General features: G+C 37.3%; 19 protein-coding genes across 32 annotated transcripts in view; 9 read left to right on the top strand and 10 right to left on the bottom strand.

The window, feature by feature from the left end:
- LOC140759904 (pentatricopeptide repeat-containing protein At5g44230) overlaps positions 1-2,738 on the top strand; it is a 4,916-nt gene extending 2,178 nt beyond the window's left edge. Inside the window, exon 1 of the mRNA XM_073096596.1 lies at positions 1-2,738. This exon is cut by the window's left edge and continues 2,178 nt beyond it. Within this exon, the coding sequence (XP_072952697.1) occupies positions 1-1,806 (1,806 nt within the window). The 3' untranslated portion in view covers positions 1,807-2,738.
- A 1,030-nt stretch (positions 2,739-3,768) lies between these two features.
- LOC140760243 (pentatricopeptide repeat-containing protein At3g61360) lies at positions 3,769-8,105 on the top strand. Of its 6 annotated transcripts, none has more exons than XM_073097113.1 (3): positions 3,769-5,301; positions 6,955-7,201; positions 7,785-8,105. In XM_073097113.1, the coding sequence occupies exon 1, from the start codon at positions 3,771-3,773 to the stop codon at positions 5,226-5,228; it is 1,458 nt and encodes a 485-aa protein (XP_072953214.1). In that variant the 5' UTR covers positions 3,769-3,770; the 3' UTR covers positions 5,229-5,301; positions 6,955-7,201; positions 7,785-8,105. The 6 variants fall into 6 exon arrangements, with proteins under 6 accessions (XP_072953214.1, XP_072953213.1, XP_072953212.1 ...); XM_073097112.1 differs by having other exon boundaries at positions 7,778-8,105; XM_073097111.1 differs by having other exon boundaries at positions 7,752-8,105.
- A 152-nt stretch (positions 8,106-8,257) lies between these two features.
- Positions 8,258-10,415, bottom strand: LOC140760245 (peroxidase 45-like). Its single transcript, XM_073097117.1, has 4 exons — positions 10,197-10,415; positions 9,377-9,574; positions 9,115-9,280; positions 8,258-8,820 (listed from the first exon to the last, which is right to left on the bottom strand). Exons 1-4 carry the CDS (start codon positions 10,413-10,415, stop codon positions 8,408-8,410), a joined length of 996 nt encoding a protein of 331 aa, XP_072953218.1. The 3' UTR covers positions 8,258-8,407.
- A 4,742-nt stretch (positions 10,416-15,157) lies between these two features.
- Positions 15,158-17,192, bottom strand: LOC140760103 (peroxidase 16-like). The gene is made up of 4 exons (XM_073096916.1): positions 16,890-17,192; positions 16,594-16,791; positions 15,993-16,158; positions 15,158-15,747 (listed from the first exon to the last, which is right to left on the bottom strand). The coding sequence occupies exons 1-4, from the start codon at positions 17,106-17,108 to the stop codon at positions 15,341-15,343; spliced, it is 990 nt and encodes a 329-aa protein (XP_072953017.1). The 5' UTR covers positions 17,109-17,192; the 3' UTR covers positions 15,158-15,340.
- A 15,832-nt stretch (positions 17,193-33,024) lies between these two features.
- LOC140760546 (uncharacterized) lies at positions 33,025-47,108 on the top strand. Of its 2 annotated transcripts, XR_012104407.1 has the most exons (5): positions 33,025-33,181; positions 33,292-35,321; positions 43,508-43,600; positions 46,714-46,824; positions 46,890-47,108. XR_012104407.1 is itself a non-coding variant. In XM_073097547.1 (2 exons), the coding sequence occupies exon 2, from the start codon at positions 33,701-33,703 to the stop codon at positions 34,931-34,933; it is 1,233 nt and encodes a 410-aa protein (XP_072953648.1). In that variant the 5' UTR covers positions 33,025-33,181; positions 33,292-33,700; the 3' UTR covers positions 34,934-35,465. The 2 variants fall into 2 exon arrangements, 1 of the variants encoding a protein (XP_072953648.1); XM_073097547.1 differs by lacking the exons at positions 43,508-43,600; positions 46,714-46,824; positions 46,890-47,108 and having other exon boundaries at positions 33,292-35,465.
- Positions 47,109-48,142: 1,034 nt separating this feature from the next.
- LOC140760274 (uncharacterized) lies at positions 48,143-53,693 on the bottom strand. Of its 3 annotated transcripts, none has more exons than XM_073097171.1 (6): positions 53,593-53,693; positions 50,178-51,544; positions 49,926-49,976; positions 49,751-49,849; positions 49,339-49,497; positions 48,143-48,490 (listed from the first exon to the last, which is right to left on the bottom strand). In XM_073097171.1, the coding sequence occupies exons 2-6, from the start codon at positions 51,480-51,482 to the stop codon at positions 48,353-48,355; spliced, it is 1,752 nt and encodes a 583-aa protein (XP_072953272.1). In that variant the 5' UTR covers positions 51,483-51,544; positions 53,593-53,693; the 3' UTR covers positions 48,143-48,352. The 3 variants fall into 3 exon arrangements, with proteins under 3 accessions (XP_072953272.1, XP_072953273.1, XP_072953274.1); XM_073097172.1 differs by lacking the exon at positions 53,593-53,693 and adding an exon at positions 52,213-52,358; XM_073097173.1 differs by lacking the exon at positions 53,593-53,693 and adding an exon at positions 52,182-52,345.
- An 8,803-nt stretch (positions 53,694-62,496) lies between these two features.
- Positions 62,497-68,201, bottom strand: LOC140760577 (uncharacterized). Its single transcript, XM_073097590.1, has 3 exons — positions 68,143-68,201; positions 64,628-64,707; positions 62,497-64,248 (listed from the first exon to the last, which is right to left on the bottom strand). The coding sequence occupies exon 3, from the start codon at positions 64,207-64,209 to the stop codon at positions 62,779-62,781; it is 1,431 nt and encodes a 476-aa protein (XP_072953691.1). The 5' UTR covers positions 64,210-64,248; positions 64,628-64,707; positions 68,143-68,201; the 3' UTR covers positions 62,497-62,778.
- Positions 68,160-69,968, bottom strand: LOC140760578 (RING-H2 finger protein ATL43). The gene has a single exon (XM_073097591.1). The coding sequence runs from the start codon at positions 69,818-69,820 to the stop codon at positions 68,624-68,626; it is 1,197 nt and encodes a 398-aa protein (XP_072953692.1). The 5' UTR covers positions 69,821-69,968; the 3' UTR covers positions 68,160-68,623.
- A 2,093-nt stretch (positions 69,969-72,061) lies between these two features.
- On the top strand, positions 72,062-76,829 carry LOC140760019 (uncharacterized). Of its 4 annotated transcripts, XM_073096784.1 has the most exons (10): positions 72,062-72,373; positions 72,460-72,531; positions 72,625-72,696; positions 72,916-72,987; positions 73,065-73,129; positions 73,220-73,285; positions 73,393-73,418; positions 74,720-74,788; positions 75,043-75,364; positions 75,885-76,829. In XM_073096784.1, exons 9-10 carry the CDS (start codon positions 75,043-75,045, stop codon positions 76,604-76,606), a joined length of 1,044 nt encoding a protein of 347 aa, XP_072952885.1. In that variant the 5' UTR covers positions 72,062-72,373; positions 72,460-72,531; positions 72,625-72,696; positions 72,916-72,987; positions 73,065-73,129; positions 73,220-73,285; positions 73,393-73,418; positions 74,720-74,788; the 3' UTR covers positions 76,607-76,829. The 4 variants fall into 4 exon arrangements, with proteins under 4 accessions (XP_072952885.1, XP_072952887.1, XP_072952884.1 ...); XM_073096786.1 differs by lacking the exon at positions 72,916-72,987 and having other exon boundaries at positions 72,062-72,311; XM_073096783.1 differs by lacking the exon at positions 72,916-72,987.
- Positions 76,830-79,593: 2,764 nt separating this feature from the next.
- On the top strand, positions 79,594-80,977 carry LOC140760020 (xyloglucan endotransglucosylase/hydrolase protein 22-like). Its single transcript, XM_073096787.1, has 3 exons — positions 79,594-80,081; positions 80,181-80,374; positions 80,450-80,977. The coding sequence occupies exons 1-3, from the start codon at positions 79,794-79,796 to the stop codon at positions 80,865-80,867; spliced, it is 900 nt and encodes a 299-aa protein (XP_072952888.1). The 5' UTR covers positions 79,594-79,793; the 3' UTR covers positions 80,868-80,977.
- An 8,904-nt stretch (positions 80,978-89,881) lies between these two features.
- Positions 89,882-93,372, top strand: LOC140759896 (xyloglucan endotransglucosylase protein 1-like). Of its 3 annotated transcripts, none has more exons than XM_073096583.1 (4): positions 89,882-90,429; positions 90,531-90,724; positions 90,826-91,204; positions 93,281-93,372. In XM_073096583.1, the coding sequence occupies exons 1-3, from the start codon at positions 90,103-90,105 to the stop codon at positions 91,202-91,204; spliced, it is 900 nt and encodes a 299-aa protein (XP_072952684.1). In that variant the 5' UTR covers positions 89,882-90,102; the 3' UTR covers positions 93,281-93,372. The 3 variants fall into 3 exon arrangements, with proteins under 3 accessions (XP_072952684.1, XP_072952683.1, XP_072952686.1); XM_073096585.1 differs by lacking the exon at positions 93,281-93,372 and having other exon boundaries at positions 89,988-90,022; positions 90,183-90,429; positions 90,826-91,453; XM_073096582.1 differs by lacking the exon at positions 93,281-93,372 and having other exon boundaries at positions 90,826-91,453.
- On the top strand, positions 93,281-94,555 carry LOC140759897 (xyloglucan endotransglucosylase protein 7-like). Its single transcript, XM_073096586.1, has 3 exons — positions 93,281-93,606; positions 93,694-93,887; positions 93,985-94,555. Exons 1-3 carry the CDS (start codon positions 93,322-93,324, stop codon positions 94,355-94,357), a joined length of 852 nt encoding a protein of 283 aa, XP_072952687.1. The 5' UTR covers positions 93,281-93,321; the 3' UTR covers positions 94,358-94,555.
- Positions 94,556-98,220: 3,665 nt separating this feature from the next.
- LOC140760142 (xyloglucan endotransglucosylase protein 1-like) lies at positions 98,221-99,465 on the top strand. The gene is made up of 3 exons (XM_073096973.1): positions 98,221-98,563; positions 98,649-98,842; positions 98,935-99,465. Exons 1-3 carry the CDS (start codon positions 98,294-98,296, stop codon positions 99,308-99,310), a joined length of 840 nt encoding a protein of 279 aa, XP_072953074.1. The 5' UTR covers positions 98,221-98,293; the 3' UTR covers positions 99,311-99,465.
- A 1,282-nt stretch (positions 99,466-100,747) lies between these two features.
- On the bottom strand, positions 100,748-101,991 carry LOC140760143 (xyloglucan endotransglucosylase protein 1-like). The gene is made up of 3 exons (XM_073096974.1): positions 101,671-101,991; positions 101,381-101,574; positions 100,748-101,285 (listed from the first exon to the last, which is right to left on the bottom strand). Exons 1-3 carry the CDS (start codon positions 101,929-101,931, stop codon positions 100,928-100,930), a joined length of 813 nt encoding a protein of 270 aa, XP_072953075.1. The 5' UTR covers positions 101,932-101,991; the 3' UTR covers positions 100,748-100,927.
- An 11,720-nt stretch (positions 101,992-113,711) lies between these two features.
- LOC140760614 (xyloglucan endotransglucosylase protein 1-like) lies at positions 113,712-114,995 on the bottom strand. The gene is made up of 3 exons (XM_073097642.1): positions 114,656-114,995; positions 114,368-114,561; positions 113,712-114,270 (listed from the first exon to the last, which is right to left on the bottom strand). Exons 1-3 carry the CDS (start codon positions 114,914-114,916, stop codon positions 113,910-113,912), a joined length of 816 nt encoding a protein of 271 aa, XP_072953743.1. The 5' UTR covers positions 114,917-114,995; the 3' UTR covers positions 113,712-113,909.
- Positions 114,996-119,611: 4,616 nt separating this feature from the next.
- LOC140760096 (probable xyloglucan endotransglucosylase/hydrolase protein 23) lies at positions 119,612-120,896 on the bottom strand. Its single transcript, XM_073096904.1, has 3 exons — positions 120,515-120,896; positions 120,225-120,418; positions 119,612-120,140 (listed from the first exon to the last, which is right to left on the bottom strand). Exons 1-3 carry the CDS (start codon positions 120,794-120,796, stop codon positions 119,738-119,740), a joined length of 879 nt encoding a protein of 292 aa, XP_072953005.1. The 5' UTR covers positions 120,797-120,896; the 3' UTR covers positions 119,612-119,737.
- A 681-nt stretch (positions 120,897-121,577) lies between these two features.
- LOC140760097 (xyloglucan endotransglucosylase protein 1-like) lies at positions 121,578-122,827 on the bottom strand. The gene is made up of 3 exons (XM_073096905.1): positions 122,493-122,827; positions 122,214-122,407; positions 121,578-122,127 (listed from the first exon to the last, which is right to left on the bottom strand). The coding sequence occupies exons 1-3, from the start codon at positions 122,775-122,777 to the stop codon at positions 121,770-121,772; spliced, it is 837 nt and encodes a 278-aa protein (XP_072953006.1). The 5' UTR covers positions 122,778-122,827; the 3' UTR covers positions 121,578-121,769.
- A 1,595-nt stretch (positions 122,828-124,422) lies between these two features.
- LOC140760600 (xyloglucan endotransglucosylase protein 1-like) lies at positions 124,423-125,636 on the bottom strand. The gene is made up of 3 exons (XM_073097624.1): positions 125,297-125,636; positions 125,012-125,205; positions 124,423-124,916 (listed from the first exon to the last, which is right to left on the bottom strand). Exons 1-3 carry the CDS (start codon positions 125,561-125,563, stop codon positions 124,559-124,561), a joined length of 819 nt encoding a protein of 272 aa, XP_072953725.1. The 5' UTR covers positions 125,564-125,636; the 3' UTR covers positions 124,423-124,558.
- Positions 125,637-129,968: 4,332 nt separating this feature from the next.
- Positions 129,969-131,146, top strand: LOC140760120 (xyloglucan endotransglucosylase protein 1-like). Its single transcript, XM_073096946.1, has 3 exons — positions 129,969-130,308; positions 130,391-130,584; positions 130,671-131,146. Exons 1-3 carry the CDS (start codon positions 130,018-130,020, stop codon positions 131,026-131,028), a joined length of 843 nt encoding a protein of 280 aa, XP_072953047.1. The 5' UTR covers positions 129,969-130,017; the 3' UTR covers positions 131,029-131,146.
- The last annotated feature ends 6,710 nt before the right edge of the window (positions 131,147-137,856 follow it).

The raw sequence follows: 137,856 nt of genomic DNA, 5'->3' as shown, positions 1-137,856 counted from the left end.
TCCTCCCTCCCTCACCTCAAGCAAGCCCACGCCCTCCTCCTCCGCCTCGGCCTCCACGGCAGCTCCTTCCTTGTCTCCAAGCTCCTCCGCCGCCTCTCCTCTCTCCGCCACCCGTTCCTCCATCCTTACCCTTTCCTCCTCTTCTCCTCCGTCCCCGACCCCAACCCCTTCCTCTTCACTACCCTCATCCGCGCCTTCTCCCTCCTCGGCCCCCACCGCCACCTCGCCTTCCACTACTTCTCCCTCATGCGCCGCCGCGACCCGCCCCTCTCTCCCCTTCCCTTCACCTTTTCGGCCCTCCTTAAGTCCTCCGCCGCCTCCTGCGATCTTGGAACTGGCACCCAAGTCCACGCGCAGGCCATCGTACTTGGTGGCTTCGACGCCCATCTCTTCGTCCAGAACACTCTTATTTCCTTGTATGTTGAGTGCTCCGATCTGGATTCTGCCAGGAAGGTGTTTGACGGAATGCTCGTGAGGGACGTCGTGTCTTGGACTTCGTTGATTGTTGCTTATTCCAAAAATTCCGATATGGGTTCTGCCGAGGGGCTGTTTGTGAGGTCACCCATGAAGGATTTGGTGGCATGGACTGCAATGGTCAGTGGGTATGCGCAGAATGCGATGCCCAAGGAGGCATTGGAGAAGTTTGACCGGATGATGGAGGCAGGCGTTGGGATTGATGAGGTCGCATTGATTGGGGCTGTCTCAGCATGTGGGCAGCTGGGTGCTGTGAAACGCGCTGTGTGGATCCAGGGGATAGCAGATAGGCATGGGCTTGGAAAGAATGTGGTGGTGGGTTCAGCGATGGTGGATATGTACGCAAAATGTGGGCTCATCGATGAAGCCTGGAAGGTGTTTGATCAAATGGAGGAGAGAAATGTTTATACATATAGCTCAATGATCGTGGGACTTGCATCACACGGGAGAGCTCGTGAGGCAATTGCATTGTTTAGTGACATGGTTGAGCATACAGATGTGAAGCCAAACAGGGTGACGTTTATCGGAGTCCTAGCAGCTTGCAGCCATTCAGGGATGGTGGAGGAGGGACGGTTCTACTTTGCCCAAATGTGGGACAAGTATGGGATAGCCCAATCTGCAGATCATTATGCATGCATGGTGGATTTGCTTGGCCGGGCCGGACTGGTCGAAGAAGCTCTTGAACTTGTGAGGTCAATGACTGCAGAACCTCATGGTGGCGTGTGGGGGGCATTGCTTGGTTCCTGTCGGATCCATGGGAAGACTGAAATAGCTGAAATTGCCGCAGACCAGCTTTTTAAGCTGGAACCCCATGGCATTGGGAACTATGTGTTGCTCTCGAACATATATGCATCGGCAGGGATGTGGGATGAAGTGTCACATGTTAGGAAATTGATGAGGGGAAAGGGGTTGAGGAAGAATCCAGCTGCAAGCTGGGTAGAAAGTAAGGATGGGTTAGTCCATGAGTTCTTTGCAGGAGACAGCTCCCATCCGAGGTCGCAAGAGATAAAAGAAGCATTGGAGGAGTTAATTAGGAAGTTGAAGCTAGTGGGCTATGTGCCAGTCTTAAGTTCAGTCGTTTATGATGTTAGTGATGATGATAAGGAAAGGCTGCTGAAGGGTCATAGTGAGAAGCTGGCATTGGCATTTGGGTTACTGACGACTGGTGTTGGAATTACAATTAGGATTGTTAAGAACCTAAGGATTTGTGAGGACTGTCATCTGGTTATGTGCCTTGCATCAAAGGTCGAGAACATTGACATTGTTGTCAGGGACAATATGAGGTTCCACCATTTCAAAAATGGGGAATGCTCCTGTGGGGAGTTTTGGTGAACGAAGAAGGGGAACCGTGACGAGTTCAGCGTGACTATAACCATTTGAGCCGAAGCATAGGCGGCTGCACTTATGGTTGAAGTGGAATTAAAGAAAGAATAATGCTAACAGTGAAGTAAACTTCTTTCAGTATCGGGTTGTCATCACTCACTATCTGTGTGTGTGAAGAATTAATGAAATATCAACATGTGAAGGTTAGAGGATTAGGCTAGCAAGTTATTTTTCAGCTGGGATACAACCTAATTTTTGCCTTGTAGGTATTACCTCCATCTTTGTCCATGAGGAAAGTTCAGGGCGAAAGGGAATTAGCCACTGAAACATTATGCGACTCGGTAGGGGGGACTGTCTCAGTGGTCACATCTGTGAAGAGTATGGGATTGCTGAAAATTTTTGGTACAATAAGCTATCTCCATAGGAATGATAAGCGGGAGAGTAAATCGAAGATGGAGCTCCACCATAAGAACTGCCAGAGAGTTGTATTCTTCTTCATGTAGTCACTGATGAAGTAGTAGACATCAAGGTGAAGTTAAAATGGAGAGTTGAAGCTCAGAAGTCAGAAGGGGCGAACTATAGAGCACTGTAGCTAGTTACACATCAAAGAGCTTCTCTTGAAAGAATGAGCTGTTCATCTCGTTTGAGTTTATGCTAATACTGACAAAGTTGATAGTAAACTTATGTGGGTACTACTTCTGTAGACTTTCTTCAAGCAGAGGAGGGAGAGAGTCTAAAGTAAGGCAACTTGAGTTATAAAATTGGTCGTGTGGTTCAAGCTTTAGTGTTTACTGGAGAAAATATCTAAGTTTCAAAATCCTTTGTTTGATTTTGTTCATTCATTTTATACTGGGAGCTTAACAACCCTTGAACTAATGATTATGGTTCCATTTTCTTGATTGTAAGTTTTTGTTTTGCTTAATGAAATGCTTCTTGACCTATCTGGCTTTGTTGGGGATTGGCTAGTTGAGTTGTTAATATACTGAAGGATAATTAATTACATCTAAAACTTTTGAACTGTTGTTCATCTTCACATAGATTCTCCTCATTTATTAGTTTTTGTGATACATTGGCCCCCTTAATTATGAATTTTTTTTTCAAAATTTCTCTTTTGTTTGTTATTTAGTTAGATTTTTAGGCTCTTTAGGAATCATTTTACTCTTATTTCAGAGGAAAGAAAGAGAGATAAGTTGAAGGTAGAATAATTATTTGACATTTTCCATTAACACAATTAATGGGTGAGAGATTTTTCTTAGCTTAGAAAGTTAATATGTATCAAAAATTTAGAGGAAGGGCAATCATGCCTAATTATCCATGCAGGAGTGGCTCCATAGTTCAATTCTAAATATGAGATGTTCATATCGTTGTCCCTACGGATTTGCACCGTAGAGAAGGCAGCCTGGCTCTTTGTCACCAGCGTTATAAAGCTTCGAGGCATCCGCATAGCAGCGAGCAACATTATTATACTTAATGTGTTGTATAATATTATGCCACTTACACACTTGCACGACTATAAAGGAGAGTTACTGCTACATCTCGACAATACCCAACACCTTTCTAGGGGCGGGGAATATATATATAAAAGAAAAATTACACTTAGTATAATTCTTATATATATATACATGATTTTTTAATATCAAAATTAAGATAAGGAGGAGGATAAGGAGGGGGAAAAATGAGGACAGGCGGTGATGATAGTGGAGAAGATAGGTGGGAAAGATGGTGAAGAGATATATAAAATTAGATTGATGGTGAAAATATTTTAGTAATTTAATTGACGTTAGTTAGTTAAAATAACATTAGGTGTGTTAAATGAGAATATTATAAGAGAAAATAAGGGTAGGGTTAGGTGTGAATTATAAAATAGATAAAATATAAGGTTTGATTTTGTAAAAATTCAAATTTTAAAATTTAAGTTTTCTATAAAAGTGTTTATTTGAGCAAATGCATCTTATGACATGATAGGAGAGGAGATGAACTCAAAAACCCTCCCCAAACTCCTCCTCCTCCTCACCCCTCTTCCTCCTCCTCCCTCCGTCGACCACCTCGCCAATCTCATCATCACCCATCCTACCTCCCTCTCCCTCCTCCCCCTCCTCCATCGCATCCTCCCTCCTCCTCTCCTCTCCTCCTCCCCTTCCCTCCTCGATTCCCTCCTCTCCCGCCTCCACTCGGCCCATTCCCCCACCTCCCACGCTCTCTCCCTCTTTCGCTACGCCCTCTCCCTCCCTTCCTTCTCCCCTCCCCCTTCCTCCCTCTCCACCACCATCCTCATCCTCTCCCGCGCCCGCCTCTTCCCTCCCGCCTACCAACTGCTCGATGAAATCTCACAGACACGCCCTTCCCTCCTCTCCCACCGCGCCCTCTCGATCCTCCTCTCCTTCGTCGCCAAGTTCCGCTCCTTCGACGAGACCCTCGACGCCTTCGCCCGCGCCGAGCGCGCCTGGGCTCACGCCGGGCTCGCCTTTGGGGTCGACGAGTTCAACGCTTTGCTCCGCGCCTTCTGCGCCCGCGGCCGTGTCGGCCAGGCGCGCGCGGTCTTCCGCCGGTTCCACTCCCGGTTCCCGTCCAACACGCGCATCCTCAACACGCTCCTGTTGGGCTTCAAGGAATCCGGGAATCTCGACGCCTTTGATCTCTTCTACCATGAGATGGTGACCAGGGGATTCGAGCCGGATGCTGTCACCTACTGTATACGCATCGACGCGTACTGCAAGAAGGGGCGCTTCTCCGATGCGCTGGAGCTGTTTGAAGAGATGAGTCGGAGGAAGAATTGCTCGCCGACCGTGGAAACTATGACTACCTTGATCTTTGGGGCGGGGATCGTTAAGAACCCATCGCGTGCTCGCCGCTTGTTTGATGAAATACACGAGAGGGGGTTGAGTCCGGATAAGGGGGCTTATAATGCCTTGATGGGTGCTTATGTGAGAGCTAAGGATTTGGTATCTGGAATGGCACTTTTGGATGAGATGGAGGAGAAGGGGATTGGCGTCGATGATGTGAGCTACAATACCTTGTTTTGTGGGTTGAAGAGAATCGGTCATTTGGAAGAGTTTTGGAAGCTTTATCAGAGGATGATAGATCAGGGCTTCATGCCGAGGACAAGGACAGTAATGTTGCTAATGAAGACATTCTGTGAGAATAAAAGACCTGATCTAGGTTTGGAGCTATGGGACTATCTGATAGGGAAGGGATGCTGCCCTCACCGGCATGCGTTGGATCTGTTGGTTACCAGTTTATGCTGCAGAGGTGGGTTGGCGGAGGCCTACAGATGCTTCCAACAGATGATTGATAGGGGAAGGGTTCCCTCTGAGAGGGCATTTCGCATTCTGGAGGGGTTTCTAGAACAAATGCAAGAGATGGAGAAGGTAGAGGAACTCAGCCAGATGTGGAAGACATTGCAACGTCTTGAAGACCCATCACCATCTTAGGCTGTTGCATTCTGTTAAATTTTGCAATTACAAAATCATGGTGAAGGAACTGTAGTAAAAGAGTTAGCTCTCGGTGAGAATCCTAAACTATAATGCATGGCATCTCTTGATACTTAGAAGGACTTTATAAAATGGTTAGACATGCACAAGTGTGATACATACCTATAGCATTTGGTCCTTTACAAAAATTAAATATTGGATAATGGTAAGGACCTCTCCACCATAACTGCAGATAATTCGGTTTTCTCTTAACCTAATTTGCATGGTTCTTTTAAATAACGGAAGATTGACAGCCTAAAATCATGAACTAATGAAATTAAGTTCATATATCCTCACTGTATGTTCAATATATTAGAAACCTGTAATATAGTTTTAATAGTCTTTTTTTATATAAGTTGATTCATTAAGTCAGTGAGAAATTAATCTTGTACATAGATAAACGTCAAACTTACTAAAACATGTGTATCTCAATAAAGTCTTTATTTAATGTTCATGAGATCATTCTCTTCGCAGTCCTAACTTAATTTTATTGTTCGAATTGTTCTCGTTAGATGCATTTCCATATAAGTTTAGTGAAGGAACTGAAAGAACTTCCTTTTTCATAGTGGGCATGATATAAGGTGGCAAAACACTTGCATTTCAATCTGTGGCTAGTTGCTGCACATGAAGTCAGAGAAAGGGATGTTTCCGTGCTGGTTAATTCAAAACAGACTGAACTTTTGTCCAGTCAAAGCTGATTAGTTTTCTTTGTCTTTCAAGATGCTGCTTACTTTTCCTTAAAGCTGGTTTAGATACTGTCTAAATATGATTTGAGACATCAATAGAGATTAGATTTCAAACTCTGGTAATGTCATATTAGATATAAGAGCACCAGCTCTTTTAGACTTATTTTTTTCTCCTCTCGTAAATGGTTGATGAAATACTCTAAATTAGTATTTTTTTTTTCCAAATCAAGTTATTTTACTATTGCCAAGGGAGGAAGTAGATGTTTCTCTTATTGTTTTGCCAATTGTTGTGTTCTTGTTTAGTCTCCTTTTCTACATGTCTGAAGGATATCAGATATGAAGATAGTTCTCAATGTTCTTGCCATTTCACACCTGCATCCATACAAGGTAGTAATCTGAATGGCTACATATTAACTTGCCAATGAAGCTGCAATTTAAGAAGTTGAGGTTAATTTGTGTTCACTTTTAGTTTTAAATTAGGGGTTTGAGTATGCTAGAGCTATCACCTGATTGAAGTATGCACTATGAGACCATTATTTTACCAATAATCAATAACTGAACTGAATACTACTTTAGCGTCCTATAGAAGGCAATAATAGAGAGGCAAGTAGATGCTTCTTTTATAGTATCGAAGGCAATAATAAAGAGGCAAGTAGATGCTTCTTTTATAGTATCCTGGACTCTTAAAATTGGCAACTTACTCTTAGGTTTTATTTTTTTTTGGTTGAATAATCTTATAGATCACCTCACTGATCATTTCACAATTATTATGTTATAAGGTCCAACCATGACTTAGTCTCCAAACATGTGAGAAGGGGGAACAAATTTGAAGGGAAAACAATTGTATACCTCTTGTGCATTCTTATCATGATTAATCATACAAATCTGTCCGCATGCATATTTTGTATGATGCTTTTCAAACTCAAGTGAACTTTGATTGTTTATGATAGTCTAGAAGACACTAAAAGATCAAATAAATAATGCATAATTCATATTTTCAGGAATGGAGATGAAACTGCATGGCAATCACAACCTTTGCAGTTTGCACCTCCTTATTGAAGAATAAGAGTGTAATAGCAGTTGGAGTGGGCTTAGAGAATCCAGAATCTTGGGGCACATTCAACACTTTTGCCTCAAGCTGTTCACAGTTATTCCAACCAATTCTGGGAGTTGATGGACAAGTATCAATACAACAATGAATCTATTTGATCTGCTGTATTGAAGCGCAAAAAGATCTTTAGAGAGAAGGTAGTAACATTAAGTACACATTACTGATATTTACCCTATTGCACGCTTTCTTTCCAAAAATGGATAGTGGATAAATAAAAGAATACTGAAGTACTTACTATGCTGTATAATTTGAATCAGATCCAAGTACCTCCACCTTGAAGGTATTGTAAGATGAGATCAAAGAATATTTTTGTTTCATGGTGGTATATGGGTATACTGGACTGCTCTAGTTAATGGTTCACATATATCCTGATTTTGATTCAAAAGTAGGAGCCATGAAATGCATATCCCCTCTAATGTCTGTCTTTTGACTTATTGAAAATATGTCCTGTGACTGGGAGCAAACTTATTGAAGTCCTCCTCTTAGTGATTCTGGTTCATGCTAATTTTGGCCTTTTTCTTATTTGAATTTTCCTGATACGATTTGAGTGCCATTCTGAAAGCATTTAAATAAATTTCTTAATTGTCTTTTATCTAGATTTGTAGATGCCCATCTCAAATCTTTTCCATTCATTATTATTCTACATCAACAAACTCTGATTCTGTCATTTTCGGTTTGGATTATCAGGTGCATGACCTTCATTGGTTTTATAGTGTACAGAAATTGCTACTGGCTGGATCAAGTGATAAGGACCCAAATTGGAACAATTCCGAGGATGCAACTACTGAAGTCCTTGTAGATTCATCATTCATCTGCAAGATTACAAAGCAGCGTCTACTTCTGAGACCCATCATTCAGGCCTAATCTTGCAGGAGCTAAACATCAGATTCAGAGATACGAGAGTTCACAAGGGATTGAATCTGTGCAGTGATGGTGAGAGTGATGTTGAGGCGACGATGACCATCAGCAGACAACGGAACAAACATATTAACTAGTCCAATGGCTAGCTTATATTTCAACAGAATTTGATAAAAAAGGTTGATTTTAATTCACTTCTTTGTTGGTGGGTTGATATTTGTTTTGCCCGTGGATGTAGACAAATTGTCGAACTTCTCTCTCTATTTTCGTTTGAGATTTAGTTTTCTGTATTTCTCAAATCAATTTGGTGTTTTTGAGCACTTTTGCACAATAAATTGATGTCAAAGCCTAGGTTGCATTTGTATTTGCTTCATCCGGGTTTGATTGTTCAGTTTGTCTTTTTTATGAAATGGTATGGCCTGAATCTGTCTTTTAAATCTACACTACCAGTGAAGACTTTGTCTAGTCTCATTACACAACCAATTCTAATTCACCCTCCTGCAATCCCGGCGGATTTCTCCGTCTGCTCCGCCGGAGGTCTTCACTCCAACCCTCCCGAGCTTCGTGACGGCGGTCACAAACGCCTCGAAGAATGCGGTCTGGTTCCCGGCGAACAGGTCGACGGTGGCACGCGACCTCAGGTCAGTGTACAGCACCTGGTCCGAGCCCAACACGCCCATTCCTCTCTGTAGATTCTGGTAGTACAAGTTGTCAAACTTGAGTGGAGTTGCCGCGTCCAACATGACAAAACTTGCGGGTTGGAATTTTATCGAACAGGTTTTGCGCAGCTGAGTTACAAATTCTCGATCCATTGTTGGGTCTATTCCCGTTCTCCCCCCAAACTTGTACATCCTTCTCCATATCTTATCACAATGAGTGACTCCAATTGTATGCGCCCCTAAAATCATTATTAATATTCTCATAAATTATTAATTTCTCTTCCCTAATTGAATGATTAAAATTAAATAATATTAAATAAAATTAATCGGAAGGGTAAATTACTTCGTATTTTATTTCTCTCTTTTATCTATCTATTTTTTTATAAAACATAATAATAATAATAATAATAAATATATAAAAAAAGTATCAGTTAATCTAGTCACATATGTAAAATGTCTTATATACCCTTTAATTTATATTATTTTTATAAAATCGAGTAAAAAGACATATATACCCTTAAAAGGCACCCAACCTGAGAGTGCGATCATATCCGTCTGTGTGAGGCCATGAACAGCAAACATGGAATTGAGCTGATCCAAATTAAAATCAGGGTGAGGTAATCTATGCCTAACGCTAGCTTTCGTCGATATCTTCCCATCAATCCTCCCAAGCTCAACTTCATAGGATGGTCCTCCACTCTTCATGAAAAATGATTCAAGAATTATATTACACACCATCGATATAGAATGTTGGAGAAATGGAAAACAATCATCAAACTACTTCCTACTACTTACGAGGAAGAGGACATCTCTCGCGGCTATCGCCAAGATATCGGCGCAGGACACCGTGTTAGCACACTGCGTGTTATTCTCCAACGCCTCCTTGGCTTTGATCACCGTGTCGAACGCGTCGGCCGCTAGGGATGTGTCGTCCGGGTTGCGCCACTCGTCGTTGCCGTCTGAGGAGATGAGCATCACCGACGCATCGCAACCCTAATAATGCAAAAATCACACCTTATATTTTATGTGTACTGTGATGGATTTTGTAACCCTACCTATATTTTTTCTCTATAATTCTTATCTAACATCCTAAGTTAAGTTAGACACTACTAGAAAAGAAATATTTCGTTATAATATATAAAATAATTTATAAATATCTAAATTATTCCTATCTTCTTCATCCTATTTTTCTCTTCCCAAAATAGAAGAAGAAAAAGAGGAAGAAAAAAAAAGGGAGGGGAGAGGATGAGAAAAGTTGGTGGCGGCGGCGGCAGCGACGACGGTTGATTGCGACGGAATAATAAGAGTATTTTAGTAATTTGATCGATATTAGTTAGTTAAACGAGAATTATAGAGAAGAGAAAAGTCGGTTGCGACGGACGAAGAAGGTAGGCGAGAAAGATGGCGAAGAGATATAGAAAATAAAAGAAAATAGTAAAAGTATTTTAGTAATTTAGTAGATACTAGTTAGTCAAACAAGATTTATAGAAAAAAAAAATAAGAGCTTCGATATAAAATCACAAAATAAGTAAAATGGAGGGTAGATTTGTAAAAACTCCATAAAGAAAAATCTTAGGAAAAGTATATATATATATATATATATATATATATATACCCTAACAAAGCAGTCATGGAAGAAGAGTCTAAGAGTGCCGGGTCCGGCGACGACGCTCTGCTGCATCTTCCGGGCGACGACGGCGCGAACGACGGACTCGACGTCAGGGCAGCTGCCGGCGTAGTAGCTCTCCCTCAGTTGAGCAGTGGCTGTGGATGAGAGAGTGAGGAGAGGTAATATGAATGATGCGAACATGAGGAAATGGAGGAGCTTCTCCATAGCTATCCCTTACTTTATCTCACATCATATATATATATATAAACTATAAGACCTTTGTCTTTGTCTCAGGTTAATTTCCCAGGAAAGAGAGAGTGAGAGAGGTGGAAGGTGGTGGTGTTTAGAAGCAACAGCTCAGATCCTGGTTGTAAGCAACTAAAGGGGAGTCTGGGTGGGATTAATTAGGGTTTGTGGGTTTGCTGTAGCTGGTGGCCACTAGTGAGGACCTAACAAATACTTTTTTAGATACTAAAAATAAAAATGGTTTATTTCACTGTAGTTAATGTCGTCGGTAAAATACTGATAAGATTAGCGTTTTACTTCTCGGATAGAAATACCGATAAGTTTAGTGTTTATATCTGTGAGTTAGCGAAATAAAACCCTAATAATACCAAAATGCTAATAATAGATTTAACTATTTCTTATTCCAGAATATAAATACTGTTCATCAAAATTATAGTTTATATTACATCAAAGGTAATTGTTACATTCTTATTTCAAAATATAAGTAAATAAAAGAATAAATAAATAAATTACTAATAAAATGGTAGTTTTTATTAGTAATTTATTAGAAATTTTCATACGAAAATACTAATAAATTCAGCTAAGTCTACCTTAATATTTAATTTTAAGACCCCATTTAGTTTAGAAATTATTTATTATTCTTATTTCATAATACAAATATTATTCATCAAAATTATATTTTATATCACATCAAAATTTATCTCATCAATCTATTTTATATCACATCAAAGATAATTATTACATCGTTATTTTAAAATATGAGTGAACATAAGAATAAAATATTATTTTAAAAATAAATAAATTACTAATAAAATGCTAATTTTTATTAGTAATTTTTTTTTGAAAATTTCATACGAAAATACTAATAAATTCAGTTAATATTTTATTTTTAAGACCCCATTTATTTTAGAAATTATTTATCAAAATTACATTTTATATCACATCAAAATCTATCTCATCAATCTAAAAGATAATTATTACATCTAAAATAAGTAAACCTAAGAATAAATATATTATTTTAAGAATAATAAAAATAAATAAATTACTAATAAAATGCTAATTTTTATTAGTAATTTTTTTGAAAAATTTGATAAGAAAATACTAATAAATTCAGCTAAGTCTACCTTAATATTTTATTTTTAAGCTCCCGTTCATTTCAGAAATAACTATTTTTTCTCGTTCCAGAATATAAATACTATTTATCAAAATTATATTTTATGCCGCATCAAAATCTATCTAATCAATCTATTTTTTATATCAAATCAAAGTATATTTGTTATAATTTTATATAAAATAAAATACTTTTTTTTTCCATCTTTTTCTTCGCTCTATATCACATCTAAGTTAATTATTACATCCTTATTTCAGAATACAAGTGAACATAAGAATAACTATACCTAGAATAAAGACTTCATTTCGAGAATAATAAAGATGATACCGATAAGTTCTAACATTATAGTTAGAGTTATTTATTAAGAATTAGTTGCCATTTAAGGCATATGATTATGATGATGCAATGGTTGATATATACCATGCATGCATGTTTTTCTTTTTTCAGAAATTTTCTCTAGAAACTACTAGAAACTACTAGAAACTACTAGTATATGAAGACCGTGTGGTAGAAATGTTATAGTATTCTAATTTAAGTGAATAATACGCGTTTCTAGCCAAACGTTCAAACCGGTCGAGTGGATTTAACGCGGCAATAAAATAAAGGGAAAATTTTACGAAATAACACCCGTAAATTTGAATAATTTAAAAAGAAACACCTTATTTTGTTAATTTGAAAATTTCTTTACGATAAAATCACCAATAAAATAAAGCGAAAATTTTACAAAATAACACCACTAAAATTTAATAATTTAAAAAGAAACACTTTAATTTGGAGAGGTTTTTAATTTCTCTATTTTGCTTATAATTTGTATCTCTACTTCTCAATTTCCCTTATTTCCAGTCAAACTTCTTCCAGAATATTTTTCTCAACTATATTCTAATATATTTGATAAGTGTGTGTGTTGGAGGTTAAAAAAAAAACAAGAATTTTGTACTTTCTCTTTATATAGATAAATAGAGTAATAAACGGCTCTAGCTAGGAGTGCTCATTCGGTCCGAAGATCTGAACCCCAATCAAACTTGGCTTGAATTTTGCTGGCCAAAACCTAGCTCGAACTCTAACTAGGCTTGGGGCGGTCTTGACCCAAAGGTAATTCAATTGAGATCGAGTTTATCATTTTATGACCAACAACCGAAGCACACGGTTAGAAACCTAAACCGACCCAAAAGGTTTAGGTTCAACTTTGTTGATCTAGCATAACATGGAGTGTGAAATGATAAAATTATTAGTATATCTCAAGTCAGGAATGTAATCCCAGGAATATCAGGATATAAAATCACACAATCATTATTTAGTTAACGTAGAGAATTTTTATTTATTTAGAACAAATCAGCTTAATCCGAAGTCTTCTCTCTCGATGAGATGTAGTCAACAAAAATCATTCAATCCTTTTCAGTTTAGGTTTAATTATGTGAAGGATAGAGATACAGAATTGTCTTGAAAATTAGGGCCTAACTAATGTAATGAATGTTAAAAATATTAGCGTTAGATCTATTTATTATTTTAGCACGCTATTTCATCTAACTAATTGGTGTGTCACTACTGGTCCTCGTACTTATTGTGAGCATTTTAAAAATAACTCTTATTAGAGTTCTTATTTTATAGCCATATATGACTAAGCAAGTCATTGTTATTAAGATGTGTTTGATTATTTCAAATGTTGTTGACAAAGCAAAATGAGGCCTGATTGTAAATTTTAGAGAATGAGTTGTCAAATATAATTTAAGAGAAAATGAGCAATGGAGAGTACTTTTTGACGTAAAGAACTTTTGTGCGGAGATCTCTGGTTTTAATTCAGATGAGTCCGATTAGTGAAGCAAAGATGAAATGGTACCTTATTCAGGAGCTTTAAAAGGAGTATCACATTTTTGTCTCATCATTATAAGGGTGGGCTAGACAACCATGTATAGTGAAATTTGATAATTTGTTTAGCAACTAAGAAGAATTGGCAAAGAAAATGATGGAATGTTAGATCTTTGTTAGACGTGATAAAGAAAAGGTTTTGTTTATCAAAGACAAAACGAGTGATTAAAGTAGAGGCAAGAGAAATACACGAGGTCATCTTCCCTTTTCGTTGGCCCAAGAATTGTTAGGGTTCGATGCAGGACTCCCCATCCTTTTAAAAGGTTTTGCCTATCTCCAATGGCTAGGGGAGAGAAGAGGCTTCCTCTTCTCTTCCTCTCCTCAATTTTTCCCTTTCTTCTTTCTCTTCCCTTCTGATGCTTCTTCTCTTCTCTCAACCCCTATCGCCCTTCCTTTGTCAATCGTTGCCTCCCCCCCTGTAGTCCATCTTGACCTCCTCCTTCTCCATCTTTTCTTTGTACTCTCCCTCTCCCTCTCTCTCTCCAAGCTTTCTTCCTTCGTTGTCGCTTGTCGTAGTTCCCTTTTGAGCTCACCCTTCTTTCCATGCTAGATTTATGTTGCCACCCTACCGCCACCTTTTGTATTGGAGTTCACCCCTCACCTTTTCCTCCTTTTACCTACATCTATCTCTTCTCATCCTCTGCCCAATCCCTTTGTTGCTGCCATAGTTGCTCCGTCCGTCGCCGTTGACCCCCTTCTCACTTGTTCCCAACTACCGCTGGCTTTAATTTCCTTATCTAGTAGGTGAGAATCCACTAAGTGGGATGCGGGTTTGAGACCCATTCACAGTAGTAGCCTATGCTCTTCAATGATTTTTTTTTTCAATAATTCTTATTATTGATCGGATATAGCCACCGTCCTTTTTAGAGGGGGGAGGGGTTTCTAGCTATGTTCCTTTATTTTTGATATGCTACTATTTTAGGGTGTTGTAGGATTTTATTTTAAAATTTTATTGTTCTATGCGGGTGACATTCGATCTTCCTATCTTTGTGAATCTTTAAGGTCGTGTCAATAATTAATAGGGTTATTCTTAATTTCGATCGTTCCTTCAGGCTTGACGATCTGTTTTAATTGTAGCGTTGTGTTATTATAGGTCAAGTGTGGAGCCTTTCTTCTCTCTACGTTGATGAAACTTCTGGATGTTATAGAAATACAAAGTGCAAAGTACGTACGAAGCCGAAAGCTCAATGAAGCTCCAAGGAAAAAGAATATGAAATGCTACCGATACGGTCATAATCCCTGTATATAAGAAGGAAAATATGTTTGTCCTATTATGCAATTAGACAAAAAAGTGGGGGTCAGATCAGAAGAAAACTAAAAAACAAAACAGGGTGTTATTTGAAAATTTCCCTTAATTATGTTTGTCCTGATACGCAATTAGACAAGCTTCATGTGATCAAGCAGGACCATCCTTTGGCTCCTTATGACCATGCTTCGTTAAGTAAATCCGGGGGGTCCCACATTACGCGTGGTGGCATCTACTTCTCTAATCATATACTAATAAATATATACTTAAAGAGAAATTAAATAAACTTATAAAAATAAAAATTAAAAAAATTTACCCTACCTTCTTATTTTCTTTATTATATATAATTAAATAATTATATTATCGTGCCAGCCAGCCAAATTGTCTATTAGTACAGCTAGGGTTTTGCTAGATTGGACAACAACAACTCATGAATTTGTTCTAATAATTGGATTAAAAGAGAGAGTTTTAGATCATAAGTAGGCAAAATTGACACACTTTTATAGTAAAAAAAGTAATTTAAAGTATATATTATTATAACGGAGTACACACAAAATGAGCATTCATATGATATTGACACAATAAATAAAGAACGGGGAAGGGATTGAGTTTGATACACATAGGCGATAGCTTCAGTACCATCCGTATGTAATAGGAGATATAATTAGAATAATTAATTAATTAATTGACTGCTGTGCAGACTCGGCGGATCTCGCCGTCGCGGCCGGTCTTCACTCCGACCCGCCCGAGCTTGGTGATCGCGGTGACAAATGCCTCGAAAAATGCGGTCTGGTTCCTGGCGAACCAGTTGACGGTGCCCCGTGACCGCCGGTCGCTGAACAGGATCTGGTCGGAGGCCAAGACGCCCTTGATTTGCTGTAGATTCTGGTAGTACGCATTGTCGAACTTGGCCGGCGTTTGCAGGTCTAACGCCGCGAAGTTGGACGGCTTAGAGTTTACCGGGCAGGAGCGACGCAATTGGCGTAAGAAGAATACGTTCATCGGCGGGTTGAACGCCGGGGGTTGCCTGAATTGGTAAATCCGGCGGAGGAACTTGTCACAGTGTGACACACCAATTGTATGAGCACCTACACATAAATGTCCAAAGATATCGTTACATAAAAATCAATCTTGCTGCTGTACCTATCAAAGAGAGAGCTACGTACAATAGTTAATAAATGCGACAAGGTTCATGTACAGAGTTTCCTAAGTTTGCAATCAAATTATTTGCTTCTATGCAAATTGATTAAGACTTGCCATCTGAACTACAACTACTTAGCTCATGAGGTATATATAATCTTAATCTCTTGTTTTAATGAGAGAATTTTCCAACCTGATAGGGCAATCATATCGGTCTGCGAGAGCCCATTAGCGGTAAATAACGCGTTAAGCTGATCGAGATTAGATCCGGGACTCGGGAGGCTGTGTTTAACGATCGCCGTCGAGGTTAATTTGCCGTCGAGCCGCCCGAGCTCGACCGGATAAAATGGCCCTCCTGCCTGAAAGGCAAAAAAAAAAAAAAAAATTAAAAAAAATTCTTAGATGATAATTCTACATACAGATGAAGGATACTTTTTTAAAAAGCATAGAAGATATATTCCAGTCTCAATTCAATTCCAGAGGTCTCTTAGATGCTTTTATTTATTCTCCCTTTAGGAATAAAAGAAGTATCTAATTATATTCATCCATCCATCAAAGGTGCTCTCAATCATTATCGCACAATAAAAGGATTAGAAAAAAGAAAAGAAAAGAGAGTCAATATAAAAGCAGAGCACCAACCAGTAAAGCAGAGAGCACTACATTAATTAATTTCCATTCAAGTAAACAGTGAGAGAGATGTCATTATAATCAAAGAATGATAGAAGTAATCCTCTGTTCTAATCCGGGGAAATAAAGTTATAAGAAAATGAAAGGTAGAGAAAGAAATTGGATACCAAGGAGACCACATCTCTGGCAGCCATGGCTATTATATCTGCGCAAGAAACTCTGTTAGCGCACTGAGGATTACTATCCACGGCGGCCTTAGCTTTGTTGATCAAATCCAACGCATCCGACGACAGCGTCAAGTCCGCCCCGCTGTGAAGCTCGTCGTCGCCGTTCGCCGCCCGCAGCAGCACCGACGCGTCGCAGCCCTGACCAATGCACTCGGAATTCACATACCCTGTTACTACTTTACACAAGAAGAAGAAGAAGAAGAAGGAGGAGGAGAAGAAGAAGAGGAATTCTTTACCCTGACGAAGCAGTCGTGGAAGAAGACCCTGAGAGTGCCGGCGGCGGCGGCGAAGTTGGTCTGCAGCTTCTGCGAGACGGTGGCCCGGACGATCGACTCGACGTTGGGGCAGACGTTAGCGTAGTAGTTCTGCCTCAGTTGTGCAGTCGCCGGAGGTGTTAGAATTAGGAGAGATGATACCAGGAAAGAGAGCAAAAGGAAGTTATAAGAATTCTCCATAGCTTCTTCTCCTTCTTCTTCTTCTTCTTCTTCTGCTGCTGCTGGAATTATAAGATACCTATCTTTGTTTGTTGTTTGTAATGCTTATAAATGAATGCTGTGTGTATTTATAGAGAGGAGAGCAGAGAGAAGAGCAGAGAGAGAAGAGAATATAGTGGGGTAGAGTGGTCCTACAGAAACAACTGTGAATGAGGGAGTGAATGAATGAATGAATGAATGTGATGTTTGAGGAAATTAACAAGTGGGAATGAATGGGGAGAGATAAGATAACAACCTGGACAAGTAAAGCCATGTGGAGGAAATTGGAGGGTTTCTTCTTTGCACCAAAAAACAGAGCTTGTGACAAGCCCAAGAGTTTGTTTGACCAAACTACCCCTGTCTCAAACCTATTTTTCTTTCCTTTTTGTTTTTTTGATTTTAATCGAAATAGACCGTCTCCGGAAATTAATACCAAAATGGGTCTATTTATAACGGTCCATAACGATTTTTTTTGGAACTTTTTGTAAGAAAAAGACGCTAAACCTATTAGTGTTTCCTCTTATATCGATAGATTTGACGTATATGTATTATAAAACAAAATACTGATAGATTCGACTAAGTTTATTACTGCATATAAATGCTGATTAGTTTGATGTCTTATATGTAAGAAAAAGATGCTGTATATATTAGCATTGGATTTTTTTTTTCTTTTTGCTTTTGATTTTACTCGAAATGAACCATCTTCGAAAATTAATACCAAAATGGGTCTATTTATAACGGTCCATAATAATTTTTTTGGAATTTTCTGTAAGAAAAAGACAGCTAAATATATTAGTATTTTCTCTTATATCGATAGATTTGAAGTTTTATTGATATATATTATAAAACAAAATAAATTTTTTGTTTACCTAAATGGATAGGTAATATTAAAATGAATCCAGTAAAATATGTTAACAAGATAAAAAGTTAATCTTATCAGCTAGTAGAGTCGACTAAATTTATTACTGCACACAAATATTGATCAGTTTGACGTCTTATATGTGATAAAAAGATATTGTATATATATTAGCATTGGAAGTTTTCTTTTGGTTCTAATCGAAACGGACTATCTCCGGAAATTAATATCAAAAGGGGTCTATTTATGACGGTCAATAACAATATTTTTGGAACTTTTTGTAAGAAAAAGACGCTGAGCATATTAGTATTTCCTCTTATAACGATAGATTTGACACATATCGTAAAATAAATCCTTTTTTTTAACCTAACTTATCATCAACTATACGGAATATTAAAAGGAGTCTATTTACATGTTAACAAAATAAATCGCTAATCTTATTAATATTTATTTAGAAATTTTCAGACAAAACACTGATGGATAGATTCAACTAAGTTTATCGCCGCAGATAAAATGCTGATCAGCTCGGCGTCTTATATGTACGAAAAAAAATATTGTATATATTACCATTTGACTGTAGTTATAGTTAAAAAAAAAAGTTTGGAAGAGGGCTAGTTTGGTCATATTTATTTATGGTCCTGCTCTTGCTCACAAGAAGAGACAAATAGTTTTCTGGGATCCAATCAAGGTCTGTTCTTCATCTTTGGCAGTTTATGTATTCCCAATTGAAATGTTTCAAATTATAAGCATTTATTAGTATATTTATTTATTTTATTTTTTATTTTTTTGGTGTATATATATACTACTCAAAAGTTCATTATTTGCATATAAACCCTTCGATTATTTATTTATTTTTTTCTTCTAGTCTATGGTGACAGAGGTTTGTATGCTGGAGTTAGAAACATAGTAGAAGAAGAAAACACCTTATAGTTAGTTTAGATGGATATTAGATTTGATTTAAAGGGTATAATTGTAAATATAGATTTTAGATGGATATTTAAGTAAATATTTAGAAGATATATATATATATATTAAAAACACCTTATATTTTGCCTTTATTATTACTATTAGAAAAATAATTCAAAAATACTCTATCTCGTTGATATTTATCATTCAAATTCTACTTTAGCTATTGAAAACTTTTTATTAATGCTACCGGATTAATAAAAAATGAGAAGTAATTTAGGTATTTAAGTGTCAGATTAAGTTTAATTTAGGGTGTTTTTGATGATTAACCTATAATATAAACATTTGTCCTTAACATTAATATCTAGCTTCTTCCTTAATGACACCTTATCAAAGAGACAAAGATGACTCAAAGACATCTAGATGTACAATAGATTATCAAACTCTTGTGCTTAGTTGCTTTCAATGAGATGAGTTGTAAAAAAACCAAGACATTTGGTGATGATTTGATGAATACCATACATGGATGTGTGGATAAAATAAGCATTCTAATCCTATAATAATCCGCTAACGGCCGTTCAATGGGTAATCCATGCAATCCGACTGATTTTTATTTTTAATATTTTTTACCAAAAAATATTGGGTCTTATTTTTTGAAGAAGATAAATTAAGAAATCTGCATATAACACCGTGTCTTTTAATGAAATCAAGCTATATATGATTTAGTTTAAGTTAGATCTGTTAATTAAACTTAACCAAACATTTCAGCTAAGTTAACTTTATTAAAAAAAAAATAACAGAGTCATTCGAAGGGCATTTCAGTTATTTTAGATATTAAAATATCTCTATGTAACTCTAACTTATATGCTTTCTACACGTATTCATTAAATCATAGCACTCGACTTAAAAAAAAGTGAAAATATAGGGTGTAAACCGTAATTAATTAAAAAAATTAGGGTGTTATATGCAAATTTACCTAACAAAATTACTTTTTTGGTTTTCTTTTTAATAATGATGAATAATTATATATAGACAAGATCAATAATTTGTTTTGATTTATAATTAATCGATACTATTGAAAGTAACTAATTATCTTGGAGTTATATAAGGTGTTAGATTTGGGGTAATCATAATTGGTGTACAAAATTCTAATTGATGTATTTAGATTATTATAAAAAAAATTAAGAAATTTATAATTATCATAATTTATTTATAGCCGATATTCTATAAGACTTGGTTCACTCGTGGAATAATTATAACATTATTCTAATTTACTAAGATAAAAAAAGAGTATTTAATACCACTAACTAATATACACCAAATTACTAAAATACCTTTAATACTATTTTTCCTCGTCTTTACCCCCTCCTTCGAAGAAAATATAGGTAATTTAGGTATTTAAAAATTATTTTATATATTATAACAGAATATTTCTTTGCTGTTTAAACTAACGGAGGAGGGAGGTTAAATAAGAATTATAATAAAGAAAAATTAAAGACGGAGTGTGAATCATAAAATAAAATAGATAAAATATAGGATGTGATTTATAAAATCCCGTTAAAATAAAAACATAATTAAACTAGTGTTAGTGTGATGATAAGTATTTTTAGAACATTTTTTGCCAGTAAAATATTTGGTTATAAGGGTTTTCAATGGTTATAAATTTTCATAAGGGTAAAATAGTCTTTTCATTCTTTGTTTATTATGACTATCATAGCCTTAGATTAATCAAAGGTAAATAGTAGTTTCAACAAATTAATAATTGGTGACAAAACTATATAACCTTTTAATTATTAATCTTTGGAACTTTACTTGAAAAATAGAAAGGTAGGATTCCCTTTGTCCATGTCTTATTTATTAATCTGATAAGATTGATGCTTTTGTCTCAGAGGGATGGAGAGAACAATCTTTTCCATCGTTTCTTTTGTGAGAGATTACTTTTTCTATTATATTTATGTTATATAAAATTTAAGTCAGAAAATTTTATTAGATTATTTACAACTTTGTCTTAATATAATAAAAAAAACTAACCGTGACATAAATAAAACTATTCGGGGGGGTTAAAATGTAAAATGTAATTTCTCCTCTAAAACGGGGTGCAAAAGTAGTTAGTTGTTTGAATATAATGAAAAAACTAACTGTGGCATAAATAAAACTATTCGGGGGGTCAAAATGTAAAAAGAAAATAGGGGGTGCTCATAATGAAATCACTTAAAAGGTAGTTGGTTTGAAAATTTTCATACAGATTAATCAAATATAATGAAAAAACTAACCGTGACATAAATAAAACTATTCGGGGGGTTAAACCACGATTTTGAATCAGAAGAGAGATTTCAAGTAAAATGTAAGGAGTTTAGATTAAATAAAAGAAAAAAGGGGTGCTAATAATGAAATCACTTAAAAAGTAGTTGGTTTGAAAATTTTCATACAGATTAATCAAATAAAATGAAAAAACTAACTGTGGCATAAATAAAACTATTCGGGGGGTTAAAATGTAAAACGTAATTCTCCTCTAATGGAGTTTAGATTAAAAAAAAAGAAGAAAAACGGGGTGCTAATAATGAAATCACTTAAAAAGCAGGTGGTTTTTTGAAAAACTTCCTGAAAAATTTAATGGCCACCCTGGCATACAATGTAGATGATATAGGCAAGAGTTTTGTCTTAAAGCTTTCCTTTGACAAGGATTGAACAATGTTGACATACTAACTACTCTCTCTTTGGCAGATAGCACCACCACCGCATGCACCGCAATCCATGCATGCTCACTCCCGAAGCCCGCAAGGTGTTCGATAAAAGTCCACAGCCAGCTGCAAGTCGCTTCCAAGCAACACCCCCAGAATGCCAAGCCAAGCCAAACCAAGCCAAGCCAGGCCAACCCATGCCATGCTATGCTTGCGTGGGGGCAAAGACAATACTAATATTAATATTTCCAAGCATGATCTCCTCGTTTGGTCTCTTCTGTTTGGTATATATGTTCATGGGCTGTCTTCTCTCTGGACGCCGACTTTATTTCTTTCTCCTTCTCGGCCGTTCCATGGGAGAAGATGACGGAGGGAAGAAGTGGACCAACGTTAGGTATAATCATAATGAGATAATGATATCATTTTTTTAGATAGAAAAAAGAAAGTGGTGGTTTTAGTTAAAGGATATATCCATCCCTATCCACGCATAGGATCTTATTCGTGAATAATGATCCAGAGGGCACAAAAAATTAACTGCATGCATGCTTACATGCTTGTAAAGTTATCCATACTATCCGTAGAGTAGATAGCATGCATGTGATAAATTTAGCCCATAGACTTCTTTAATGATGGAGACAAACGAGATTGCTCACTTCATTCCAAGGTCAACCTCTTAGATAACGTAAGGGGGGCATAGAGCAACATGTGAGCCATGATCATATATCTCTCAAACATGGTTTGAGAGATATACAAGCAAAGTATATATATATATATATATATATATATGTATGTATGTATGTATACTTTTGTTGGCCTTTTATATTTGGCATGTATACCATTCTAATATCCCTGGTTTATGTGTACAAAACCTCTAAAATTGATATTCTAAAATCTCTTATTTTGCTGGTATATCTCTCAAACCAACTGACCATTAAATTTGCATTATGAGTTCAAGGTTATATTCTTTAGATTTACTAATGCCCCCTCCATTTTCCAAGGGTTGATGAACATTATTGAGGCGGTATGTACTTGTCTTCTTCGACGACATCCTTATGTACTTCTTTGTCAATAGCCTCTAACGGCAATAACTTGATGAGAACATTTACTGATCTTCTTAAGAACAACTCCATGTAAGAAGTTATACCTCTAAAGAAAGATCTCACCATTCCGAATAGTAATAACCATTGCTTAGTAGGCAAACTTATTTACAACCCCATGGGACTTAGGGATGCAATATCAAGAGTTTGGAACTCCATTGAAGCTTACTAAAGGGATGGCTTGGAGCTCCTTGGACATTTTTAGTAGGGACATGTTTGTTCTAGGAGAGTTCAAGTAAAATGTGCCAGTGGAGAGTTGGACTTTTTCTATGAGTTCGAGATACAGTTTCATAGACTGCCTCTATAATATCTCTCTCTGAGGTCAGAGTCCCTGTCTTTATTGAATCATTGGATCCTGCTAGGTGGACAAGATTCATACAAGAATGACTCAAAGTGGATGTCACAAAGCCCTTTACAAACTTGCTATTGGTGTCTCTCCTCAATAGGGGCAAATACTGAAGTTCAAGTCAGTCATGTGAGAATGCCAAGCATTGCTCTCTTTGTGGAAGAATATGGCCTCATAGATAGCAGACTCAAATGATAAATGCTTGTTCTTATCTCGTCACCCCTTGCTCAAAGTTAACTATTACAAGTTTATTTCAGAGAAGATATGGAACAAACTTATAGTTTGAAAGGCCTTGTGCCCTTGCACCCCTCTCACATAGGCAGGTTGGTTATAATCAAGTTAGTATTAAGCTCTGTGGTGATATGTTGTTACATGGCACCAACCATTCTCTCAAAACCTATAATTAATGAGATCAATAGTTATGTAGGGGGATTTTTGGGATTCGATCTAGCAAGAAGAGATTTTCTCTACACTCAACTCAGACAAGTGAGCTAGGTATCAGATCTCCTATAGTGATTAATGTTACCTAAGTCACAAATTAGTTTAAAAAATGATAATTAATAAAATAAAATAAAAGTTCTCATAAATTGATTGAATGAGAACTTGGACAAATTGTGATCAGTAATTCCTTAATGTGTAGCTACACATTTAAATCGAGTATTTTGCATGCTAATTATTTTTAGCATTGTGGGAGTAAATGTCTAACCGGGCTAGAAAGTAAGAGGTTATTTATTTACCTTTCTTCGTTCATGTGTGCTGACTCATGTAGAAAATGACGTAAAAATTTCATGCTGAGATCTAATCATTGTTAAAAGGAATTAACAACGTTGAATTTACTAAACTTCATTTGTGTAGTTATTAGAGGTTCCTCTTTAGTGTGTAGACCCTATTTCGTTTTTAGTCTATTCTACTAGTTAAGCTGACCTAAATTACCTCGCGTTAGTAGCTTAGCGCTCAGATTTTTGAGTTTTGATGTTATAAATGTTAATTGTTATCGTCAGTATTGGTAGTTAAGCCTTATTATACCTTAAGGTGTTTAGTTCTTTAATTTGGAGGTTTATGTGCATATTTGATAGTATTTGCTCGTCGTTATTAGTAGTCGGCGATATTGCCTTTTATTTTGCATTGACTTCTATTATAAATAAGCAGGCCATGCATGGCTAATGGCAAGCAACTTAGTTGAATAGTGTAAAGGTGATAACCCAGACCTCAAGTTGAAGTTGTTGGGGTTTTCTTTCTATCAAAGTTAAATTCCTCTCTAGTTCTTCTTTTCCTTCTTGATTAGAACCTATTATTGGTATCAGAGCAATGAGGTCAAATAAAGAACTTATCAAGCAACTAGAAGCCTAACATGAGAGCAGTCCAAGAAGACCTAAGTAATAATATGAACGCTAGACAAGAACTAAGCTGGCAGGTAGATAATTGACACTCTTTTTACCACTATCGGTGAGAAAAGCTAACGGTGGCGGATTATATAAACTACCACGGTATTCTTCCTTCGACTATCAGTGCCACAATAATTTATATCGATAGAGAATTTAAGCGGTGAGCGGTTATAACTTGTGCCGCTATAGTTTTGTTGTAGTATTTTAGTACTCTATATTGAAGGCATGGTTATAAAAATACTAAACCAGTCAATAATGTAACATAGTTGCGGAAAATACTAAACTAGCATGCATTAAATACAAACAAACTCATAGGAACGAGGCTAAACATTGTTCCTTATAATATCAGAAATACATCATCGAAATAGTAGAGTGAGGAACATTACCCTTAGTATGACCAGACCGTGAGGATATTTCGTTAAGTAGAGAGATTTTATTTTTAAAATGACTAAAATGCCCTTAGTATGACTTGACCGAGGGTATTTTCATAATTTTTTTTAATATAGTTAACTTAACTTAAAATTTTGGTTAAGTTTAACTAGCTAATCTAATGGTAAGATGTTTTCTACACATATTCGCTAAATCATAGGGCTCGATTTATAAATAGTCAAAATATAGGGTGTAAATTATCATTTCATTAAAAGACACGTTGATAACTAATACTAAAATCATATCATCCATCCAATATAAACAAATCATAGCACCAAAAGTTTATTAAAATCTATTGAAGAATGACCAATTTGTGACAAGGACAAATAAAAACTGAGAATCTGAAAGAAAATAAAAACAAAAAAATAATAATATATTAAGAGGGAAGTTGACTGCTAGATTAGAAAGATAGATAGGAAGGGAGATGAAATAAAAAATTATATGATCAATGGGAGATAATTGAAGTGGTACTTCAATCAAATACCCCATGATTCACAAAGGGTTTTACTCAATTGCAAGAGCATTGACAATAATGATGCTTGAAGAACCCAAAATTGATATTTTAAACATAACATAGTACATTTTAAATGTGGTCCTCCATCTTGATATTAAAAGGCTAAATATATACTATAAATAAGAGTTTTGTCGCTTTAATTGACGGGCTATTATGTATTGGCCCTAATGGAGGACAAGGTTTGACTCGAACTAGTCCAATAGACTTTCGGGTCGGATTAGGTCAGGTCCAAAGCGAGTCTGGGTCTGACTTTGACTCGGTTTTATTGGGTCGGACATGGATGGGCTTCGAGCCCATACCTTAGGCAGCCCAACACAAACACACACACACAAATCTAAGTTTTGAAGTGAAGGGAGTTTTTAAAGCTCAAAAGATTTTTAAGATTGGGCTTTCCCAAATTTGATGGTAAGATCCAACTGGTTGATTTGTAAAGCATAATAGTTCTTCATGTATTATCAAACTCTTCCTCATCAACGGGTCGATTATATTTCATTTCAGAGAGAACGAAAATGTTAATCTTTGTTTAATTAGATGAGAGATACCGGCTCTCTTATCTGATTAAAATTTATTTTACTAGAGATTTGGAGTTTAGATTTAATTCTTCCATTTATCAAGATCTCTTGTAGCTATTACCAAATTAAAACAAACCGGCTCTGTTAAGAAATATCAATGTTAGCTCGACTAACCAACTTAAGAGAGAGAGGGTAAAATGAGTATCCAAACTAAATAAAATGATAAAAAATTAAGTAGGCAAGTATATCCACAAATTATAAATGATAATGAGAAATTCAAAACTTCGTGCAAAATTAAGAGAATATAAATAAATTATTTTAAGCTTATATGTATGAATATGCTATGAAAACTTAAATGAGATAAGTAAATTAAAAGAAAAACGAAATAGGACACCAAGATTTATAGTGGTTCAGCCAAGGCCTACGTTCACTCCTCAAGGTTATTTTCTTGAGAATTCATTATGTAATAAAAGACATACACCACTAGCTTACCAATATATTGGCAACCTTTATACAAGAGATTTATCCCTTAAAATCTCTTTTTTATTTTTAAATAACTTTTATTTTAAGTAAAGAAGTCCACCTATTTTTTCAAAGAGATCGAATAGATCCCTTGCCCACAAACTTTAGAGGCTTTCCCACATTTACAAAGAAAAATTAAAATCGCAATACACTTAAGGTGTGCAATAACTCCTAGAGAATTTGATTTATAAATAAATCTCACTAATAAAAATAAAAAAGAGAGAAAATTTATCGAGTGAGAACTTCTCTTCTTCTCTAATATGAGCTAAACTTGATTGCTATCTTTTATATCATTTAATTTGCCTTTGAATTCTTGTTTTAACATGAGGTATTAAACCCATTTTATAGGTTTGAGAAGGCTCTTTTCCATCTAGAATAATTTAAAACAATCAAGATAATTTTGTAAAACATTTAGTGAAATGTGAAATAGACTTTGTGGCTAGAAGATAAATTAAAAATATTTAAGTTGTCCATCTATCTAACCGATAGGAATTATAGCAAAATAATATTGGCTGAAAAGTTACGGCTAAAAGAGTAAATTGGAAAACGATAATAACTAGTTAATTTGTAGGCCCTATAGCAATGTTCAAATTTCAAATGCATTTATATTTGAAAATTATAGAATATCAAAACTACTTGTTACATATAAAGTATCATAATTATCATATCACTATAAATAAAATTATAAATAAAAAAACTCGACATAAGAATCTATTTGTCAGAAATACAATTTTATAATCTCTAAAATGTGACATAAGTTTGAAATATAAAATTTGAGAATTAAGAATTATATATTATAACAAAGATTTAAATAATAAATGAATTACTATTTAAACTTGTTTGGTATAATTAAAATAATATAGCTAACTTATTTGCTTTGTTTTCATCAAAATTGTATAATAAACAATTGAAACCATAGAGCTAACAATCAAACTCAATTTTGAGACAGTATCTCTAACCATGTAAGAGATCTTTCAAAAGAATTTCTAATCAATTGATTTATTAGTAGGTTAAAAGAGAAAATTAGAGTTACTTTACTGTTAGCATATTTAAGCCATTAGTACTTTGCTTTAGATTGCTTATAGATTGGAGAAGATACTAAACAGCAACAATAGCAACAAAGCTTCTAAACTAGTGGTGAATATGACAAGCAATTCCAACAGAAACCCAACAATTCAAGTTTCCTAATTTCTACAAAAACAAATGAAAGAAAAGAAGAGATAACAGCTAATGTTATCAAAGCATCTCTAAGCGAGCCCGGTGGAGCTCCAATCGGGCTATAAATGGGACTCCAAATTTGAAGCCAACTATAGTAGAGCTGCCTCATCTAAAAATTTGGAGCCCAGCTCCAATACTATTTAACTTTTAGAAATACCAATTTTACCCTACAAAAGTTTAATCCGAAAGTTTAAATTCCATCTGTATCCTTTATTAAATAATCTAATTAATTAAACGGAATATATAATTAGTTTTACTAATCAATTTTTAATAAAACTAATACCATTAGAATCATCTCATCAAGATCTTTAAAATGAGTCTAATATTAAATAATTGAAATTATTTTAAATATTTTATTTTTATTTCGTGTAATATAATTTCAATATTTTAATTAAAAAATATTAATTTAAAATTATTTATGAAACTATTGAATATTAGTATTATTATAAAGATATCAATGAGAGTTTTCTAACTATCTATTTTTTATTAAAAAAATAATAATATTAAGAGGACTTATAAAATAATTTAAAATATAATATATAAATATATATATTATATTAATTAAATAATAATTATAGAGTCCGATGCATTAGAGTGCACCGGGCTTTTGGCTTTATATTTGAACTCTAATTATAGAGCCTTCCCTTGGAGATGCTCTCATTGCGAAGAAAAAAATGACTCTTTAGAGAAAAGTTGGCAAACAATTTGAATAACAAATGGAGATTTCTCTCTATGCAATCACCGGTAGAACTATGCCAAAATTACTGAGGTTGGTTGATAAGGTTGTTTTTCCAACAGTTCTTTAATTGCTCCACTTTTCAACCCTCATTCTATTTGCTTATCTCTAGAGGATGTGACATTGTGTTGGGTTTTAATTGATTGAGAACTTTATGACACTAGAGTTATTGTTAGGAGAAGAAAAGTTGGTAGAATCTATCAAGCTGCATAAGGGAAGACATGCATCATCAACATGACCTAACATTCAAAGTTTACTTATTGATTTCCAAGATGTGTTTGCTAAGCTACAAGGCTTGCCTCCTCTAGGTTGCACGATCATAAAAGGCTCAAAGCCATTGCGTATTAGATCTTACAGATATTTATATTATCAAAAGACAGAGATTGAGAATTGCTGCAAAGTATGTATATCGAGTGCTAGATTATAAGACCGAGTTAAAGTTCTTATTCTTTTCTAGTTATAATGGTAAATAAATTTTCCCCTACAATTATCATATAAGAGCAATATTTTTGTAATGGCAAATTCATGGATATAATTATTTTAATTTGAGTTGTACAAATTTGAGTCAACTTACATGACTTATGGAAGATCAGATCGAGCAAAGAAATCAAGCAAAAAGTAGAAGAAAAGAAGATCAAAACTTCATTTTCAAGATCTCGCCCAAAAAGGGTTAAGGACATTTGACGGTAAAAACTATTCACAAAGAAAACTTAAGTGGTATCTAGATGACATGCATAGGACATCAATGAAAAATTATGAATCAGAAGTAGATTTGAGGATTCCGTTACTAGCTTATTTTATTATAAATCAAAAATATTCCTAACCTCTACTAAAGAAGGTGAAAGCCAAAGATTTTACTCTCTTAAAGGAGTATGCCAGTTATTCCTAAAATCAAAGTGTTTCTTTGGAAGGTTGTGTGGGGAAGGCTCCCTTCTAATGCTTATCTTCTCAATATCTTATTAGCCTCGAATAATGAATGCCCCTTCTGTCCTGGCACTGAAGAGACCGATAATTATATTTTATTTATAGTGCTTATGGGCCAAAGGCCTATGGCAGGCCATAGAACTACACTTAATTTTTCTTTCCTTTAGATTCAAAGACTTTTGGGACCTACGAGAATGGATTAGTAAAGGTGAACATATGATGGCAAGACGGCTATCAATTTGCGATGTACCTTTGCTCACAGAATGTGGCAACTTTGGAAGGTTCAAATTTAGTTGTTGTTTTCTAATAAACACCCCACTATTAAGCAAATGTTGTATCGCTCACTTGCCCTTACACATGAGGCTCAAGTAGTGGCAACTTGGGTCAAACCGCGTGAAGGCATTATCAAGATCAATTGTGATACTACCTTTTCGTTTGTGTCCTCTAAGATAGGCTTGGGCTTCATTGCGCATAATACTTTCGACTAACCTATCCCGGCCGATGCCTTCTCTGCCATGTGTAATATCTTTTGCAAGTTGAAGCCAAGGCTCTAAAGGCATCTCTCATGCATGCTAGGGACCACAAACTCCAAAGCATCGCTATGGAGTCATACTTGGAGGTTTTCATAACATTCTCAACCACAAACAGCTATTTTGTGAAAATACAAGCATATTTTCTTAAATCTTTTTCAGCTCTTCTTCTATATTCATATTTTGTACGCTTCCCATTGTTATAAGGTGGCAAACTAGGCTATTGACTGGTTAGCAAACTCGAGAAGTCCAAGGTTTATCTTCTATCTAGAGTGATATGAACCATAATTAGATCGATCTATTCATAAGAAAATTATGATATTTTAGTGGGAGGTAGTCACGTGAGTTAAAGATCTAATGGCTTTAGTTTGATATGATTCCAAGGTTTGAGTGAAAAGATAAAATTAAAATAGTGAAGAAAGATCAAAATTGGACAGATTGCTAATTATTTGATATTGCAATAGTCGTCGATGGGTAGTGGATGGCCAATGGTGGTGGTGGACGGGTGTAAGGTAGGGTTGGCTTGTGAACTAAGATGGTGGGTAGAGTTTGAAAGCTTGATAGGATTCTATGGTTAAGATCTGCTCCTATGAAGATAAAAACGATCTAATAGTTACGATAAAAAATAAAGATAATAAGAATAAATTGGCTAAATTCAATATTCATTCCACACCCCCTAATCAACCATGACCTCTTCTATTTACAGGAGTAGAGCCATAGCAGGTCGGATTCAATTTACTTTATTGGGCTTACATCCACTTATTTAAAATTGAAAGCAATAAGCAAATTTGACCAACAATCCACCCACATGGTCAGATCGTATCAATCAATTATGCTTCCCACACCTTGTTCTTAAGGTGACTAGTAAAACTTACCCACCGACCTAGCTCATATTGTGCTCAAGTTGTATACATGTCCAACTCAGCTAGTTAACGTGGGCACTGGGTTGTTCGACTAGTCATCCTCCAACTCATACTTGAGCCCCAAGTTGCACTCATAGGTTTCCAACTGGTCCATTATGAGGTACTTCAGCATGCCTCGAGATACTTGGACTTTATCTCTCTCACTCAATGACCCAATCCTAACCTTTAGGCTGATAATATTTTTTGACCTAAGGGCATCACCATAGTCTGCATTGTCACCGGTGACGGCTGCAAGGTTATTAGCCAATGGCAATTGGCGTTTGGCAAGTCCTCAAGGCAATGGAAGCCAAAAATTAAGCTCGAGCTCGGTTTGCTATAGCGACGGTCATAGTCCATCGCCGATGGGTCCAACGGGCCTCGGATGGCTATGTTGGTAGCCATGGCTCCACCGTAGTGGTGCTGCGACAATGAAAGCCACCTCGATGTAGCTTGGCTCAGACGATATCACCGCAAGCACGGTTGTCAAGTTCGGCCATGTGATAGTCTTTGGCAATTGCGGTGGCCACCATTAGATGGCAGTCATGTTAGGGAGGCCAGCTATGGCTACCGATGGCCGCGGAAGGGCCAGACCATGACCACGAACCGCGAGTTCACTACAATATGGAGAGCCTCTGAAGGTGGCCTCTCGATCAATGTTGGTTTGAATGGTAGCCATGGATAGGGTGCGGAAGATCCAAAGAAAGTTCTAGTGGTGGTGGCATGAGCCAAAGCTACTTTCAACAATAGGTTCCTTGATTGAATGAATCAGGTTGATTTGACTAGGGCTAACATTTCATAGTTAGTTGTCCCATTGGCAAAGAGATCGATCCCTTCATAGGATTCACTCCATACCCCCTAATCGACCTATTGCTTCTCCTACTTATAGGAGTAGAGTCATAGTGGGTCAGATCCAATTCTTTATATTGGGTTTACATTTGCTTATTTGAAATTGAAAGCAATAAACAAATTCAACTAACTAAAATCTACTCGACTAACTTGACCCACGTGGTCATATCATATCATAGACTGTTTGCCCCTCCTGATCTTCTAGTTATGCTGTATAGGGATTCCTTGCTTGATGTGAGGCTAAGCCTCGAACTCAATCAGTTAGTCTTATTTCTTAGCCTTAATTTTTTGAAGAGTAAACTTGATTAGATATGAAAAAGATAAAAAGATGTTTAATTACTGAACCAGTTTAAGGGTCCCTGATCCAGTTCAGGGGGTTTCCTGAACTCAAAACAAACAAGGCTCTAAGTATCAAATCCGATACTTGAGATACTTTTGAAAAAATAGTTTCTTTATAAAAAAAAAAAGAAGGTACTTCATATCTATGATTTAGAATGGCAAAATGATTAACTACAATGATAATATTAATCTATGCCTGTTGTCAATCAATCAGGATTATTATGATATCTAAAGTGTAATCCGATAGAACTAATCTAGATTATTCTAATAGTTTTGTTAACAAGAAATGATAATGGATACTAAGTTTAAAATTTTGGGATCATAGATACCATCTCATATATTTTTCATCACACATCAAATCCTTAACTATGGAAAAGAATTTGTAATCAACTATAGACTCTTTAGAGATAATTTTACTTTTAATTTTAGATATTTCCTCTTTTCTTCTCATCATTTTTCTTTTACCTCCTCCTCTTTTTCCCTTTGTATGCCAACTATGCATTAAAAAAAAGAAGTGACATTGACTCCATGTCACTCATGACCATAAAAAGTTGGAAAAAAAAAGAGAGAAAAAAGAAAAAGAAAAAAAGCATGCTTGGGCTCCCATGAATCCCAAATCCACCAAGGTTTGACATTTGATTCCAAAGTCAAACCCTAACAAGAAATAATTACTGTGGGCTCCAAATCCTAATCACCCCTCTTGAAATCCCTAATTTTGTAGCAATAGAGCACTGTTGGGATTTGGAAATTAGAGGGGTTGGTGGTGATCAAGAAGGTCAAAATAGACTTTCTCATCCCTAATTATTTCAACAGGGAGGGGAAATTTGGGTACAATTGGTGGAGAACTCAGCTTGTCCAAAAGAGCTCATTCCCTTCCCTTATTGGGCATTAAATAGCCAGCCCCCAAAAACAAACATGGCAAAATCTAAATCTCCGAAAGATATATTTCAAAGGTCAACGATAACACCCCAATAACTACCCCGGCGTGTGAGGTAGTTGAATTTGAAATTGGATTTGAAATTGAATTTGAAAGGATTGCTTTTTAGGGTAATTTTGGGTAGCTAAAACAAAATCGGTTCGAAGGTTTAATAATAATTATAAAAAATAAAAAATAAACAAAAAAGAGTCCGAGTCGGGGAGAGAGAGAGAGAGAGAGAGAGAGAGAGAGAGAGAGAGAGAGAGAGAGAGAGACCAAAGCGAAGCACAGCGAAGAGAGCAGCAAGCGTGAGCGATAGCCGTTGGAAGCGCGAATTGGAGCTCAGCGTTCCTCCTTCGATTCGCTTCCATCACTCCTCCGAGTTTGGGGGACGAGGTCAGCTTCGTCTTCTCTTCTCTGTCTTTTACCCTCTCTGTCTCTGTCTCTCTCTCTCCTCTTCTCGTTCCTCTTTTTGATCCGTCCGACCCAACTCCGATTTCGCTCAGATCCGCCTCCTGCGATTCGGAAATACCCTCAATCTCTTAGTGCGAACCAGATCCTGCCGTCAGAATTTGAGCTTTCGCGACCTCGGCGCCGCCCAATGCTGCTTCATCTTAGATTGTTCTAGGGTTTTTGATCCGACCGCGTGGGTGTTGCAGCCTCAAGCTCCCGCCTCTGTATTGATTTCAGCTCGAAATCCCTGTTTCAGGAGTGGGTTTTGAATCTCTCTTCCGGAGGATGAGATTCCCGCCTTGGCGGATTAGTTGGGAATTGGGTATCGAGCTTGGCCTCTGTAGGAAGCGGTACAAATCCTAATTTACTGGAAAATCCAGAAAGGGAAACTGAGAATTCGTAGTCTCATATCTTCTTGTATTGATTTGGTGGTTAATTTAGATGGGTACTGTTCACTGAGACATGCCTCCACCACCACTACAGCCCCCGCTGCTGCCGCCACCGGCGCAGCATGGACGGGCAAATCTTGTCGAGCTTAAGTCCCAGATAGCAAAGAGGCTCGGGCCGGAGCGAGCCAGGAGATACTTCAGCTATCTAAATGGGTTGTTGTCCCAGAAGCTGAGCAAGCCTGAATTCAACAAGCTCTGTCTCTTGACCCTAGGCCATGAGAATTTGCCGTTGCACAACCAGCTTATCCGTTCGATCCTCCGGAATGCTTGTCAGGGTAGAGGTCAGCAGCCTGCAATCCATGATAGTGATGAGTCGAAGACTGTTGGAGCTGCAGGAAAGAAAGGTTCTCAGAAAGTTGGAGGGTCTGATTGGTCTCCGCTGCCAGTCCCACCAGTGCCAGTTTGGTCCAATGGAGATGTCAAGCCACCGTCAGTTAGGGAAAGGAGGATCAAGGACCGGCCGAGTCCCCTTGGACTTAATGGGAGACCAGAGGCTACGGCTACCAGGGAGAACGGTAATCTTGGTTTGTGTGATATGAAGAGACCATTCCAGCTTCAACAATGTGAGCCTGCAGAGCAGCCAGCAAAGAGGGCACTGGTTGAGAAGTTTGTGCCGCATGACCGAGGTTCAGTACATAGCAATGGTCTGGTAGGATCATTTTCTGTTCATGACAGGGAAAGCTTGGGACAGTGCGACTTACAGTCCTCTAGCGGTCCTTTACGGGCCCCACTTGGAATTCCCTTCTGTCGAGCAAGTGTGGGGGCGCCTAAGTCCTTACCAATCACCACTAATGTGGGAAGCGGTGGCTTTAGTAGCAGCTATGATTGTGGCGAGCTGTGCCATACGGAGATGTTGAAGAAACGGATGGAGCGAATAGCAGAAGCTCACGGCTTGGGAGGGGTGACGATGGACTGTGCCAATCTGCTGAATAATGCTTTGGATGTTCACTTGAAGATGCTGATTAGGTCAAGTGTCGAGCTTGTAAGAGTGAGGACAGGATATGATACACTAAAGCAGGCTGGTTACAAGCAATTCCATAGAAAGCCAATCAATGGTGATTGGTTGCCAAATCATGTGCACATTCAAAGTGGCGGTGGGCTGCCAGAGGCCACAAATGAGCTGAAACATCACAGTTTGATTTCTATGCAAGACTTTAAGGTAGCAATGGAGCTGAATCCTCAACAGCTTGGAGAGGACTGGCCATCGCTTCTTGAGAAAATATGTATCAGTTCATTTGAACAATAAGGTTGGTCCGTGTAAAGTTTTCTGATGTAAAGGAAGTTGCATCTGGATATGCTTTTCTGGCGCCCAATGGGTGGTCTTTTTAGGCCATTATGGATGGAAACTCACTTGGCAGCTTTCGGAAGATGCACGGAGAGACATCTACGGAGGATTGGAGAAGAAAAATTCTATAAGATCCTGCTGTGAAGCAAGAACTTATTTTTTGTGGCCGCCCTATAAAAGTGAAAAAGAAAAGTCATTCCCTATATGCTCCATATGTTGTATGATAGCATTCTTGAGGTTCATATATGCCACTTCCAAAAGTCTCAAGCTTTATGTGACCCACGGCAAGGAGGGACGTTGAAGACAGTTTTGCAGGGATATTGTTGCGTTACTTATAAAAGAATGTTCTGTAAGTTTCTTGGTTTACGGTGTATGTATTATCAGTAGAAAGATTGATAGGTGGTGCTTCCATACCAATTCATGTATCATTTCTAATTAATTTACTCTGTATCTCCTAATCATTTCGTTGTTAACATACTTGCAAGTTTTTTTACATGTCTGTTACTCCATTTTTCTTTTTTCTTTTGTTGTCCTAGTTGCAGATAGAGACATAATCCCGAATGCAAGAAAATGAGTAATGCTGCTGACACCATTATTTTGGAACACAAGGGTTAAAATACTGCTCTCTTTTGCAGTACTTTGCACTAGTTAATAAACCTACAACATATTTTTCTCTTGTTTATGAGCATCCCCTTTGATCGTAAGTCCAATAAGTATTGCACATTTCACTGTTCTAAGAAGTTATTACAGGTTAAATATGCATTCTCCTAGCTATCCACCAACTATAAATAGGTAAAAAGAAATAATTTAATAGGCAAGGTGTGCAATAATACTGTCAATGTCTTCTAAAGCATTTTTGACCAATAGATATTTCCACAGAAAAAGGACAAGAATCTTCTTTTTCTTTTGTTTTTTTATTTCTTTTGTCATTATTCATGGATTAAGTGCATTAACATGTTGAGATTTTTGACTTTCTGTTGTTCAAAACTAAGACAATTTTAGAACTAAATCTTTCATATCAATTGGTTTAACATCAGTTATCTTGTTTCCTTATTTTTCCTATATTTGTTGTCTACTGCATGAAATTTTTTTGGCATTTTCCATTTATAGGTCCTACTACTAAAACTTTCCAATTATTGACTCCTTTCCCTATTTTTTTCTGTATCTTTAACCTGATATAAGCAGCACACAAGAACACCCAAGGAAGAACACTTCAGAGGAGAAAAATAAAAGCTAGGGCTATGTCCATATGCATAAAAAGAGGCAACTTTTGGATCAATTCTCAAGTTTAAAAACTTAAAATCATATATAAATATTAGTTGAATCTAATTAGGAAAATAGGATTTATTTCCAAGAACAAGCTTTATATTGCCCATCGGTTTGTGAGCTTATAAGGTCTGCCTTGCCATGATGATGATTGTACTTTGTTTTTTCTATCTATTTAAAGCATACAAGTTTGTAGAAAGTGTAGTATCACTTGTTCTGTTTACATTGAAGATGCCTGAAAACCTGGTAATATCTTTAAATCTCGTTTTCATAGATATAAAATAGCAGATAAGAAGAGGCAATGCTCTAAATTTTATATCTAACACTAGCATATGATGTACTTTCAAAAAGTGCTTGCATATATTTGAGAAACTTAGGTTTTTGTCCTGTAGTGACACATGTTACATTACAATTAACAAAATGGTTGAACCACATCTTCAGAACTATAGTGACATGTTTAAAAGTGCATATAGGAATAAATCTATTTATGTTTGCATACTCAGTACTGAAGATCACTTTGATATTTTGATTGTGTGTGGCTTTCTACTTTGGAAGATATCTATGCAATTACATCCTTTATGTTCCTGCAGATAATTCGTTCTGAGTGTTTTAGAATGTGATTAGATACATAAAAGGTACTTGTAAGTTATTGGCCTTCGACAATTAAGTTGTATTTATCATCTGAACTACATTGAAGATACTGCACCGTTCTTTGTATATACATATTCTAATAGTAACTCGATGAAATGAGATTGCTAATTCAAACTTTTGTAAGTCTATTTATGTATGTTTCTGAAAATATATGTCCAGATAAATGCACACAATTTACTTCAGTATGTTAATAAAACATAAACAGCCTAGCTTGGATTTATGCATAGCATGCATATCAGGACAATCTGAAACGAACTTCTTCTTGGATGTGTCTTTTCTCCTCCTTTTTTTTTTCTTTTTTGTTCATTCCTTTTGTTGCATGGGATGCTCTATCCTAGAAGAGCAAGACAACCTGGTCTTGAAGCAACTGTAAGAATGAAACATCTATGACTAAGCACCTTGTTAGTTTCTTCTTTCTCCAAAATCCAAATATCCTTTATACAAATTAGCAGAACAATCATGAAACACATGAAAAGTTCTTAAAGAAAGTTTAGCCATAGGATAACATAGTAAACAAGTTTTTTTCAGATTACTATTAAATGATGCCCTGGATATTTCCTAGGAAAAAAGTCACTGGAAACAGAAAGCTCAAAAGTTAGCAACTGTCATATATGTACCTGTTTACAGCTTCCATTAATTGATTTTGTTCTTTTCCATCTACTTAGAGGAGTTGATGTTACAAACTCATACATCTCTAACATAACCACCAACCTTTAGTAGGATGGACAGCTCTGCTGAAAGAGATGACAAACAATGACTGCATGTATTTAAGTCTGAAATAGGTCTTTGATAAGGCTTACCATATTTAACAGGCTTAAAGCATAAGTAAAGTTGGCAATGTGAACTCACTTGGAGAATCTTTCTTTTGGCTTTATAGCGGGCTTCCATTTTTATCTTTATGCTTTTGGGGATGTTTTTTCTCACTCAATTTATTTCCATGTAGATATTGTCAATTTCCTTTCTTTTGTTCTTTCCCTTTAAAATAATTTATTACTGTAATGTTACTATTTATAATGGTGTTGAATAGATCTAACTACACCTCTGCACACTTACTGTGATATCTTCCAATAACAGGTCATGAACCTGGAGAAAGTAGGAGGGTTGTTTCAGGTTTAACTTGACAAACAGCATAAAAGCTTTGTCAAGATAAACTATGAAAATGCACTATAACTATGAAACAATGTTAAATTGTCTGTTTTCAAATATTATCATATTATTCTATAGCAGTCAACATAATTTACAGCTGTATTGAGCAGTTCACATTATCATATTATAATATCTTTTTATATACCAATTTTTCTATCTTGTATCTTTACCTACTGAGGCATGGAAAGGACTTAGAAGACACTTTTGTAGGAATATGCTTTCATAACTTATAAAAGATTGTTCCGTGAGTATACCAATTTTTCTATCTTGTATCTTTACCTACTGAGGCATGGAAAGGACTTAGAAGACACTTTTGTAGGAATATGCTTTCATAACTTATAAAAGATTGTTCCGTGAGTTTCTCAGTTTATTAGTAGCAAGATTGATAGGATGATTCTTCCATACAAATTCATGCATCCATTCAAAGTAATTTATTCTGAATCTTTTGTTTGTTGCAATACTAGCTGACAGAGGAAATTATGGAAGATAGATTTTACTACAGGAAAAAAAACATGCAGCCACACGAACACTTTGGAACATGTGTAAGGGCAAGCTTTACCCTCATTTCTCAAGAGGTTGTCTTTAAGGCTTGAACCCATAAGCAAAGGCAAGCTTTACCATCTGATAAGTAATCCTTGAAGTTAATGACCAAAAAGAGAAGTAATACTGTTAGTATGTCAACAAAATTTTGAGTAAAGGGATACCGGAATAGGTATTGGCTCTTGAAGCTAATGAAAGAGAAGTATACTTCCAATTCACAATGTTATCGGATATTCTGACTAACAGAAGTTTATGTATTTGTAACTAACCAAAAAGCTTTTGTACATTAGCTTTTAATCAAAAGGAAAAGAGATGAAGTTTGAGATGTATATGAAGTCTACAGAGTACATAGACAGACCTATATTTCATAGGAAAGATTTGCTGGTCTAAATTAGAAGCAAATCAATAGAAACATCAAATTCTTGGATATTTGTTTCCCATACATGTGCTGTAGGTTTCTTGTACTTAGTTTTGAGAAATGGAAGTACTTGATGAGTAAGTTGGAACTAGAACCTTGAGTGAATAATATTTTTTGATAGCTATTTGTTACGGGCTTAATCTTTTTGATCGATTTGCTAGTCCACACAAGACTCCACATTTTCCATAAAATGAAGTATGCCTCAAAGTAAAGATAGTGTAGAAGTAAAAAAAGAAAGATATTTTAATAACACTTAGAGAAGACAAGTTTTCTTGGTGAAGTTCTCACTTTTATTTTATCCACTAAAATTTTAAATAGATTACAAGTAAAAAGTTCATGCCTTTATATAGGCAAAAAAAAAAACTTAGCTATTAAATTTTCTAAATATCTTTTCTAGATATTTAGGAGACTAAGGATAAGATCAAGAGATGCTACCGCTTATCCTTATCTATCCACCTAATGGATAAACTTAAAACTTGTCCAACAGCGGATAAGCTCAAGTTTTGCATGATTATGGTAGTATCCCTCAAGTCAGGCTTTTCTATTGCATCGCTTAAGCCCTTGGATTGCCATGACACTTCGGTTCGAACAAAATTTTGATGGAGCGTCATATTCTCCTCTACCTAATGTACGACCGCCTCGGTTATGCACTCATAGTTTTTCAGCTGCACCCTCGTTGCTTCTTGCCATTAATGTCTTGTGCATCTTGGCATTGGTATCACTTTAGCAATAATAAGGAGTTCCAAACCGACGATATGTTGGAAGTCATCAAGATTTGTCACTGTTATGTCAGTCTACCCTCTTATGTGCCAAGTCTGATTTCAATGTCTTTGGCCACACTTAAGACTGAGCAAGACCAAGTTTACAACCTTCATGCGGTTGTCCTCGTTTTTTAGCTTGAAGCCAAGTCGTTTGGCCTCAAAAAGTGGCATGAAGTTGTGGGGTGCACTGGTGTTCATCATCTCTCGAGTTGCTTCACTGTTTACCTTCATGTCGATATACATAAGTCCTTTCTGCTCAAGGGGCTTGCCATTCCAAGTCTGTCCTTAGATGGCATTGATGAGTCAGATGACTCTAATCATCTTGTCCTCTTCGCTATTCTCTTCCTCCACGAGTTGGATAGCATGCAGTTTTTTTCAATTTGGGAAATTGCGTGCCCAATGAATGTCTCCACAAACATAGCACAAAATATCTGCATTTTGAGGCTGATACGTCAACCCTCAGTCGTGTCCTTTGAAAGTCTCTTTAGCACCTTCTTTGTAGACTTCTTGGCTGCTATTTCCATTGTCATTGCCATTGCCATCACCAAATGTCAAAGATTTTAGCTTGGCAACGTGATCGCTTCTCCACTCATATTCGAGGAGTTTTTTTGCAATAGAGATGGTGGCGTTGAGGTATTAACACCTCTGTTCATCAACTCCTTAAATGCTCATGGCTGCAACTCATTAAGGAAGAAGAACGCATGATCGTCTTCCAACATGTTAAAGATGGACAACATTAAATGGGTGAACTCCTTAACGTAGTCAGCAAGAGTTTCACTATGCTTCAGCCTCCATAAGTTCTTTCGGGCCAAGAACTCAATATTTTCGATGTAGAATTGCGTCTTTAGCTCGCACTTCAAGTCTACCCGAGAGTCGATATGGCAAAAACCCTTCTCAATCTCTGTCGATCGTCAACGCCACCACAGCATGGCATCGTTTATAAAGTACATGGATACGGTTTGGACCTCCTTGCCCTTGTCCTTAAGTCGCAGTGCCTTAAGGTACCATTCCAGCCCCAATGGAAGTTCTCAACCTCCTTCGCGTCGTGCATGCTATTGAACCCTCATGGCTCTAAGATGTGCGACCTAGGTACACTATTCGCAACATCACCTCTATGTGTGACAGCCCTCTCAAGAAGACTTACTCTCAACTTGAGGCCGTCGACCTCATTGACTTTGGACTGAGAAGCTCTTGATAGGTAGTTGCCTCAGCAACTTTCACATTATTTCGTCAATTAAGCTCCGCCTTAAACTCGTGAGATTGAGACTTGAAAGCATCCATCGCAGTTTGAACGCTTTCTTCCCACCACTCACATGTTGTCTTTGAAGCCAACGTTGAGATTCTCGAACATCTCTAATCAATAGTCGAGGCACCCAAAGGAGCCCACAAGTGCGAAAATGCTATTATCTACAGACATACTCCCTTAGAAGCTCCTTGCTTTTGTCACGCTTAGAGTGCTTTTTCTTCTCAGGCATGACGTCGATGATGGCGACTTCGAAAGAAGACATCGCAGCAATACTTCGTTGATCCGCTCTGATACCACTTATCACGAACTTAACATTTTTGATCAATTTGCTAATCCACGGGACACTAGAACTTCTTCATAAAATAAAGTAAGCCTTAAAATAAATATAATGTAGAAGTAAGAAAAGAAAAAAAAATGCTTCAATAATACTTAGAGAAGACAAGCTTTCTTGGTGAATTATTACTTCTATTTTATTCACTAAATCTTTAAATAGATTACAAGTAATGAGTTTATGCCCTTGTATGGGCAAAAGAAAACTTAGTTATGAAATTTTCTAAATATTTTCCTAGATATTTAGGAAGTTAAGAATAAGGTCAAAAGAGGCTATCCCTTATCATTATCTATCCACCTAATAAATAAGCTCAAGATTTATCTAGCAGAGGATAAGTTTAATTCTTGCCTAATTACTGTGGTGTCACTCAAGTCAGATTTTGTTATTGCAGTGCTTTGGCCCTTGGACTATCATGACATTTAGGTTCCGATCAAAATTTTGATGGGGCATCACATGTTACTGGCTTGCTTCTTAAAGCATCTATGTTCTTTTCTACCTGATGCTATCATATTCTCTCTTTTTTTTATTTGCTTTTCTTTAGATTTTTTTAATCATTATTATTAAAGCCTAATCTTCTGATCCTTGGGAGTGCTAGCAGGCTCATGCATCTCCTGATCCCAAAGGACCAGATGTACTGTTTGCTTCTATAATGTCATTTGCAATTAAGATGGTCCTTCTGGCTGGAAGACCAATTTTTTGACTTCCTTGAGAGAACATCTTCATGCTACTTCAGTTTGTTTGCAGTTGACCATAACCTAATTTCAAATTTAAAATACTGTTGGCTACATCTATGTTATACTAATGGAAATTGTTTAGCTTCTGTGAACCTCCCCTCTTTTTCTTCAACTTTTGGGATGAACTGAGAATGAAAACTGATCCTCTGCAGTGCTGTTTCCCCTTTTCCCTCCCTAAAGTGTGAATATTTTTAAACTTACTATTCTGCCAGTGCTTTGACATTTTTGCATCAGACCAAAACTGTCATCTCCTTGCTTCTCAGTTGTAATATATTGCTCTGTTTATTATGGTTTTGTTTTAATAGATTAAAATTTCTCACACATCAAATGGAAAATTTCTGGAGTTGCTTACATGCATGATAAACAAGTTTCTTTAGGCTGAATTCCTAATTATTAATTACTTGTTCTTTTTTCCAGAAGGTAGTCACTTACAAGATGTTGTTATTCCTACTTTCTATTTTAATGATATTAGTGTAGTGGCTAGTTTGTTTAAAATTCTCATATGTTTTATAATGGTAAATGTTTTGAGTTACCTACCTTATTTTATTTCTGCTAAATATATGCTACAGCATCATTTTAATTTTTGAAACTTATGATGGTTTACTGGTTTGGTCTTAACCAATGGCTCCTATCTTATGCTCTTATATTTATATTGTTGATAAAGTTAGCATAAAGCATGAACATGATGATTCATAAATCCTCTTTGTTTCATAATATTTCTTTATATTTCAGAACTTCTGCAACAGTTTTATCCATATATGCCTTGATTTTTCATCTCAATATAAGCTTAAAATTTTGGGATGCTTGATATATATGAGTATGCGGAACTATGTTTTCTACTGTGTATGCTATTTAATCTTTTCTACTCCTACACATACGGCTTTCTTGATGCCTATGATCAGACCATATTTCTGCTCTTTATGCTTCTCTAGTTATCTTGCATTATAGGAATAAAATAATAAATGAGCTTTTCATGCTTGGTAATTTGGATTGTCTTTTCAAGTTCCTCTTTTGCAGTACTTGGTTTTTAATATGCAGCTATTACTTGGACCATGGCATTTTTATAATTTGGACAGGATAATATTCACGTAAAATACTAGGCAGGTTGATGAAAAATCTTGTATACAATGCATTTGAACTCTATCGTGTTTGTTCCTCATGCCTGAATATATTTTCCCTTATGATTGTTGTTACTTTATTCTCATCTCATTTAGCTTTCTTACATCAAATGCTTCTTACTAGTGCACTAAAAGGAATCACAGTAAGTTATTAGCTACTTGTGGATTGATGTTGTAGATCCCAACTTCCTTTAGTAAAGGTGTATGTTGATTTGTTTAGGGAGGTTTTCATGCTCTTAGTGACTCTAAAATTAATAATGGTTAAGTTATTCTTGTAGAATTGCCTAAATCATATTTTGATTAACAATTTTTATCTTCATCCAGGAGACTCACGATATAAACCGAACTTTTGAGCTCTTAGGTGAAAGTTTGCCAAGAAATTCGTTTGTGAAGGATGAAGTGTGGATAATACAAGAGGTAAAGTTCTACTCTTTTAAGCAAAGTGCTTAATTTATCTTTCTATAATTTTAGCAGCTATACTAAGTTTATCTTGCTCAGAATCTTTACAAAGTACAGAAGAAATGATATTATATTTCCTTCTAATTGTGGGAATAAGTTATTGAATCACTTCTTTTTTTTCTAATTTTCTATTTACATTTTCTTCCAATGCTGTGTATCTTGATTAATTCACTCTTTCAAAATATAGTATAGGCTGTCATATTTTTATCTGGATATTCTTTTCTTCCTTGTGGTAGAATTGATAAATATCTTCCTGAATTAATTCATCAACTAACATTTAATGGTCTTCAGCAAAATTGAGATATACCTTTGGTTGAAAATCTCTGATATTTTAGGTTTGTTAATACACAGGATATAAAGACGATATATAGATGCCTGCTAATATAACACTATTCATTATATGATATGCTTAATTACAATATTCAAATCCTACATCTGACAATAGAGTGCATATTTGAGAAGTGCTAGATTGAGTATGTTCAGTTAAGCTTGGATTTAAATCATTTGACAGTAGACTTTGTGCAAACATCGTGTCGGTCCGGGGTCTGGCCATCCTAACTTCAAGCCTGCTTTTGTTTTTCTATATGCCTCAGGCCTGATACTACCCAAAATGCTTTTACCGGTTAAATGTATTTTACCTCCCTTTACTTTGGCATAAAATCTTTTCGTCCCTCTGTATTACTTATGACTAATATAAAACTGCTAGGTTTTTCACCGAATTAATGGTGCTAACTTCTTAGACTTCTAAAAATGGTTGGCCAGTCTTGTAAAGCTCTAAGTTGGAACCAAAAACTGAGGATTAAGCTTGACTTCTTGGAATCAAATAAAATTTGAAAGTCAAGCTGAGAACAAGCCTTTTTGAGCGTCTTATATCAATAACTTTCATATCTACCATGTTCCTAAAACCACATCAGCTAGATACCACTATTGTGGCATGCAGTTAACATCAATATGACTTGATTACATGTTAAACAATAGAATACATAAAGATCAACCAATCCCAAATAGTTGGAACTAAAGGTTTGGTTGTTGTTGCTGAAGTGATTCGTAAGGATCTTCTGCTAAAGCATATGAAAATTTGTATGTTGTACAGGAAATATTTGATTTGGTAAATATTATAAGTGCAATATTTTGTAATGGCAAATTTGTGGATTCGGAGCTTGAGTAATTATGATGTATAATCTGGATTTTATATATGATCAACATATTATTTATGGAAGATTTGTATGTTCAAAAAAATCAAAGATCGGAATCAAAACAAGTAAAATTCAGCAATACTGCAAAAACAGTTTGAACAAATTCCTAATCGGGTCAACCGCAACGCAAGACATAAAGAATATAAGTTCGATTAGACTTCGTGTTTCCTTTTAGGATTCTTCTAGTATGAACTAGAGATGTTCTTTTATACTTATAAAAGGATACTAGAGGTTAGAGAATGATCATCCAACTCGAGAACTTCAACTAAATAATCTAGGAGCTCTAGGATCTCTCACAGAACATATTTCCTATCAATTGTGAGAGACATCTATATATGTCCAAGTGCTAGGCTACATAAGAAATTGATCATCGAGCACCTGAGAAGCTGAACTGAGTTGCCTGTCGTCGATACCTACACCAACACGAGGAGTTTGAGGTGTGATCCGTAGCTTAGAATGCAAACCAGATGCAGAGGCAATCTTGTTTTAAGGAGCAGTTTATCAAAAAAGAGTTCGAGCGATTGGGAGGAACTTCAATTAATAGTTGCTAGGCGATAGGAATGATAGTAAGTGAAATTTGATTTTAAATCTAAGTGAAATAGGTTGATCTGGTTTGGACGAGTCTATAGCTTTTTCCTCTCTAGGTGAGAGAATGTTTTCCATGTTAAAAAAATTGTGTTATCGTGTTTGTGGTGCTTCACTTTTTCTAGTCGTATTTAGTTCTCTTTCCTACTTGGTTTTGGTTTTCAATATACAATTCTCGATCGGTTTTTCTAGACCTAGTAAGATTTGTTTCTCATAGTCCAAGTAGGTTTTTAATTTTGACTTTCAATTTCTGACTCGGTCTTGACTTTGACTTTGACTGTCGAATTTCTGTATCTATCTTAATCTAGTCTGTCTTAAATTCTAATCTCCCCTGAAAATTTTCAACTCTCATTCTTGGTCTCTCTGACTTGCATTCCAGACGGTTACTTCAAGCTATTAAAATTGGTGTAAATCCTACATCATATTACGATATCATCACGATCTTTTTGGAATACTTTGCTAGTCTATTTTGAAACATCCATATTCAACATGTTTATGCACATTGCTAGGTAGTCTCAGGGACATTAAGGATCTGGTAATCATAAAATAGGCATAAGTTCATTGATATCTACCACACTTCTAAGATATATTGAACTTAATTTTATATCAATATAGAGGGCTGTAGCATTTGAACATCTGATGCTTTCCCCTTCTTTAGGGACTTCTATGTTGCCTTTTTTCAGTATCATTCAGCGTGCCGGCTCGTTATTCCCTGGGGGTCTACTTAAACACTTTTTTAAACTGATCTTCCAGTTGTAGTGAATTCTGCTAACCCTTCTTCTCTTTTGATCTAAGAGGAGTCTGAGCTACATGTTTCATAACAGAGTTAATAGATATGGATATATTTCTTAAACTAATTAATTATTACTGAATACCTAAGAAATCACTATGTTCTGCAGAATTCTCAGTACACAAGTTTCTTAATAATTTAGTGTGAGATAGGGCATCATCGGTCGAATGTTGATCAAAAGATATGTCATTCTTTTGCACTTGATGGGGACAAATCATCTTTCTAAAGCTTTTAATTGGGTAGTATAAAGTCATATCCATGTCTTAACTTCCATATTATTTAACTTCACTTTGCTTGAGATCCGACACTTAACTTTACTAGATTCATGAATCGATATATATTACGACATCAAGGACTTTGTTCCTGAGAAAATACAAGAGAGACTCATCAATACTTTCTTGTTTGCCACCTCAAGTAACTATGTATCACTTATAGTAGTTCAGTTTGAACACACCCTCTTTGTAGGCATGTTATAGTAGTTCAGTTTTGCTGTGATGCAGCTGCCATCAAGCAACAATGTATCACTTAAAGCAAGGTGGCAATTCTTGAAGAGCACCTGAAGATTATCCTTCAGGTGGTCAGCTCAACCTGGACAGTAAAGCTACAGAATTGTAAGTTTGCTAACATCTGGTTGATTTTTTATCAGCAGTAGTTCAATCTGACCTTGTTCTTGTAGAAGTTGGGAGGTATAAAAGGCGAGTAGCCGAAGAATCTTCACCAGATGATATGTCCTTGTTGCCATTGGATTTGTTTCTGATCTCTCCTCCCCTCAAGGAGCTGACATCCTTACTAGAAGAAGCTCAAGTTTTTAGTAAATTTACTTTCTTTCTTTTTTTTCTTTTTGAGAAAAATGGGAGCTGACATCCTTACTAGTAGAAGCTCAAGTTTTTAGTAAATTTACCTTCTTCTTTTTTTTTCTTTTGAGAAAAATGGTAGATGTAACCTTTTTTTCTGATTAAGAAATTGTATCAGAAGTTTTGGGTTTTTTGGCCTTAGAATTAGCAGATGTAACCTAGGGCTGTCAAAATAATTGAGCTTGCTCGAGCTTAATCTTGAAGCTAGACTTAAAATTAAATTCGTATCAAACTTGATCCCGAGCCGACTCGACAGGACTCGAAAATACATATATGTTTGGTTGATTGTAGTTTTCTGACACAAATATATTTGTTGCTTGTAATTTATATTTTAGTTGCTTGAAGTTTTCTAACTAATTTATATTTTGATAATATTTTTATCTTTATAGTTGAATTATATTTTATTTTAAGCTTGATTTAAGCCTAAATCAATTCAAACTTGCTGAGGCTCGAAAATAGTTTAAATTGATAAAGCTTGAAATAGCTTGAATTGATAAGATTTGAAATTGCTAATTGAGTAGATCGTTTTAAGCTTAAGCTCAGCATGAGTTTAAAATAAGCTCAAAATTTGTTCAAATTAAAATTATTTCAATTCAAGCTTGATCACATTAATTTCAATCCAAGCTTAGATCAGAGCCCCGGTCAATCAAGCTTGGCTCATTTACACCCCCTAATGTAACCTTATTTGTAATCCAGAAATTGTATCAAAATGTGACTTTTTTAAGAAACAAGTATAAATTATATATACAGTTTCTTTTCGACAAAGGTGCATTCTATGTCAAAAATCTCTTTATGCAAACATAGGAGGAAGAGAATTAAATAAAGAAAAGGAAGAGATCGGTCTCCTTTATGAGCTCGGTTTTCAGACCGACCTTGTGAATATGGATGGCTTCCTTCCGGGTATGCCATTAAATAAATTCACTTAATGTGGGTTTGATTTCAAATTTCAAAATCTGAATTATAAACCATCAAATTCAAATTTGAGGCTGCACTAATTGCCAATCAAAAGCGATCAAATATAACCCTAAAGATATTAGATAAAATAAATAAGTAAAAGTGGAGACATAGAGCTGCATTTCTAATAAAAAAGCAAATTGGCATAAAGTTTTTCAAAACATTGGAGTTATACACATTTTGGACTGAATCAATAGAATTTTCTACGATCCCTCACTTTTATTCCATGAGGTAAAAGATGCAGTGTTGCTTCATGCTATTTACAATGTGGACTGAGAAGTGTGCATACTGACGAAAAAACATTCAGATGGGTCCATTTATACCAAGATATCTACTTCGACGATGATGCCACCGAAGCTTTGCAGATTGGGCACCAGTTCTTTTGCTTAAGCCACTGATAGATGCAGCTCAGATGGTATTGATGCTCACAACCCAATTTCCCCACTTCATCTCCTTCATCATACTCTTCCTGGAAGGAGAACAGATGAACTTCAGTAAAGGAACAAGAACTAATCATGTAAATCCGTGGTGTTAGTTGGCGTTAATGTTTGATGAGGAAAACTAATTCGGCTGCACCATTTTGGTTCTTAATTCAACCCGTCAATAAATTTCCCGACCGCTGTTCTATGCAAGTTTAGGATGATCTAGAGTCCAAAAAGACTTCAATTCATGGTTCTCAACAAAATTGAGCCAGCTGCAGCTCTATGTGCAGACTAAATTGGTAGATGCTTTCATGCCTCAAGGGGAAATATGCAGGTATAATATTGTTCGTGGAAAGAAATAAAAAGCTAGGAGGTATACAGAGTCTATTTATTGTACGGTAAGAGCAACAAAATGGCACTACTTCACAAATGTGAGCTTCCCGCAATTAGATGAAGAATCATATTTGGCAAGAAAATAGTACTGGCTCAATCAAAATGATGTCTTCAAAATTGAGGAAATAACATTAAAAAATGATCTAGTGAAATCTAATATTATAAACATCAGAGAATCATCTTAATGTTCTTGGAAGCAATGATCATACTGATACATTTAAGCAAGAAGCATCACGAACATGTATGATGCAACAGTAAATGAATACGCTCCATGCCTGGCTCCTAGTTGTATTTCTTTTCCCTTTCCTAATCAAATTCCAGCCTTAGGTGGGCACTGGATTAGTACAAAAATAGTGAAGAAAGGAAGCACAGATAAATCCTACAGATGTGGCCTGGAAAAATGATCTACAGGAGCAAAAGTAAAATCCAGAATAAACTGCATGGATTTCTAGCAAGGTTCAGACAAAAAACAAAATTCTGTTCTCAGGAACAGCAAAAGTACCTGGCATATGCTGCATTTGGTATCATCAAGAATATAACTAGTGATTTCTGGGGAAAAGGAGGCAGACATATGTATGCTTCTTGTGATACATTTGGCCAACTCCTCATCTGACAAGGCTGTACTGACAGTGCCCATTTTCTCCTCCAAGGCTAGTAGCTCCTGCACAAACCAACATTCCCCAAAAGAGAAAATCATAAACATCTCCTTCAGATCAAGACACTGACAAACAGAAATTATAAGGTAAATCAAAGGTGTAACAATTTCCTACATATGACACTTTTAACTACTATATAAAGGCTCTAGGAACAGGAACACTCAGTAATATTATAATTGAAGTTGGCTCTCCTCAATAGAAAGCCAAGAAAAAGTTCGAAAGGATACAACTGTATTTATCTAACCGATAAAGATCTACCTCATAGGACATGTTATCAATGTCCATTCTCATGTCTCTGTGCTGATCATGGAAAGTGAGGCCTCCTAGGAGCAAGTTTGTCTCCAGTACCAATAATTGCTGCGAAAATTAAGAAACTTCATTTAATCAACAAATATGAGAAAGGAAGTGCAGGACATCAAAGCACATCAACAACCTCATATGTCAATTCTTCATCTTGTTCAATCCTATCTAGTGCCAATAACACCTGCATAAGTAAAAGGGATTTCAGCTTAAAATGCCATCACTGTATGCTTACCCGAAAGTCACTTCTATATATAGCTCATAAATTAAGAAACAGCAACCAAATTGCGCATCCAAATAGATCAAGTGATATTTTGTATATAGTTACTACTAGTGGTAAGATATTCATGTTTCAAACAAGTGTTCAAAAGTTTATCAAAAAAACCTCTGCAATATCTTCCATGTTTAGACGTCTATAACCATCTCGGTCTCCCAAGGTGCCATGGAACATTTGAGTGCTGCTTTCATCTAGACGAGATATAGCTCTACTTCGGGCAGTACTACTAGAACCTGCACGTCTAGAAGAGCGGAAGGCTTGAGGTAGTTCGATGGAATATGATCTTGATATGCTTTCTGGAAGAGCTTCCTGTAGGGAAAATTGAGTCTGCTGCAGTTCGGGGCCAGTAGTAACAGTCTCATGTATCTCATGTAAGGGAAATGAGCTGTCATCTCTTTGATCAGACACCCTGACAGAAGAACCCCTATTAGAGGGTCGTCTGGCTCTAACTGAAATTGCACCATCTCTATTGTTAGTCAGATTTCTGGACCTTCTTCCGGCTTGTTGCACAATTGACTTTTCTGCTACAGGTAGGCCAGAATCAAGATTGGTATGCGAGGAACCTGAATATCCTCCACTTGAGGACCCAATGATGCCCTTACCTCTGGCAGGAAAAATCTCTCCATCAGTTCTTCTTCTTACAGTGTTAAACCTCCCACTTCGGCTGAAATCAGCAGAAGAACAGCCAGTTGGTAGGACATCAGATATTGATGTGCAACTAAGATTCTTAAGACTGCATCTCGGTGCTCCCAGACCTTGGGAAGGTTTTGCAGCAAGGCTGGTATTTCTGGATGCACTTGATCGGCGCACAAAGGAGGTTGAACAAGTATCTGGATCACCTATGCTTAACTGTTTGTTTCTTTGCTTATGCGGCTTTGAACTTGATGCAGTGGACTTAGCCAATGACTCAATTCTCTGATGAGTGGAACTCCCCTCAAAACTTACAGAGTCAAAATCATCAGAATCAGGCATCACCGTCTGAGTTACCTCCCTTGTGGAAATGGAAAGTGAATCTTCTGTCTCACCTTGTCGAACATCAGAATTTAACTCCCCTGACAGTATCACCCCATTGCTGCTTTCCGAATATTCGAGCTCAGCCTGCCTACCACTACTTTCTGTGATATCTGTCTCTCCTAGAAATGTTTGCTTCTGTTTCTCCTTTAGAGACTTTCTGAATATTGTTCTAGAAGAGCTTACAGTAGTGCTTCCACGCAAAGAAGGTCTAGCATATCTTGGTTTTTCTTGATTGTCAATTTGGCTGCCTTTCATGGAATTAAGCCTGCTGCTGCATCCTAACCTGCTGCAATACTGATTACTCCCATCTTCATGGTTTTGATTTCGAAAAGAAATGCCAGAGCCTCTTCTGGAAAAGCCAAGTCCTCCAGCAGCTCTTCTACTAGAATAATCATCCATGAGAGATCAAAATGTCCAGATCAGGAGCAAATATTTCTCAAATGAAGAATAGCACCTCAGTTCTGCGATCACATTTTAAGACAGCAAAACCAGGAACAATTAGTTTGGAAATGAATAGAAGCCATATGAAACGAGCAAGAAATAAGCACTGAATAAGCTACTGTCTCATAAGAATCAGGCAACAAGTTCTTTATAATGATATCTAGGTGCTATGAAACTGCTGGTGAATAAAGAGTAAGTTAAAGATAGAGCACAAAAGATTTCGATTATATAAAACTAAACATCTCATTAGCACCGGATATAATCAAGAAACTAATGTCTACTGCAAATATATATATCCCCAATAACTCTCGCAAGATCTGAATTGCCTCTATTAATTCAGTTAATAGCAACATTCTCCTTAAAAAGTGTTACAATTATAATCATCTAAAACTCCTAAATGACTGACCACACTTCTCAACTTCACCTACTTTTCAGATGCTACCTACACAAGCGCTGGTCAGAAATGCTTCCAACATCTTAGAGTCCATATATATTCAAGTCAATATATTATAAACACCTACTTTAAGATAAGAAGATTTGAGCTTCTTTATACTTGATGAACAATAAATTATGCAGAAGGAAACCAAATATTGAAGCTTCAGATGAACAACATCTTATTCCAGAGGAAAGACCATGTTGGAGAGTCATAATTTGCACCTAAAAACTAGGAATTTGGGCGGTCGCACACCTTATCCTTTCCCTAACATATATTTGAGATCAAGGTGCAGCAAAATAGTTCCATCCAACACTCCGTGCTCCTTATCAACCAGTACTGGTACTCACTTCAGCACATTGTGACCACTCTCCGCAGTTGTTATTCATCTCCAGCATAGTCTGTTTTAAGCAAAACAGCTACTAAAGATATATTGCCTCACAACGCACACAAAAAGATCTTAATTAGATTTCCATCACAGTGAGTTACACACCCTCCCCAATACAAGTCTATCTGTTTAATTAGATGGGATAGGGCGCTTAAAATTTAATGTTACTGAGATTAAAAAAAAAAAGGCAATTGTAGATCATACAACTTGAACAAGCTCATCTTAGAAGTTGAAAGGTATCTAGATTCACATGTGTACCAACATAAGGAACTGTCTGATTCCTAATTACCCTTGATGCAAAATTGCATTCTGGCCATTCATACTGTTAGAATTGTAGTCATTCTTTTGGTTGATAATCCAAATGAAATCCATAGGTTAAGATATCATGCCAACATTGATAAAGATATAAAAGTTGAACCCTCACACACTTAAGACCAACTTTGAGTTAAGTGCACAAACCAAATAATGGCAAATGAAAAGAGAAAACGCTCCCTATCCCTATCAAAAAGCAAAACATAAGTAAATGGAAAACTTCGAAGTTCCATCATAATCTCACACCTCCTGAAACAAAAAATTTCCAATAATCCAATCCAAAATCTTCTTAAAAACGAGCTCATAATCGAAATCTTTTTAGTTCCATCATATTCTCGCACGCCCGTCTTGTATCAAAAAAAAAAATTCATATTATCCGATCTTAAATCTTCTTATAAACAAGCTCAGATGATCAAACATCACAATCATATAAACTCTCCTTGATATGGTATGAAGGCGGTCACTCAACGATCATCTGCGCGGGTTCTATTGATTGCCTAAACATATGATCAAAATTAACAAGACCACTTTGGCATCCAAAACTCCAAGAATCCAAAGTAAACTTTTTTTGTAATCTAGCAAGCAGAGAATCCAGGTATGCCACCGGAGCCATTCGTATGACTTATTATCCAACTCAAAGGAAGGCATCTCAAAACTTTGATCCCATCAAGGAGGCTAGAAATCTAAATTAGCCCGAGCTTTGAGCTCTTCCAAGCACAAAGTCAATTAACCACATAATAACGTCATGAAATCCAGCGTTTGAAGCGCTCAAACTCACAAAATCCCACATACCAAGTCCAATAAATAGACCCAAAATTATCAAAATTGACATACGAGACCTTACAAGTCGATCGCTCGACCATACGGCGATCGGAACCGATCAAAAGGAACATATAAACGATCAAAAAATTCCCCCATTTTTCCCGTTAACATACCTCCAAATGGCGGCGTATACGATACGCAAGTGAGATGAGAGAAAGAGGAAGAGCGGAAAGAGAGAGAGAGAGAGAAGAGAGAGAAGAGAGAGAGATGACATGAAACGTGCGTGACGAGATCCGAAGCTTTAATGATAACCAGATCAAATATCGGGTCGGGTAATAACCTTTTTACCTCCGGATCCGGATCCGGATCAGGCTCCGGATTGCCAACGCTAAGATTATAGACTCCAAAGAGGATCTCGACCGTCCGATCCGCCTCAAGATCCGGGAATCTGCGGTTGTTAGGCACGACATCCACAGGAATTAATTAGGAATTTTAGAATTCCCACCCTATATTTTGAGTATATTATAAATAAATCCTTCTCTCTGGTTCTATTTGTAATTTCCCTTCTTTAATTCCTTTTAGCACAAAAGTAGGCGACGTTTGTATTCCCAAAGTTTGGAATTTGATGCTCTTTTTGGGGTGGTGAATTGTATAATTCCCAATCTCTTTTGGCTCTCTCTTTCCTAGTAGGTAGAGCCAAAATTATCTTCTCTCCTCTCTTTATTAATTAATCCTTTGGGAACTTGGGAGGAGATTGGAGGATTGGAATTACTTCAATTGCCCAATTGAAGGCATTTGAGAGAGAATCTATTACAAAAATTTTCTAGCAAGATAAGAGGGTAGAAGGTTGGAATCATTCAGATGGCCCAAAAGGGATTAATATCCAATTAGGGAAAGAAATTTAGGTGTAACTTTATTTTCTCGCTAAATCTTCTATCTATGATTTCATCTACCTAATTGGTACTATTCAGTTCTCCTTTTCCTTTCTTCTAAAGATTAGATGTTCTCTGTCGGAAAGCGAAATATATATCGACGTAGTAGTTGACCACCACCACCACCTCCCCCGCCCCCTGTATCCTTCCTTTTATTCGGGTGTCTCTGTTTCATAAATTTACGCGTAGGTCTGATAACATAAAAGGAAGATTAAAATGAACATTAAAGATCGAGATAAGACAAGAATAGATCCAAGCTATGAGAATAATTACTAGCTAGGGTGACCTAATTTAGTTAATGACAAACTTAGGGCTAGCTTTTAATATACACAAAATGGAAGGGTGTGATCTTAAAAACTTTCCTCGAAAGAAATGAAATATTACACAATCCTGAGTTCAATCAAACCCACTAATCATGAGCTTTTCCTTAAACTACTCTAATTAACAACTCACAAGAGATCATTAAGGAAACCACTAGCCAACTCTAATCCACCTAAAAAGTAAAGTATCTTTAATACCACAAGCCTCTTCTCATGTCTTCTTCTCTTTGATGACCTTGTGCTTGTATTCTATTCCCTTTAGTGGCTTCTATGAAAGAGAGCATCTCCATTTGGTGGGGGCAACCCTCTCTTTTTCATGATTGATTCAAAGAATAGAACCCACAACTTTAGGGCTCTCACTCTTATTTGAATACTCCTGTGGAATTGTAGGTGATAAATGTGAAAGTCTTTGTTATTTAAATATTAAAATTGTCTTATGAATTATTATACTTAGACCTTCTAAACCGTCACTATTTTTTATATGTCTCTGCTAAACTCTTTTTGTGACACATAGACCCCATGAATTATTAAAAGTATTTTAAGCACAACTTCCGTTATGTTTTCGTTGCATTTTCTTTACGTAAATTATCACCTAAAAGTCGCGTGAGTAGCTAGCTATATGACATATTTACCCTTATATTTTAGAGAAAAAAAAAAGAGAAAACTTTTAGTTATATTAAAATATATTTTTACCTTCTTATCGGGGTATCTTGGTCCTTTTAGTATAGAAAGAGAATTCCAACGTCAAAGTCAAATTAACAAATAACCCAAAACCTAAAAAAACCCGCTTATATAAAATTGTACTGTTTTTGATTTTTTTTTTTTTGTTCACTTTACCGTCGAGAAATAAAGAAAAAGACTTCCATATTCAGGCTGCATCGGGAATGAGACATTTTCGATAATTTAGGGGATCTATGTGTCACAAAAAATAGTTCAAAAAAAGTATATAAAAAATAATGATAATAGTTCAGCAGGATCTATGTATAATTATCTCAATTATTAATACTCAAATATGCAATAATTTTGTCGAATATTTTTTATTATAATTAAAAAAGTTAGCAAAAAAGGACTAATATTTACACTCTACCTAGTTATGTATTGACCTAAGTAATGAAAAGTATTTATATCACCACAAAAAGTATATTGGCAAAAGTCTCTTGCATTAGAAATTACTCTAACCTATTTTATCTAATTGGGCATGGGAGAGATAGAAGCATTCATTGGAGTAACAAATGGGGAATTATATTTCACACACTATAATTTTCCATGAATTTAAATTTAATTAATTACATCTTCATGCAGGTGTTTTAGACTTTATTCTCAAGATATTTGATTAGAATCAAACTTGATTTTATGAAAAATAGTATTTTTTTTTTTAAATTAGGAAAATTCTACTCATTTTTTTTACCATATATACTTTCGTAACTATTTTTATTTTTTTATTTAGAGCATTAGAGATTCGTATAGTTACATTTTTTACCACAAATTTTTAATTTGTTATAGATATGAAAAATAGTATTTTTAAAAAGAAAATACTGAAAAAAAAATTTTATCACATATATCTCCATAAACCAAAAAAAAAATTAGTTTAGAGAAATAGAGGTTCATGTAATTATTTTTTTCTTAGTTTAATAGGGTATATATGAATAATTTTTTAGTTCAAGAGATTTATGATGGTAATAAAAAAGTTTAAGAGTGTATGTGAAAAAAAATAGTAGTTTAGAGGGTTTAAGTGAAATTATCCTAAAATATAATAAAAATAACTTTGTCAATACCTTTGTATTATGATAATTAATGAAAAATAAAAATAATGCCCTAACCCCAATTCAAGTAAAAAAATGTGAATCCAACCTTGAATCAAAATCAATCATGAAAACTGTAGTATGTATAAGAAGCTTATAGACTTATCGGCGATCTTTATAACTCAATCTCTACTGTGATCAATTCCTAACCTCAATGATCATTGAGATTAGTCATTTCATCTCGGTGACCTTTGAAACGTAGTTCTTTTCTATCCCACGTAGATAATTACGTCATATACCACACACTACTCTAATTACTAATTTATCCTTGATATCTATCTGATCAACCTACTTTATATCAAATCAAAATGTATTCATAGTAATTTTTTAATAAAAAAAACAAAGCACATTTTTCCTAATCTTTTTATTTTTTTACTTTATATCATATTAAAGAAAATTATTATACTCTTATTTCAGAATACAAGTGAATATAAAAATAATTATTCTTAAAATAAATATCTTATTTTGGGAGTAAATATTTTAAAATTAATCTTATTCCTAAAGTAAATGAGTAATTAAAATTGAAGCCAAGACCCAAAATGGACATTGTCTTATTAAGCCTATTCAATGCACCAAGACTTTCTTTGACCATTAAAAGCCAAGAGACATTCTTGGTTGGCATTGGCCACCCCTGATCATGTCTAAAGACTGGAACCCATCTCCTTAGTCATTAACCCTCTGTTTATTTTATACACATAAACACCCCCAAAGATAGCTGTTAGTCATATTTGGGCAACCATAATTTTATAATCTAGTGGTTGTATCCATTAGCACTTGTCATGCCAATCAATTGTTGCCTCAAAATAAGGAATGGGCTTGACCCTTTCAATATTAAAAAGTGTTAATAATTCCTTAGTATGTTACCTAAGGCCAATTTGCTTTGAGTTGGGAGACTTCCTTTAAATTAGTTAAGGAATCTCTAATCTAGTTCGGTAACTAAATATTATTTTATTTTTTTATATCTAATTAAGTTTACTTAGTCTCAAATCAAATAAGACCTAAAAAATTATTAATAACGAGGAGTTTATATATATATATATATATATATATATATATATATATAACGACATAATGTTTTAGGGTAATAAAAACATAACAATGATACTTGGATCGGATAGGATATTAATAATAATAAAAGCAAAATATAGAGATTTTTTATTATAAATTTAAAGGTTTTTTAGCACAATAATGTTGGCTAGCCTGGCCAGTCAATTTGCTTTCTTAGTCTTCAACTCCACCTTTACATATTCTTTTTTTTTTCTATTAATCTTTTATACAAGTGTTGAAGAAATTCTTTTTTTTTCATTTGTTATATTTTCTTATATCATTTAGTGATCTATACTATAGATTATATTATTGAAAAATTTATGTCGTGCGAGTCACTCCAATAATATATTATTAAGTTAGTTTAATCATTATAATATGCACTAATAAAGGTAGATTCATCTACCTGTCATCACTTTTATTATATTAGTTTTGTATGTCTTGGACTGTTGGACTAATGCCAAACTTGAGGCTCTTTGCTCCTGGGAATTTTTTGGGTTGTTCTTCATCTTATCATTGTAGTGCGCCCTCGAGCTTAATCCTCTGGATTAATTTATTATGATGTCTATTATAGACCAAGTGTGGGACTTGTGTTAAAGAACCGTCACTCTATCTCTCCTACTCTTTGTGTATTAGGTTTTTTTGTTGTAACCCCTAAATATTAATGAACTACCTGTCTACGAATTTTCTTTAAAAAATTAGTATTAATTTAGTTTTGTTAGTATAATACGATGATATTGATACAATCCATGCAATCTAAATGGATTGATAATATTAATATAGTTTGAAAATTACTATTATTCATATATAACAACTTGAGATGATAAAATCAAATTGTATGATTAAGTAGCTTTTGAATTTGCACCTTGAAATGGTTATATTAGATCGAGAATGTGTGATGGACTATGTCATATACCGAGTTCTATGGTATTTTATAATCACACATATAGTATGAGTGTATTATTCTTGTGCATGGTACTGTTTTTTAATATGCATACACTTGTTTCAAATATCATGAGAGTAACTATAAATTTGATCTAATAGTATGAACTTTTACTCCAATGGTATGAGTGTTTGAGATTTTTTAATAGTTTAAGAGGTCTATGTGTTACACAAAAACATTATGAGGGAAGAGAGGTGTTATGTAGAAAAGGATGATTATTCTGACAATCTAAGTATAATTACATAACAATTTTTAAGGAAATTATTGTTTGGAGATAACAGAGTCCTAGTCCAAGTGAAAGGGTTTATATAAATTGTTATGCCTTTACCTAATGGATTAATCTTTTGAGTTGAGTTGGGTTCTAAAGTTTGTGTTAAATTCTGTTTCACTCAGACTAGGACTTTACTACCCCCAACAAATAATATCAGAGTCTAGCTTGTAGTTTAAGCAGGAGCGATGACAGAAAAAAGAAAGTCTTAAATTGATAAGTCCAATGGAAGTAACTTCACTCTATCAAATAGTTAGCACAACCTAGTTATGATGGTGAGTAAGTCATTGAGATCAAACATCTCGAAGTTTGATGATATAATGGAAGTTCTTTTCAACGAAAAATTTAGAAAGAGAAACATCTCATCAGTGGGAATAGTATAAAACACTTTGAGCATTGAATGCAGAAGTAGATTCTTGAGAATCACATATAAGAGTTTAATCCTACGTTAAGAAGAGAGGAAAAAGTTTATATGGATTCTTGGGTCTTCACCTACTTAATATTTTGAGTTGAGTTGGATTCTAAAATTTATATCAAATTTTGTTTCACTTGAACTAAGACTCTCATATCTCCCAACAGAAATCTATTCAAGAAAAACGATAACAGAATAAGATAGTTAAAATCAAGGAGAAGCAATTCAAAACATCTGCAAAGGCACTAAAACTGTGATAATAAATGACACACCAAGCGTGACGGTAAGTCACGAAAAAAACACGTAAAGAACAACAAATTAAACAAGAGTCGATAAATCTCTCTAATGAATATATTTACGTAATACATAAAATTATCGCAAAAAATATTCTATGGATTAATCCAACTTTATTTTTTTAAATATACTATTATGTCATATTTTGTCTTGAAAAGACCCTTGACAATAATAAATATTTACTAACTAATACTAATAAAATTTTGAATTGCCTAAATTAACTATGACCTACCCTAATATAAACTAGGAACTAAGTAAACTAAATATAAAATTTGTAAAAGTATAAGTATTCTAACTGTAAATTACATAACAAAATTGTGAAAGTAAAAAAATATAGATGTTTAATAATATAAATTACATAATAAAACTACAAAATTCAATATATATATATATTCAATAATTAGAAATTATGAAATAAAATTGAGAAATAGGAAATAGAAGTGGTTAAGAACTATAAATTATGTACTAAACTATGAAATTTGTAAAAGAAATAAGGATGTAAGTAACATGCATTAAGTTAATCAACCATAGATTATTTAAATAACAACCACAAACATCTTCAAAATAAAACCCATCTTGTCCTGTACATTTATAGATAGTCACTATATAAATAGATCAAAACTAAGAAAACAAATTATAATTTCTTAATAAAAATAAAAATAAATATTTCAACACCGGGGCTCTGAGCCGCCACCGTAGCCGCCGGAATCCACCCTAACGTCGGCATATGCTTTAAAATATGTGCAAACTCAAACTAATTTTTTTTTTAGCATCTCCCACATCACTTTCACATCTTGATACCCACAAGTTTGGATATCGTCATGGAGCTTAAGAATTCCACCAACTTTCAAAAAAAAAATTTAAAATAAAATTTAATAGTCAAGAATATCCAACAAACTTCCTTATAATTTGCAATCTAGTAAGTAAAAAAAGAAGTCTTAGAGCATTTGACAAAATTACTTATCCTGCTATGGATGTTAATATTTTAATTCAAGTAGTGACAAACTATGTCAAAAATTAATAAGCAAGAGATGTCACAAGCTTTGACATTTTTAGGATAAGGCTCACCACATAGCTTAAAATTGGCAATTTGAAAAAAAATAATAATTTTGATTTTATTATAGTTTTTTTAATTAATTTTAATGACTTACAAATATGCTGAGTTAACTTTAATAGTCTATTAATTGTATTAAGATATGAAAGCAAAAAATAATAATAATAATAATTAACAAAGCTTGTTCCTTTATTAATGGTGCTCATGAAGAAGGGCGGAGCTAACGTGCGCAGAGGGAGTATGGAGGTGAACTTACCGTCCTTTCGAGTCCTTAATCGGGCTTGGGTCCCTCTTCACCGGAACCACCACCTTCTGCCACCACTCCATCCGAAGCCTCACCGCGAAGCACCGGACTCCTCCGACGACTCCTTTGTGTACGTTTTAAAAGGTTTTTTGAGTTTAAAGTTTAAACTCCATCTTTTGAAGTTTAAAAGTATTTTTAAATCCCTCCGAAGCCACCCACCTGAGTCTCTTTTAAATCTCTCCACGTTGCCTCGTCTGGCGTGCCAGGCGACTCCACCTCCTTGCTTCTCACCTCGCCATGTATATATATTTTTTTTAGAGAAAATTTACATTTAAGACCCTAAGTTTGTTTGTGTATTTGTAGTTTGCACCTTATATTTTCTTAATTTACACTTTGTATTTTGTCAAAGAAGTATTCTTAAAAAGTAAAATTATTATTGCTTACAAGCAAGAACTTGTCGGCTTGATTTGAATTTCGAGTCGAACCTTAGTCTAAGTTGGCTCAGACTCGACTTAATAGTTTTGGCTCATGAATAGTACTTGGCTCATTTTAAGGCTTGTGCACGGATTGGCTCGGCTTGAATAATACGCTTAATTTAGCATGACTTGCTTAGCTCAGGCTTGGTTAGGCTCAATCCAACTGGAATTGAGTTCCGCTCGAAAATATGCTCGACTTAAGCTTGCTCGAGCACGATCAGGCTTGGGTTCAGCTCATTTACATCCCTAAAACTAATTATTAAAATTTCATCTATTTAACTAAAAAGATAAAAATACCCTTATTTTTTTTTTGTTTTTACACACCCTTTTAGTTACTAGTATTTATATTTTTATTTTGGCTCAATTTGAATTTCAAGTCCAACCTTAGTCTTAGCCGACGTAGACTCTACTCATATAGTTCTTACCTTATGAATAGTTCTTGGCTCACTTTAAGGCTTGTGCTCGGATTGACTCGGCTTGAATAATAGGCTTAGTTTAGCATGACTTGGTCAGGCTCTGTTCGATTGGAATTGAGTTCCGCTCGAAAATAGGCTCGACTTAAGCTTGCTCGAGCATGATCAAGCTTTGGTTCAGTTTGTTTACACCCCTAAAACTAATTATTAAAATTTCATCTATCTAACCAGAAAGACAATAACATTCTATTTAGTTACTGGTATTTATGTTATTCATAATATAATTAAGATTTTAACTTTATATAATAGGAATGGTATATATGCAAAAAGTATGGTGCAAATCTGTCTCTCCATTTGATGAACATCTCTCTCCTATATGCATGGTAGTAGAAACTTCATCAACCTTACTATCTTGTTCCCCAGAAGAATCTTATTATTTCCTACTAATACTGCAGACCGGTAACTCTGGGCATCTATCATTTGCTGGACCCATTCCTCTAGCTTTTACTCTTTGTATTCCATTTTAATCAATCAAGGGAAGAGATTCTTTTAGTCATTTGGGTTTGAACACTTCAAACAATGTACAAAGTCGTGAGGATCGACGGTTTGTAACTGTTACTATTCTAGTGATTGGTTTTGATCCGAGTTTGGATCCATGGTTTTTTTTCGTTCGAGTTTTTTCACGTTAAAATCTTGGCGTTCATATCTGCTTTCGTTTTTAATATTTTTTTCGACTTTTGCTTAAACGAACGAGTGATATTATTGCCTAGGGTTTAGATACATACGTATGTCTAAGTGTTTTTTCAATTTCCTACTAATACTGCAGACCGATAACTATGGAGTCTACCATTTTCTGGACCCATTCCTCTAGCTTTCACTCTTTGTATTCCATTTTAATCAATCAAGAGTAGAGATACAATGTACAAATGTAAGAGAAAATCTCAGTAGAGCATATGAGTTCACTTACATTTCAAAGCCACATAATCCATATGTTTTACAAACAGACCAAAAAAAAAAGTATATCAAATATTTCTCAATCAAAAACACCAACAAATAATCAATTTAAAGAACACAAAGAAATGGATCAAATAGTGGTCAAGCACGTACTCCAAATGTCAACAGCACAAATTCCCTCCACCAAAGGAAATTGAAGCAGTTCAAGCATCAGGCTCATGCAGATGCATAACAGTCTCAAAGGCTCCCACCAAAGCCAACACCTTGCTCTTCCTCTTCTCCATTAGCTTGGTCTTGGTTTCCTCTATGACATCGTTGCTCTTTGCGGCATCCTTTTTCTTCCTCCCTTGCACACCACTCTCTGGCTTCTTGGCCGCCGCCGCCGCTGTTGCCGCCTCTTCCTCGGCCTTTGCCTTGTCTGGCAACTCCTCTTCTTTCTGGAGTACTGTCTCCTCCTTCTCTGACTTCTTGGCCGCCGCCGCCACTGTCGCCGCCTCCTTCTCGGCCTTTGCCTTGTCTGGCAACTCCTCTTCTTTCTGGAGTACTGTCTCCTCCTTCTCTGGCTCAGCAGCATGAGAAGTACTTGCTTCCATCATTACACTCATCTCCTTGGCTTCTTCCTCTTCTTGTTTCTGGATTGCCTCCTCAGCGGATAAAATGCTTGATTCCTCCAATACTTCTTTGGGCTTGTCTTCGGTTTCTTCTTCCTCTTCTTCGAAGAAGACGCTCTTTTTTTGCAGCTCGGCGGAAAGAGTGCTTGATTCTACTACTATAGTCTTCTCTATTTCATCTTCCAGTTTCTCACCATCATCGCCTGCTTCTTCTGGCTCTTCAACTCCTTGGAAATCTTCATGAATAATCTCTGCAACTTCTTCTGAAGAACTCGGTTCACATTGCTCAATTATAGGAGCAAGATGGCCGTCTGTTTGAGGAGGAGGAGGAGGAGGAGAAGAGTCTACGATGACATCTAAATCTTTCGGCTCAATTGGGTCTGGGTCAGGATCTGGGAGCTCCTCAGGCAGCAAATGCTCTTCTATGGATGCAATGCTTACTGTCTCAGACTCCTCCATCTCAATCTCTCTCGGTGGCTCCTCCTCTTCCTGCACTACCATCTCAGGAACGCTACTAATCCGAGGAAGAGATCCATTGCCATCCTTTCTCTTTCTTTTCAATCCACCGCTCCACTCGCTTGACAAAGTTTGCGTCCTTCCACTCCTGACACTGCTCGAGGCTTTGCCTGAGCAAAACTTTGCAAAGGAAGATGGAGTCCTCGGAGGCCTTTCGTCGAATATGCCGACTGGAGTGGAGTATGTATTTCTTGGGTGTGGGTGTGTCAAAGAGGAGAACTTCTCCGGCGGCTTTCTCGGCGGTGGATGCTTTGCGAGCCCCGTGATGAAGGGGGGATAGTGGGGCTTATCCGGCGGGGAATTGGTGTGCAAGCTTGAGCTGACGGTCGGTCTACGGAACGAAGCCACCGGTTTCTCGGAGAACTTGCGGCCCGGGGAGCCCGGAATCGACATCCTCGGCGACGGCGGCCGACCGCGGTGGTGGTGGTGGTGGCTGCGAGGGGTGGAAGGGGCTGTGATGCACTTCTCTTTCAGGCGGGCGCATTCCTTTGTTCTTGGTGCAGCCATGAACTACTAGTGTTCACTCTTTTCATCAGCGAGATCGATCTTAGAAACATAGTAAAGGAAGAAGATGATCAAATTGCTAACATAAAATAACATCAGTTTATGATTCCAAATCTTTCTTCGACCAAATTCTGCGTTCATCCCAAGTTGGTTGTAAGAAATTTGAGTTGCCTCTAAACTCTTTTCGATTACCAAAAACTACAACTTACGTTAACGATTGTATATATAGTTTTCATGAGAGATACGTATATAATCTGAACTTTATTATGTACCAAAAAAATATATTAAAAACTTTGATTTCTAACATAAGATCTAACTACCAACGAATAGCTTCATACAAAGAAACAATTTTATGTGCATAATTGAAGTAGAAGAGAGGTAAACAGATTCAAAAAGAGAAGTATTTGCTCTTCTAAAGTACCTTGTTATAACTAATTAATTTCTCTAGTCCTTCCTTGCCTTGCCTCTGAAATGAAGAGAAGATGGTGGATTTCTTGGATTCTGAGAGAGAGAAAGAGAGATGAAAACTGGTGAGAAAAAGTGGGGTAATAGATCAGCCCCATGTTTTATATTGGTTAGGAAGAAAATTAAACAAAATAATAATAATAATAATAATAATAATAATAATAATAATAATAATTTGATCAAAGAGAGACCAAGTATAAAGTCAAATATAAGGCAGTCGTGGGGAATTGTATCATAATTTGTGCTTTTAATTTAGACATCAAACTTCAAATTAAGAATGCAACAAATAGTAGACTGAAATTTTAATTCATTACATTAATAAATAGATAGAAGTTACCATAATTCCTCAAAAAAAAAAAAAGAAATTAAATTCAAATAGAATATTCTTATGAAAAATATTTTTGAAATTGAAAATTTTAAAATCAATATTATATCCACTAAAACAGCAGGCTGCGTACAAAACAAGGAATTGAAATTATATTCAAACAGGATTTAAAAAATAACATAATCTTGTCTTGGATATTAAATATATATGCATTTGATTTAGTATTCGAATTTATTAATATATGCTCGTGTGCACCTCAACTATAATTGTCCTTTGAATAGAGTTAAATATTTCTTAATTTCTACTAATTTTCTAGTGAAAAAAAATAGCTATATATTTCACAAGGGATTCATCTGAAAGCTTGTTTAATTTGGGTTTTTGGAGAACAAATCCAATCATCAAGAAACTCTTGATACCTCCTCTCAAACCTAACTGTCTTCACTAATTTTACTATTAAAAAAAATTATTTGTATATTTATCTATCTATTTAGTTAAAGGTGTTTAGATTCATTCAAATATTAAATTACTATGATTTTAACTTATAGTATGAATACCCTTCAAATATCTCATTAAAACTCACAAACTATTCTAGTATTAATAAATTTATCTTACATAAGAATAATTTTGTTTTTTTCTATTAAATTATTGAGATTTAATATGAAAAATAACCGAGTGGGTATCTATACAAATAACATATGTTTCGAGGGATAAGGGATTTTCGAAAGATAGATTTATATACATAAATTAGAAACTTTGGAGGATTATTAAACAAACTAATTTCTCCTCTGGCTATTTTACATGGAAAACTTTCTAAATTCTCCTTGTACAAAAATATTATTATAAATTCCTACTCCCAGAGTATTTGGCAAGCCATGATTGGCTGTGATGAAAATAAAAAATGGAATTTTGGGAGAATGTTGGTAGCACAACTTCTAATAAAAAATACTTATAGTTCTATTATTTTATATCATAAGATTGATCAACACTTGTAGCACTTAGCCACATCAATATAATTAAATAAATGGGGATTTAATGGTATTCAATGGATGGCAAACTAAATTAAGAGAGTTGTTTCTTGAGATGGTTGGTTTAGACTAACATTCTAAAGGCAAGTGGGAATATATTATTTGGTCAAAAAAGCCTTAGACCATGTCACAAAGTTTTAAGCTCATATACAATTTTCTAATCTTCAACTTAATATTGAAATGATTTACTAAGTAAAGTTGGAAATTCTAACCATAGTTGGTTAGATAGATCCTATAAATTTATAATTTTTTTTAAAAAAATTGATCTATCTGACCAAATTGAGGGATTAAATATTGTGATTTTTTTTATAGCCACATAAGGTAGCAAATAATTTGCACTAAAATTCACGTAGTTTTCTATTTTAGGGTTTAGGGTTACCTGATCATAGGAGAATCTGTCGATCAATCCCAAGATATTATAACCCTCTCTTATAAACTATATTTTCATTAGAATATAAAATATAAAAATTACCGTTCTTTAACAAATCAAGTTTGTGAGTCAACATAGTATCAAAGCTAAAGTTCATCGGTTCAAATCCTATTATGCCCATTTTTACTTGAAAATTTAAAAATCCACCCATTTAAATTAAATTCACTTTCTGAGCTTGTTAAAATATTTTGGCCCAAAAGTGAGGGAAAGTGTTAGAATATAAAATATAAAACTCACTGTTTTCTAACGGCTTAAGTTTTTAGAGTAGTTGTAAGTGAACACTTTCATCATCCATTCTTCAAAACCAATTGCCTTTTTTAGATCTTTTTCAAATTGATTGCATTAGATGCGAACTCGGATTCAAAATCAAAATTTTCGTCCTAAACATTCATAGATGGTACCACGTGCTATCCTATTCGACGTGCAATTAATCGTCTAAATTCTCTTATTTTCAAATATTCTAAAAATTCAAAGCATCCATAGGCCTAGAAACACTATTCACTTATGGAATAAGACTAATTTTAGAGTAAGTATTCTAATTTTTAATACCAGAAGAAGAGAGCTAATACCGGTATAAATTATTCTATTAAATATTAATATAAAAAGTAACAATTATATTTAAAATGACATAAAATTGATATTAAAGTAATGAAGAATTAATTGGATGTAAAATAGTAGTTATAATTAGATGTTGTCTAATCTAAGAGTAAAATAGTAATTTTATGTTATTATTAAATTAAATTTTTTTTTAAAAAAATTGTATGAAATAAAAAGAGAAAATTATACTATTAATTACATTTATGAAAGGTAGCGTTTACAGCCTTGTAAGCCCACAAACCCTCAATTAAAAGTTTTTTACTGATAAAAAAATAATATTTTTAAACTTCAACATCGAAATGAAAGGCATTTTAGTTAAACTATCTCTCAAACTTATTATCAGATGAAATCTAGATGTCTAATTCACCGTAGCTCTAACAAAAACACTAAACTAATCAACATATTTATCGCTATATAAATTTTTTTCTTAAAATACTGAACTGATTAACATTTTTTTCATATCTCATCAAAGATAATAATTATATCCGCCAGCGACGTTCATATTTGTAAACAGTTCGTAGAAAGGTTTGTAACATGCGATGCTCATTGCTTGCAAGTTATTCTTAGCTATACTCAAAATTTGAATAGTGGTGATAATTAGACGTCCGAGATTGAGCTGCACAAGTTCCAAGACCACTACACAATCAATCTACAGCACAGCAGAGAGAAGAGAAACGAGAACGACTTTTAAGAAGTCCATCATAGCGTCTCTTAAAAGTGTTAACTATCTTTTTATAATTCTCGCTTTAATTTTGATAATTTTATAATTTAATTCTTATCTTTTTTTCATTCTATAATTTTTAGTTAATATCCTAATTTTATAATTAATATTAATAAATTATTAAAATATTCTTATAATTAATTTTTGTTGATACTATTTAAATTAGCGGAATATATTAAATAAAAATTATAAAGAAAAAGTAAGAGTCCATGCATGTAAGGTGTGATTTATAAAAATTTATAAAAAAAATTAAAAAAATAAATGCTTAAAACTGTCGAGCTAAGTACCGGATTCACGGGAGAGATAACTAAGTTTCCTAAACCATTTAATTAACAATAAAAGTGACTAATTTGTAACATCGAAGCAAGCTTACTCTGTGAGCAGTTTGTGCTTCCATCCTTCCTTCCACCCGTATGCTTGCTTGGAACGGGACAGAGGATGAAAAGTACTCCCAGGTCCCCGAGGAAAGATATCTGGCGCTTGCACGAATCTCAACGGTGACGGTGACGGTGACGGTGACGGTGGGGTGACGGTGGGGAGGCAGCAGCAGGGGCAAAGATTCATTACTTTCTACTGCGTTCCTGTGCGACCGGAACTCGGCTTTTTCCACCGCAGGAAAAGTGGTGTAGTAGTCACTGCTCAAAGAGATCTCGGCCGTCCAGAGTCCTGATCGATGCGGATTCGGAGAACGCCTCGGAACTCACAAACCCGAACATCCCTTCCTGTCCAAACGGCGCGTGCTCCGAGATGGGTGGGGACGGTGACGGGATGTAGCCGTAAATAGAAGCAAGGAATCGGGGCATTCTTGTCCGAGAAAACTCGGGGGAGTTGGGGGGGGGGGGGGGGGTATCTGTTTAGGTGGTAGGGCCGTTACCGTCGGGTAGACGGGATGGGCCCCGCAGCCACCGAGCGGTCCGGCGCGCAGCGAATCCGAGCCACTTGCTCATGGTGCGGTGTTCCTCCTCGAACCGGCTCGGCGCGAGACGGCGTCCCACCCCGGCGATCTCGGACAGGGATCTCCCTGTAATTACGCCCCTGCCACCGCCCCCCACGTGCGGGGCGGAGAACCGCCCGCTCTCCGTGATGATCATCTCCGATCGGAGGAACAGCAAATCCGACGGCCCCAGCTCGCTCCACCTCTCGGCGGTCATCCCGTCACCGTCCAACACGATCCGGTGACCGTACCGCCGCTCGAACCCCTCCCTCTCCTCCTCCGCTGCCAGGAGAAGCCGGTCCTTCCGCACCCTCCCCGTCTCGAAGCAGCCGATCCCGCCGCCGCCGCCGCCGCCTCCGCCGGAGAGATCCGTCGACCGTCGAATGACGGGATCAGCCCTGTGGACGACGATCTGGAGGGATCCGGTGGAGTGCCGCCCGGAGATCCTCCTTCCGGGAGGGATCGAGACGGCGGTAGCGTTACCGCCGCCTTCGCCTCCGCTGGGATCGTGCTTGCTCTCGCGCGGCGAGGGTTTGGTCGGGTCGGGGAGGAAGAGGAGGACGTCCTCCGGATCGACTCGGAGGCGGCAAAGGGGGCAGGTGGAGTGGGCGTCGAGCCAGATGTCGACGCACTCGACGTGGAATCCATGGCGGCATTTGGGGAGGAGGCGGAGCGACTCCGCCGCCTCGAACCGGCTCAAGCACACCGCGCACTCCAACCCCTCCTTCTCCCCCCTCAACGATCCGAACCGGAACACCGGCAGCGACTCGACCACCGCCCGATCCACCCCGGAGTGACGCCGCTCTCCGCCACCCGACGCCAACCCGATCCCTCCTCCTCCCCCGCCGCCGTAGGCCGTGCCGGTGGCGCCCCTCTTGCAGTGCCGCACGTAGAGGAGCAGGAGAAAGGTGAGCGAGAACATCGTCGTCAGGACCCCGACGATGACGGCGACGCTCGGCCGGAACGGTACCGGAGTCGGCGACCTCTCCGGTGCCTGGAACGGCGACGCGGATCCGGAGTGGAACACCGCGATGTGCTCCATCGTCGCCTCTCCTCCGACGACCTCGATCGGCTTCTCTATCTCTAGAGACGAAGAAGCGAGATTATATATATACATATATATATAGGCGGTGACGGGACCACTTTGGAGAGAAGAGGACAAAAGAAAGAAGAAGAAGCGGGTACTGTCTCCGTTCTCACATGAATGGGCCCCATCTCTCTAATTAATACTTCGCGGTGCGGATAACAAAAGGTCACCGCCACCGATGAAGGGGAGAGAAACATGGGTTGGACGGACCTTAGAGAGAGCGAGAGAGAGACAAAGGTCCCTGTTTCGAGCGTTAATGCCATTAAAGAATGCAGAGGTTAGTAATTGACAACTTTAGCCCTCAAAATTTACGCAATTTACGGACGAGGACGTAACGCAGGAGGTGGATGGGGAAGGGTAGAACCGTCAATAGGAGCGAAGCGCCCGCTCAGCTTTCAAACGCTCGTCTTAAAAAAAGCGTAGGTTTTAAATTTGAACCACGTGAACCATCGCTATTTTAAATTCAAAATTAGGATTTCGGATTTCTTCTTCTTCTTCTTTTATCATTTTACTCCCTACTTTATGCGTTTATTATCTATCATATGTGCGACGATTTTGTCAGAGAACACTTAGAAGTTCGATCCATCTTATCACCTGACCTGCGAAAGCTTCTTCCTTTTTTCCTTTTGATGAAATAAAAAATAAAAAAAAGGTCTCAACTGCAAAAGGTAGCAATGAATGGTATGTTTGTTTAGAACGGCGAAGGGGTGACGATGGAACAGTCAAACCGTTTGTCGTTGGATTGCAAGAAGCCAATCCGACAAACTCCCGTACGCTCCGTTATACTTTTACATTAAAATGTAATCGTGCTATTCCCCTCTTTTCATGCACCAAAAAGGATTAAAAAGGTAGGGAAATTTTGCCTATCGCACCTTGTCTTTTACTAAAATTATATAATTTACACCCCCATATTTTTACTATTTATAATTAAGTGCTTCAATTTAATGAATATGTGTATAGTATTTCTAAGGACATTTTAGTTATTTTATAAATAAGGATATTTTAGTTATTTTAGGAAGAAATATTTTCACAATGTTAGTTTAAAATCTAACTCACGGTATTTTCTACACATATTCACTAAAATTATAGGGCTCGATTTACAAATACAACAATTATAATATTTTAAGGAACCTATATATGTATCATAGGACCTAACCCTAAGATGTAAAGATCAACGGTTGGAAACGTATGCTGACGGTTTAAATACAACCAATTTAGTAGTAGTGTCGTCCAGTTTGACGGAACGAAGCTAACCCTGAGATTAAACTTAGACACTGAGAAAATTAGTGTGCAAACTCAAGTATACTCGGACGGAGCAAGAGCGAGCGAGCTGATGTTGTTTCTACATAACGTTGAGCCGAATATTAACTGAGATCAAGACATTATTTATGATGAGATAATGATAGAATATAAAGAGCTTAATCTTAGGCTTTCCTTTCTTTGGCTATTTTAGAGCAACTGGTTGGCTGTTTTCCATTCGGTCTCCATTGGATGAAAGCAAATCAGAAGAGAAGGGGAGAAATTCCCATCACCCAATAATAGGGTTGGGTGGGGACCACCCAAGTGTGGTGCAGCACATGTGACATGAGTGCGTGCAGCAGGCTACCATGGATCATGGATGTGCTTCCAAATATATATATTCGTGTGCTTTGAGATGTGTGCACTCTTCTCGGACACCTGCACAAAATGGGTGGGCCCACGTCCGCACGAGGCTACTCCCTCGTGGCCCCTGGCCCCCTCTGTTCACGTTCTGGCCAATAGGAAGCTCCGAAGACAATGTTAATATTTTTTAAAAACAAGTTTACAAATAACACCCTATATTTTATTTATTTTATATATCCTTTTATATTTTATATTTGTGTGTACATCCTTCAAAAGCCATATTTTTTTTTACGTTTAAAATCTTTAATACTTAAAATAAGAAATGACATAAATACCATTAGTTGAATATATTGTGTAAAAATAAGAATAACAATCTCTCTCGGGTAGGGGTGAAAACGGATCTGATTAAATCCGATCCGATTTGCTATCGGACCAATATCAGATCGGATACGAGTCAAAATAACTTATTTGATCCGGATATAGGTACGGATATGGATTGCAATTTATAAAATATCCGGGATGAGGATGATGATATGGGTATAATCTATCAGTTTGAATATGGATACAGATATCGGATATCCGTTTACCTATATACTATATAATATTAACAAATATCCTACCCTTAAAAACCAACCCGACCCGTTAAAAGATAAAACCCTCACCCTAACTTCTCAAACCGTCGTCCCCTTCATCCTCTTCACCATCACCAGCCGCCACTTCTCAAACCCATCCCCGTTTCTCTCTCTCGCTCTCTTCCGACGATCCGTCGGCTCCGGCTGTCCGACGATTCCGACGACTCCGACGCCATCCCCATTTCTCTCCCTCACTCTCTCCGACGATCCATACACTCCGGCTACGCGACGACTTCGCCAGTTAGTCCTTCGACGACTCCGACGCTCACTTCTAAGATCTCGAATATGTGAGTTGCAATAATATTGGTGGTGAGATTCCTTCCGCATTGCCCCCGAATGCAACTCGCATGTATGGTTCTTCTACATCTTTTTCGTTGTCATTTAATTTGAGTATTGTTGTTGGCTTTTAATGGTGTTTGTGGTGTTCGAATGTAGAAAATTTGCTACGAATAAGTTCATGAGTAACATTCCACCGTCGTCGGCTTCGTTAAAGTTTCTCAAGAATTTGTGAGTTTATTAGCTGCAATTATCTGTTTGGGTTTGGGTAGGAAGTTAATCTTGGAGCTGATCTAGTTTTTTTTTTTTTTCCTTATGGTGCAGGAATGTCAGCAGCAACACTTTCTCAGGACCAATTGACAATGTTTTCATGGACACGCGAAGTTTAGAAACATTGTAAGATACCATGCTATTATTTCATTGTATGTGATGTGCAACTCTAAGGACAAGTTCTCACATACCTAAATAGATATTCATGTTTTGTTAAATCTGTTTGAAAAGAACCTTTGAATTTGAAGGTTTTTTAATTCCTTAGTAATTTTAAGTTGTCCTAAGTTTGCTCTTGGATCTTTTAGTTTCTTCTAATTCTTCAGTTGCTTCATGATAATATTTCAGGGACTTGTCATTCAATTACTTTACTGGTGATCTTTCAAGTTCATTTGATTCCTTGCCAAACCTTCATTCCGTGTAATCATAATCTGCAGAATTATTTCACAGTGCATGTCTTTGAATTTTTTTAATCTTGTATCAATACTTTTTTGTAGTTACTTACGAAACAATGACTTCACATGATCTGCGACTTTATTAGCAAATCTCTCACTATTATACTGTAAGCCACATATACTCAAAGTTCAATGTAATTGGATATTTTCCATCCCTCTCTTGCACTTTGTGATGCTAATTGATTTCATCTTTGCAGAAACATTGAAAATAATCATTTCAGTGGTTATGTACCAAAACAGTTCAAGTCTATCCCTCAACTAAGGTAACATTATGTAGTTTCTTAATTGCACCTTCCCGTTCTACTTTATTTTTTTTCATTCTATATGTCTATATCTTAAACTTTATTTGATATCCTTGTTAACTATGCAGGATCAAAGGAAACTTGTTCCAAACAGGTTTTGTATATGCTCCAACTCTTTGAGGGCCTTTCTTATTTCCATTGTAGTACAAGTCTATAATTCTTATTGATTATTTAATATTACCCTATTATGATAGGGTTTATTGAAAGGTCTAAGCATGCATGTCATGAAATGTTTTAGTTTAATTCTAAGACTGCAGATCTGCAATAGATGTGTAGAAGTTGCATCTTACCAAATGAGCATTCATTATTTGATATATCATATTCTTCATAATGTTACATATGTTGTACAATTGATGTGTAAAATACATAACCAACCATGAATCTTATGTATAGATGCTAGTATGCATCTTGTGTTTCTATGGTGAATTTATTAATAGATTTTGTGAGTTTTCCTCTTTATGTATGTAATAGATTCATTTTGTATTTGTATCCGATTAAGATTTGATTCTTATCCGATTAAGATTCGATTCATATCCGGTTTGTATTCGTATCCGTTTAATATCCGATTCGTATCCGGTTCGTATTTGTATCCGTATCCATTTAGTTAGGATATAGTTTTAAATTTTGCTACTCGTTCAATATGAATCTGTATCCAGAGCAAAAATATGGATCCATATGTGGGTTGAACACTATTCTATCCATATCTGAACCGTTTTCATCCTAACCCCAAGCCATTGTTGTCGTCCCCCACTGCTCCAGCCTCTAAGCCATCACCGTTGCCGTCGGCCACCGCTTCATAATCTTCTCCGTTCCCTCTTCTAATTTGGTCTCTCCTCCCTTCATCTCAGTGGTCACATTTTTGTGTCCTAATTCATACCTGCAGCAAAAACATGGATTTGGATGTGGGTTGACCACTATTCGAACCGTTTTCACCTCTACTCCAGTCTTGTCTGGGTCTGAGGTCTTGTCACCATCGATGGAGTACTTCTTACCCATCCGTGCTGTCAAGATTGCGGAGGTAATCCACAAACCACATTTTTGATCAAAATAAGTTTGATCGTTTTTTCCTTTTCCTATCACGCTGTCTTTCCAAAGTTTGGGTGCTCTTGTTCTTCCAAATTAGAGCTTTTATGGATGATTGTCTAGATGGGTTTCAATTTCAACTTCCCTTCTACAAGACGTACTCATCTTTGATGCATGCTATTGGAGATTCCATACAAATTTATAGTTTGGATGCAGTTCTGGGGTTCTTCGCTTTGGTTTGGCAGCCCATCCAAATGAGACCCTCAGAAATAATTTATTGAGCAAAATGCATTTTATACCCATCTGTTAAGCCTTATACAATCATCTTGTTGAAGTCTACAGTCTCAGACATCTGCTACTTTGTTTTCCCAGATAATTGCCGCTGATTTGGGGACAGAACACTAAAGAACTCGAGCAAGTTGAGCCCCAGATTGAAGACAGGTTGTGATTATCTTTTCCAAACACTATGACTACAAATAAGTTACTCCTAATCTGAAAAAGAATATCACTACAAATAAGTTTTAGAATCAGATTTGAGATTGAATTGAAGTTCAATCTTGTAGTTATGAGGAAAGTCACTTGGTTTATTGATCTAGTGACTACAATTTACCCCAACAATTTTTTATGGTGTTAGTTGCTGTATTGAATACTTTCTGTTAACTTTGCTTAATTTTTTCACTTTTATGCTATCATAGATGGATGTTGCAAGTTTCCATTTAGATGGAAATGCGGATGCTGTTGAATTTTGCCCGCATAATTCATTTCACCACATTTTGGCTGTTGCAACGTATACGCTTCAAGAGGGCGTACTACCACATCGAGCAGGAAGCATTTCACTTTTCTCTATAGATCCTGACAAGGGACTTGAATTAGTTTATCAGGGACAAACAATTGGTATATTTGATATAAAGTGGAACCCAAGTGGAACAAACATGCATCCGCTTCTTGCTCAAGCTGATGCTAGTGGCTGCTTAACTCTTCACACTTTACAATTAGATCAAGGGGCAGAAGAGCAAGGTGCACTTTCATACTCCCTCTTAATTTTATAATTTTTGTTTTTGACAATACTAAGCCAAAATAAATTAAGCTATGCGCTAATGTACGTATGAATAATTTCTTCGGCAAAGCCTTTTTAGTGGCATACCACATTCTGTTAATTTATCCCTTGTTCAAATTCCTCGTTGCACATGCTATAGTTTTAGGTCATGTTACATTCATTTGGATTTGCTTTTATTATTAAGAAACTGAAATTGTGAGTTGATGTTGTTAGTGAATTAGCATTCTTGCTTCATCAATTGAAGAATTGCTATAGCTGCACTTAATTTTGCTGAGACCCATTTTAGTTGGTATCACTTTATCTGACAGTTTAGACTGGTAGCAAACTGTCCAGTCATAGGAACAGCTTATCTACTAATTTGGGAATGTCTGCATACATCTTCCATTCACGAAACCCCACTTTGTTTAAGTCTCATGTACTAGAATGCCTTCTTTGATGAAATCTCTTAATAGTTATCTGATTTTACCAAAATAAATGCAGGTATTATTTTGAGGGATGCCTGCACAGAAAAAGTCAGTTCATCCATGTGTTTGTGTGTGGATTGGGACGAATCTGGTGGATCTATTTCAGTTGGTCTTTCAGATGGTTCAATCTCTGTTCTCTCTCTCAGGGAGAGCCAACTGCAGGTCTTACAATCATGGGCAGCCCATGAATATGAAATTTGGACCACATCTTTTGATACTCATCGACCACACTTATTATACAGCGGTTCAGATGATTGCCATTTCAGCTGTTGGGATATCCGTCAGAATCCATCTGAATTAGTTTTTCAGAATACAAAGTCTCATAAGATGGGTGTGTGTTGTATTTCTCAGGATCCTTTCAATCATAATACTTTACTCACAGGAAGTTATGATGAGTTCCTTAGAGTCTGGGATATAAGATCAACATCAAAACCTGTGAATGAAAAATCTCTTTGTCTGGGAGGAGGGGTTTGGAGAATCAAACAACATCCATATCTATCAGGGGTGGCATTGGCAGCATGCATGCACAATGGTTTTGCTATCCTCAGGCTAGGAGAAGAAGATATTACTGTAGTAGAAACATATCACAACCATGAATCATTAGCCTATGGTGCAGACTGGCAGAGAGGAATATATCCAACAGAAGAGAGATCCAGCAGAATGTCTCTGGTTGCTACTTGTTCATTTTACGACCGCCTTCTCCGAGTATGGAAACCAAGTAGTCTAATGGTAAGATAATTCAGTGATCCGAAACATTGACAACGCCTTAATTGGTCTTTTTCTTTGCTTCTTAAACATAATGGTAATGTTTAGTTTAGGTAAGTTAATTTACGAAAATTTCAGATAACGATAAACTTAAAACCTAGGATATGAATATGGCAATAAAAAATTAATTAAAATGTTTTTTTTAATATATTGGAACTTAATGTAACATATGGTTTAATGCATATCATTTTTAACTTATCTTGTGGCATGAGTATAAGTGGAAAAAGTGGCGAACTTATGAAGTTGTGAGCAAAAGAAGAGTCAAATAGTGTTTGTCCCTCATTCAACTAGCACAAGAGATATTTGTAATTTGTGCAATGTGACAACAGATTGAGTTGAAGGAGAGTCACCTTATAAGTTTCAAGGTTTCTAAAACTAATTGTTCTACCTTGAGAGAGTCAATGTTATTGCTCTTTTCAAGGATAGTCAAATCTTGCTTGAAATTATCAAGCAAAGATCATAAAACTTTTCTATCAATTTTACTTTTATGAACCTTTTTCCCATAATAAAAAAAGGAATTAACAATATCACACAGTTTAGTGTATAAGATTTGAACTTTTCATAGTAAGAGCTCAATAATATCCTAAGAATTTTAAAAAAAAAATCAGTTTTATTCCATGATCATTTTCTTTTTCTCTTGTTTGATTATCAGTTTTATGAACTGTAGAAGGTCATGCACTATTGATAGCCCTAAGCATTCATTTAGGGGTGCTAATCGTCCAGGGGCTTATTCTATTCTATTTTGGGACTGATTTTAGGCTAGGTTTAGGCTTGGCTCAGTTCAAGTTTTCTGACCCGGTCTAGCTCATACTATGTTGTCGAGTCGGGTTGAGCCACCCGCTAAGAGACCTATTAGGGTTCCATTCTAAAAAAGAAGTTAAAAAAAGAAAGTAAAAGAGTAATCGACCCTTTATATAACTATTTCTTTTTAAACAAAAATGAATTAGCTACTTTATAATCTCAATAAGTCAAACCTCTAAACTTTTTGATGGTTGCTTTCTTTCTTATTGACCACCTCTAATATGGATTTAAGGAAATCAAGACAGTTAAAAGTCTAAAAACTAAAAATAAATTACTATTTTCTCAATCTTTCTCTACCTTTTATCCAGCCAACTCTCTCTTTGCCATCTCTGACTCCCTCTCTCTCACATTCGCATTCTCCTACTCTTTCTCTCTTTCTTTCTTTACACAATTCCATTCAGTTGAGGTATCTTGTGAGTGAAGAATTCATATTTGATTCCTAAGGGGCAGTAGAAATTTGCATAATTAGCATTCTCAAACTCTCGTCCATGATTCGATCGAATTCAAACTTTTTTGATGCCCTACTCATTTTGTATCTTCAAACACAAATCGAGAAAATATACTGTTTGCCTCCGAGACTTTCAACCGAATAATACTTATAAAGTCCATAGTCCGCATTTAGTTTTCTTAACAAATTTTTTACTTTGGAATGTCACATAAATTTCTCAAAGTTACATGTCCAAACCATTGATGCCATAATTCAGTTATTCGCCGCTATAGAGAATATAGCGGTTGTGATTGTTTATTCATATCCTATAAAGATTTAAGAGCAACAATTTGATCCTTTTGCATTACAATTAACAAAGGAAATGCTTGCAAGCTAAAACCCTGCAAACCATGGCTGCTGGCTGTGGAGTAACTCATTCCCTTTCTTATTCACTTCCTCACATTACTACTATTTTCCTCAGAGTATCCAATGCTCTTTTAACTGTACACCATACATACAATCCCAATCATTTTGACCAATTTAATACTCTTGTCCAACAACTTCCCCCCCCTTTCCTTCATGAGCTCATGGTATTCATTTTTGAAATCAAATTCCAAGGGGAGCATCAAATCCAGCAGGACCCATGCATGACCCATCCCCCATGCATGGCATCCCCTATTCAATTATTGTGTGCTTTTATTATATATATATATTAATAATAATAATAATGTTCTTTGGGATTGTGATGCTGGCCAAGACGCTCCTTTGCCCTAAAGTTTGGACAACCAGAACAGCTGTCTCTTATGAGGCAAAATTCATGACCCATCCAGCCACCTCCAGTGGTATGCTTACCTCTATATCTAGATAATAGTTGTTTCTATTCTACTAACGTCCTATTTTTAGAGAGGTTAATCTTCTTGCCGATTGGCTCGCTAATTATGGTAGAATTATTGGCTATGGTTGTAACCTGGGATGGAAGTTTTCCGTTTAATTTTTTATAGTTATTGTTGGCCTTCGATTCTAACAAAGCTTTTTGTAACCGTGAAAGCTAGTTTTTTTTTTTTAATTTTTTTTAGAGAAAAGAGAAATTTAGGTTTGGATGCTGTGAGAGTAACTAACCCTTGTAATCATCATAATTATAAAATTAACTATATTTTTAGAGATGCTAATCGTCGTGCCGATTAGTTGGCTAATTATGGTAGAATTATTGGCTATGATTCTAACCTGGGATGGGAGTTTTCCGTTTAATCTTTTATAGTTGTTGTTGGCCTCCGATTCTAACGGAGCTTTTTGTAACCGTGGAAGCTACTTTATAAGGGGAGAAAAAAAATTAGGTATTCTAAATTTTTTTTAATTTTTTTCAGAGAAAAGAAAAATTTAGGTTTGGATGCAGTGAGAGTAACTAACTTACCTTGCTCGGTATTATTTATAATTATCATAACATTAACTATATTTTTTAGAGATGCTAATCGTCGTGCTGATTGGCTGGCTAATTATGGTAGAATCATTGCCTACGGTTGTACTTAGGATGGGAGTTTTCCGTTTAAATTTTTTTATAGTTGTTGTTGGCCTCCGATTCTAACGAAGCTTTTTATAACCGTGAAAACTAGATTAAAAAGAAATTAGGTAGAATAGGAAAATTTAGGTTTGGATGCGGTGAGAGTAAGCTTATATGGGGGGGGGAGAAGTGAAGGGTGGGTAGAATGGGAGACCGGACAAAACTCACAGCAGTAGTAGACGCGGATAACAGGTTGCATCCAGCTTGCTCTCTTTATTCCCCCCCCAGCAAGAGTCATTCAAAAAGCATGCATCCTTCAGGAGAGCGTCCCATGCATCCATCCTTCCACCCACATATAAATACCCACCCAATCCACCCAATCTTTCAAACATTAATACTCTCTTTTAATCAACCATTTCCTTTACCCCTCTACCATGCCGTTCCCAATGCTACTCGCCTGCGTGGCCTCAATCCTTTCCTTAGTAGCCACCGCGCAAGGCGGCGGTCGCGGCGGCGGCGGTGGCAACTTGTACCGAGATTTGGACATCACCTGGGGCGACGGCCGAGGTAAGATCGTCGACGGGGGGCGAGCGCTGACCCTTACTCTCGACAAGTACTCCGGCTCGGGCTTCCAGTCGAAGAAGGAGTACCTCTTCGGCAAGATCGACATGCAGATCAAACTCGTCGCCGGTAACTCCGCCGGCACGGTCACAACCTTCTACGTACGTGACATGTAACCCTTCTTCTCTCGTAACTCCCCACGGATAAATTTAAGTTTTGGGTGGAATTGTTAACCCATTGCGGCGTCGATTTGCGTGCAGTTATCGGCGCAGGGGCCGGCACACGACGAGATCGATTTTGAGTTCCTGGGCAATCTAAGTGGCAACCCTTATACTCTCCACACCAACGTCTTCACCCAAGGGAAGGGCAACAGGGAGCAGCAGTTCAAGCTATGGTTCGATCCCACCAGTGACTTCCACACCTACTCCATCGTTTGGAATCCACACCATGTCATGTGAGTGTGATCCAAGGACCCAATTGCTAACTATCTTGATCTTAACCCGTGATCTAATTTGTTTGAATTCATCAGCTTTGCGGTGGATGGAATCCCGATAAGAGATTTCAAGAATTACGAGTCTAGAGGGGTGGCGTTCCCGAAGAACCAACCTATGAGGCTCTACTCCAGTCTGTGGAACGCCGATGACTGGGCGACGATGGGCGGCGCAGTCAAGGCCGACTGGAGTCGGGCGCCGTTCACGGCGTCGTTCAGGAATTTCAACGCCGACGCGTGTGTTTGGTCGTCGGGGACCTTGAAGTGCCCGGCAGAGAAGAGGGTTGGGACGACGACGGCGGCGGCGGCCGGCAAGCAAGGGTGGTGGAGTCAGCAGCTGGACTCGATGAGCTACAGAAGGATGAGATGGGTGCAGAGGAAGTTTATGATCTACAACTACTGCTCCGATAGGAAGCGTTTCCCCCAGGGACTGCCTCCAGAATGCAAGCTCCATTAGATTAGATTGGTTATTTTATTTTCATATATATAGCATGCAACATTATTATATATTCCATCTCATTTCATATATATACTATGATGCATAAACATCTATAGTTGTACGTGTAACTTATGGGTGCAAATTAATCAATCAACTTCTTTCATTTCTTTAAGTAAAAAAAAGAAAGCAACATCCCTTTCTGTTGATATAATAGCTAATCTCAAGTTTACTCAAACACCTCCTGACTTTGGGGTCATCAGTAGGTCAACTTTAGGTAGCCGTCCAAGATATTAATCTAATGGGCTCCATCATCCATCTACGACACGTCTGAGTTCCTTTTTAGAAATTAATACAAAATAATAATCGAGTCGAATTGAGCTAGACCCAACTCACTCGAGCTCTCTAATTAGCTTGACATATACTTTTTACTATAAAATTATATATATATATATATATATTGTTACGGATTGGAGTATATTTTTCACATATCCAAATAATATCAAATTAGTTGGATAAGGTTGCCAACCTCGAGATCTACAACTTTGATATTTATGACTTCTTAAAATTCAAAATCTATCTATAACGAAAAATGGTTAATCGAAGAAGATAAGGAAGTCTTTAGTTAATCTGTTAGGGTTTTAACTTAATTATTGGTTTGTTAGGATTTATTTGGAGTTGTTTAACTTAATTGATGAGTCTCTAGGGTGAGTCTCTATATATACGTGGAGAAAACCCTAATTAGAGTTGTATGAGGATGATGATAATTGGAATTGGCTTTAGCCTTATCTCCTTCTCTATTTGACTTTAGCTATTGGCGTCCTCTTCGACCTTCCTTCTTTCACCGCCCAAGTCTTTGGTCGGTCTCTTCCAGCCTCTATCCTTCCTCTTCCACAACAACTTCTCCCCTTTCACACCAAGAACTAACCCTAGCATCCATCTAGTCATAGGAGGGTGATCAAGCTAGGATCTAAGTTTCAGAATCGTTGCGGATCAGATTAGACCGATTCGTAACATATATATATATATATATATATATATATTCGCTACTTGAGCGAGCCGAGGTCGAGCCCTATTACAATTTCTAAGTTTTGAGCTAGGCTAGTTTACACTCCTACTTATGAGTACTTTGATTGTGTGTTGTTTGGAAAGATATAAGCTTGCATGTAGATCACGCCTAAGGTTTTTATTTATTCTTTATCTAATACTTTAATTTAAATCCCTTAATTGCTGCTAACCTTCCTTAGATCTCCTCCCAGGTCTTTCTCTTTTTAATTTCTAATTTCTTTTAATGTCAGTAATCATTCCCCTAGGTGTGATCTCTCATACAATTGATCATTATGGTCAGAAATAATATTTACAGAGCAACTATTAGCAATCACAAGTGAAAGTAATTAATTAATTCTGTAAAGAGATTAATTAGGAAAGAAAGATCATATTAGTCGATTTCCAAATCTCATTACACCTTGTTTTAATTTGGACTATTAAGTTTTTGATCGACAGTTCGGATCCTAATTGCAGGGATCTACAGTAAATTACAAAGTATATGCCTCCTGAATCCCTATTTAGGCTCATCCAAATGCCAACAAAACCATGTAAGGATGATATTCTCATTGTTATAAAAGAGTTGCTTTGCAAGTAGTAATTAATCTTGCCATTAGTAAAACCCAAGAACTACCAAACATTTCACTACTTACATTCATTTGTCTCTCTTAGAGCATCTCCAACCGCCGAAGCTCCAAATATGGAGCCAATATAAAGTCAAGAGACCGGTGCACTCCAACGCATCGGGCTCCATATTTATTAAAATAATAATATAATATATATATATTTATGTTATCTATTTTAACTTACTTAATAGGTCATCTTAATGTTATTATTTTTTGTTTCCTATTCACATGGGCCCATATCCTTGCTTTTCTATCAATTTCTAATTCCGATCTTCCTCCCCAATCTGATATTATAGTGCTCGTATAAACAGAAATTCCGTTATGGTCGATCCTAAGGTAGCGAAATTCCTTGTCGGGTAAGTTTCGACCCGCACGAAAGCTGAACTTAGGCATACACTATATGGACTGAAGCCCGCGAATTGGTCTACTACGGAAACGAGACTTTCTAAGTTATATAACGCGAAATAAACATTACATGTCATTAACTAATTACATTACTTAAAATAAGTAGAAATTAACATTTAATAATAAAAACAATACATATTTAATGTAATTTTTATTTGATATATTTCATATTTGTTGTATTTAACATCTGATGTATTTTAATATTTAATATTTATATTGGGAAATAATTTTGGGTAATTATATTTTAGGACACATTAATTATAAAATAATAATAAAATATTTATTTTATAAGTAATAAAATATTAGACTCATTTTAATAAATAATAAAAAATTGAAAATTTAAATTAACTCAAAAATAATTTCATATTAGACTTATTTTAAAGATCTTAATGAGATATTTTCAACGATACTATTTCTGTTAAAAACTGATTAGTAAAACTAATTATATACTCAGTTTAACTAACTAGATTATTTAATAAATAATACAAATGAAATTAAAATTATTGAATACAGTACTTATTGGGCAAATTTGGAATTTTTTTAAACTTTAGAAAAATAGAGCCGGGCTCCATTTTTTTGGTGGGGCTCCAACACTATTGCTAGCTTCAAATTTGGAGCTAGCAATGGAACCCAGTTTGAGGGAGCACCATGCTCCAAATTTGGAATTTAAAGCCCGATTGAAGTTGCTATTGCCCCTTCTATGATCAAAATTGATCAGGCTCTGAAAATTTTGGGGTCATTTGAATTGATGTCTTTCAAGATGCTGTATTTATAGGAATAACCTAAAAATATGAAATCAACAACAATAGGAAATATTTCTGAATTTTCACTCCATACTATAGTAACAAGAACATATGTAACACCTTCCCTTATTATAAAAGGTTGAAAAACTATATTTTGACATCTACTTAATTAAAGTGGATGTCAAAATCCAGCATATAGACATTTATTGACACTCTAAGGTGTAATTTTATAGAACTTATAATCCAAATAGTTATTCTAAAATGCATGTCAATGCAGTATTTCCAAACACATCCCACCAAACGGCCTTTTTGATGGAAACTCTTATGTAACCACCTTCCCACAAAGGCATTCACTTGTTAGGGTTGAATCACATATCTAGTATAGACAATTTCTATTTTAGATTAGCCATTTCAAATTCAGCTTTGCTAATTAGTTGAGTCGTTTATTAGTGAGTCAGGTTAATATGATCAGGGTTAGGTTGAATTATGTCATGGGACATTGGACTCACTAGGTTTAGTCGGTTATCCTAGCTTAGTTGATTTCTATTTAAATTTATTATAATTTAAGTTGTTTAATTAGTTGGTTGGGTCTAGTTAGGTTAGTCTCCTTTGAATATTGTGGAGTGCAACTATATAGGACATGAACGGAATTGAATTGAGTCTACCTTCTCTCTCTACCTCTCTTTCCTCTCTCTTGCATACCTCAAACCCTAGCCACCACCCTAGCAAAGGCCGCCGGCCCTCCTCCCTTATCGTCCGATGATCTCCTTAATCCCTTAGGGTCGTCCACACTCTTCCCCTCTTCTCTCTCTGTTTCGACTAGCCACCTCCACCACCATGCCCCACTAGCACCCCACACCACAAATATCTCACCGTCGGGCACCACTAACACCTCCCACCATCACCACCATGGTCTCTAGCTTATACTCCTATAGCATTCTCAAATTAAATCCCTATTTGACAACAAATAGAGTTAGAATAAGAAAAGGGGCCAAATACTAAAAATGTAGATCAGGAACATACGAAGCAAATCCATCCTAACCACTTTCCCTTGTTGCCTCCCCCCTACCCAACCACTTGCCATGTCTTCTCTCCCTTTTTCAATGCCAAATATATCTCGATGTCCACCCCTCCTCTTCCTCACTTTGCTGGCAACCACTAGTTATTGTCGAGCTCTTTCAAGTTAGCATCCCTTCCTTCCCTAGAGACCCTCACTCCTACCTTGGCTTCATGGTCAACCGACAATAAGTGGTCGGGGCCGTATTTCTAGTGTCAGAAGAATATTTCATGTCTTTAAATTCTGCTTGGACTAGTAATTCTACAACTTTTCTAGATCTACACTTTGTTGATCTTGCTGACAAGATTAGGCCAGATTAGATTGTGGAGGTATGGGGCCTTAATTGTGGCCGGAATCTTCAAGCTAAGGTGCTTATTAGATTATATGGTTGTTAAGCAACACAACAGGGTGGCCTTTGGCGGTGATATCAAGCAATCCAGGGTGATTGCTCGAAGGGTTGTGCACCTGCGGACTCCTATAGGCTCACGACCAGCAAGCGATCAAGTGCCAAGTCGACCTTGCGGTCCAATCGAGCTACACCCAACACATGGCTAGCTTAAATTTAATTGTGACGAGGCACATTTAGTTGATGCTAACCAAGATAGGATTGTGTACTCAGTTTTATTTGTGGGAGCTTGCGCTGTCCGAATGGTTTTGAGGCTAATTCCACCAAACAGCAAGCTAACGGTGGAATTGCAATTGAATTGGTCAAAAATATTGGAGGAGTCAACTAGTCATTGTAGAAATAAGAATGTGATGTTTGATTGCTTTTTCCATTTTGAGTTCTTTTGACAATATAAAGATCTCCCATGTGTTTAGGGAGGGTAATTATGTGGCCAACTGAGCGCCACACAAGGGTAAAGGATGCCTCTCTATGTTTTATTTTGATGGAAGGATACCTGATGACTGCTGACTTGTTAAACCTCATATTTTAGACACTTCAATAGCCACAATTGGCCAAGGTGATCCTAGCTAATCCTAGCTCCTCTTCTTCTTTTTCTTCTTCAAAAAATAAAAAAGTTAGCATGGCTGATAGGCATGGCAATTTTTAACTCGACCCGATAATCCAACACAAATTTGAATGTTTTAAATGTGCAACACCAAGAACAAAAAGCCTGAGCGAGCATGTGTTGTGCATGTTCCTACCCCCTCATTTTCCTCCTTCATGTGCATGCTTGACATTGTGTAGACCTAACATCCATCTCCTCCCCTAGCACGCAACTAGCACAATGTTGGTGTAGCATGCGGAAGGGTAGTCGGCCTCAAGCTACGCCTCTACCCACTTGCCTCTCCTTTATCTCTCTTCGATTCATGACGCTGTCACCGGTGAGACCTTGAAGCCACCTCCATTGTTGACATCCCTGATGAGGTCTCTTCTCCTCGTCCCATTAACTTGAGTTTTATTAGAGACGGTGAGTGCTTCAGCCATTCACCGCTGACGGGATTGGAAGTGACTTGGTTGGCTGCGGTAACTGAACTAATGACTTTCATGGTTGATGAGTTTGCCGAAGCAAAGGGGCTTCGGCTTAACCCCTCACCTCCGATGAGGATTAGATAGCCCAGCCATGGGTGCTCTATTTGATGTCAGTTAGCTTACCATATTTTTCATATTGTCCTCTATGAGCCACAACGATACCCTAATCACTTTCTCTTGTCGACTCTGTCCTTACCTAGCCACTCGCCATGTCTTCTCTCCCCTTTTTAGTGCCAAATCCATCTCGGCCTCCACCCTTTCTCTTCCTCACTCTACTGATAGCCATTTAGTAGCTCGGACTAGGTCTTAGCCTAAGCCCATCTTGGATAATTTTTTTATTGATTATTTATATATTGTGAATTTGGTAGTAACTTAGCATTTTGTGGCCAACCTCATTGTGACTACCACAAATCCCAGAGCAATCAAGTTTAGATTAAGATCATTTTTTAACTAGGGAAATTAGCGTTTTCACGCAAGTGGACTATCTTCTCTTGTTGTTATTAATTTGCATGATGTGTTAGATTATATGTTAGAATACTTCACATATGACATGGTAGTTTTAACCTATGTAGCTGCACATATCGATTCAGCATGATGATTGACATGACTGTCTTTACTGGGATTTTTGTGTATCTCTATTAGCATGCTCATGTACGATGATATATCTCACTATAATATGATGTTTTCCATATACTTGTTAATTGATATATTAATATTGTGCTTGCATAATGACATGTTACTGACGTATGTGCACTACCGTGAGGGGTGTGATAGCTACATCTTAATAATACCTAACATCTCCTTAGTCGGAATAAGGAGTAGGAAAATTATATTATAGTGTTATATAGTAGGATTTACAATTGAGGTCCCAGTCAATAGGCCTCTTTTAATTCTTATGGTGCAATAGTGTGGTAAGTAGCATGCTCTTTGTATCTTATTTTTTCAATGTGTACTCTTGAATTTGGGAGAGTTCTACCTGCTTTTGTATTGTTTATAGACTTATTATGGTCTATCCGGTGATGATGGTATGTTGCTAATCCTGCTTCCACGTAAGGGCTCACGTGAAAGGTACGTGTTGGATTTTGGATGTTTCAAAGTGGGTTTGTGTTAATGACCCCCCCCCCCCCCCCCCCTAACTTGATTATTTAATCAATTCATGTTTATTATTTTAACCGGTTTAACTCATTTATGACCCAACCTATCAATTCGTTTATGACATAATAACTATGTTATAACCCGAAATCATATATAACATGAATAACTTGTTTATAATATGAATGACCAGATTATATCATAAAAAATATGTTTATAACATGAATAAATTCATTATAATATGAATAACTTATATAAATCTAAATAATTGTGTCACTCGTTTATGGACCAATGTAATTTGTTTAATAAATGACCGTGTTCGTCTTTTGCATTACACTAGCACCACTAGAACCCAACCCGACTGAACCCGTAGGTGCTAATACACCAATATTCTCTCAAGCTCTCCACCTTCTCAATTTACTAAAATTTCAAGGTGTGGGAGATACTATGCTATTTAGATCCTCTAGATTTAAAAAGCAATCAAAAATTAAAACCGACAATTTTAACATGGAAAAATCTCCCTCAACGTATAGAAGAAATAAACTTAGTTACAAGAAAACTTACAATCTCTATGGCTAGACAGCCACAATTAATTGATTAAAGAACTTCTTGTTCAATAGATTTCATGATGCACTGCTTCCATGCAAATAGATCGACTCTGATTTATGTCGTCTGACCTAGATCACCCATGTCTCATTACGTCGAGATGTTGAAAGCTAAGTACCAACGGTAGATCTGTAGCTCCCCCAAGATGTTTGGACATTGTATGTCATCATACATTCGCACTCGATCAATTTTAAATCTCCTCACACTTCATATATTCCCACTTTAGAGTTGAGGGACCCTAGATCTCAAGGATGGATTACATGACTTGAGAATACTATTGGGATCCTTATATAGGTGAGTTATTTCTCCAATTCGAACACAAGTGATCACTAAAGGGAAATTTGTCTGAATATGAAACAACAGCTTTCTTCCCTAATTTTGCACACGTTGCTTGAAGACCACTAATAGCCATTCGAATGCGACTTACATTTCTTTACTAATCCTTACATTTTCCTGCCAGCGTTCGGAAAGCACCGGGGGTCGTTTGAACACCATTTGATACACCATATGATACAATTGTTGTACACCATATGATGCAATTGTTGAATATGCTTCTTTTCCAATTCAAACTCTACATTCTTTGCTTGATTTGATCTTCTATTAGTGATGCAAGTGTATTTGTCCTCAAATTTATCATTTGGATAAAATTGCACTAACAAAGCCAAACTCTGATCTAGCTGGCTTGGTTTGTTTTATTTCAATTACAACTACTACTTTCTAGCCTATTTCGAATTGAGTGAGCCTTAACGAGTTGCTTGACAAACAAAAGTATGCATATGAATTACACACCAAAAGTGAGGACAATGATGTTCAAAGACTCTACATATGTTTGCAGTGAAAGAACAGTTTTATTTTGTTACTGCAACCTCTCTCTAGAAAGTGAAAAGGCACAAACAATTGACCTTTGTTGCTCTAGTTTATTGTAAGAAGGCAGAATCAATTTGTAATGACAACCGCATGGAATCATTCCTTCTGTTGCATATTGCCTCCCTATCTATACCACTTGATAACACTATGAAAGCAAAGCTTCTCTATCTTTGCCTCCTCCTTTAAGCTACTCATCTCACACACAAGAGAAAATCGCTCCTTCCATAAGCCACCAAATTATATATGCCGTCTTAACTTTCCATTTCAAAATCTTCTCTTTTGAGGAGGATTGCGACAATAATTTACAAAAGCTAATAATTCTTGAGATAATTCTATTTGGACAACTATCCAACCCAATGAGTTGCCACACTTCCGAAACCAATCTACACGTTGGACCCAGAGGGTTTTAGTTCAAAAGGACACCCCAAATCTACAAGCTGACCTTGATCGCGGCTTAGTTTAAGCTCGAACATTTTGTTACTATGTGCTCTTTGATTAGGAGCGGTGCATTTGCTCATCATTTTAATTCAAATCTAAGAGAAATATGGACTAGGCCACCATTGTAGTCCCGTGGTTAGATCCTACAAGTCCTTGATGGAGGACATGGTTTAGTTCTCTTGTGCATGTTGGTATTGATATTTGATGGATTCTTTGTTAAAACAATATAGCCTCTTTGTCTAGTCTTCCAGAAATGGATCTTCTTCTTTGACGAATAGCTGTTAAGCAATAATTGAGACAATATAACATATTCTGTCAAACTGACACCAATATACATATATATATATATATATATTCAGATGCTGATCGATATAAATATATCAATACAAAATTAATTTCAAAGCCTTCTGTCTATAAAAATTCTTATGTTCTAATTATAGCTCTATCTACAAAAGAAATTATTCTACTATATCCCAATACATTGGACTCTTCCGAATAAAACCTTACCTAGTTTTGACTGAGAAATACAATGGAATTTTGTCATTCTAGCTCCATCCTGGTATTGTACTCCAATATCCAGTAGAATATTAGACTTTCTAGTAGTAGTTGCTCACCACTACCATAACAGGAAGCAGATCCTCTGCAGCCAATTTCTGGAGGTTGAATACTTGGCAGCCTTTTGATTGGTTCGACAAGCAGATTGTCTGCATATATAGGCTGCAGACAATCTGCTTCCATTCCCAACATCCCAGCAAGCCCAGCTATCATGCCAAGCACTTGGATCTCCTCTCTTTGAAATGTCAAGAGTCAAATCCTCCATCTATGTTAGCCTTTCTGTCATTAGCTTTCCCTTTCTGACCTCTTTATAGTCACCATTATCTATTCAGTCACTTGTACATCCTTCATGCTCATTACATCAACAAACATGTCTTCTTCTTCTTCTTCTTCTTCTTCTTCTTGTCCTCCTCTATGGTTTCGTTGCAGATTGCTACTATTATCTTCCATCTTCATGGCTTCTACCGTCCATGGCAATAACTTCGACCAAGATTTCGACGTAGTTTGGGGCAATAGCAATGCTAAGATGCTCAACAAAGGTCACGTCGTCGAGCTATCGCTTAACAGGGAGTTGGGTTCGCGCATCCAGTCGAAGAACCGATACCTATTTGGGAGGATCGATCTACAGATCAAGCTCGTCCGGGGGGAGTCCGCAGGGACCATCACCTCATTCTATGTGAGTATGCATCATAATCTTTTCGACGCTAATTCTCTGTATACCTCTAGAACTATTTAACGGACTAATTAACTATATATATCTTGGAAATAATATTGTAGATGTGTTCAGGGGGTGCAATGCACGACGAAGTCGATTTCGAGTTCCTCGGAAATGTCAGTGGAGAGCCTTACATCCTCCACACTAACATCTTCAGCCATGGCAAGGGAGACAGGGAGCAGCAGTTCTCCCTCTGGTTTGATCCCACTGAAGACTTCCACACCTACTCAATGCTATGGAATCCTAGAAACATAATGTAAGTCTTCTGCTACCTCTTTTGGATATCTCACCTCACCCGTTACTCTAAAAAAATCTCTTAAATGTGTTTCTCTGGTGGTTTTGATCATCTTTGTATAGCCTCTTTATCGACGAGACTCCGATCCGAGTGTTCAAGAACAATGAGGCGTTCGGCGTCCCCTTTCCGGCGAAGCAGCCGATGAGGGTATTCGCGAGCATTTGGGACGCCGACGACTGGGCTACGCAGGGCGGCCGCATCAAGACCGACTGGTCGAAGGCGCCGTTCACGGCGTCGTACAGGAACTTCAAGGCGGAAGCGTGCGTGTGGAAGGGCAAGAGCCATGACTGTGGGAATCCGGCATGGCTAAGCCAGCAGCTGGACTGGTTGAGTTGGATGACGATGAACTGGGTGCAGATGAACTACATGATCTATGACTATTGCACTGACGACAAGCGCTTCCCTCGTGGCTTCCCTCTGGAATGCAGGCTCCCCAATTAGGTCCCATTTTAGGACAACTTCGCCAAATTATTCTTTTGACGTTAATCAAATCATTCTTACGTAGAATAATGAACGAACGAAATTGTATATCGTCACTTACCTAAATTAATGGTTTCCCATCTAGTAGGTACAAGAGAGAAAGGGTTATCTTGTTTCATGAATATTACTATTGCCTGTGGTGAAATTACTCCTTTAAAATTTTGATACTAGTGTTTGAATCTCCCAGTTGATGTAATTCTCTGATGGATATCTTTGATAAATAATAATGCCTCACTAATTTAAAGATATATTTTCCTGATAAGTTTTCTAGAATTTCGTGTGCTAATGTCACCTAGGCTCTTAGATCAAAGAGGGGAGAGGAGTCTTTGGATTTTCCCTAGTTGGTTGCTTATTAGGGACCAGGGTGGACTTTCTAGCTAAACTGAATAGTAAATTATTGGGTTGGAAATTCATTAAACTTACTCAGGTTGGGAGAATTACCTTAATTAATTTGTCCTTAATTCTATGCTCATATATCTTATGTCTACCTGGACACTCCTGCTGTGGCTAATTGTCCTTAATCTTCCTTTCCTCCTTTTTTTGTCTATCGAGGTGAAGGGAGCAGGGTTAGCCTGTGTGGGCTTGCACCGTTGGGCTTGGGCTACGGCCCAACCTAGGTGGGTTCAGGGTGGGTGTTGCTTAACCCAAGTTGGGTGTTGGATTGGGCTAGATAAATATGAATATGCACATCATTATCAAAATTAATGCATTAGTATCACATATTCATTATGTTCATTTAATATGCACATGCATTAGCAATTTATAATATGGCATACATCAATCCGAACTATCATATCTTCAAAGTGAATGAGCTCCATTAATAGACCATGTCAACATTATACAATAGGATATACATTGTTTTAGACTATCAAGTCTTCAACTTAGGTTCATTTAAAGCTATGCCCGTAGGCTACATCAATACTCACACTCGATCACACATACACCCCCAAGAGAAGGTAGACCCTAGTAGTAGAACTGTCTACCCATCACCCGGCAAATATCATAACCGAATGTTCACCACCACAGATTAAGGACCTCAATAATCAGCCCATCACATGAGTCAGTATCATACTCGATACTACCTTTCGAGCTCTTAGCTTCACATCATCACACTACTAAACGAAAAATCATAAGCCATCACTCATAGACGCCCTCACCCTATAGTCATTGGGTATAACTAGGTCTATATCATTCTACCACTCTCTCTCTAACTTAAATTTCCATCTCTAACTTAAATTTTCATTGTCTGACGAAACCGTTACTTGATTGTTTGAGATTAATAGACTAAAAATCTCAAACGTGAGCTTTAATATATAAATATAATAAAATTCCTCTCTCTATCTTTGAGGATCTAAAATTTCTATATTTATAGGAGAGTGAGGTGAATTTGAGCCTAACCACTGGGGAGTGTTAAATATAGTTTCTCGGGCTCTTTATTATATATCTTCCACTTATATATATATATATATATATATACATACGTCATGCAATAGGATTATCTTCGCTCTATCACATATTCCTGTGGGCAGGCAACTTCTGACCAATTCCAAGTAGATTTTCCTGTCACCTACTCAGACTCATGCCTGCTTAATTAGAATAATTCAGCAAATACTGCATCACAAGTATTACATTCAAAGGGTGGGGTGCTAGTTCTCTAACAAGGCAAAGCCCCATGTATGCATGTATCTCCATCTCAGACCCCACATCCACCCCCAAAACAAACACCTCCATGGTTCCACGGGCATGCAACTCTTCTCTTCTATACGCTTCTAGATATTGACTATTATAAATGTTCTGATGTGAAAGAATTAATATATAATATTTGCTATAACTTAAGTTCTACAGTATTACATCCTGAATGACGTATAAGGGGTAGATAACCTAGTTCTAGCTAGAATGGTTCAAGTCAAATACTTGTCCTTTTAAACTTCAACTTCTAATATACGATCCAGCTGTTTCCTCTCGTGTTACTTCATTCGATTGTCTTCTCTATAACGGCTATTTAGACACTAAAGGAAACATCGTCTCTTCTCATAGGCCACATCTGTAGCACAGTATCCAAAGCTAGCTAGAGGAAAATGTCGTCTTCTCCACTAGTTTTTCTTCACACACTGGCATTAGCTTCCATCTTGGCAATCTCTTTGCCTGTTGTTGCTCACGGTAACAACTTATACCAAGAGTTTGACGTAGCTTGGGGTGAAGACCATGCCAAGTTCTTCAACAATGGCGAGCTCCTAACCATAACTCTCGATCAGACCTCCGGCGCTCGCATCCAGTCCAAGAATCAATACCTTTATGGGAGGTTCGACATGCATATGAAGTTGGTCCCTAACAACTCCGCAGGCACCGTTACTACCTTCTACGTGAGTATCCATACATGCAAGTAATTCAATCTTCTCTCTCTCTCTCTCTCTCTCTATAGTCTAAATTTTTTGAATTAATTTCCCTAGATGTCGTCGGACACATCGAATCATGATGAGATCGACTTGGAGTTCCTGGGTAACCTTAGCGGGCAGCCATACATCCTCCACACCAATCTTTTCGCCCAAGGGATGGGCAACAGGGAGCAGCAGTTCTACCTCTGGTTTGATCCAACTGCAGATTTCCACACTTACACTGCCTTATGGAATCCAATAAACATCATGTGAGTTCTACTATTTTATCACTTTCTACGTAGCTTTTAATTAACTCATGCAATGTGAACTTTTAATCATCCTGGATCTTTATTGCATGCGAGCCAGCTTCTTCGTCGACGGAATTCCGATTAGGGTTTTCAAGAACAACAGTGCGTCAGGGATCCCCTATCCGAGCAGCCAAGCCATGAGAGTGTACGCGAGCTTATGGAACGGCGACGAGTGGGCGACGAGAGGTGGTTTAGATAAGATCGATTGGTCTAAAGCTCCATTTGTAGCATCTTATGAGAATTATACTGCTGATGCATGTCTTTGGGGAGACTCAAACTGTGGGAATCCAGCTTGGTTATACCAGCAGTTAGATGCTGCAGGACTCAACAACTTGAGTTGGGTGAAGAGCAACTACTTGGTCAAGGACTACTGCACTGATACAAATCGCTTCCCTCAAGGCTTCCCTCCGGAGTGCTCTCTTAATCCTTAGATTCTCTCCTTGTGATCAAAGATATTACATTTGGAATACCTGATACATTTGTTCTCTAATGATGTTTGTTCTTGCAAATATGTTATTCTTGCAATTGTCTGTCATGCATTTTTTATTCGTTTTGTACAATAAATCAATTGATTTTGGATATGTAATGGCTGAGAATATTATCAATACCATGTGTGATTATAATTCCTATTTAAATTGGCAAATTTTCATGGATATTAGTAAAATTTATAATCTAGGATTTATATATATGATAAAGTCACACTACTTTCAAAAGAACGTTACGTGCGAAGAAATCGAATATTCAAATGAAAAAAAATTAGAAATTCAATATTGGTTGTATTACTCTGTTTGAATTGAGCTTTGTATACAAGTTCGAACCATGCGGAACATTGATTTCAGAATCATTTATGAAATATAAGTTTGATGTGAATCGATTTAAGCCGAGTCGAACCGATCACACAGCACATCAAAGAAATGTTTAGAAATATGTTCAAAGTTGGAGTTTTATTTTGAGTCTCCTTAAACAAATTATAGAGGTTTCTCCACACTTATTTAAGGGATCTAAAAGGCAAAACAAAGTCATCCATCCTTTGAAAGGTCCCTCGCCTAAAGGAGCTTTAATTTTAGGTCATTGTGATGAGTTATTTATCCAAGTGCTTGTATTCTTCGGGCATATGTCTTGAAGCAATTGAATCACTGAGCTAAATTGAACCCCAAGAAAACCAAACTTCGTATCTTGAAGAGTTCTCGATTTTCCTCACAGAATTTATTTCACATCTAAAGTGAAGAGAATCCTTACACATATTCGAATACTCGAGCTATAATAGAAGATGATCCAAAAACATTAGAGGATCTGAGAGGGTTTGTTATTGCTGTTCCTCTATTAAGAGGGTTTTCCACCTATATTTTTAAACCTCAATTTACTGAGCTTAATTTAGTTTTTAATAGTATTTGGCGAGATTTTTCACATACACATCAAATGTCGGAACGCTTCTGACGATTATTATTAGGTTGTAGACAGTAAGTGTCATCAAAACTAGAGCTACCATGAATCCCAATAGATTGTAACTTAATATCGACTACAAGGGGGTTGAGTGATTAAACTTGATGTACATAGAGATAAGTTGAAGTCAAATGAAAGGCAAATAGAGGAAGTAAAATAGAATCATTTTGGCACTGTAGATAACTTATTTTAACCATTAAGGCTCCATTTTGTTTGACTTCAAGCCTTAAACGCGTCTAGCCAGACTTTTTTTACATATCTAAGTTTTTTTTTAATCTGAATTAAAAAATTTTAATCTAGAATTAAATTTTTTTAATCTATTCTGAATTAAAAATTTTTAATCTAGAATGCCAAGGAAACATAGATTAGCCCTGTTTGAGATTACAAATACTATTGATCGAGATTAAATTCTATACCATAATAACTTATTATGTACCCTTAATTTGATTTGACTAAAATTATTTTAAAATTTTTCTCTCCTTCCTCAAACCTCTCATCTGTCTAATTCCGTAAACTAAAGATTTTTACTTTCAATTTTCTTTTTCTTTTCTTTTCTTCTACCACGCCCTCTTATTCTCATGTTTCAGGAAAACCACAGTGTTAATATTTGATAATCATGTTTAAATAAATATTAGTATAATATGTGCAAATCAGGTTTAAAAGGTAAAATAGTAAATTTAGCTAACGAAACATGTAATAATATTCTTTAACCATGTTTAAGAAAAAAAGGGTATACATGCGAAACCAAGTTTAAAGGGAAAAATAGTAATTTTAAAGGTTAAAATGGGCGTTAGTATTTCATAACCATGTTTTAGAAAAAGCAAATATAACATGTGAAAAAAAATTAGGTTGAAATGGGAGAATAGTGATTTAGGTTAATAATGGACATTAATATTTTTAACCATATTTTAGAAATTAAAATTGTATAACAATGAGAAAATCAGGTTTAAAGAGTAAAATAGTAATTTTACAGATTAAAATAAGCGCTAATATTTCTTAACTATATCTTAGGAAATACGGATATAATATGTAAATCATATTTTTAAGGGTAAAATAGTAACTTTAATGGTCAAAATAAGCCTATATATCTATTAATCATGTTTCAGAAAATATTAGGAAAAATTGAGGATATACAAAAGAAGATTTAAAATAGGGGTGTTACTATTATCTTTTTTTTTTTTTAAATTGTGGATATGTCAGGTAAATAATACAACAATATTATTATTATATTTATAAAATATAAATGTAAGTCATTTTAGGGCAAACCTATAATCTAATTTGAATACAAATTTATAATTTTTTTTTTGTGAATTTTTTAGTTACAAATAAAATGATATTTAGCTTTTTATTGACCATTCATGAGCCTGAGGCTGGATATAGGCACTGAGCAATTACTAAACGGCACTGAGATCTGGTTTAAGCTGTCAAGTTACTTCTCCAAGCCAACCGCACTGCCCAGTCTATTAATCAAATAATTTTTTTTTATAATAATTATTTAGAGTTGGAGTCGAATCCAGAACCATTTTGGTCGTTGGAAAGAATACCTAACAAACTATACCATTGAACATGGTTAGGAGTCGTAGTCAAATTCGGGGACTAGCGGTCAGCTACAAATCAATATGGGCAAATTAAAGTTAGTTGTCGGTCTTTATTGACAAACACTTAGAAGATTTTGGGTAAGTTGAGACATCTTCTCAACCTATGTAGATGTGCTCGATTTAGTGTAGTAAATTAAAAGGATGTTGGAACTTGGAAGCCAGCTATATCTCCTTCCTAGTAGTTAGCTTTTACGTTATCTCTCTTGACTCCAATAATTGACAGCCCATGGATGAAAGAGAGATTTTTAATTTGATTTTTATTTAATTTATTGTGTAAAATATCATAGTTATTTTCATCTTTTCGAAATCTTTTAACCATAGAATATAAAATATTTATCACTATTTTTTATTTGAGAAGAAGAAAACCTCAATAATTTAAGTGACATAGCTAATTAAATATGGTTTTATTAGGTCTTATGATAGTAAATTCGAGTCAGAAATTGTATCTCGGACAGGAAGGACATAGTTTGAGACATCGAGTTTTGTTAGATACGCCAATCTAAGACAATAGGATTTGGTCGCCCATCCATCCATGAAGAAGAAAGGGGGGCGGGGAAAAAATAATTAGGAATAGGATTAGGTGATGTTTAAGAAATAACCCTTCAATTATATCTTGTCACAATTATTCTGTTGCTCACCTAATCCACCCAAATCTTCTTTGATTAATAACTTAATCATCACCCCACCACTTAAAACAAGCACTTAATATTTGGTTCTCAGCACTTAGCAACCACAGGTGTCACGGGGAGGAGATTCCCCATATCACTAATCGTATCCACATAGAATAACGTTCATTTTATACCATACATTATATATCTATTTCGGTTTTAGCTACTCCTTGTTTTTAATTAAATACAAGGAACTAAAATTAAAAATAAAAATCTCCAAGAAGGACAATAGATTAAACAACTAATTCTTCTATGCCGGTTACTTCTTTTCTTTTGGTATTATTCTAATACTATTCTAATACTTATCCAAGATAAGCTTCGGCTGCTCAAACCTCTTTATCAAGGCCAGCTTTCTCCTATCTCTTCTCATTATTATCCAACCCAATAATAAATGATAATGATAATAATAATACTAATAATAACATTATATTTTGGAAACTAAAATCCAGAAGCCCGTGTCACATTAGATGACTGCTGACTTCTAGCTTTCTGGAGCCAGCTAATATAGTCTACATGAATAAGCCAATCCCCATAAGGAACCTCCCCTTAGCCTCAAATCTTGTGTATATAAATACTACTCATATCAACTTAGTCCTCCTATGACCCAACAAAGGACTTGTGTTGTAGTGTAGTGTACTCTTCTTGCTCTTCTCAAACAATGGCTTCTTATATTGCAATCTTCTTAGTAGTGCTGTTTAGCTATATCTCTGGTGATGCCTCGGCGGCCGGAAATTTCTACCAAGATGTTGACATTACTTGGGGCGACGGCCGGGGCAAAATCCTCGACAACGGCCAGCTTCTGACGCTCTCCCTCGACAAGTCGTCGGGGTCGGGATTCCAATCCAAGAAGCAGTACCTATTCGGGAGGTTCGACATGCAGATGAAGCTCGTCGCCGGGAACTCTGCCGGCACCGTCACGACGTTCTACGTATGTCCTGTTATATATGCATGATACCGTACCGTGTTAACTCACAAACTACTCTAACCTCATAGTCGATTATATATATATGCAGCTATCTTCGCAAGGCGCGATGCACGATGAGATCGATTTCGAGTTCCTTGGGAACCTCAGTGGAGATCCTTATATCCTCCACACCAATGTGTTTGCCGAGGGGAAGGGGAATAGAGAGCAGCAGTTCTACTTGTGGTTTGATCCTACTAAGGACTTCCACACTTACTCTGTGCTGTGGAATCCTAGACATATTGTGTAAGTCTTAAATTTGTACGTAAAAACTACTATAAAATTACCGCTATAATACATGATACTAAAACTGGCCGGCTTATAATAATATTTGTCAGATTCTATGTGGATGGAACACCAATAAGGGAGTTCAGGAACAAGGAATCCATCGGAGTGTCATTTCCAAAGAGCCAGATGATGAGAATCTACTCGAGTCTTTGGGACGCCGAGGACTGGGCGACGCGAGGCGGCCTCGTGAAGACGGACTGGTCGCAGGCGCCGTTCACGGCCGCCTTCAAGAACATCAACCCTGATGGCTGCTCCTCGGACGTCTCCTCTTGCTCGAAGGCTAACAGTCCATGGATGTCGCAGGAGCTCGACTCCATTAACCAGGAGAGGATGAGGTGGGTGCAGAAGAACTACATGATCTATAACTACTGCACCGATGTGAAGAGATTCCCGCAGGGCCTCCCCCGTGAATGCACTGCAAGTTAGTTCGGCTTAGAATATTGGTTCTTGGGAATAATATATTAATGTGTCTGTATATATATATATATATGTATATGTTTATGGAATAAAAAAGCACTTTGTTGTATACGTGCTGATGTATTATATATTCTGAAAAGCTTGAAGTCATTTGAGTTGCATCATCCCATTGTGCTCAATTTTGATGAGTGGATCTTTTTTAGTGGGTTTTTATTCTATTTCAATCTAAAGATGGCTGTGGAGTGTGGACCCTGACATGCACTTGTGGCGTAAGAGTTTGGGACTCCTGTTTCTCATGGATAATGATGTACTTTTTCTTCTTAAAAATATTATATATTTGTCTCTGTCTTGTAATTCTAGTGATAGAAACGTAAAATTTACGTCAACTGCAGGTCAAAATCATCTATAGGGTTAATCCCAACTTCATTTAAAAAGAGAACAACAGGTCAAAATAACATAATACCTCCCAAGAATGTTTGGTTACAAATTAGCCCACTAATTCTTTGGATTTCTAAGCTTTCTTTCAGGAAATTGACATACATCTTCTTCCTATCCATCACAACCTTATCTCTTTCTAACTTGTCTGTCCTTCCATCTATCTTCTTCTCCTCCTCCTACTTCGCATTCACCATCCTTTTCCTCCAAATCAAACTAAAGTCATCCTCTTTTCAGGCAGGGTCATCGATTGGGTCAAGCTTACCTTGGCCAACAAAAAAAGAATTCAAACTTGGACAGTGTCAATCTAGATGTGTTTCAAACTAGGTATGAACTCAGAGTTGAGTTCCTTGGCTCGGTCCAATCTTGTTATCCAATCTTGTTAATCAGTTTACAGTGCATTAATAGAGAAGTTTTTTAAGTAAAAATAATAATATGTGTGTGCATGATTATTTGATATTTTTTTTTTCCTTCTTCTTTTCCTCTAAACTTTGCTAAATCGACTCTAGAAAACCTCAAAAAAACATTCTATAATATATATATATATATTGTAAACTAAACAATTTTTCTTATAAAAATAGAACTGGATAGGATGTTGACCTAGTTAGAGATCACAATTGGCCACTAGGAAGAAATATATATAGTTTGTAAACTAGTTTAATTCATGGGTGGAAACAAAGTACAGCCCCACTCAAGGGGGCCCTTCAGTCTATAAGGTTTACACAATTGGTGTTTGGAAGGCCAGGCCAACTTGGTATGGTTCAGGATGGAGGAGAGCATCCATTTACTCTTAGAATAAAGAATAGAATAAACTATACGATAAGGACAACATGGAAATTTTAGAAAATTGAGTGGAAATCCATCCTGAGGTATATGGTTCACCAATTCGACTGATTTTTAGCAGTTCAATTGTTTTCTGATAGTTATGATTAAAATTGTTTTCTGATAGCAGACTGTTCAATTCATGGTAGACTTTACAAAGAGAAGTTAAGTCAACTGTGGTCATGAGAGAGCACAGAAACCATACTATGTGCTATTTATTCTCTTATATAATCATGTGCAAGTATATAACATAGGTACAGAAGAACTAAAGAAATACATGACTACTAATTTCTTTATATCTCACAAAAGAGCTTAAAAAAAAAGAAGAAAAATACATGACTATGATTTCTGGCTATCTCATTCTCCTCATCATGCGATGGAGCACTCGGGAGGTAATCCCTGAGGGAAGCGTTTCACATCCGCGCAGTAGTTGTAGATCATGTAGTTCTTCTGCACCCACCTCATCCTCGCCTGCCTTGTGGAATCCAACTCCTGGTAGAACCAATCGCCACCTGGTAAAGTGGTGCTCGTTTTAGCGTTGAAGTTTCTATAGGATGCCGTGAATGGGGCTTTGCTCCAGTCCGTCTTGATCAGCCCACCCCTCGTAGCCCAGTCATCGGCGTTCCATAGGCTGGAGTAGATCCTCATCGCTTGCTTCTTTGGGAATGCGATGCCTCTGGATTCCAGATTCTTGAAATCTCTGATGGGTATGTTGTCCACCATGAATCTGAAAACATTAAAGTACGATCGATGATGAGCATAGCATTCAATATGAGATAAGATAAGATTTTAATGTAGTAAGTTGGATAGTTTCGTGCTCACATGACATGTCTTGGATTCCAGAGAATGGAGTAGGTGTGGAAGTCCTTGGTGGGATCGAACCAGAGGTGGAACTGCATCTCCCTGTTCCCCTTCCCCTGGGTGAACACATTGGTGTGGAGAGTGTACGGATCGCCACTAAGGTTCCCAAGGAACTCGAAGTCGATCTCATCATGTGTCGGTCCTTGAGACGATAACTGCAACGAATCATACGATTTCAGAACTATGTATCTATATAGCTCAACGTAACACAAAGTTGTAGGTAGATAGAGGTGGTGATCAGGATTACTCACATAGTACGCAGTAACAGTGCCAGCGGAGTTTCCAGGGACGAGCTTGAGCTGCATGTCGATCTTGCCAAAGAGGTACTCCTTCTTGGACTGGAAGCCAGAGCCAGAGGTATGGTCAAGGGTGAGAGTAAGGAGTTCGCCATTGTTGAGGATCTTGCCACGGCCGTCACCCCAAGTGATGTCAAAGTCTTGGTAGAAGTTGCCAGCGTGTGCCATCGCGATCAAAGAGATGATGAGCACCAAGAGAGAGACTAGTGGAGCCATTGTCAGGAACTAGTGGTAGAATTGAGTGAGAAAGAGGAGGAGAGATGTGGATGGGAATGATGAAGGGTAGAGCAATAGATGGTGGGAATTTATAGGTGACAATGAGATGGTGGATATGATTGAGAAGAGCTGGCAACAGAGAGGGGGAGAAAAGAGGCGCGTTGAATGCAGCAAGCAGGCAGCAGCGCGGGCAAAGAGAGATGGATGGAAGATCAGGACGAAGGAAGTGACATCAAACTGTGTGTTAGCATTCTACGTACTGTTTTGTCCGTGCTTTTGTTTTGGACTAATGAAGCACTTCACGGCACATTTTCCTTGTAACTTTAGATATAACACTACGTATTTTTTACTGAGCCTACTAATTTAATAAATATACTTAGAAAATATCCTACCAATTCATCGGTTAAACTTAACTAAATATCCGAGCTAAGTAAATTATATTAAAAGAATCATAAAAATACTTTCAACCAAGTTATACTAAAAATATTTTTACCGCGTCGGTTCAAGATGTAAAGTATAATTTTATTAAAATATAGGGTGGTATATGCAAAATTTTCCTTTATTTAATTCTATTGATTGTGGGATTCTGCTGGCCGACTACCATTATTAAAATTAAATTGATTAGGTATGATTAATAATAGAGATGCCCTTAATCTAGTCAACCACGGGGTGCTTCGTTAGTCCAAAACTAAACCACGGACAAACAGTAGGTAGAATGCTAATACTATTCTGGATTACCAAGTAAATATCAAATCATGCCTATTCTAGATTATAAATACTAATTATTCAGATTAGATCTTATAATGGTTTGATTAAAGTTATTTCTCTCTCTCCTCTCAGCCCATTAAGGAGTGTAATCGGGTCGAATTTAATCCTGCCAAGCTTGATCAAGTTTGAATTAAAACTAATATCAAGCCAATTTTGAGGTCGAGCTTGAGTCGATCACAAAAAAAAAAAAAATTCAAGCATGAGGTTTTTTTCATGTATTAAAAAATATCTTCTAATCATTGGAAGGGTGTTCGAATAGTTTCATAATATTTCGAGCAATATAAAGATGTCTTTAAAGTATTTTTAAATGATTTCATGATATTTTGAATAGTAAAAGAAACTACCGATGAATGGGCGGTTAGATGGACACCTTATCTTTAGGCAACCGCTAGGGCGTTAGAACGAAGACAGAGTCATTTAAAACGCTTGAGATGAAAATTAAATAATTTCGGGCCGACTAAATTGATTTTCAGTCTCATACATAATTTATTTAAAAAATATGCAAAAAAAATATTTTTTAATGCAAATACCACTTAGTTGGGACTCAGGGAAGAAGCTGCTTCCTCCTTTGGGCCACTTCATTAACAGTATGGCCTTCTGTCTATTATTTTATCAATCTTTTTGATATTGAATGGTAGCACTCCTTGATGGAGTAGATCCAAGGCACCCTTATTATTCCTTATCCATCATTTTAACTTTAGTGATGATTGGTGGTCTCCTACCATGGAAGAAGCATGCCTTGGCAGTCTTCTAGAACTTTCTGGATGACATGATATTGCTTTTATTTTAGGTCAATACAGGAAATCATATAATTGTTGGCACTTTGGTAATTTAATTATATGTAATATTTACCTAAGGTTTTACCTTAGTAAGCAAGCCAATCCGCTGCTTGGTTTGCCTCTCTATATACATATTTAACTTTACTATTTTTAAAATTGATAGTTAAGAAATTGCTGTTGTCGATTAAGCCGCCAATCGACCCGGCAAGTTTACAGATACCCTTCAAGCAGTTAACAAGGATAAGGGAATCACACTCTATGAGAATGTTTTGAACATTTTTGTCTTTCAAGAAAATGAGCTTTTCTTAGATCGCATTAGCTTTGATGATTAGGATCGAGTTGTACTAGTCACATCGGGCACCTGCATAGAGAGGAGCACAATTAGATTGCGAACCATGAAGCTCGTGATTTTCTCTCGGCTTAAGAAAGAACTATCAATGTTGACCTTACGTGCACGCACACGCGCCCACACGGCACGGCGCACGCGACAGGTCGGGCGGGGCCCGTCACTGAATGAGATACATTACAAGCACATTGGCAATCATGACATCATCAAATAACACCTGCTAACATATCCATGATTACATAATCCATCACCAAATAAAGGTCATACTCTTAACCAAATAAACCTGTTAACATATGAATATCAAAGTCCACAATAATATACACTAGACCGCCACATAATCTGGCAGGACCCACACAGGCCACAACAAACCATCAAGATACAACTAAAATAACTAATACAAGGGTACACTATGATTCGACCTGTACTATACAAATCATCGTCTAATACAAAAGAGTACAAATATCAAATACTAGTACAACTCAATTTCTAGATAAACTATCATCTATACTATCTCGCATCTATAGCTCACCTCATCATCACTCTAAAATATCTTCTCAAGTCGCTATCACGTACCACATATCTGAGGGGGTTAGAAAAGAAATAAAGAGAGTCATGAGCAAAAGGCTCAGTGAATAGACCTTACCCCGAATCAGTGATGCCAAACAGAGAGTTAATCATGTACTGGATAGTATGAATCAGAAAGAGTATCATGTCATGAATGAGTAACTCAATCGTGTCATCAAGGATACAGATCTGAAATATGGATAACATGTCATAGACTGAGTAAGAATACATAATCTTCGCCAGATGAATAAATAGGTCACCATTTCATATGATCCTAGCATAAGCTTTCACTCAAATATGATATATTTTCGATCATGACAATGCTATGATATTAAATACAATCATATGTGATGTATATTGACCAAAGATTTTTGAAATCTAGCCTTTCTAGGAAGGGATCTAACATGAGAGGGTTGTGGACCACTGTGGCAGTAAATAGTTTTTGTGGAAGCATGACTAGCGGGTGGCGGGAGTATCCTAAGAGCAATACCCCGCCACCCGCTAGGGTATCAACATCCATCCAGACCGGGCACCCACATAGTTGATAGAAACCTCGTGAGGATAACTCGCCACATATGCCCTAGAGAACGGCATGTGTCCGAATGTCTGCTGCGCACACAGACTAACGACTTCAGACGTAAGACCAACAGGATCGCGACTATGTCGAGCGATCAATCATCTCCAGGCACGCCCTAACCCTCGCGCCCACTCGGGTATTCTCACGCTTTCTATCAACTATCCTATCAATCATATTTTATGCTTTCCTTCTAAATGACAGATCATATGCATACATCCAGTACGATAACAAGTCAATGCATCACAGGAATTTAGGTGGAATAGAAATCAAGAGAAAAATGATGCAATGTAGTCTCCAACTATATAGTCAACACATGCATACTCATGCTCATCTATTATATGCATACCCATGCTACAAATCAATTAGACATAACTTCACCACAGTATAATCATATCTCATCATCTCTATTTATCATCATCATACTCATATCCAAGATCAACCTAATTATATGTATGATAAAATATGCTCGACTGTAATCATCTCTAGATAAAGTCATATAATCATGCTGGAGGCCAAAACATGCATGTACATAATATATCATATAACCTAATTTGAGAAAGGGATCTAGGGGATAAGACTACTCACACTGATCAGAAGATACAAACCACGTATCCCAGGGGTCTCAAATAAGGGGTTCGGGATCTGAAAATGTTTAAGTAACATAAAGTTAGTTGTTTATCCCATTATAATCCGTTCGAATAAAATATGATGATTTATTAGATTTTAGAATTTCTACTTAATTTTATAATTGGCTAGATTTTTATTATAAATAAAATATAAATATAGATAAAAACCTAATTATAATTAAATTATAACTTGATTAATTAGGGACTATGTAGTCATTAACTTATTTGTTACAAAATAATAATGTATAATAAATTATTAGAATTATTTAAAATGTATCTCATAAAAATATTGGTATATATAAATTTGATAATTATAATTTACAGATCTATATATTAATCTAATAGAGATATAAATAAATAAAAATGAGTATTACTTATATTTATACCTAATTAATCATTGATTATACAAATTACAATTAATACTAATCATATTGAAGAATATATTATTATTAAAATATTTAATGTCTAAATAATCTATTTGCATTAATTAAGAAGGAAAAACATAAATAAATAACATCAATTAAATAAATAAATAATTAATTAAAACATAGCTATAGTGCTGGGCTCGGCCCAGCACTGCCTGCTACAGTGGTGGGCCGAGCCCAGCACTGTGTAGAAAAGAAGAAGTGGAAGCTGAGGAGGGAAGAGAAAAAGAGAGAAAGAAAGAAAGAAAGAAGAAGAAGAAGAAGAAGGGAGGAGGGGAGGGAACTGCGGAACCGGGTCGACGGGGAGGGCACCGGCCGCTGCTGGCCAGCCAGCGGCCGACCTCTCGCCGGCGGCTCGGTTCCGACGTGCCCGAGCTCAGGTGTGAGCGAGAGAGAGAGAGAGAGGAAGAGAGAGAGAGAGATGGAGAGAAAGGAGCTCACCGAAGCTCGCGGAGGTGGTGGCGGCGACGGCGGCGATAGGCCGGCCTCGATGAGAGAGAGAGAGAGGTTTAAAGAGAGAGAGACCAAACGAGAGAGAGAGAGAGAAATTTAAAGAGAGAAAGGGAAGGCGGTGGGAGGTTGGCGGTGGCTGCGGCGGCGCTGGGGCCCGCCGCTGCCAGATGGCCGCAGCCGGTTGGCTGCGGCGACGTGAGGGGGGGTTGCGTGGCACCTCCCCCACGCAGCCCTACTGCATGGGCACGAGGCCGATCACACTGTGGCCGGCCACATCGTGCCCATGCAAAGATATTTTTTATTTATTTTTTATTTTTTTTATTTTTTATTTTGGATTGGGTTGTTACACCTACCATTACGAATGCATCTAAGTAGGCCTCCTATGAGCTCTTTTAAAGCCAATATCACAAGTTTCTATCCTAAGAGCAATACCCTACCACCCGCTAGGGTATCAACATCCATCCAGACCGGGCACCCACATAGTTGATAGAAACCTCGTGAGGATAACTCGCCACATATGCCCTAGAGAACGGCATGTGTCCGAATGTCTGCTGCGCACACAGACTAACGACCTCAGACGTAAGACCAACAGGATCGCGACTATGTCGAGCGATCAATCATCTCTAGGCACGCCCTAACCCTCGCGCCCACTCGGGTATCCTCACGCTTTCTATCAACTATCCTATAAATCACATTTCATGCTTTCCCATTATATTCCGTTCGAGTAAAATATGATGATTTATTAGATTTTAGAATTTCTACTTAATTTTATAATTGGCTAGATTTTTATTATAAATAAAATATAAATATAGATAAAAACCTAATTATAATTAAATTATAACTTGATTAATTAGGGACTATGTAGTCATTATCTTATTTGTTACAAAATAATAATGTATAATAAATTATTAGAATTATTTAAAATGTATCTCATAAAAATATTGGTATATATAAATTTGATAATTATAATTTACAAATCTATATATTAATCTAATAGAGATATAAATAAATAAAAATGAGTATTACTTATATTTATTCCTAATTAATCATTGATTATACAAATTACAATTAATACTAATCATATTGAAGAATATATTATTATTAAAATATTTAATGTCTAAATAATCTATTTGCATTAATTAAGAAGGAAAAACATAAATAAATAACATCAATTAAATAAATAAATAAATAATTAAAACACTACTATAGTGCTGGGCTCGGCCCAGCACTGTGTAGAAAAGAAGAAGTGGAAGCTGAGGAGGGAAGAGAAAAAGAGAGAAAGAAAGAAAGAAGAAGAAGAAGAAGAAGAAGAAGGGAGGAGGGGAGGGAACTACGGAACCGGGTCGGCGGGGAGGGCACCGGCCGCTGCTGGCCAGCTAGCGGCCGGCCTCTCACCGGCGGCTTGGTTCCGACGTGCCCGAGCTCAGGTGTGAGCGAGAGAGAGAGAGAGAGAGAGCGAAAGAGAGAGAGAGAGAGGAAGAGAGAGAGAGAGAGATGGAGAGAGAGGGAGAGAAAGGAGCTCACCGAAGCTCGCGGAGGTGGCGGCGGCGACGGCGACGATAGGCCGGCCTCGATGAGAGAGAGAGAGAGAGAGAGAGAGAGAGAGAGAGAGAGAGAGAGAGAAAGAGAGAGATTTAAAGAGAGAGAGGGAAGGCGGTGGGAGGTTGGCGGTGGCTGCGGCGGCACTGGGGCCCGCCGCTGCCAGATGGTCGCAGCCGGTTGGCTGCGGCGACGTGAGGGGGGGTTGCGTGGCACCTCCCCCACGCAGCCCTACTGCATGGGCACGAGGCCGGTCACACGGTGGCCGGCCATGTCGTGCCCATGCAAAGATATTTTTTATTTATTTTTTATTTTTTTTATTTTTTATTTTGGATTGGGTTGTTACACCTACCATTACGAATGCATCTAAGTAGGCCTCCTATGAGCTCTTTTAAAGCTAATATCACAAGTTTCTATCCTAAGAGTAATACCCCGCCACCCGCTAGGGTATCAACATCCATCCAGACCGGGCACCCACATAGTTGATAGAAACCTCGTGAGGATAACTCGCCACAAATGCCCTAGAGAACGGCATGTGTCCGAATGTCTGCTGCGCACACAGACTAACGACTTCAGACGTAAGACCAACAGGATCGCGACTATGTCGAGCGATCAATCATCTCCAGGCACGCCCTAACCCTCGCGCCCACTCGGGTATCCTCACGCTTTCTATCAACTATCCTATTAATCACATTTCATGCTTTCCCATTATAATCCGTTCGAGTAAAATATGATGATTTATTAGATTTTAGAATTTCTACTTAATTTTATAATTGGCTAGATTTTTATTATAAATAAAATATAAATATAGATGAAAACCTAATTATAATTAAATTATATCTTGATTAATTTGGGACTATGTAGTCATTATCTTATTTGTTACAAAATAATAATGTATAATAAATTATTAGAATTATTTAAAATGTATCTCATAAAAATATTGGTATATATAAATTTGATAATTATAATTTACAAATCTATATATTAATCTAATAGAGATATAAATAAATAAAAATGAGTATTACTTATATTTATACCTAATTAATCATTGATTATACAAATTACAATTAATACTAATCTTATTGAAGAATATATTATTATTAAAATATTTAATGTCTAAATAATCTATTTGCATTAATTAAGAAGGAAAAACATAAATAAATAACATCAATTAAATAAATAAATAAATAATTAAAACACTACTATAGTGCTGGGCTCGGCCCAGCACTGTGCAGAAAAGAAGAAGTGGAAGCTGAGGAGGGAAGAGAAAAAGAGAGAAAGAAAGAAAGAAGAAGAAGAAGAAGGGAGGAGGGGAGGGAACTGCGGAACCGGGTCGGCGGGGAGGGCACCGGCCGCTGCTGGCCAGCCAGCGGCCGACCTCTCACCGGCGGCTCGGTTCCGACGTGCCCGAGCTCAGGTGTGAGCGAGAGAGAGAGAGAGAGAGAGAGGAAGAGAGAGAGAGAGAGGAAGAGAGAGAGAGAGAGAGAGAGAGAGAGAGAGAGTGAGAGAGAGAGAGATGGAGAGAGAGGGAGAGAAAGGAGCTCACCGAAGCTCGCGGAGGTGGCGGCGGCGACGGCGACGATAGGCCGGCCTCGATGAGAGAGAGAGAGAGAGAGGTTTAAAGAGAGAGAGACCAAACGAGAGAGAAAGAGAGAGAGATTTAAAGAGAGAAAGGGAAGGCGGTGGGAGGTTGGCGGTCGCTGCGACGGCGCTGGGGCCCGTCGCTGCCAGATGGCCGCAGCCGATTGGCTGCGGCGACGTGAGGGGGGGGTTGCGTGGCACCTCCCCCACGCAGCCCTACTGCATGGGCACGAGGCCGGTCACACTGTGGCCGGCCACGTCGTGCCCATGCAAAGATATTTTTTATTTATTTTATTTTTTATTTTGGATTGGGTTGTTACACCTACCATTACGAATGCATCTAAGTAGGCCTCCTATGAGCTCTTTTAAAGCCAATATCACAAGTTTCTATCCTAAGAGCAATTTTTTGGGCTCCTTTTAGCCCAAGGATGAGGAACCCCATAGTAGGCCCTTATCACTCTGGCCCAAAAGTCATTGCTATTAGATTTTTAGTGTTGACAATTATGTATAAAATAATCTAAGAGCTTTTATTCATGTACAAGAGCATTTATACAATTTTGAAAGTATTCGGATTGAAGAATTTAAAAATCGAGAGAAGAAAAGTCACTACATTTGCATCGCGTTCGAACTCACCCAAATCATGTTCGAACGTAGGTTTAAGCGTTTGTAAATACAGAGAACGCATTCTGGCAGTTTGAACACAAGTTCAAGCGTTCGCAACTATAGAGAACACGTTCTAGCCATTCGAATGTGGGTTCGGGTGTTCGCAAATATAGAAAACACATATTGGTTGTTCAAACGCACTCTCGGGCCATTCAAATGCACTCTCGGGCCATTCAAATGCACCCTGCATACGTTCACAGCGTGTTCACACATATAGAGGAGTGTATTTGCGCGTTCGAACTCATGTGAAAATTAAGTCAGCGCGTTCAAACGCACTTAGGTTGCGTCCGAACACACCTTAGAGAACAAGTAGGCACGTTTGAATGCACTCAGACCGTGTTTGGACGCACCCATATAATATGCAAAATTATGGGTTGGGATGCCCAGACCCTAAGGAGGTTGGTGATTACTCTTAATAAGGAGTTCTTGAGGTTACAATATTTTTCTACCAAAAGGTACGTCTCTTCTACAACACACCAAGCTATCGTCTTAAAGGTTATCTAGATGAAGGATCAATCTCGAGAGTTACTGAGATTAAAGATCAATCATGGGAAGCGGTGAATCGCAGACTCTATCAATTAAAATTGAGGAAAACAAAGTCGTGGAGATCAACGGGTTGTTTTGTAAGTCAGTCTTGTAACTGCTATAAGTTTAGTAATTGGTTTTGATCCGAGTTTGGATCTATAGTTTTTTTTCGTTTGGGTTTTTCTACTTAAAAATCTTAGCGTTCATCTTTGCTTTACTCTTTGGTATTTATTCCGTATATTTACTTAAGCAAATGGTTGAAATTGTTAGGTTTTTATTTGTTGGCAATTGTGTACAAAATATTCTAAGTGTATTCTTTCATGTATATGAGCTTTACACAAGTCTAGAATATCTCTGGTTTGAAGAATTGCAAGGTTATTGGAGAAAAGCTGTTGAGTTCACACCGTGTTCACAAACGCGTTCGAACGCAGTGCGTTCACAAACGAGTTCGAACGCGAAATCTGCGTTCACACAGACAGAGAGCCACGTTCACAAGCACGTTCGAACGCGGGCACTGTGTTCACACAGACAGACAGTCGCGTTCACAAGCGCGTTCGAACGCGGGCACTGCGTTCACACAGACAGAGAGCCGCGTTCACAAACGCGTTCGAACGCGGGTACTCCGTTCACACAGACCGAGAGTAGCGTTCACAAACGCGTTCGAACGCAACCTGAAGAATTCAAGCTGTCGCGTTCGAACGCACTTGGGCCCGTTCAAACGCACCTGAGATTAAGTTAGGCCGTTCGAACGCACTCAGGCCGCGTTCGAACGCACCTATGAAGTTTGCAATTTATTGGATTTTCGTGAGTACGAATATGACTTGGATTTGGCTCTATCTTGGAGATTATATATAAGGATAGTGTTGCCCTAACGTAGGGCAGTTGAAGAAGATTATTCAAGGAGACTTTTTGGAGGCTACATCGGTTCTTCAACAAACAAGGCCATTCGCATCTACAAATCTTAATCTTTCGTCTTAAAGGCTATCTAGACGAAAGATCAATCTCGAGGGCTACTGAGATTGGACTTCAATCACAAGAAGCAGTGAATCGTGGGTTCTAGCGATCAAGACTAAGAGGAACAAAGTCGTTTGGATCGACGGGTTGTTTTGTGAGTCAGTCTTGTAACTGCTACTATCATAGTGATTGGTTTTGATCTGAGTTTGGATCCGTGGTTTTTTCTCGTTTGGGTTTTCCACGTTAAAATCTTGGCGTTCATCTCTACTTTCGTTTTTAATATTTCTTCCGACTTTTACTTAAGCGAACGAGAAATATCATTGCCTAGAGGTTAGATACATACGTGTGTCTAGGGGTTTTTCAGAAATTATTACCCAGGGTTTAGATACATACGCGTGTCTAGGTTTTTTTTCAATTGCCACCATTAAAAATTTTATGGATATTCTTAGCCATTAGAGACACCATTATTGTGCGTAGGTCTTGAATTGCTAAACCACCACCACTCTTATGCTTGATTGGTAACCGTATCGTGGCAAATAAGATTGAGGCCTTTCACAAAGCATTTATTATCACAGAGAAAGTTGCTCAAAATCTTAGCAATCCTATCCGCCACAACAAAAAGGGTTCAAGTGGAGGACATAAGATGTATAGGCATCGAGTTTAGGACAAAGTTAATTAAGATAACTCTTCCAGCCTGCATTAAGCAAGTTCTTTTACAGCCGGTGAACTTTATGTTAATTTTAGTAAGAAAATTCTCATGGTCCCCAATAAGCAATCTGTTGGGGGAAATCTTGTATCCCAAGTACTTGAAGGGAAACGTCTCGGTATGCATGTAAAGATTACTAAATATAGTAGTACGCATGAATGACAGGATTTTATTAGGGTAAAAAATTTTAGACTTATTCATATTGATTCATAAATTGGTAATTCTCTTATAGTTGTCAAACATAGAAATAAGAGCAAAATTAACTTGAGGACAAGCCTTGACGATAAGCAGGAGGTCGTCGACATACATTATGTGCCCGATGGCCACGTCCCCCCTATACAGAGGGGCTCGACACGGCCCAAGGAGCTCTCGTGCTTAAGAAGACCGATGAAAATCTCAAAGATCATAATTAAAAGATAAGTGAGAGACAGTCCCCTTGACGAATCACCCTCTTGCCCTTAAACCAATCCGAAGGGAAGCCGTTAATAAGCATAGGAAATACAAGCCAAGATCCAATTAGTCAGGAAAATTTCATAGCAATCATAGCATTATAAATAGAAGACCAATCCAACCGATCAAAAGCTTTTTCTAAGTCTACGTTAATCATAATATAATCCTTTTTGCAAGTAGCAGAGCTAATGAAGTGAGTAATTTCATGAGCAAGCGCTATATTATTATGAATGTGCCTATCACCCATGAGGGTCGTCTACTCAGAACAAATCATATTTGGCAAAAAGGGTTTGATCCAACCTACTAAGAGCTTAGCAAGGATACGGTAGTTCACATTGTGGAAGGAGATGGGCTTAAAATCTACAATCTTAACTGGGCTATAAGGTTTTGGAATAAAAGCTAAATAAGCTTGCCCCTATAGTAGGAGCAAAAATTCAATATTTTAGAAATGCATCAAAGAGTCCAAAAGGTCAGAACCAACAACATTCCAATAAAACTATCAAGGCCAGAACCATAAGGCCTATCAACTTGGAAACCATCAAGGTCAGACCTTTTGCCATTTGACATAGACCATGAGGCTTTTCTAACCTCTCCAAGGTGAAATAATAATTATTAAATATGGCAAGTTTATAAAAAATAAAATATATTTTTCTATTTTTTTTCCGTAACTTTATATCACATCAAAAATAATTATTATACTTTATTTTAAAATATAAGTGAATATAAAAAATAGTTATTTCTATAATTAAACCTTATTTTAAGAATAAGAAAGAAGAATATCTATTCTGTAATTGACATTATGTAAGCTTAGTGACACACTTGGGTAAAAATTAAATGAGAAATAATATTTTATTTATGTAACAGAGAAAGCATAATTACACACATTTATGTTTCAAAACTTAGACAACAAGGAGTATTGGTGCCTCCCCTCGGTACTTAAATTATGAACCAAAAACGACACAACAAATATTAAAGAATGACTGCTTGCTAGCTATTCCTTTTCCTTCCTGTTTGTACATCCATCACGCTATGCTGCACTCAGTGGGCAATCCTTGAGGGAATCGCTTCACATCGGTGCAGTAGTTGTAGATCATGTAGTTCTTCTGCACCCACCTCATCCTCTCTTGGTTCGTCGAATCCAACTCCTGGTTGAACCAATCCCCACCAGGCGAACTGGTGCTGCTGGTCAGAGCATTGAAGTTTCTATACGATGCCGTGAATGGAGCTTTGCTCCAGTCCGTCTTGATCAGCCCACCCCTCGTAGCCCAGTCATCGGCGTTCCATAGGCTGGAGTAGATCCTCATCGGTTGCTTCTTTGGGAATGCGATGCCTCTGGATTCCAGATTCTTGAAATCTCTGATGGGTATGTTGTCCACCATGAATCTGAAACATTAGAGTACGATCGATGATGAGCATGTCATTCAATATGAGATAACATAAGATTTTAATGTAGTAAGTTAGTGGCTAGTTTCGTGCTCACATGACGTGTCTTGGATTCCAGAGAATGGAGTAGGTGTGGAAGTCCTTGGTGGGATCGAACCAGAGGTGGAACTGCATCTCCCTGTTCCCCTTCCCCTGGGTGAACACATTGGTGTGGAGAGTGTAAGGATCGCCACTAAGGTTCCCAAGGAACTCGAAGTCGATCTCATCATGTGTCGGTCCTTGAGACGATAACTGCAATGAATCATACGATTTCAGAACTATGTATCTATATAACTCAACGTAAGACAAAGCTGTAGGTATAGAGGTGGTGATCAGGACTACTCACATAGTACGCAGTAACAGTGCCAGCGGAGTTTCCAGGGACGAGCTTGAGCTGCATGTCGATCTTGCCAAAGAGGTACTCCTTCTTGGACTGGAAGCCAGAGCCAGAGGTATGGTCAAGGGTGAGAGTAAGGAGTTCGCCATTGTTGAGGATCTTGCCACGGCCGTCACCCCAAGTGATGTCAAAGTCTTGGTAGAAGTTGCCAGCGTGTGCCATCGCGATCAAAGAGATGATGAGCACCAAGAGAGGGACTAGTGAAGCCATTGTCAGGAACTAGTTGTAGTAGAATTGAGTGAGAGAAAGAGGAGGAGAGATGTGGATGGGAATGATGAAGGGTAGAGCAATGGATGGTGGGAATTTATAGGTGACAATGAGATGGTGGATATGATTGGGATGAGCTGGCGACAGGGGAAGGAGGAAAGAGGCGTGTTAGACGCAGCAACGCGGCAAATAAAAAGAAAATAAAAAGAAAATAAAAGTAGCTCTGAGGAGTAGAGGAAGGAAGGAAGAGAGCTGCTTCCATTTGAGACAGAGGAGGAAGTGGGGTTGGGATTCCATTCTGGTCGGTCCGACGGGCCGCCCGATGCACGCCACCTGTCCTGGCACATTGAATCCCATTTTGTCTGTGCTTTTGTTTTGGAATAATGAGCACTCCTCGGTTGACCACATTCAACGCACCTTTTATAGAAACCATATATATATATATAATGAATATATATAATGAATAAGTGTTTGATTGTTAGAGAGTAAAAAAGTAAAATTATATTTAAGAGAAAACTAATTTTTTTTAATTTTTTTTTAAAAAATAAATATGTTATATAAGTAGATTTAGCTAGGTTTACAAAGTAAAATAAAAAAAAAGAGTAATTATATGAAATATAAAAATAGTTTGATTTTTTGGGTATAAATAATAATAAATAAAATAAAATAAAAACTTATTGGTGGGTAGTGACATGGAAGCTTCTTCATTCATTGGGCCAAGTGGGTCTTAGCATTCTGTCTAACTTTTATCATTTATCACGCCTCATTTAACTTTAGTGATGAAAGAAGCGTGCCTTGGTGGAGTCTTCTAGAACTTATTATGGACATAAGCACATCATCTTGTTGTTAGTAAACTAATTGACCAAAATCTTAATTAAGATATGTAGATCTTATAAACAATAATAAAGTCTGAAAAAAAATAAGAAATCAAGATGAATTAATGTGCAAATTTGACTGAACACTCATCTGTATCTCTAAATCTAGTCGAACTAAATTTTTATATCTTCCTCAAAGTTTTAAATTATTACATTCTAAATTATAGATACAAATTAACTTAACTTACGATCCGTTCCACTAGACCCCACTTAGTACTACTTCGAGATATTGATGCAAATGAACGAGTATAGAATGTATGAGTTCTTTATGTTGTAGCTTTGATGATGATATTAATTCGGACAATAATAATTTTTTTCTTTTTTTCTCTCAAGATCATATATTTTTATGTATATATGCTCTCTAAAATCCTCGTGAACAAAATAACATTCAATTTCGTAATATAAGTGATTAAAAAGGACTAGGAAGTCCCAAAATATCTTTCATATATTTAAAAAAAAACTGGGCTCTAATGGGCATTTGAATGGTCACCGATATCCACCCTATGTTCCCACCTATCAATAGGTAATCCAGTTGTGACGGTCTAAGTCTTAGGTCGATAAAGGAAACACCATGGAGCCCAATTAGAGACTGAGATCCTGATCGAGTGGTTAGGACGATCCGCAAACGAGTTCACTTGGCAGCTCGAGTCAGGCATTTTAGATTACTTCCCCAATTTTATAACTTGAGAACAAGGTGGTGGAAGGCTGGAAGCGTGATGGAATGATACTGTTTGGGCTTGACCAAGCCACCTCACATTGGACCAAATGGGATTAAATCTCTATTATCTTCATTTCGCATTTTGCTTATTATATTTGCACTTTAGTCCTTATGTTTTAGTTAATTGCTATTTGGTTAAGTTAAGTTGGGTTAATCGACGGAGTTAGCCCAATTGGCTAGAGACGAATATCCACCTATATAGCATTATGGTGTGCACCGACTTTGGTTGTTGAATTGGAAAAACTATCTCACTCCCTCTCTCAACCCCAACTCCCTCCTCCCATAATTGACTCAACATCGTTGTCCTCTAGCCTCTATCGACCAAATGTTCTCCCTAGTCTCTTCGGGCCGGTGACCTTCTCCCTTTTCTTCCTCTCATTGGTTATCTTATTATCACCATTACCACCCTCGTTACCATCCATAATCCACTTAGTTAAATTTGATAGAAAAACTAACCGTCTTATTTTAGTCATAAGTATGAAGACTGATTTGAGACTTTTTGAAATACTAATGATAAAGTAATTTTGGACATAAGTACTATATGGTAAATTTATTTAATCCTACAAAATTATTGCATTGTAAATTAATAGCTTACAGTCCTCGCAATAAATTACTCATGCCTATGTCTCACTACTCTGAGACATTGATGCAAATGAACAAATAAATGTCTGATATCTTCATGTTGTATCTTTCCTTTTCTCCCATGATCCTAGAATTTTTATGTAGGTCTGCTGGCCAAAATCCTCACCAATGAAATAACATTCATTTTCATAATATAAGTGATTAAATAGGATGAGGAAGCCCCAAAATCTCTTTCAAATATTTTTCAAAAATGGCTTATATTAGGCATTTGAATCATCACCAACATCCACCCCATGTTTCCACTTGTCAATGTTCAAGGCCTGAATTAGACCCGATTAAGTAGCTGGCCCATTTTTACCCTAGCCGATGGAGGACAGCAACCCTGTTCTGTCGATCTAAGTCTTGGGCCAATGAAAAAAACACCATATAGACCGATATACTGATCGAATGGTTGGGATGACTCGCCAACGAGAGTCCACTTGGGAGCTCGAGTGAGACATCTTAGATTACTTCCCCATTTTTCGCAGCTTGAGGATAAGATGGTAGAAGTGTGGTGGAATTATACTGTTTGAGCTTCACCAAGCCACCTTGCATTGGACCATATGGGATTAGATCTCTAATAACTTCATTTCGCATTTTGCTTATTATATTTGCACTTTAGTCATTATGTTTTAGTTAATTGCTATTTGGTTAAGTTAAATTAAGTTGGATTAATTGGTGGGATTAGCCAAACCGACTAGGGACCGGTAGCCACCTATATAGCATTATGGTGTGCATCGACTTTGGTTGTTTGATACGATTCGACCACATGGGTTAAGTTGAGTCAAGTATAGTCGAGTTAAGTTAGTTAGATTTATCTTATTATTTTAAATTTTAAATAAATTGGATAATCCGTATGTGGATCTGATCTGGTAGGACTTTACTCCTATAAATAGAAGTAGTCATGTGTTGATTAGGCAAGTCGTGGATTGAAGATTAAGTTAAGCTATTTCAATATCTCATCTTTATCTTTACTGTAGCTTTTAGATTATCCTTATCTTTCTAAGAATAGATCATAGTCTTAGAACCTCTCAAGCTTTCAAACTCTAGTTATCTTCCTCCACCAACAGCCACCCTACCTTACGGTTGTCCACCACCACCCTTGGCGATCCGCCACCCTTCGACGATCGCCGCAACGTCAGTTTTTTTACTACTCTAACCTATTTGACTTTGCTCTACTATTTTTTAATATCTTTTCATCTAGACATTAAAGTCTCATAAAATCAGAACCATTGGAACCCTAACTCACAATTCTACCACTACTAAAGTATCACAATCTTTTTACATCCAAATCTGACTAGTAACAATGTCGAATTGGAAAAACTATCTCTTGCCTTACTATCTCCCTCCCTCTCTCAACCCTAACTCCCTCGTCCCACAACTGACTTAGTGTCATCGTCCTCTAGCCTCTATCAACCAATTGTTCTCCCTAGTCCCTTAGGACCAAAAAACCTTCTCCCCCTCCTTCCTTTCGTTGGTTACCTTATTATCATCATTACCACCCCCATTGCCATCCATAATCCACCATCATTACCTAGCTAACCGCAACTACCATCATCACCCCACGACTCGATTGTATCGTCATTCTCTACCTAACCTTAGAGTCGGCCAAGAAGATCTAGTTATCGGAGCGTGATCATATAATAAATTTAACTAAACGACACTAAAATAATCAAAATACCTTCATTATGTTTATTAGACAAGATATGTAGTTTTTAAAATAATGCTGCTAAATAACTAAAATAGCTATCATACTTAGTTAAATTTGATAGAAAAACTAACAATCTTAATTTAGTCATAAGTATAAAAACTAATTTGAAACTTTTTGAAGTACTAGTGGTAAAGTAATTTTAGACATAAGCATATGGTGGTAAAATTATTTAATCCTAAAAAATTATTGCATTGTAAATTATAGATACAAGATAGCTTAGAACCCATTCCACTTTTCAATGCCGAATACTAATAGCTGAAGTTCTTCTTGTCTGTTGGGCCTCACAATAAATTACTCATACCCATGTCTTAGTGCTATTTTGAGGCATTGATGCAAATGAACAAATAAATGTATGAGATCTTCATGTTGTAACTTTGGTAATGAAGTTAATTTGGACAATAATAAACTCTTCCCTTTTCTCTCAAGATCCTAGAATTTTTATATAGGTCTGCTCGCCAAAATCCTCACCAATGAAAATATAAATGATCAAAAAGGGCTAGGAAGCCCCAAAATCTCTTTCAAATATTTTTAAAAAAATGGGCTCTATTAGGCATTTGAACGGTCACAAAAAATTGCTCTTGTTTGAATGGATAAGTTAAAATTTTGCTTTCTAGAATCTCAATTCTATAAATATTCAAATGGGTTTAATGATGATCTCCACACTATCTATCTTCTCTACTTATCTATTGTAATGATATTGATATGCCCCATACTCTCTCATCTTCTTGTTATGAATCGAATAACCTTTAAAGTCTTGTTGAGAAAACCAGGTCTTAGAGCAACAATGTTTTATTTATGTAACAGAGATCGATTTATGTTTCAAAACTGAGACAACAAGGAGTATGGGAGGGGCTTCGTAGTAAACAATATGAACCACTTTGGTTCCAGTTTCTTGTTCATCACGCTACGCTGCACTCTGCGGGCAATCCTTGCGGGAATCGCTTCACATCGGTGCAGTAGTTGTAGATCATGTAGCTCTTCTGCACCCACCTCATCCTCGCTTGGCTCGTCGAATCCAACTCCTGGTCGAACCAGTCGCCGCCGGCAGAACCGGCGGTCGTCTTGGTCAGCGGACACCTCGAAGTTCCCGAAGCCCAAATGCAAGCATTTGCATTGAAGTTTCTATACGATGCCGTGAATGGAGCTTTGCTCCAGTCCGTCTTGATCAGCCCACCCCTCGTAGCCCAGTCATCGGCGTTCCATAGGCTGGAGTAGATCCTCATCGCTTGCTTCTTTGGGAATGCAATGCCTCTGGATTCCAGATTCTTGAAATCTCTGATGGGTATGCTGTCCACCATGAAGCTGAAACATTGATGTACGATGAGCATAGCATTCAATACGAGATAAGTAGCACTAATGTAGTTAATAAGGTTGTTTCGTGCTCACATGACATGTCTTGGATTCCAGAGAATGGAGTAGGTGTGGAAGTCCTTGGTGGGATCGAACCAGAGGTGGAACTGCATCTCCCTGTTCCCCTTCCCCTGGGTGAACACATTGGTGTGGAGAGTGTACGGATCGCCACTAAGGTTCCCAAGGAACTCGAAGTCGATCTCATCATGTGTCGGTCCTTGAGACGATAACTGCAACGAATCATACGATTTCAGAACTATGTATCTATATAGCTCAACGTAACACAAAGTTGTAGGTAGATAGAGGTGGTGATCAGGACTACTCACATAGTACGCAGTAACAGTGCCAGCGGAGTTTCCAGGGACGAGCTTGAGCTGCATGTCGATCTTGCCAAAGAGGTACTCCTTCTTGGACTGGAAGCCAGAGCCAGAGGTCTTGTCAAGGGTGAGCGAGAGGAGATCGCCACTGTTGAGGATCTTGCCACGGCCATCACCCCAAGTGATGTCAAAGTCTTGGTAGAGGTTACCAGCACACGCAAAGGCCAAAAAGCAACAAGCTAAGAGAGCAAATGGCAAGACCATGGTAGCATTAGAAGAGGAAGATGCCATCTAATACAAAAAGTAGAGTACTAGTAGTAGCAGACGTGATGAGTGGAAGCATTAGATAACGGGTAGTATATATTTATATACATAGGGAGTGATGGAAGGAGATATGGACGAAGGAAGAGGACCATTCACTGATTGCTATGAGTTGTCTACAGATTGGAGAGAAAAATTAAATAGTAGGTTGACGCGCTAATGGCAAGCAGGAAGATGAGGACGAAGGTTATAATTTCCTTATAGGTTCCAGCTAAGGCCGGTCGCGTCGAGCTTAATGCCATCAGCCGTGTGGTCTCCACCATTACTGTAGCTAGATATTTCTTTCTTTCTTTCTTTCCTTCCTCCTTTTGTTGTAAAGTGAAGTTTGTAGATAGATATAAAATAGTTGGATTCTAGCTATGGTAGTTCATGGAGCAGCAATAAGGAAGTTTGAAGTTTCTAAAAGATTGCAGCACTCTTATGATTGTTCATTAGGTCCCATTTGGTCGCCAGTTAAAGAGAAAATTTAGTTAGTGTTTAGTTGTAGATTGCACCTCTAATTTAGAGATAAGAGTGTTTAGTTGTTGTAAGCTATAAATGAGATCGGTTGTGGAAGGAGATAGGTGAGTAGTGGGAAGGAGGAGAAAGGATTTTTGACATGAAATGTGAAGTTAAATCATTGGGTAAATTTTATAATAAGTGATTAAGTTTGAAATATAGTGTTAAATTTTAAGATCTAACCAAACCATAAAATTTATAACATAGACAGACTGGTATTCAATGTAAAAAAGTGGGACCCCAAATAGAAGAATTATTTCAAAATAAGTAGCCGTTATGTTCTGAATTGGAGAAGAATTGGGGAAGTTCACTAGTTGACATCAAAATCATGGATGGTGCTCTACAAATGAGAAGCAAAACAAAACAAAACAAGAGTACTTGCTATTACAAATGGAGTAAAGAATCAAAGAATGGGTTCTAGTTCTATTCGTTGCTGGATTCTCTTTTAAGCAATAGAGCACTCGGCTGGCAATCCCTGAGGGAAGCGTTTGGCATCACTGCAGTAGTTATAGATCATGTAGTTGCTCTGCACCCACTTCATCCTCTCTTGGCTCGTCGAATCCAACTGCTGGTTGAACCAACCAGCATCAGGCGAACTAGTGCTGGTTTTAGCATTGAAATCTCTATAGGATGCAGTGAATGGGGCTTTGCTCCAGTCCGTCTTGATCAGCCCACCCCTCGTAGCCCAGTCCTCTGCATTCCATAGGCTGGAGTAGATCCTCATCGGTTGGTTCTTTGGAAATGCGATTCCTCTGGATTCCAGATTCTTGAAATCTCTGATGGGTATGTTGTCCACCATGAAGCTGAAACATATAAAGATTCATTCAGCATACATAGTAAAATTTCAATATCATTAGATAAGAATGCATTATATTATATTAATACTCACATGACATGTTGTGGATTCCAGAGGATGGAGTAAGTGTGGAAGTCCATGGTGGGATCAAACCAGAGGTGGAACTGCATCTCTCTGTTCCCCTTCCCCTGGGTGAACACATTGGTGTGGAGAGTGTAAGGATCACCGCTAAGGTTCCCAAGGAACTCGAAATCGATCTCATCATGGGTTGCTCCTTGCGAGGATAACTGCAACGAATCATACTATCTATTAGTCCATTAATCTTTCAACAGAGTTGGTAAGGTAGAAATGCTAGTAGGACTGACTACTCACATAGTATGCAGTGACAGTGCCAGCAGAGTTTCCTGGTACAAGCTTGAGTTGCATGTCGATCTTGCCAAAGAGGTACTCCTTCTTTGATTGGAAGCCAGAGCCAGACGTCTTGTCAAGGGAGAGGGAGAGGAGATCGCCATTGTTGAGAATCTTGCCACGGCCATCACCCCAGGTGATGTCGAAGTCTTGGTAGAAATTGCCAGCAGAGGCAATGGCGAAAAGGGACGAACAAGCTAAGAGAGCAAATGGCAGTAGAGCCATGAGAGCATTGGAAGAGGAAGCCATGTTGAAGTGGTGGAGAATGCAATGAGGAGGAGGTAGTGATGTTGTAGAGAGTATGGAGGGTGGTGGGTTTATATAGGAGGTGATGGAATGGGATGCGAAGTAGGAAGGAAGTGGGATGCTTCACTCTTTTGTACTATTATAATGCTTATGAGTTGTCAACAGAGAGAAGGCAGCTGTAGTGCTGTGAAAAGAAGCAAAAAAGACTTTCTAATGGAGGTGTTTGGAATCTGGCCAGCTACAAGCTCTATCTATTGTCGCATGAGGTTTAGGGTGGATTAGTCGTGCTTATCTTAAAGAGATTACTACTATGGCCAATTGGAGTAGGTTTACAAGTGGGATATGATATTAGAAATCTAATCTCATGTTTGATTAATTATCTTGGATAAGGATTATAACCAATTAACATAAATCTCTACATATAAAAGGAATTTTATATATAGAAAATTACAGCCAACAAAATAATAAAATTACTGCTAACTATGGAAGGGATCTTTAATTTATCAATTTGAAATTAGTGCCCTATTTCACCATTTGATATATCAAATGCATCGGCTTTCTTATCCAATCCTTAATTTAATAGCATGACCTCTTTTCTTGTTTGACTTTGAAGAACATCTTGTACTAATCCCTTCATTACATATGGATGTGTCTCCAATGGTGACTAAACAATTCATTCACGGTGTTTAGAAAAATCTATTAGTTTTGATTTGTAAAAATTAGAGGCTAGTTGAAGATTAGCTCGAATCATGAAAATAGTTCTATTTGTTGTATATTACTAACATTTTGGATTTATATTCTGGCATTCAAACAACGTTATCTCCGTTAGAATGAGATGGAGGCGTTTGATGACGTTCAGACCGTCGAAAATTAGAGATGTTGGAATGGGCCAGCATTCGAACAGGTTTCCAAAGAAGCATGGGCGTTTAAACAAACCATTGATCGATTTGGGTTTCAACGGAGCACGAGTGTTCAAACGTCGTCAATCTCTTCGAACAATTATTGATTTCTTGTCTCGATGTTATGTCTTTAAATGTTTTTTGTTGGGTTTTAGGACAAAATGTGAGATAAGGTTTTGCATGAAGAGTCTCGATGTTATGTCTTTAAATGTTTTTTGTTGGGTTTTAGGACAAAATGTGAGATAAGGTTTTGCATGAAGAGCGGGGGCTCTCTGAGAGAGAGCACTCCTTTATTGTATTTGGGAGAGATTGGAGACTCGAAAACATTGTATTTATTACCGGACAACGTAAATTTCGTATCTCATTCTCTTTATTTATTATTTATATATATATATTTGGAGTTCCTATTAATATTTAAATTTATTCTTATTTATTGCTATTCCTATTGAATTGCATCATGGGTGATTCGGTGATCACTTTGCTACCCCCCACCATACGAATTATTGCACGACGCTGGTAGTGTTTAAATGAAATGTGGTCCCAGAATTATCGAATTTTTAATGGAGTTATTAGTTTGCAGGATTCACAGAACCTATCCTATTAATTACAGCGTTTAAGTCCTTCACCAATTCTCTTCTCTATCCCGTGGATAGTATGCGTAATTATCCTTCTTCCCTTTCTTTGCATGGGAAGCTCGCTCAAGGATAATAGATAAGTCTCCCAACCAAACAGTTTTATAACGTTAAGAATGCGGAAACTATGACCATGGATTATGTTATAGAAGTGTGACAAAGTGGGGAATATATTTATTCTACTGTACACCATCATATATTCTGGACTAAAGAATAAATAAAAACAAATGGCTAGCTGCTTTCATTCTCTTCTTCATGCCACGGAACACTCTGCCGGTATGCCCTGAGGGAAGCGTTTCACGTCGTTGCAGTAGTTGTAGATCATGAAGTTCTTCTGCACCCATCTCATCCTCTCCTGGCTCGTCGAATCCAACTCCTGGAAGAACCAATCCCCACCTGGCGAAGTAGCGCTCGTTTTAGCGTTGAAGTTTCTATAGGATGCCGTGAATGGGGCTTTGCTCCAGTCCGTCTTGATCAGCCCACCCCTCGTAGCCCAGTCATCGGCGTTCCATAGGCTGGAGTAGATCCTCATCGCTTGCTTCTTTGGGAATGCGATGCCTCTGGATTCCAGATTCTTGAAATCTCTGATGGGTATGTTGTCCACCATGAAGCTGAAACATTAGAGTACGATCGATGATGAGCATAGCATTCAATATGAGATAACATAAGATTTTAATGTAGTAAGTTAGTGGCTAGTTTCGCTCACATGACATGTCTTGGATTCCAGAGAATGGAGTAGGTGTGGAAGTCCTTGGTGGGATCGAACCAGAGGTGGAACTGCATCTCCCTGTTCCCCTTCCCCTGGGTGAACACATTGGTGTGGAGAGTGTATGGATCGCCACTAAGGTTCCCAAGGAACTCGAAGTCGATCTCATCATGTGTTGGTCCTTGAGAAGATAACTGCAATGAATCATACGATTTCAGAACCATATATATATATATATATAACTCAACAAAGACAAAGTTGTAGGTAGAGGATCAGACTGCTTACATAGTATGCTGTAACAGTGCCAGCAGAGTTTCCTTGTACAAGCTTGATCTGCATGTCGATCTTGCCAAAGAGGTACTCCTTCTTGGACTGGAAGCCAGAGCCAGAGGTTTTGTCAAGGGTGAGAGAGAGGAGCTGGCCATTGTTTAGTATCTTGCCACGGCCAGCGCCCCAAGTGATGTCAAAGTCCTGGAAGAAACTGCCAGCAGAGGCAATGGCCAAAAGGGAACAAGCTACTAAGAGAGCAAATGGTAAGACCTTGGATGCCATGGGTTACTTTTTAAGTAGACTAATTACTCTTTGAGAGGTATGGGAGAGAGTGGCGTTGGAGATACCTTTAGGTTTGGGGGGGTTTATATAGGAGTTTGATGAAGGATGAGGTAAAGATAGAGATAGAGAGATGGAGATCAAGAGAAGCTTTCACTGTTTATTTCTATGAGCTGGCTACAGATTGGAGACAGCAGCTGTGTGCATGACACGGAGTAATAAAGTGCAGCAGTTTGATGCATTCATGTTCCAACGCTAGCCTCCTCCCCTCATAATTAATTAATTAATAAGTGTATTAATATATTTTACTAAGATTAATTATTTTACAAACAAACAAACGGATCTTCTTGCAAAAATTACCATCTTATTATAAGAATTCCAAGGCAAGGAAATTGAGATATCGAAGAAGGTGGTTTTTCTATAATAATGCAAGATATTTGGTAGTAATTTGCAAAAGCCCGAGGGTCGTTTCTCGATCTACGTGCATGTTTTTCTAGAACCGGAGCGGTCACGTGAGAAGGCTTCGTGTGGTCCGGAGGATATCTGGCACGTGCGTTTCAGATGATTTGTTTATAATAAATAGGAATATAGGGTTTTATCTGCAAAAGCTAGTTTTAATGACGCCAGCTGGAAAGATTTTTTTATTTTTATAAATTAGTCCATATTGTTTTAAACGTGTATAAACGATGTGTAATTTTGAAAAAAGGGAGGGACTGATATGATAAAAAAGCTTTCTTTCTTTCTTTCTTTCTTTCTTTCCAGCTGGAGTGAAGTAGGGAAACATGGATGGATGGATGGATGGATGCGTGCGTGAAAGTAGTTCAGTTGATGTGGTCCAGGAGCCTACCTGGCACGTGCGGTCTCGATCTCTGGGCTTCCAGCTGTCAAATCTGGAGCTTTTCGTAAAAGTGCACGGATGCGCAGCTGTGCGCTGTGTCGTTACGCGCGTGGCGAGGTGACACGTGTGGTTGGTAGGTCGCGTTTCCCACCTCGCGGTTTCGCTTTGCATGCCCGATGCCGACGAAGGGGACCGCGGTAAGCTATCTACTCTTTGACTCACCCTTCCTTGCTGTGAGTTCGATTTCCGCCTTTAGTGCGCCAGCTGTCTTCCCCGGCTATTACCTTCGTTTCCTTTTCAAATAATAGCTGTCCGTCTCCTTGCTACCGGTACTGATGCTACTGGCTAAGGAATCAAGAAACTCGCATTATTAGATGATGGGGGGTGAATACACTTCAAATTATACCAACCAATCATAATAGAAGGTCATAAGATCAACTCTAACCCGAAATAATATTATAGAGAAATTATTTGATGGTTCGGTGACTTAGTTCGATTCAGTTGTTTGGTTTAGAACAATTGTTCGGCGACATATATAGCTTGAAGTATAGACTAGATAGTTAAAAGTTCAGGGGAATATAACTGCATCTGTATCTAGGAAGAGTTGGTCTTTTTATCTAACTTATATCTAGCCTTCGGGCTCATGAATTATCAAAAAGGAATACACTTCGGATTATGTTAGAAAATTATATCAATCTAAAGGAATTGAGTGGCACTTTACTATTAGAGAGACGCGTCAGCAAAATGGTGTGCTAGAGTGCCTAAGTCATACCCTACTAAGGGTAGGTATATTGTATGTTGTCCAATGCTGATTCAGGCAAAGGGTTTTGAATTGAGGTGGTGACTTATGTAAGCTATTTTATCAACCAATCACTTTCATCTACAAATAATGGTAAAAGCTTATTGGAGGTATGGTGTGGTAAAAGCCCATTGAGTAAGACCTTTATTATTAGGAACATTACTTTGATGAGGTACCAATATTGAAGCAAAGTCAAAAGAAAAGTTGGTTCATATGGTAATAGAATTACGTATATTATAAAACATTTGAAGTCTTCAGGTAGTTAAAAGTTTGGTGGAGACTGCCTTTTTAGATGATGGCGTTGGAGATTTGAAGACTCAGGTTTGCAAGAGGTTGATACTGAGCATGAGATAAATGGGTAATACTCCAAAACAATAAGGCCAAGAAGAGAGATCAGAAAGCCAACACAATATTTAGATATGTTGCCTTAAGTAGATTGAAGAAGTTCTTATATAGAAATACAAAAGAAACCACAATTATCATTGTATTTACTTTATAAAGCTTTAAAATGGATTATTTATTTATTTGCTCTTATAGGTAGATAATATGCTTATAGCATTTAAGAGCAAGATGGAGATTGATATATTGAAGCACCAATTGTATAAAGAATTTGAAATGAATGATCTTAGAGAAATTACAAAGATACTTGGCATGAAAAATAGATAGCAGAAAGGAGACACTGTCCTTGGCATAGAAACAATATTAGGACAAGATATTTCAATAGTTTGGTATTAATAACAAGACAAAACTAGTTAACACCATCATTGACACCTCACTTTAGATTAAGTGCAATGATGTCACCAAGCACAAAAGTCGAAACAAATTCTATGTCTAAAATATCTTATGCTAGCGCAGTTGGAAGCCTATTGTATGTGACAGAGTATACCACGCCTGATATCTCATACGCAGTACTTTAGTTGATCTGGCTGGCTAGTGAGAGTATAAGACTTTAAGTGGTGTATCTAGGGTGCTAATTTAGATATAAGAAACTAATGTGGTATAAGAAACTAGGCTTAGATTGATGGGTATAACTAATGTGAATGCTTGTGAAAGATTGCTAGGGCTTAAGTTGTTGTGCGACCAGAGATGGAGGTCGACCGTGCAGTGGAAATTACAATCGAGTGAAAACCAAAGTAGTTGATAGAGGTGGCTCATAAGAGATAGTGACGATATATGTATACGAATTTATGATTTAATTACTAAAATCAATTAGTAAATAGATACGGAAACTAGTTGCACATAAAAGTACAATTTTTTTTTTTTATCTCATTCTTTTTATAATTAATTTAAACGAAATGATACGCAAGATCTTGATTTGGATATTATTCCTTAACCCGTATACCGCGTAGACTATTTGGATGCATATATGAATAACGATCTCAGTACAAATAGAAAATTACAACAGATATTCGACAAAACTCGAATAAGAACCGAATAAGATCAGATATAATAATCCAACCCATATCCACACACCTAGAAGACAATAATAGTAGTACACAATAACTCCTGAACAGAGCTGTTAATTCCTAGTTACAATACCATCTCTTTATACAGACTCATCCTAATTCCTTTGATGGCATTAGAGGACAACGACAAAACTTAAAAGATAGGAGGACTCTTATCCTGAAGGTACTGGTACAGCAATTAAACTCAATAGAAACAAGACTCATTCATACTGAATTCTATCCTTTGTTACTTTGAAAGACATTGTTCCCAAGTTTTCTGTCACCTTGATAGGGAGACTCTTTTGGATTATAATACTCATATAAGTTCCTCCTTTTCTATTCCAACTTCTTTGGTAGCTGCCAATGATGCTGGGCTAAACCCAACACTATGGTTACAAAGCCCATCACTGTAGCAAAGAGCTACATAATATAGTATAGAATAATTCCTACGTCAAATTCAAAACCATTTTAAAATAAAATGTGAGTGAGATAGCTAACTCTCCTACTTCCAGCTGGAAATTGCAATTAAGTTTTACTTTTTCTCGATCAATACAACCACATCAATATCAATGCAATCAAACCATAAAGTAAGGGTGTAAGAATGTTTAACCTAAACTCGAGCTTAGCCATATTTAGCTCAGGCCGAGCTTGAGCTTGAGCTTGATTACAGGAGGAGGAAGACAGGACGACGGGGATGGCAGCTTGCTGAGGTTGGAAGAAAATAAGAGGGCCGAAGATAGAGGAGGAGGTCGACGCTAAGGTCAAGACCAATGTCGACATAAGAAGGTTGCTGGAAGAGGCCGGCGTAGCCAATCGATAGAGGAGCAGGAAGAGGAAAAGAGAAGAATAGGTAATGAGTTTGTTGCAATATGTTTATTAGATTTAGGATTGGGTTAGTATAATTAAATATTTAATAATAATCATTGAAATCAAATATCTAATTATTAATTATATAATATATATTATATTTAAGCTGAATAAGTTTTAACTTAGACTCGACTCAAAATTTAAATCAAGACTCAAAAAAGTAAACTTGGACATGGTTAGCTCAAGTCAAACTGAGCCGAGCCCGAGCCTGAGCCGTTTAGTTTAACAACCCTACCGTAAAGACATCATCATTTATTCATTCGTTCACCGCGTGCTCCAGATCCCAAAACACGTTCTGCCCTCTTCCACCAGAAGCACAGATGCCTTCTCCTCTGTTGACAACTCATAAGCATTATAATACAAAGGAGTGAAGCATCCCACTTCTTTCCTTGTTCCCTTATACCTCACATTCACATCCAACTCCATCACCTCCTATATAAACCCACCACCCTCCATACTCTCTACAACATCACTACCTCCTCCTCATTGCATTCTCCACCACTTCAACATGGCTTCCTCTTCCTCTTCCAATGCTCTCATGGCCCTGCTGCCATTTGCTCTCTTAGCTTGTTCGTCCCTTTTCGCCATTGCCTCTGCTGGCAATTTCTACCAAGACTTCGACATCACCTGGGGTGATGGCCGTGGCAAGATTCTCAACAATGGCGATCTCCTCTCCCTCTCCCTTGACAAGACCTCTGGCTCTGGCTTCCAATCCAAGAAGGAGTACCTCTTCGGCAAGATCGACATGCAACTCAAGCTTGTACCTGGAAACTCTGCTGGCACTGTCACTGCATACTATGTGAGTAGTCCTACTAGCGTTTCTACCTTACCAACTTTATTGAAAGATTATATGGATTAATAGATGGTATGATTCATTGCAGTTATCCTCGCAAGGACCAACCCATGATGAGATCGATTTCGAGTTCCTTGGGAACCTTAGCGGTGATCCTTACACTCTCCACACCAATGTGTTCACCCAGGGGAAGGGGAACAGAGAGATGCAGTTCCACCTCTGGTTTGATCCCACCATGGACTTCCACACTTACTCCATCCTCTGGAATCCACAACATGTCATGTGAGTATTAATATAATATAATGCATTCTTATCTAATGATATTGAATTTTTACTATGTATGCTGAATGAATCTTTATATGTTTCAGTTTCATGGTGGACAACATACCTATCAGAGATTTCAAGAATCTGGAATCCAGAGGAATCGCATTTCCAAAGAACCAACCAATGAGGATCTACTCCAGTCTATGGAATGCAGAGGACTGGGCTACGAGGGGTGGGCTGATCAAGACGGACTGGAGCAAAGCCCCATTCACTGCATCCTATAGAGATTTCAATGCTAAAACCAGCACTAGTTCGCCTGATGCTGGTTGGTTCAACCAGCAGTTGGATTCGACGAGCCAAGAGAGGATGAAGTGGGTGCAGAGCAACTACATGATCTATAACTACTGCAGTGATGCCAAACGCTTCCCTCAGGGATTGCCAGCCGAGTGCTCTATTGCTTAACGAGAATCCAACAATGAATAGAACTAGAACCCATTCTTTGATTCTTTAATCCATTTGTAATATCATGATTTTGATGTCAGCTAGTGTACTTAATAAGAAAGTTATACTTTTAACACTACATTTTTCCCCCAAATTATTCTCCAATTCAGAAACTGAACGATAACTTATTATGAAGGTATGCAATCTTTCTCAACAAACTGCATCTCCAACCAATATCTGTTAATTTTGGGACCTGCAATTTTCTTTGTCCCCTCCCTTACTTGCTCATGGGTGAAGTGGCGCAAGGCAGTTTGGCAAAGAGCTGCCGGGGCTAGCATCATTTCAGATGAACTCCATGCGAAGCTTATGTTCTGATCATTGACCCCAAATTGTTGGAAGAGAGCCGGCCTTCTACGGCCTCGACCTGGGTGTGCTTTATTGATCTCCTTGAGTGACGGAAGCCACACACTATAGTAGGGTTGTAAACGAGTTGAGCCTGAGCGAGCTGGCTCCGACTTAAGCTCGGCTCGAAATTAATTTTAAGTCTTAGAATTGGGCTCAGGCTTGGCTCAACTCAACTTGAGCCGAGCCCGAGCAGGGCCAGATCGAGCTTGAGCCTATCATCAAGTCTCATTCAAGCTGAGCCGGACCAAGCCAAATCGAGACCAAGCCGAGCCAAAGAAGAAGAAGAAGAAGGAGGAGGAGGAGGATGCGGGCTAACGGGGCATCGTGGCGGCTTGCCGTTGCCAAAGGACGAGGATGCGGGTTGCTGCGGCACGCGACGACATGCCTCTAACGAAGGAGGAGGCGATTGCAACGCTACAGCTTGCTGCTGCCGAAGGAGGAGGAGGAGGCAGTCGCAGCTCTGCTGCTGTAGAAGGAGGAGGAGGAGGAGGAGGAGGCAGCACCATTGGTCCACTGTGGCATCGCGGCTACTTGCCGTTACCGAAGGAGGAGGAGGTGGCAGCTATGGCATTGCTGCTATAGAAGAAGAAGGAGGAGGAAGAGGAGGTGGGGCACCTTAACGAGACTATCGAGCCGAGCTTGAGCGAGTCGGCTCCAGCTCAAGCTCAGCTCAAGCTCAGCTCAATATTAATTTTGAGCTAATTTTAGCAGCTCGGGCTCGGCTCAGCTCTAACCAAGCTGAGCCAGACTTGAGCTTCAGCCGAGCCGAGCCCGAGCTACTCGTCGAGCTTGACAGCCCTACACTATAGTTGGTAGGTTGCTGCTTACCTCCAAGAAGTTTATATCTAATTTCTAAGAGATATATAATCTTTGAAAAAAATATTCTATCTTATCTCTAAGAAGTATATAAAGGAGTTTAATCTAACCCTAGATAGAGGTTGTTGATCATTATCTAGAGATCATCTTTTGGAGATTATTAGATATTATTTCACTGCTTTAGATGGAATGTGCTGAATAGCTGACAACTCTATGCATCTACATCAATTTTGGAAGAACTACGTTTTGAGAGTCACTGAGATGGAAGATCAACTCAAGGGTCAATGAGATTTGGGGATCTATCACAGAAAGTAGTCTGTAACGGGGTTTAGTGAGCAAGGTTAGTATAGATTAAGTCGAAAAATCGAGAGGTGATATGTAAGCTTCTTGTTAACTGTTACAAATTTTAATGATTGGTTTTGATCCTAGTTTGGAACGAGGTTTTTACTCGGTTTGAGGTATTTCCATATAAAAAATTTTGTATTTGCGATTGTATTTTTTATACTTTATTTTTCCCACACTATTATCAATAGCATGCAATAGATTGCATCTCTTAGGGCTTTTATTACATTTTTCAATTTCTACCGTAGCATACCTACGGAGTCACATAAGTTTTTTTTTTTTTTTGGTATGATAAGCTGTTGCTTAGGAGAATATCCCATCTATTTGCTTCACTTATGGTATTGTTGGGCACAGGTTAGTGGAATGTCAGGTTAGACCAGAAAGAATGAAGAACCAAACCCAATAGGGTGTCTAGCCAAGTAGCTAGAGATGAGAGTGATCCCATAGAGCATTCCAACCTTGCTTCTTCTTTGAAGACAGAGGTTCAAGGCGCTGACAGCTATGTCGAGCCAACACCAACAACCATGGTCGTGCCTCAAGCTGTGGGTACAACTAATTAGGACTAGGCCAATGGGCCTTGGATATTAGTCAACCATCACCTGGCGGGGTTGGCTGCAATCTTGGACGAGGTTCTCAAGGTGCTACTTCATTTGGGAATCAACCCTATTAGGTTTCTAGTGTTAGAAATTGTGTACAAAATATTCTAAGTATTTTTATACATGTACATGAGTATTTATATAAGTTTTGAAAGTATTTGGATTGAAGAATTTTATGATTAGAAGAGAAAAGTTTCTGCGTTCGCACTGCGTTTGGACTCAAACTCACGAGTTCACAGATACAAAGAACGTGTTAAGGCAGTACGAACACGTGCACAAGCATTCGCTGATATAGGAACATGTTAAGGCCGTTTGAACGTATGCACAGGCGTTCGCATATACAAAGAACACGTTCAAGCCGTTCGAACGAGTACATAGGCGTTCGCAAATACAGAGAACATTTTCCAGCCATTCGAAAGCAGTCAAGGACCGTTCAAACGCACCCTACATACGTTACTACACGTTCAAACATACAGAGAAGTGTATTTGAGCATTCCAACTCAACCAGTAAAAATCAAGTCATCACATTCGAATGCACTTGGGCCCGTTCGAACGCACTTGAGAAATAGTCAGCCCATTCGAACGCACTCGGACCACGTTCGCACGCACCTACATAATATGCAAAATTCTAGACTTACTTGAGTTTTGATATGGCTTGGATTTGACATTATCTTGGTAATATATATAAGGATTGTGATGCCCTAACTCTAGGGTGATTGGTGAATACTTTTGAAAAAGAGTTTTTGAAGCTACATTGTTCTTCTACTAGCAATGTCCGTCTCTTCTACATCGCATCAAGCTTTCGTCTTAAGGGTCATCTAGACAAATGATCAATCTCGAGAGCTACTGATACTGGAGATCAATCATAAGAAATAGTTAATTGTAGGTTTTAGTGAGCGAGACTGAGAAAAATAAAGTCGTGGGGATCGACTGATTATTTTGTAAGTTAGTCTTGTAACTGCTAGAATCTTGGTGATTGGTTTTGATCCATGAATTTTTTTTCCATTTAGGGTTTTCCACGTAAAAATATTGGTGTTCATCTTTAAGTTTTTTTAATATTTATTCCTCATTTATTTAAGCAAAGAGATTATATCATTGCCTAGGGTTTAGATACATACGTGTGACTAGGTTTTTTTTAAATCCAGGTCTAACTAGAGTCAAGGTAAGATGGTTAGCATTCAACCAACCTAGGTGACTAAGGTTGACCGAGTAAGGGCTAACAGCTTTGAGGCAAACCAAAACAATGATGATCTAGGTGTGTGCACAACACTTATATTGGTCCAGCTTCTATTTTCATGTCGGACAAACTTGTCTGGATGCCATCGCCATCTAGTGTCTTCTCGTGTAAGTTAGCGTACTATTCATTATCGAATGGGAATTGGCTCAGCTCCTCCACATCGGCACTAGAAACTGATCTGGAAAGTCACTAACACCTTACCTAGAGTGAAGACCTTCCTTTGGAGAGCCATAGTTGGTGCTCTTCTAGTCAAGGTGGCGGTACACAAACGCATTCCTGAAGCGGATCCCACCTGCATCCTTTGTTTGACAGAAGCAGAGACCGTGGAGTACTTGCTGATAAAATGCCCATTCGCCAAGGCTGCATAGTTCCAATCGCATCTTAGAATGAAAGTAGAAGAAACCCCAATAAGGTTGGATATTTGGATGCTTGTCGTTGCAAAGTCAGCTTACGACGGAGTAACTCGAGTATGCCTTTTGCTTTCTTTGGTGCATTTGGAAGGTAAGGAATGATGTAATCTTTAGAGAAAGCAAACCACTAATGTGAGCACATAAATATATGCGCTTAAGCAGTGGTTTCTCCGAGCAGATTTAGATACCGAAGGAAGTTCTGATCAAGAGAAAAGCACTCCAGAGAACATAAATTCAGGAAACATTATCTGTTGGGTAGATGCTGCTTGGCAAGGTGACCTAGTGGAAGGCATTGGAATCTTTATTAGCTCTTATCCAAACCAAGTCATAGAAGGCAAATCTATCTTCTTAGCAAATTGCCAGAGCGCTCATAGAAGGCAAGTCATAGCGGCTCGGGCTCGGCTCAGCTTTGATCGAGCCGAGTCAGACTTGAGCTTCAACCGAGCCGAGCCTAAGCTACTCGTCGAGCTTGACAGCCCTACACTATAGTTGGTAGACTACTGCTTATTGATGACACCACTATGTGACTAATAGGAACTCGATCTCTCCGAACCTATAAAGTATGATTTCCTCCTTGGCCTTAATTAGGTATGTTAGGTTTTATTTATACTTATATAATTGATAAGTTATATTTTAAAATATAATTTTTATTCATATAATGTGTTTAGATTTTATATATAAGCATGTAGAAGTTAGGATAAGTTATGAGATGTTTTACAAAGAATATTTAAATGGAAGACTAATTTTAAAGTTAAAATATTATTGAAGTGCTAAAATGAAGTCATGAAGCTTGAAGTAGTATGAAAAACCACTCTACATTTTAGCTATTGAGTCTACTAATCGAACAAGGCGTTTGAATGCACGCTAGGGCTGTTTGAACGCACCCTATAGCTGTTCGCACATACAGAGTGGTGTTTTTAGTTGTTCAAACGCAACTCAAGGCCATTTGAATGTAGCCACAGAACTTGCGAATTCTAAGACTTTGTGAGACCTGATTTAACTTGGATTTGACATTATCTCTAATAATATTTATCTTATCTTGAAGAGATAATTTATCTTATCTCTAAGAGATATTTATCTTATCTCCAAGAAGTTTATATCTAATTTCTAAGAGATATATAATCTTTGAAGAAATATTCTATCTTATCTCTAAGAGGTATATAAAGATGTTTAATCTAACCCTAGACAGAGGTTATCGATCATTATCTAGAGATCATCTTTTAGAGATCATCAGAGATCATTTCTCTGCTTTAGATGGAATATGCTGAATAGCCTCAACTCTATGCATCTACATCATATTTAGAAGAACTGTGTTTTGAGAGTCACTGAGATGAAGGATCAACTCAAGGGTCAATGAGGTTTGGGGATCTATCACAGAAATTAATGTGTCACGGGGTCTAGTGAGCAAGGTTGGTATAAATTAAGTCGGAAAATCGACGGGTGATATGTAAGCTTCTTGTTAACTGTTACAAACTTTAGTAATTGGTTTTGATCCTAGTTTGGATCGTGGTTTTTCCCGGTTTGGAGTTTTTCCATATAAAATTTTTTGTATTTACGATTATATTTTTTTATACTTTATTTTTCATATATTATTATCGATAGCATGCAATAGATTTCATCTCTTAGGGCTTTTATTACGTTTTTCAATTGCTACCGTAGCATATCTAAGGACTCACATAAGGTTTTTTTTGTTTGGGTATGATAAGCTGTTGCTTATGAGAATATCCCATTTATTTTCTTCACTTATGGTATTGTTGGGCACAGGTCAATGGAAAGTCAGGTTAGACCAGAAAGAATGAAGAACTAAACCCAATAGGGTGTCTAACCAAATAGCTAGGGATGAGAGTGATCCTATAGAGCTTTCCAACCTTGCTTCTTCTTTGAAGACAGAGGTTCAAGGCGCTGACAGCTATGTCGAGCCAACACCAACAACCATGGTCGTGCCTCAAGCTGTGGGTACGACTAACTAGGACTAGGCCAATGGGCCTTGGATATTAGTCAACCGTCACCTGGCGGGGTTGGCTGCAATCTTGGATGAGGTTCTCAAGGTGCTTTAGTGTTAGAAATTGTGTATAAAATATTCTAAGTATTTTTATACATGTACATGAGTATTTATACAAGTTCTAAAAGTATTTGGATTAAAGAATTTTACGATCAAAAGAGAAAAGTTTCTGTGTTCGCATTGCGTTCGAACACGCACTCAGGAGTTCACAGATACAGAGAACGTGCTAAGGCGGTTCGAACACGTGCACATGCATTTGTAGATACAGAGAACACGTTAATGCCGTTCGAACGCATGCACAGGCGTTCGTATATATAAAGAACACGTTCAAGCCATTCGAACGAGTGCACAGGCGTTCGCAAATACAGAGAATGTTTTTCTGCCGTTCGAAAGCAGTCAAGGGCCATTCGAATGCACCCTGCATACGTTACAGCATGTTCACACATACAGAGGAGTGTATTTGAATGTTCCAACTCAACTAGTGAAAATCAAGTCATCATATTCGAATGCATTTGGGCCCGTTCAAATGCACTCGGGCCACGTTCGAACACACCTACGTAATATGCAAAATTCTGGACTTACGTGAGTTTTGATATGACTTAGATTTGGCATTATCTTGGTAATATATATAAGGAATGTGATGCCCTAACTCTAGGGTGGTTGGTGAATACTTTTGAAAGAGAGTTTTTGAAGCTACATCATTCTTCTACCAGCAAGGTCCGTCTCTTCTACATCGCATCAAGCTTTCGTCTTAAGGGTCATCTAGACAAATGATCAATCTCGAGGGCTATTGATATTAGAGATCAATCACGAAAAATAATGAATCATGGGTTCTAGTGAGCGAGATTGAGAAAAATAAAGTCGTGGGGATCGAATGATTGTTTTGTGAGTCAATCTTGTAACTGCTAGAATTTTAGTGATTGGTTTTGATCCGAGTTTGGATCTGTGAATTTTTTTTCCATTTAGGGTTTTTTACATAAAAATCTTGGTGTTCATCTTTAATTTTATTTTTTAATATTTATTCCTTGTTTATTTAAGTAA

Source organism: Typha angustifolia, chromosome 5 (genome assembly GCF_048772165.1).
Source record: "Typha angustifolia cultivar Huaian chromosome 5, ASM4877216v1, whole genome shotgun sequence".
Classification (NCBI taxonomy): Eukaryota; Viridiplantae; Streptophyta; class Magnoliopsida; order Poales; family Typhaceae; genus Typha; species Typha angustifolia.
Note: the sequence above shows the minus strand (reverse complement) of the source record. Positions and strands in the feature narration are given on the sequence as shown.

What these genes read in the sequence shown, in the direction of transcription:
- LOC140760243 (XM_073097115.1), top strand. Translation starts at nt 3,771, where the DNA reads ATGAACTCAAAAACCCTCCCCAAACTCCTCCTCCTCCTCACCCCTCTT.
- LOC140760245 (XM_073097117.1), bottom strand. Translation starts at nt 10,415, where the DNA reads ATGGAGAAGCTCCTCCATTTCCTCATGTTCGCATCATTCATATTACCT. An exon ending in CGAGAGATGTCCTCTTCCTC is followed by an intron (nt 9,281 to 9,376) that starts GTAAGTAGTAGG and finishes TTTTTCATGAAG; the next exon opens with AGTGGAGGACCATCCTATGA. An exon ending in GGATATGATCGCACTCTCAG is followed by an intron (nt 8,821 to 9,114) that starts GTTGGGTGCCTT and finishes TAATGATTTTAG; the next exon opens with GGGCGCATACAATTGGAGTC.
- LOC140760103 (XM_073096916.1), bottom strand. Translation starts at nt 17,108, where the DNA reads ATGGAGAATTCTTATAACTTCCTTTTGCTCTCTTTCCTGGTATCATCT. An exon ending in TCCACGACTGCTTCGTCAGG is followed by an intron (nt 16,792 to 16,889) that starts GTAAAGAATTCC and finishes TGCATTGGTCAG; the next exon opens with GGCTGCGACGCGTCGGTGCT. An exon ending in CGATATGATTGCCCTATCAG is followed by an intron (nt 15,748 to 15,992) that starts GTTGGAAAATTC and finishes ATTTATGTGTAG; the next exon opens with GTGCTCATACAATTGGTGTG.
- LOC140760546 (XM_073097547.1), top strand. Translation starts at nt 33,701, where the DNA reads ATGCCTCCACCACCACTACAGCCCCCGCTGCTGCCGCCACCGGCGCAG.
- LOC140760274 (XM_073097171.1), bottom strand. Translation starts at nt 51,482, where the DNA reads ATGGATGATTATTCTAGTAGAAGAGCTGCTGGAGGACTTGGCTTTTCC. An exon ending in TTGATAACATGTCCTATGAG is followed by an intron (nt 49,498 to 49,750) that starts GTAGATCTTTAT and finishes TGGTTTGTGCAG; the next exon opens with GAGCTACTAGCCTTGGAGGA. An exon ending in CCAAATGCAGCATATGCCAG is followed by an intron (nt 48,491 to 49,338) that starts GTACTTTTGCTG and finishes TTCTCCTTCCAG; the next exon opens with GAAGAGTATGATGAAGGAGA.
- LOC140760577 (XM_073097590.1), bottom strand. Translation starts at nt 64,209, where the DNA reads ATGGCTGCACCAAGAACAAAGGAATGCGCCCGCCTGAAAGAGAAGTGC.
- LOC140760578 (XM_073097591.1), bottom strand. Translation starts at nt 69,820, where the DNA reads ATGTATATATATAATCTCGCTTCTTCGTCTCTAGAGATAGAGAAGCCG.
- LOC140760019 (XM_073096786.1), top strand. Translation starts at nt 75,043, where the DNA reads ATGGATGTTGCAAGTTTCCATTTAGATGGAAATGCGGATGCTGTTGAA. An exon ending in TCAAGGGGCAGAAGAGCAAG is followed by an intron (nt 75,365 to 75,884) that starts GTGCACTTTCAT and finishes AAATAAATGCAG; the next exon opens with GTATTATTTTGAGGGATGCC.
- LOC140760020 (XM_073096787.1), top strand. Translation starts at nt 79,794, where the DNA reads ATGCCGTTCCCAATGCTACTCGCCTGCGTGGCCTCAATCCTTTCCTTA. An exon ending in GCACGGTCACAACCTTCTAC is followed by an intron (nt 80,082 to 80,180) that starts GTACGTGACATG and finishes ATTTGCGTGCAG; the next exon opens with TTATCGGCGCAGGGGCCGGC. An exon ending in TGGAATCCACACCATGTCAT is followed by an intron (nt 80,375 to 80,449) that starts GTGAGTGTGATC and finishes TGAATTCATCAG; the next exon opens with CTTTGCGGTGGATGGAATCC.
- LOC140759896 (XM_073096583.1), top strand. Translation starts at nt 90,103, where the DNA reads ATGCTCATTACATCAACAAACATGTCTTCTTCTTCTTCTTCTTCTTCT. An exon ending in GGACCATCACCTCATTCTAT is followed by an intron (nt 90,430 to 90,530) that starts GTGAGTATGCAT and finishes ATAATATTGTAG; the next exon opens with ATGTGTTCAGGGGGTGCAAT. An exon ending in TGGAATCCTAGAAACATAAT is followed by an intron (nt 90,725 to 90,825) that starts GTAAGTCTTCTG and finishes ATCTTTGTATAG; the next exon opens with CCTCTTTATCGACGAGACTC.
- LOC140759897 (XM_073096586.1), top strand. Translation starts at nt 93,322, where the DNA reads ATGTCGTCTTCTCCACTAGTTTTTCTTCACACACTGGCATTAGCTTCC. An exon ending in GCACCGTTACTACCTTCTAC is followed by an intron (nt 93,607 to 93,693) that starts GTGAGTATCCAT and finishes TAATTTCCCTAG; the next exon opens with ATGTCGTCGGACACATCGAA. An exon ending in TGGAATCCAATAAACATCAT is followed by an intron (nt 93,888 to 93,984) that starts GTGAGTTCTACT and finishes CATGCGAGCCAG; the next exon opens with CTTCTTCGTCGACGGAATTC.
- LOC140760142 (XM_073096973.1), top strand. Translation starts at nt 98,294, where the DNA reads ATGGCTTCTTATATTGCAATCTTCTTAGTAGTGCTGTTTAGCTATATC. An exon ending in GCACCGTCACGACGTTCTAC is followed by an intron (nt 98,564 to 98,648) that starts GTATGTCCTGTT and finishes ATATATATGCAG; the next exon opens with CTATCTTCGCAAGGCGCGAT. An exon ending in TGGAATCCTAGACATATTGT is followed by an intron (nt 98,843 to 98,934) that starts GTAAGTCTTAAA and finishes AATATTTGTCAG; the next exon opens with ATTCTATGTGGATGGAACAC.
- LOC140760143 (XM_073096974.1), bottom strand. Translation starts at nt 101,931, where the DNA reads ATGGCTCCACTAGTCTCTCTCTTGGTGCTCATCATCTCTTTGATCGCG. An exon ending in GCACTGTTACTGCGTACTAT is followed by an intron (nt 101,575 to 101,670) that starts GTGAGTAATCCT and finishes GATTCGTTGCAG; the next exon opens with TTATCGTCTCAAGGACCGAC. An exon ending in TGGAATCCAAGACATGTCAT is followed by an intron (nt 101,286 to 101,380) that starts GTGAGCACGAAA and finishes TAATGTTTTCAG; the next exon opens with ATTCATGGTGGACAACATAC.
- LOC140760614 (XM_073097642.1), bottom strand. Translation starts at nt 114,916, where the DNA reads ATGGCTTCACTAGTCCCTCTCTTGGTGCTCATCATCTCTTTGATCGCG. An exon ending in GCACTGTTACTGCGTACTAT is followed by an intron (nt 114,562 to 114,655) that starts GTGAGTAGTCCT and finishes GATTCATTGCAG; the next exon opens with TTATCGTCTCAAGGACCGAC. An exon ending in TGGAATCCAAGACACGTCAT is followed by an intron (nt 114,271 to 114,367) that starts GTGAGCACGAAA and finishes CTAATGTTTCAG; the next exon opens with ATTCATGGTGGACAACATAC.
- LOC140760096 (XM_073096904.1), bottom strand. Translation starts at nt 120,796, where the DNA reads ATGGCATCTTCCTCTTCTAATGCTACCATGGTCTTGCCATTTGCTCTC. An exon ending in GCACTGTTACTGCGTACTAT is followed by an intron (nt 120,419 to 120,514) that starts GTGAGTAGTCCT and finishes GATTCGTTGCAG; the next exon opens with TTATCGTCTCAAGGACCGAC. An exon ending in TGGAATCCAAGACATGTCAT is followed by an intron (nt 120,141 to 120,224) that starts GTGAGCACGAAA and finishes TCAATGTTTCAG; the next exon opens with CTTCATGGTGGACAGCATAC.
- LOC140760097 (XM_073096905.1), bottom strand. Translation starts at nt 122,777, where the DNA reads ATGGCTTCCTCTTCCAATGCTCTCATGGCTCTACTGCCATTTGCTCTC. An exon ending in GCACTGTCACTGCATACTAT is followed by an intron (nt 122,408 to 122,492) that starts GTGAGTAGTCAG and finishes GATTCGTTGCAG; the next exon opens with TTATCCTCGCAAGGAGCAAC. An exon ending in TGGAATCCACAACATGTCAT is followed by an intron (nt 122,128 to 122,213) that starts GTGAGTATTAAT and finishes TATATGTTTCAG; the next exon opens with CTTCATGGTGGACAACATAC.
- LOC140760600 (XM_073097624.1), bottom strand. Translation starts at nt 125,563, where the DNA reads ATGGCATCCAAGGTCTTACCATTTGCTCTCTTAGTAGCTTGTTCCCTT. An exon ending in GCACTGTTACAGCATACTAT is followed by an intron (nt 125,206 to 125,296) that starts GTAAGCAGTCTG and finishes GATTCATTGCAG; the next exon opens with TTATCTTCTCAAGGACCAAC. An exon ending in TGGAATCCAAGACATGTCAT is followed by an intron (nt 124,917 to 125,011) that starts GTGAGCGAAACT and finishes CTAATGTTTCAG; the next exon opens with CTTCATGGTGGACAACATAC.
- LOC140760120 (XM_073096946.1), top strand. Translation starts at nt 130,018, where the DNA reads ATGGCTTCCTCTTCCTCTTCCAATGCTCTCATGGCCCTGCTGCCATTT. An exon ending in GCACTGTCACTGCATACTAT is followed by an intron (nt 130,309 to 130,390) that starts GTGAGTAGTCCT and finishes GATTCATTGCAG; the next exon opens with TTATCCTCGCAAGGACCAAC. An exon ending in TGGAATCCACAACATGTCAT is followed by an intron (nt 130,585 to 130,670) that starts GTGAGTATTAAT and finishes TATATGTTTCAG; the next exon opens with TTTCATGGTGGACAACATAC.